The following is a 121,896-nucleotide window of genomic DNA, read 5'->3' on the forward strand; positions in this document are numbered from 1 at the left end:
TAATTGATAGAATATCAACCACATACAATACTCCCCACAGCAGATTCAAATCATACTAAAAACTGTCTATATGAATTTTGATTATTTATCCTTTTGTTTCTTGTCTAGGTATTTTTCTTGAAGTTGTATAAAGATATAACAGATGCTATGAAACCATTAATTGTTATTTTAATGGGAAGCTGGAAGGAACCATGCTAGGTGCTCTACTGAGTAATCTACCAACATGTGACCCAGAAATCCAGACATTTGTTAAGTTTAATTTGCACTACTTTTAATCAGCACTGAGAAAAGCCTGGCTTTATATGAAGGTGCTTAGAATCCAAAAGACTTGAGTTCTAATACTGACTTTATGCTATTGAAAGCCCTGGGCAAGTTTATTCAACACCCTGTATCTCAGTTTCCTTGTAGATAATATCGAGAAAATAAAACGGACCTTGTAGGATTCAGGAATTAGGAATAATACATACAAAAGTGCTTAAAAATCCATGGCTAATTCATATCAATGTATAACAAAAACTACTGTAATGATGTAAAGTAATTAGCCTCCAACTAATAAAAATTAAAAAAAAAAAAAAAGTGCTTAAATAACAGTTGGCATAAAGTATCCCTAACAAATAGTTATGAATGCCACCAATCACATGAACAGTCTACATTTCCTTATTATTTCTCGTTTAAAGGTTTACCCAGAAAAAGTAAGAGAACGTCAGCTATGCTGAGTGGAGAGAAAAGATAATGGACAGTTCTCCCAGCCTACAGAGTTTCTGCCTCGAACACTAGGCTCTTGTCTCCGGCTTGAATAGTGTCTCTGGGAGCTCAGTTGCTCCAGCTCACACTTAGCACAATCATGGGCATGTGCCCCTGCCCCAACTTGAACACATAGTCAGTGATTCATAGACAAGAAGAGAGGACTACTTAGCAATAAATAAGGAATAAGATCACAGTAAAGTTCTAAATACCTTTCATAAGCTGCCTGAGACTAGGCTGCAAAATGAAAGAGCTCCAGTATGCTACTAACTAGTTATCAAAAAGTACAACGTTGCACTTAAAAACTACCAATAAGTCTCTGTTTTCACTACCTCCTGACAGGTACAGCCCAATTAGGAATTCCAAGGAGCTGGATTTGGATTTCAGCCACCCCTTGGACTGGAAGTTCTGCTGACCACAGCTAAGCTGCCGTCGGTTAATCACAGAAGGAGACTGGATGCTCCCACACCTGGGACAGGAGGGGGCGGCGTGTTGTCTCCTAATGACTCAACCCAGATGACCTGCAAATCCTGTCAGGCTCAATGCCTTGTTTGGAGGCAGCAGCCTCAGAAGAATTCATCTTCATTCAAGCCCAGAATGGAAGTAAAAGCAGGAGAATGTTCAGGAATTCAAATAATAGTAACAAAGGGGAGTTGATATTAGAAAATAATAGAAAATTAAATATCAAAGTGTTCCTAAAAACAGATTTGGCAAATAGATTTGGAATAGAAGAGATAAGTTTGAAATGAAGAACTGGATATATATGAATTAAATGCAACCATCCCAGGGTTGAAACTACATACAAATGCAGGAGTAGAGGACATCAGGAGAGCAAGCTAGGGGTCTTTTCGTGCAACCGGAACTTTGCAGTCAGTTCCCTGAAGCCTTTGAAAATTGTGCTGCTTTCATTCAATAGCCATTTACAGAGCACTAACTAGGAGCCAGCACTGAAGCAATAGCTTTGTTCAAGTCAACGAACATCCAATGAGCACTTAGCAGGTGCAAGGCTTTACGGGAGAGCACGCACCTACACCTACCTGAGGCGGACTTCTGGGCTTTTGCATCACTCCTGCTCAGCTTATGGCCCTGGTAGAGAGCTCTCTCAATGCTCCCAACAGGATTGTGTCTTTACCAGACAGGGCACTAGACCAGGAACCGGAAGGTTTAAGTCTAGGCTCTGCCACTCACCTCCTGAACAATTTAGGCAAGTCACTTAACCACCGCACCTCAGCTTCTCAAATGCCAAAAGGCATCTGACTGGATAAGATCCAACATGATGAATCTAGAATAATTATCCTTGAAATTTGAGAATGAATGAAAAATATTTTTTAATCCTATTTAATTTAGTCATTATAGCAGACAAATGAAATTCTCTAATTAATAAAGACATAGGAACTGCACGGGCTTCCCAGGTGGCTTGGGGGTAAAGAATCTATCTGCAATGCAGGAGATGGGGGTTCAGTTCTTGGGTTGGGAAGATCCTGTGGAGGAGGGCATGGGATCCCACTCCAGTATTCTTGCTGGAGAATCCCATGGACAGAGGAGCCTGGGGGGCTACAGTGCATGAGTAGCAGAGAGTCGGACAGGACTGAAACGACTGAGAACACAGCGTCTGCATAGCAAAGGAAACCACAGACAAACATGAAGTGATAACCTAAGAATGGGAGAAAGTGTCTGCAAGTCAAGTATCTGACAGGGGTTAATATCCAAAACATATAAAGGACTCATACAACCAAATATCAAAAAAACTGATTAAAAACTGACAGAAGGTGCTCGGTGACAACCTAGGGGGTGGGATGGGGTGGGAGGTAGGAGGAGGCTCAAGAGAGAGGGGACATACGTATACCTACGGCTGATTCATGTTGCTCTACGGCAGAAACCAGCACAACATATTTTAAAGCAATCATCTTCCAATTAAAAACAAATTTTAAAAAATGGCAGAAGACCTGAATAGACATTTCTCCAAAGAAGACATACAGATGGTCAATAAGTATCTGAAAAGACACTCAACATCACCAGCCATTGGTGAAATGTAAATCAAAGCCACACTGAGCTATCAACTCACACCTGTTAGGACAACTATTATCAAAAAGCCAAGAAATAACAAGGTTGGTGAGGATATGAAGAAAAGGGAATCCTTGCATACTGCCAATAAGAAAAAGATTACCAAAATTGACTTAGGAAGACATTTTTTAAATCTAAATAAACCAATAACTATTTAAAAATTAAAAAGACATAGGGAGACAGACAGACTCATTCCCTGGAGAACAGAGCCACTGATGGGTTTATTCTCAAGGTTCCTGCACCTGTTTTTCGGTGTCCACTTGGTTCAGCAGCCAGTCCCAGGCTGCAGAATTGTCTCCACACCACCCGCTCCACAGTCGCTGGATATTAGCTGTGGAGGGACCCTCAGCCCATCTCATTCAGCGTCCTGCTCCCACAGCACACCAGTCACTCTGTTTAACACACAACCACAGGAAGCTCATTGTCAGGGTGTCTCTCCACCCCTGCTCACTCAGATGAGGAGGAAACATGGAATGCAAAAACTCCCCCTGTACTCTTAGTGGAGTCCTAGGCCAGCCCTCTGAGGCTACCTGAACACACCCAGCCCTCTGAGGCTACCTGAACACACCCAGCCCTCTTCTCCAGGGCAGTCTTGGACACAGTCCCTCGTCTCCTTCACAAGAACTCCCAGAAAGTGCTTAGGGGTTTGCAAAGCACCTTCCTTACAGGTCACCAGCAAAATGACATTCCAAAGTGGGAGGAGGATCCCACAGCCTGACATTGCTTGGGCCCTATTAACAGAAACGAGTTCTTCACCCTGTTTATTCAGAAATTGACATTAGGCATAAAACATAGGCACGACCTTTTCAGTCAGACCTTAAGAAGGAGATACTAAAAATAGATCCATGTCCTCAGGCACTACAGTCAGAGCTGACACTATGAATAATCCTCCATGTTCCCTGGAGAGTCAGGCAGCCAACAAGAAGGGGCCTGCAGGCCAATTTGTCTGTGGGAATGCAGGGGGAGTCAGTCTTCAGTCAGGGCTGGCCTCTGTCCTCCAAGAGATGAGGCAGGACCCAGAGCCCTGGAGACCTTGTTCACTCCTGAGCTAGTGAGAAGGTGCAGAGGAGGGGAAGGCAGGGAACAACCTGACCATAGTATAATAATCATTATTTCCCTCAATATTTGAGAATTATGAGCAAAGACTTGGACTCAAGTTAACTTGCGTAAATTCAAAAATTGGGGACTTCCCTGGTGGTACAGTGGATGGGAGTCTGCTTGCCAGTGAAGGGGACACAGGTTCGATCCCTGGTCCAGGAAGATCTCACATGCCACAGAGCAACTAAGCCCATGCACCACAGCTACTAAAGCCCGTTAACCTAGAGCCCGTGCTCCGCAACAAGAGAAGCCCCTGCAATGAGAAGCCCCAGCTCTTCATAACTGGAGAGAACCATCGCACAGCAATGAAGATCCAACTCAACCGAAACTAGACTTATTTTCTTAAAAAACTTTAAATAAGTTCCCATCACTGGGAAGTGGGATGACTTAATCCCACCTAAGTATTATCACTTAATAATCATAATAATTAACACTGATTGAGCTAGTCACTGGGCTTTATCTGTATTATCTCATTTAATCATCACAGCAAGCCCATAAGGTGGTACTACTATTATCTTCATTTTACAGCTAAGGAGACTGAAGCTAGAAAGTAAGGTTATACTTGCCTAAGGTCACATGACTAGTAAGTAATTTACTCTGAGCCCATGTAACTCAGATTCTGAGCTTTTAAGCAAGAAACAAAACCAGAGAAAGAATGAGGCCCCCTGCCACAGTCAGGCAGTCAGAGAGCCATTCAGAGCAGAGCAGGGTCTAGACACCATGCGCTCTCTCCCATAGACTTCTCCTGACAAGCGAGCAGGACAGGCCTCCTGCTGACGTGGGCTCTGAGGGGTCTCTGCGTCCAGGACTCTGCCGTTTGCCATCTTGGCTTTACCGCAGCTGCCAACTCAAATCAGACCTGAATCCCTAGGCTCCCTTGGCCCCCCTGCCACCTACACCTTCTTGACTGAGCCGAGGAACATGAGCAGACCCCAGCCTGTGTGGAGCCCCTGGACCCTTAAAGCCAGCAGGGGATCCCCAGAAAGACACACCCCATCTGTTCTTCCTTGCCAGCCACCTCTGTGCAGGTGCCAGGGAGCTTGTCCCCTGTGGGGTGTTGTTCACTCCTGCACTAGAGAAGGAAAGTCTCTTCCAGAACTAGGCCCCCAAGCCCATACACCTGACTGGTCACAGAGCTGAGTCTAGAATCCAGGTTCAAACAATCGCCCTAGTGGCTGCCGCTACCTCAAATGGATTAAAAGGTAAACAGAGGTGGAGTTTCTTGGCAAAGAGTTGCCATTTACATCGACGTTTATAACTGTGATCCTCAGAATCTCCAGAGTTAGACCAGCTAAAAATCCTTTTCTTTTGCTTTTGTTGCATGACATTGATCTGCATGATTAGGTTTTGGGTAGGCTGAGACTCAAATTATTTTGAATTCCTGATTTCATCCGAGGTGACAGTGGAACTTGGTGCCCCACGAATGGGCTGGGTATCAGAGAGAGCATAGTTAGGGATTCTAATCTGTTGAACACAGTCTCTGGGTCACTGAGAAGTGACCACAGGCTGCTTAAACTCACTGCCTCTCAGAGTTGAGAGGGACATTCATATTATCTGTCCATTCCTGATCATGATGACTCCCCAAACACCGTCAGTCGCACACTACTGTCACGATTTTTGGAATATCTGTGAATCACTATTATCTCTTTCGTGTGTTTCCAAAAAGGGCTTATTTATTTTATTCACTTGTCTAAATGTAATATCTGTGAAATCACAAGCTGATATCTTGGTTGATTTTTTTCTAATACGTATTAAAACCACAACTGTTACAGTGTTTTAAAATTTCCCATTGGTGGTACATAAACCACTACTGGCTCATACTGCCTTATCAGTGGCATAAATCCCTTCTACACATGGTAAGTACCTGAAGAGTTCATTCCCAGCTAACTCATCAGACAGCACCAGAAAGACACCAAGCAGTGTAGAAGTGACCAATAGTATATACGGCAATTTTTTCTTTTTTTTTTTTCAGAAAGAACATCATGAGGTGGTCAGAACTTTAACTCCACTACTTGAAAGTTCCTGACCACATGACAGCTTCTCTGAATCTCAGTCTCTTCATTCTACAAGGGGATAATGATAACCCACAATACCCATCTGACCAGGCTGTGTTCTGGGTTAAAAATATACACAAGGCATCTAGCACATCACCTGGCACAAAGTAACTACCTAAGGAGTGTATGTTCCCTTCCTTTCCCAGGAGAGTAGCAAGTAAAATAACCTGGAAGAGCTGAATGGCTTTATTTGGTAAGACTGTCTGGTTTATTTCCTAGAGCCACTCCAATCCACTGTTTTGCAGTGAATTGGGGCCAGTAATTTTCTTCAAACTTGGCTGCAAGCCTGATTATCTTTCCAGACCATAACAAGGGGACACGATCATTCTGAATAGCAAGATGGAATTTGTATCTTGCAGTATTTATTCATTTATTTGGCTGCATGAGGTCTTAGTTGTAGCACACGGGGTTTTCGCTGTGGAATCTTTTGTTACGGCACACGGGCTTCTCTCTAGTTAGGGCACACGGGCTCAATAGTTGCAGCACATGGGCTTAGCTGCTCCGCAGCAAGTGGAATCTTAGTTCCCCAACCAGGGATCAAACCTGCGTCCCCTGCATTAGACAGCAGACCACCAGATCACCAGGGAAGTCCCAAGACAAGATTTCTGACTGAGAAAGCAGAGCCATCACTGTTAGTTTTCTAAGTGATCCCCAAGGGCTAAGGTAGTCTGCCTTCTGGGACACAGAGGAGGACAAGGTGGGCTTTAACCTGGGAGGCCCCAGGATGCTTGGATGCATAAGTGGACAGAATTTCAGCAGAAAAGTATCAACCCTCACCATCACTGTCAAAAGCACTGGGGCCTTTAAACTCAGGCTCCATACTAGAAGAAACAATAGGAAAAGTTGAGCTGGAATGCGCACAGTCCTAATGAGGTGGGCTGGTGGGCAAAGCTTTATTTGCATCCATTTCACTCATTATTATGTGGCATTAAGGAGATTTTCTGCTGAGCAGAGTGACCTTGACATGTGATTTTCTGTGTTCTCTGGGTATATGCAGAGCATTATAAGAAGTAATGATTCCCAAAGAGCCCATCTAATCTGACAATTTCCATCAGCCTCCAAAGGGAGATTTTATCTTTTGTCCATTTCTCCCATTTTTTTTTAAGAGTGTTACTATTTTAAAAAGAGAGAGACACTGAGAGAGAACAATATCTATAACCTTCAGCCATGTCCTTGCGAAAGTCAGAAGTGTGACATAAGAGCTCTCTTTCACTCGTCTCTACCACCAGTCAGCATTTCTCAGCAGGTGCATTAAATATACTTTTATCTTTCTTTAAATCTCTGTTGTACTCTCCAGAAGCCTCATGTGAGTGTGGCCTAAAACCACAGGCACTAGACTGTCAGGACCAAAGAGCATGAACCTAGGCTGTCAGATCCTGATTCATTTCAAATGATTTTGACCATGTTAGGAAATGTGGGTTATGAAGGGCTTGGGAATAAAATTCTGATTCTGGTCATTTACAAATGTTTTTTGGTATGAGTGAAATCTACTATCCAACTTTCATCTTCAAACAGCTTTTGCATCTGATACTGAAACCACTAAAGAAAAAAGGCAAAAAGGAAAGAAAACAAAAAATTGAAATAGGATTTAAATATTTTATAGTAAAAATTAATCAAAACAGTAGCCTTCAGCACAAAATCAATACTTAACTATTCATCACTAGCAACAGTGAGACTACCAATAAGATGACAGTGCTCATTCTTGTTTTATGACCCTGGATATGTTCCAGTGTCTCCTAGTTTATAGTCTATGGGAACCTGAACAGAATTTGTATCACTGTGTCACTGTTGTGACAATTGTATACATCTTAATTATGTTAAATTGGTTCATGGTGCTTTTCAGGTCTATACTTCTCTGTATATTCATCCTATTAATTTTTGAGAGTTTGATACTGAAAACTCTAACTAAAAAATTTTAATTTATCTAGATAAAAAATAATAATATATAGTGGAGCTATATAGTCTCCTGTAAATGTGTTATCATACTTTCATAATTTAAAAAAAAGGAAAAAATTTTTTTAAAAGATGATGGTGTTCATTAGCAGAGTCAACTGCAATGGGTTTAACAAGGATTTTAATTAAAAAGACATAGAGGTCATTATAGGTTATTGAGAAGAGTTCCCTAACTTAACATTTTAAATCAACTATACTCTAATATAAAATTTAAAAAATAAAAACAAGAAAGACATAAATGAAAAGCCAAAGATTTAAGAATTCAATACAAATTTTAAATTTCACATGACTTTAGACTTGTCAAAATCCTGAATTTTTATACACTGCACATTTCACATTCAAAATAAAAACATACTTAGTTTTCTAGCCCTCCAAAAGCTATTGGTACTTTTCCTCTCCACCCTGTCCCTGATTCTCTAGAATCATTCTTTAGCAATCTTGTGAACTTCTATCCATTCTCTTACTAAAGATTTCAATGAACTATTTCTCTCTTACACACACACACACCCCACCCACACTTTTCCCCCAAACCACAGTCAATGAGCTGTATTATCTACCCCAGGGAGGAAAACATTAGCATCAATAATCCAAGACAATAGAAAATGCCAAACCACTGACATCTATTTCAGAATATACTATATATGTTTTGGATATAACTGGGCATTTCTTAACACAGTTTCTAGAATAACATTTAGATGTACTTGTTCAATTTTTCTAGATACACACCAGGTGACAGGAGGAGAGGAAACCATATTTTGGAGCATCAGGTGGTAAGAATTTGAGATTGTAAATTTGCCACAGTGAAGGCACTTGAAGATGATTTGACAGGGGACCAAAACATGCATGAGTAGCCAAGGTCTTCCCCAGACCACGCCCATCCCTATATAAAGAGGAAGTTAACTTCCAGATCAGCTCCTAGATCTTTACGTATTGTGTGGAACCAAGATAATGGGGGAGAAGGGAAATTAAAATCACCAAAAAGGCTATCTTAACCTACATAAGGAAAAGCTGAGAGAAGGAGAGAGAGTGCAGAGATAACTGAGTCCATGTGAGTTCGGTTGAGTAAAGATTTGGGAAGCAGCTTTTATGGGGGAGAAGAAAGACTTTGGAGCATCTACTGTGTTAGGGAGATACTTGGAGATAGAAAAAGATAGAATCTCTAAGATGCTCTGCTATGGCATTTTCAAGAGAGATAGCAAGAATGCTTTAATTTGTTTATGATTATTATTTGCTCATCTGTTATTCATTGAATGGGACTCCATGGTGGAATGGACCTCAAGATGATTATCCCCTCAGTTTGCATGATATCGAGTGTCAATAAAGATCCAAGCCACCAGATTAGCTGTCAATCGTTGATGCGCTTGTGTGTGTTTATGCGTGTGTGTTGTTCTTTTAACACAGTGAGCTCTCCTCTCTCTGTTAGACATTAAGCTGGTTGATATCACAACTCTGCCTTTCATTAAATAAGAATAAAAAGTGCAGAGTTCTTTACACAGTGTGGCAGGATATGCTTTTTAAGGTTTACTACTTAACTATAAAAATGGGCTGTTAATGCTGGTCTCAGAGACATGTTGTTAGAACTAAATGGAACCTGCTAAAGTACATTAAATGTAAAAGAACTATATACATAGCATATAGTTCATAGAACTATCTGACTGGTTCTATGGAATGGAAAGACATTCTATAATAAATATCACAGAAGTTGAGTTACTTCATATTACTTGTGGAACATGGTGATATAACTTTGTAAGTAAATAAATACTGTTTAAATACAACAAAAAGTTTGCTGCTTGATGCAGAGATAGGATTGAGGCCAGTTAGCTCCAATGGCCTCCATGCAGAATGCACTGTACATTCTATTCCTGTCAATGAGCTCTGGGAAAGGTCCCAGCTGAAATCCCCAGGTGCACCAGCCCCAGGTTACTTTACTATAAAATCCTGGCACATGAAAACTCATTTCCCCACACAGTACATCTTAATAGCATGGCTGAGAACCACAGATATAAACTATTTGTTTTTGACAACCAAAGGATCCATTTGAAAATCACAAATGTCTATAGAGACTGACTCCACTGGCCAAAAAAAAAAAAAAAATTCCCCAAAAGTAGGGCCAGACAGTGATGGTCAAGCTCAGTGTGGACCTTTCCAAACTCTGGGATGAGTCTTGCACACCTCTCCTGCCCAAGGGAGCTGGGGCCCAAGACTGTCTTTAAAGTGTAGTGGGAAGAGCACTAGATTCAGAGCCCAGAGAACTGGTTCAATCAGAGCTCTGTCACCATCTGAAGAGGGAGCACCGGGTGAAGGTTGTGGAAAGAAATAGACTTTGGACCTAGACAGATTGGATTCAAGTCCCAGTTCTCTCACTAACTCTTCTTGTGACCCTGGAAACAGCACTTCACCTTTTGATGCCTCATTTTCCTCAACTGTAAAAAGGGATAATAATATTTACTTTACAAGATTTGTAGTAAGAATAATAAGGACATATGTAGGTGCTCAATAAAGGTCATTTGCTGCTGTGTGGCCTTGGGAAAGTAACTTAAGAGCTCTGGACCTCAGTTTCCTTATTTGTATAGCAATAGAGATGGATGGTATTATTTCAAGGACTTCTGACAACAGAGAATTCAAGAAAGATGTCAAATCTTGACACAGAATAATAAACATAAGGAACAAAGAGCTCAGCATGAGATAGCAGGAGATGTTGATTCAGTTTTCCCGAAAGGGTCAAGGTGGAGGAGGCAGCAGAAACCAAGCTGATTGGGAAGGCAGTCATCACCCAGGCATCTAAGCAGACCTTCCCCAGTCAACCGGGCACATGGAGCAGCTCTCACTCTCCTCACAAAGGCGAGCCCTACAGACTGAACCGGTGAAGAGAAAGAAAAAGAATGCTAAGAACAAAAGAAGTGTTAATCTAGAAGAATGGTACTGATGGACCTATTTGCAGGGCAGGACTAGAGACACAGACATTAAGAACAGACTTGTGGGCATGGCAGGGGAAGGACAGCGTGGAACGAACTGAGATGGCAGCACTGACATATAACCCTAGCCTGTGTAAAATAGACAGCCAGCAGGAAGCTGCTACATAGCACGGGGAGCTCAGCTGGGCTCTGTGCCGACTAGGGGGCGGGGATGGGATGGGGCAGGGGAGGGAAGCCCACGAGGGAGGGGATAGATGGATACTTATACTGATTCATGTTGTGTAGCAGAAACCAATACAACATTGAAGAAATTATCCTTCAACTAAAATTAAATTTTCAGACCAAAAAACTTAAATTTCAATAACAAATTTTAAAATGGAACAAAGAGCAAACTGACCTAAGACTAGGTTCTGACACTGGTTCTATGACTAGCCTGGTTTCCACTTTTGCTTTGGATAGGCAGGAAGCTCATAGCCCAAGTTATTGTTCATTTTTAACTGACCCTATAAAAGTTATATATTGTCACTGTAAGTCCACTCTCCCTTCAACTTGGCCATCATACTTTAACTCATTCCCCATCATACCCTCACTTTTACTTGAGATTTCCCTATTCCATTGTACCTATCCTTACAACCCACTTGAAATCCTTCATGAAACAAGACAGGGTATATACAAATGAAAATCATTTTGTGAGTCAATTACATTGCACCTCATTTCTCTACGTATAAAATAAGCACTTAGGACTCAAAGTCCAACCTCTTTCAGCTCTAAACCTGTTCTTCTAATCCTTTATTTCTAAAACTCCAAGTCCATTTTAGGTTGCCTTTTAGAGCCTTGACTCTATGTATAACTACTAGGCATTCCACTAGTATCCTAGAAGAGGATTTATAACTCTAAGTAACAGTTGAATGGGGATTAACATTTGTACAGAAACTATCATCTTGAATTTGAAATGATCTCACTCTGGTCTTCAGCAATCCTGTGTGATAAGGGAAGCGGAGCCATGTCTCCATTTTATAAATGAGGAAACAGAAGTATAAAGATTAAGTGACTAGCTCCCAGTCTCATAAGTCATGATTGACACCGGGACTCGAACTTTAACTTTCTGACTCTAAACTCTCTTCAATCTCCTGCCTCAAGAAAGAACCCTCCAGCTCCCGCTGGATGCTTCCAGGTCGTACATCTCCCAGGACAGCCTGTTTGATATGACATTCTGGAAAATTTTCCACTCCAGGATGGCAGCATACCACAGAATTGGTCTTATTCCTCTTTGACATGACAGAGTTCTAGTGTTTGAAACAGTAATCCTATAACCTTTAAATCTTTATTCCAGCCAAACATCAGAGTCAAATTATGCAGGGCTGTTTGACCCATTGGACCCAAAAAGCCCAGTTCTTGAGGCCCAGAAGCTTTCTAGGGGGCAATGAGAGAAAAAAATAATTGGCTCCAAGATACACAAAAGCAAACTGAAATTAATAAGCATTTAGTTAACTGCCTGCAAAATGTGACATTATGTCAACTTCATTAATTACTCAATTTATTATTCATAAACAATTTTATTACACATAAGAATAACTTATGAATTAGATTCTTTTATAAGAATTCTTGAGTAGGCACATGATAAGAAGACAAAAGCAACGGTAAATTCAACACGGTATTCATAAGCAAATCATTTTAAAAGCAAAATTACAAAATACTTTCAGTACTTTTATGGAAAATTTTACATTTAATTGATATGTGGGCACACCATAGTATGTTTGGTCTAAGTGATGAAGCCTCTGAAAGAATTTGTGGAAAATTTTAAATGGCCCTGAAGTCTCCCCTTGCCTAAATTTCTGCATGCAAATCAATGTGATATACCTTTTAGCCACCTGTGGTCTAACAGTTTATGTACTTTCTTCCAGTTGCTGGATTTGCCCAATAAATTGAACCTCATTGGTTTGAACGAAAATGAAGGGGCTGGGGAGCAACTGGGGCCCTGCCACATCACCACCAACACAGCTTTTGGTGTGCCGAGACAGTAGATAACTAAGAACTCTAAAGTACCCTGGGACTCCTCTGGGCTCCAGTGTCTAAGACTCCAAGCTCCCAATGCAGGGGGCCTGGGTTTGATCCCTGGCCAGGAAACTAGATCCCACATACCACAACTATAGATCCCACATGCCACAGCAAAGATCCTGCACAGTCATAGCAAAAAAAAAAGGACCCCCTCCCCCACCACAGGAAGCATCTTCTCTGTGCACACAGTCAAACCTATTCCAAATATGATGAAACGTTGCACTAAGAGAAATGCAGACTCTGACAAAACAGCATGCATGTTGCCAAGGGCATGGTTTTAATTGCCTCAAAGAACCTTGGGGTATACTGGCAGGATCCTAAAAACATTATAGGTTAAAAATCATATTGTATCTAAAGATACTGCTGTTAAACTTCTTGCATTCAAGCGGTAAGCTCACATCAAAAATGGGCAGTTCTTTAAAGGCTCAGAAGGTCTGTGTGTTGTCTTCACAGGGCTTAGGTGAGACCATCTGGCATGAAGTCATTACATTCAGGGCCTCCAGAAGCCACCAAAGGGGAAAGCTAATGGCCCCAGCTTGTGAATCCCAAGGGCTGGTAATGATGCCAAACCTGCTTCCTGGAGGGTTGAACCTGTGACCATTGGCTTTAGTCCCAGGCCCCTGGAAGTCCTGAGGATCTGAATTACTGAAACAACATTTGGAGAGTAACTGCTAAAGTCACAGCCAATTCTAGAACTGCTTCTCTGCCTGGGAAAGAAAAGCTGGAACTTTATTTGGATCCTAAAGGCACTTCCTGGGTTCTTCTTCCTGAGGCAGGAAATAAAGCAAGTTCCTGAGAGAGGAAGGAGAGTGGAGACGGGGCCCTGCATCAAGAAGATGTGTGGAAAAGGCTTCCACTCAAAGGTACTCTATGTTCTCAGAGGGAGTTCTCTGAGGTCTGATCCATAAGGGTATAGCCTTTCTTATTCTCTGTATCAGAATGTATCAGTGTCCTTGTTGTTGTTTAGTCGCTCAGTCATCTCAAACTCTTTGTGACCCCATGGACTGAAGCATGCCAGTCTTCCCTGTCCATCACCAAATCCCAGAGCTTGCTCAAACTCATGTCCATAGAGTCAATGATGCCATTCAACCATTTCATCCTCTGCCACCCTCTTCTCCTCCCACCTTCAATCTTTCCCAGCCTCAGGGTCTTTTTCAGTGAGTAAGTTCTTTGCATCAGGTGGCCAAAGTATTGAAGTTTCAGCTACAGCATCACTCCTTCCATGAACACTTAGGACTGATCTCCTTTAAGATGGACTGGTTGGATCTCCTTGCAGTCCAAAGGACTCTCAACAGTCTTCTCCAACACCACAGTTCAAAATCATCAATTCTTCCGTGCTCAGCTTTCTTTATAATCCAACTCTCACATCCATAAATGACTACTGGAAAAACCATAGCTTTGACTATACGGAACTTTGTTAGCAAAGTAATGTCTCTGCTTTTTAATATGCTATCTAGCTGAGTCATAGCTTATCTTCCAAGGAGCAAGCATCTTTTATTTCATGGCTGCAGTCACCATATGCAGTTATTTTGGAGCCCCCCAAAATAAACTCAGCCACTGTTTCCACTGTTTCCCCATCTAGTTGCCATGAAGTGATGGGACCAGATATCTTGATCTTAGTTTTCTGAATGTTGAGTTTTAAGCCAACTTTTTCACTCTCCTCTTTCACTTTCATCAAGAGGCTTTTTAGTTCCTCTTCACTTTCTGCCATAAGGATGGTGTCATCTGCATATCTGAGGTTATTGATATTTCTCTCAGCAATCCTGATTCCAGCTTGTGCTTCTTCCAGCCCAGTGTTTCTCAAGATGTACTCTGCATATAAGTTAAATAAGCAGGGTGACAATATACAGCCTTGATGTACTCCTTTTCCTATTTGGAACCAGTCTGTTGTTCCATGTCCAGTTCTAACTGTTGCTTTCTGACCTGCATACAGATTTCTCAAGAGGCAGGTCAGGTGGTCTGGTATTCCCATCTCTTTCAAAATTTTCCACAGTTAATTGTGATTTACTCAGTCAAAGGATTTGGCATAGTCAATAAAGCAGAAATAGATGTTTTTCTGGAACTCTCTTGCTTTTTTGATGATCCAGCAGATGTTGGCAATTTGATCTCTGGTTCCTCTGCCTTTTCTAAAACTAGCTTGAACATCTGGAAGTTCTCAGTTCACATATTGCTGAAGCCTGGCTAGGAGAATTTTGAGCATTACTTTACTAGCGTGTGAGATGAGTGCAACTGTGTGGTAGTTTGAGCAATCTTTGGCATTGCCCTTCTTTGGGACTAGAATGAAAACTGACCTTTGCCAGTTCTGTGGCTACTGCTGCATTTTCCAAATTTGCTGGCATATTGAGCACAGCACTTTCACAGCATCATCTTTTAGGATTTGAAATAGCTCAACTTAAATTCCATCAACTCCACTAGCTTTGTTCGTAGTGATACTGCCTAAGGCCCACTTGACTTCACATTCTAGTATGTCTGGCTCTAGGTGAGTGATCACACTATCATGATTATCTGGTTTGTGAGGATTTTTTGTACGGTTCTTCTGGGTATTCTTGCCACCTCTTGTTAATATCTTCTGCTTCTATTAGGTCCATACCATTTCTGTCCTTTATTGAGCCCATCTTTGCATGAAATGTTCCCTTGGTATCTCTAATTTTCTTGAAGAGATCTCTAGTCTTTCCCATTCTGTTGTTTTCCTCTATTTCTTTGCACTGATCACTGAGGAAGGCTTTCTTATCCCTCCTTGCTATTCTTTGGAACTCTACATTTAAATGGGTATATCTTTCATTTTCTTCTTTGCCTTTTGCTTCTCTTCTTTTCCCAGCTATTTGTAAGGCCTCCTCAGACAACCATTTTGCCTTTTTGCATTTCTTTTCCTTGGGGATGGTCTTGATCACTGCCTCCTGTACAATGTCATGAACCTCTGCCCTTAGTTCTTCAGGCACTGTCTATCAGATCTAATCTCCTGAACCCATCTGTCACTTCCACTGTATAACTCTAAGGGATTTGATTTAGGTCATCCCTGAATGGTCTAATGGTTTTCCCTACTTTCACCAATTTAAGTCTGAATTTGGCAATAAGGAGTTCATGATCTGAGCCACAGTCAGCTCCCAGTCTTGTTTTTGCTGACTGTATAGAGGTTCTCCATCTTTGGCTGCAAGGAATACAATCAGTCCGATTTCAGTATGGACCATCTGGTGATGTCCATGTGTACAGTCCTCTCCTGTGTTTTTGGAAGAGGGTGTTTGTTATGTCCAGTGTGTCTCTTGGCGAAACTCTGTTATTCTTTGCCCTGCTTCATTTTGTACTCCAAGGCCAAGTTTGCCTGTTACTCCAGGTATCTCTTGACTTCCTACTTTTGCATTCCCGTCCCCTCTGATGAAAAAGACATCTTTTTTTGGTGTTAGTTCTAGAAGGTCTTATAGGTCTTCATAGAACCATTCAACTTCAGCTTCTTCAGCATTATTGTTTGGGACATAGACTTGGATTACTGTGATCTTGAATGGTTTGCTTGGAAATGAACAGAGATCATTCTGTCATTTTTAAATTGCACCCAAGAACTGCTGTTGTAACCCTCTTACACTGTTGGTGGGAATGCAAACTAGTGTAGCCACTATGGAGAACAGTGTGGAGATTCCTTTAAAAACTGGAAATAGAAATGCCGTACAACCCAGCAATCCCACTGAGGGGCGTACACACAGAGGAAACCAGAATTGAAAGAAACACATGTACCCCAGTGTTCATTGCAGCACTATTTATAATAGCTAGGAAGTAACCTAGATGTCCATCAGCAGACGAATGGATAAGGAATCTGTGGTACATATACACAATGGAATATTAGTCAGCTATAAGAAAAAAAAGAACACATTTGAATCAGTTCTCATAAGGTGAATGAAACTGGAGCCTATTATTCAGAGTGAAATCATTCAGAAAGAGAAACACCAATACAGTGTATTAACATATATATGTGGAATTTAGAAAGACAGTAACGGTAATCCTACATGCAAGACAGCAAAAGAGACGCAGATGTAAAGAACAGACTTTTGGACTCTGTGGGAGAAGGTGAGGGTGGGATGATTTGAGAGAATAGCATTGAAACCCGTATATTATGATATGTGAAATAGATAACCAGTGCAAGTTCGATCCATGAAACAGGGCACTCAAAGCTGGTGCTCTGGGACAACCCAGAGGAATGGGGTGGGGCGGGAGGTGGGGGGGGGTCAGGATGGGGGGACACATGTGCACCCCTGGCTGATTCATGTCAGTGTATGGCAAAAACCACCACAATATTGTAAAGTAATTAGCCTCCAATTAAATAAATAAGTTTTAAAAAAAGGAAAGGTTTTACCTTCATGGACCAATACCACCTGGAATAGCAGGAAAGCGAGGAATCAGTACGGCCAATGTTCTTGTCACTCCTTCTACCTGACTGCCATTCTAGTTCGCGCACTGTTGCCCCGGGCTATCTCTTCTTGGATATCTTGGCCATACATTCAACAGTCACATCAAGTTGCAGTTCTGGTGAAAAGAAAGAAAATATGATAGACAATAAACACCCTATGGCTATTCATGTAGTGAAGGCTGAATCTGACCTTTCCACTGGAATTAAGTTGAAGTAATTTAGCTCATTGGAGCATACATGACAGGAAGAAAAATGTAGCTTATGAAACCGTATTTATTTTATACTAATCTGACAACAGTATCCCTCATCCAGGTTAAAATACTGAAAGCCAAGACTCACAGTTACCTGCAGGCATATGACTGATTGGAAAGAGGCATTCCTGATTCATGATATTGATTCTTTAAAGGGTAATACCAGGAGACAGGGCTTCCCTTGTAGCTCAGTTGGTAAAAGAATCCAGCTATAATGCAGGAGACCCAGGTTAGATTCCTGGGTTGGGAAGATCCCCTGGAGAAGGAAATGGCAACCCACTCCAGTATTCTTGCCTGGAGAATCCCATGGACTGTAGCCTGCCAGGCTCCTCTGTCCACGGGGTCGCAAGAGTTGGTTACAACTTAGCAACTAAACCACCACCGCACCAGGAGACAGATTGCCTGCTCTCTTATTAACAGATCTCAAAGTAAGTCTTCTCTTGTCTATGACCACAGACTGGTTTCTCTGAATTTTGCAAAACTGCTAAGGTCTAACTCAAATCCCTCCAAAACATCATCTCATCCTTACTCTCTTATGCTAACTTCAGTGATATTAAATTTTAGAAGCAAAATATACATCATTTAGATAATACACCATAACAACTAAGAGTCTGATTTAGCATTTTTAAATTATATAATTATTTTTAAATTGGCTATTTCATCGTCTTCTCTATATTCACTGCAAGGTGTATCTCACTTTGTGAAGAAGGTTCACTTTTAAAGTGAATCTTTCCCCTCTGACATTCACATAAAACCAGTTCCAAGACAGAAGAAAATTGCCTTTAATGAGGCAGAAATCTTTTTAAAATTACACATTTAAAGGAGAACTTTTTAAATAAAATAATAAAAATGCACATACGAAGTCTGAAGTTTCTTTTGTTTGGCAGAATCACTTCTAGAGTTAAAAAGAAAACAGCAATTATAGCTTAAGAACAGAACATCCTAGACTAAAAATTCATTCAGTTTTTATCAAATCTCCTTGTCATCGTTTTACAAGAGAATAACAGGAAACTCTTCTTGGGTGCTCAGACCCTGTTTCCTAGCAATTGACAAGGGCTGCGGGCTCTTAGGAATAAGCAGTTGAGCTTAACCTGAGGAGAGTGGAAACTGAGGTTCCAAATGCGACAGGGAGTATTAATAGATTGATGGAAAGTTATGAAAAAGTGGTACTCCCTCTTTGTGTTCATAGTATTACCTGTTACCCAATTTAAAGTTAGGCTTTAGACACTGTATAATAATTCATTTGATCAACCAGAATATATATATATATGTATATGTATATGTATATAAATGTTGATAAGGGGATGACTCAAAGGATGAGGAAAAAGTAAGTTTAGTAAAAGGAGCCCAAAATGTCGAGTGTTGTGAATCAGGCTGTAGAGTGGCCAGGAGTTCAGTACCTTAGCCAAAGATACTGGTAACAGTGTGTGTGTACTCACACACGCAGTACTGTGCTAAGTCGCATCAGTCATGTCTGACTCTGTGCGACCCAATGGACTGTAGCCCGCCAGGCTCCTCTGTCCACGGGATTCTCCAGGCAAGAATCCTAGAGGGTTGCCATGCCCTTCTCCAGGGGGTCTCCCCAACCCAGGGATCAAACCCACGTCTCTTTTGTCTCCGGCATTGGCAGGCGGGTTCTTTACCACTAGCTCCAGCTGGGAAGCCCACTCACACAGACACACATGTAAATAACAGTGCAGTGACAGTATCATGACTTTGCTAAGGGTTGGGATGAGAATAGGAAGAATACAGACCTGCATATGCAGCTTATTTGAATCAGGTAAAAACAAAGGAAATTCACCAAACTTTGCCTGTGGTTCTTTCGAGGGCGGTGGATGATGGTGGATGGTGTGTCTTCACAGTTTCTGTATTTTTCTAATTTCTACAGTGAGTATGCATCTCTGACTTCCACAAGAGAAAACATTTTGCTTAAAGAAAGAAAAAGTTTGAGATCAAGCAAGAGCAGACAAAAGGCAACTTCCCTGAGGAGAGAAAACTACTAAAAGGCCTACTCATCCCCGAGAACCATGGGGTGGAGGTAGTGAAGAGGACACTGACACCCGCCTGAGAGACTGCAGCTGAGGTGAGGCCCAGGTTGGGCTTAAAGGCCACTCTCAAGACAACACAAGGCAGGGGCTATAAAGGCGATGGACTAGTTAGTGAAGCTCGCTAGTTCTGATGTATACTGGTGCCCCTGACTGTAATAACATGTGAAAAAAGGCCTCACAATGTAATAAAACAGACTTCGGACCTAAATTACCAACTGAATGTGCCAACCCAAGACCCATTCCAGAAGAAGGCATCAGAGGAGTGGAAAAGGAAGATAGCCATCCCCAAAGTGCCATCTGAAGGGGGCATCCCCCAGTGCCAGTGGGAAAGCCCACGGCAGAGGCACCTCAGGAGCAGATTGGTAGGCACCCAGAGCCGGTTATTAGAAGATGTGGCCCAGGTCAACAGCTTCCAACCCTCAATCACACAGCAGGAGCAATAGAATCCCAAAGGCAGACCCAGGGGAGGAGTGGAAGAGACCCTGAAGAGGGCCCAGTGTGAAAGCTGCCATCCACCCCTTCTTTTCCCAGACACTGCAATAAAACCCAAGATAAGACATCTGAGAGTGAATCTCTAAGGGGTATACAGGATGCCTGATAAGAGGGAACTAGCTCATGTATGTTGGTTCCCAGCCTTTCTCTTCCTTCTGACACTTAAGAGAATTCCATCTTGACCCTCCTCACTCTATCTCCCAGCTGGGGACGGTCCTGCCTTGCTAAATAAACTCTTTTGAGAACTTGCAATTTAGAGGAAAGGGGCTGGTGAGGATGACAAGGGGCATGGGGACAAGAACTGGCGGGGTGGCCTGGGGATCTTGTTGGAGAGAAGCTGGGGCAAGGGAGATGGTGGAGCTGCTTCAGCTAAGGGAAACAGATGGAAGAGAAAAGGAGATGTTAGAGATAGATGACTGTGGTCTCTTTATCTCCCCTTCCAGAGTTCAGGAAAGGCAAGTTAAGGGCTGAGACCTTTGGAAATTACTTTTAAATGCCGGACTGTATTATTTTAACCACAATAGTGCTCTGAGACTGCCCTTTGAGAGCACAGGCTTTAAAAAGATTTCACGTGTGCAGCTAACAAACATCTAATAAAACCACAGCAACCTTTACTTCCTCATGTTCCTCATGTGTATTGGCTAAAATAAGGGTCTTTAGCCCTTACTGCTTCCCCCTGGGTTTTTTTCCTAACAGAATTGTCTCTGAAGCTCCTAACTCTGAAAGCTGCTCAAATTTCTCTGACAGTACAGCAAGGATAAAAGCACATCATGTTGGAAGTGACAGGGGGAAAAAATGATAATATCTTCCCTAAGCTTGAGCTGTACTGAAATGTCTACTCCAGGCATGTTTTAAAGGATGAATGACCAAATGTGAAGTATTCTTTGCATCTAGAGCTTGATGCTTGACAATTTCATAACCTGGTGCTCTTCAATGAAAATAAGACTCCATTTAATGCAATCAATTGTATTTAGCATAAGCGGTAGGAGAAATGAGCCATTTTATTATATGTTCAGCAAGACAGTGTTACTAATCTCATATGCAGTCATTCATAGACATATACATAAAAATGCACACTGGGACCTGCTAAGTGTCATGAGAACCCATAGTAAACCGTCAAAAGCTAAATGGTGATGAACGACTTCCCTGTTGTGGTACAGAAATGTCACTGCCATAGCACAATCTAGGACAAAGAAATCTATTTGCATTTGGCATTCTTTTTCTGTGGGAGGGTTATGGTGAAATTGTCAATGTGGGGGTTTGTGCGTAAAGATCCCGCCTCGGGGGCACACAGTAAGTTGATGGTACAGAGACAACCAAACAGCAGGGTTGGGCTTTTGCAAAGGGTGAAGACAAAGCACTTACAGGGGGCAAGTGGCAGAAAAGGACTCCCTGCCTCCAATCATCTCTCAACCTCCAAACCTCTCCCATTTTTCCCTCTTGGCTTAGCCACTGAGGGCTGCTATTCAAGCAATGGTCTTTTGAAGGAAGAAAAACCTTTTGAATTATATTGTCTTTTAGAAGCACCCTGGCTCAAATTAATTTTTCACATCAACAAATTAGACACTAGAAAAGAGAAGGATTAGGGTTCAAACCAGATCAAGTTTGAAGAGGTAAATGATCAGGAATTCATCAAAGAAGGTGTAAAGGGCTGGGTCCAGAACACCCCTTTGCACCCACAGCTATCAGGAGGATCGGCCGGAAACCTAAAACTGAGTATCGGAGCCTCAAATAGGGAAAAAAAAAAACCCTACAGTAAACAGCTGGAGGAGAACATTAGATTAGAGCTTTACCTTGAATAAATAAAACTAAAATTTTAAATGATACATTTCCTCTTACTTTTTAATTTAGATTCTAATTAACATGATTACACACTACATCTTTCAACAACTCAATATTTACGTTAGGGGGCATATATTTTAAACAAAGAGTATAATCAGTTCAAGTTCAGTCACTCACTCCTGTCCGACTCTGCAACCCCATAGAGTACAGCACGCCACGCCTCCCCGTCCAACTCCAAATCCCAGAGCTTGCTCAAACTCATGTCCATCGAGTCGGTGATGCCATACAATGATCTCATCCTCTGCTGTCCCCTTCTCCTCCTGCCTTCAATCTTTCCCAGCATCAGGGTCTTTTCAAATGAGTAAGTTCTTCACATGAGGTGGCCAAAGTATTGGAGTTTCAGCTTCAACATCAGTCCTTCCACTGAATATTCAGGACTGATTTCCTTTAGGAGGGACTGGTTGGATCTCCTTGCAGTCCGAGGGACTCTCAACAGTCTTCTCCAGCACCACAGTTCAAGAGCATCAGTTCTTCAGTGCTCAGCTTTCTTTACAGTCCAACTCTCACATCCATACACCACTACTGAAAAAACCATAGTTTTGACCAGACAGACCTTTGTTAGCAAAGTAATTGTCATGCCCGATGTCCGAATCCCCGAGCGGGAAGAGAGAAAGCCTCCAAGACAATGCAACTCACAAAAAGGGAAGTTTATTGCTGACTGAGTCAGGGCTCCTGCCACATCCAACGCAGTGGTGCGGGGTCAGAGAGCCCCGAGCCCAAGCTGTTACACAAAATTATAGGGTAAGCACACGCCCGTTTGTAGTTGGTTTAAGCAGATTGGTTACAAGTTTGCAAAGCAAATTCATCGGTCAAAACTTTCGCGCGGGCGGGACTTTCCTGGGGGTTTCCGCCCCGTTCCTAATTGGCAAATAGCAGTCAGTGTTAAGCTGATTGGTTGTATCCAGGTGGCCTGATAATCTTACCACCCAGAAGTTGGAAGGCCTACTCCTAATCTAAGCTGCCTGCCATGGCGTTACTTCTGCTCGCCTCACATTCCCCCTTGTCTGTTGTTCAAGTAGAGGAATCTTCCTCTTTTCCATCTTGGGCCACTGGCTGATATTGTTGTCTCAACACCATAATCTGAATGGTGTTGAGGTGTTTTTTAATAAATTATACTAGTCGGTTTAAAATACATGGGCCAAATGTGAGTATCAATAATAGCACTATAAGTGGACCCAGGAGGGTGGAAATTAAGGTAGTCAGCCAGGGGGAGTGTTGAAACCAAGACTCAAACCATCTCTGCTGGGCTTCCCGTTCTCTCTTTCGTTGCGCCAGCCCCTCTCTCACTTTTGCCATAGATTCTCTTACCACTCTTGTATGGTCTGCATAGAAACAACATTCTTTTCCCAGAGCTGCGCAGACCCCACCCTGTTGGAGAAAAATCAAGTCTAATCCTCTCCTATTCTGCAAGACCACCTCAGACAAGGAAGTCAAAGACTTCTCCAAGTGACTGATTGATTCTTCTATGCGAGTTATATCTTCATCTACAGCAGCTCGTAGGGAGGAAAGCCCTTGGCCTTGCAGAGATAGTGAAGCTATTCCTGTCCCTGCTCCTGCCAGCCCAAGACTAAACAAGGTTGCTATGGTGATCACACTGATTGGCTCTCTCTTTTGTCTTAGCATTTCCCGGTCCCAATGTGAGTACATAACCTCTTCAGAGTGGTATAAGATTTTTGGCATTACAGCACCCAAGACACAGAATTCTTGACTCTGGTTAAAAACCTTCACATTTAAACATGGGGTTAGCCCAGTATGTGAACAAATCCACCAATCCCCAACCTCTGGCACAATTCAATGTTTGAGGTGTCTTATAAGGGGTGTTGCACGCCCAAAAGAGTGCGAAGGGAAGGAGGGTCACCCAGTCCCCGCCAGTCTCTATCGCCAACTTTGTCAAAAGTTTCTTTTAGGGTCCGATTCATTCTCTCAACCTGACCTGAGCTCTGGGGATTATATTCGTCCCCAGAGCTTGGGCCAGCCCTTGTACAATCTAGCTCACAAAGGCAGGTCCGTTATCAGAGCCCATAGTCACTGGCAGCCCACACCTAGGCACTATCTCAACCACTATTGCTGTCTCTCCCTTAGTGGGGAAGGCCTCCACCCACCCCTAGAAGGTATCTACCAGAACCAACAGATAGCGATACCCGTACTTTCCTGGCCTTACCTCAGTGAAATCTATCTCCCAGTGTTGCCCTGGCTTTTCCCCTTGGTACCTCGTTCCTGTGTGCTGCTTTTTCCCTGTCCTCATCAGCTGGCATGCTTTGCAAGCCTGAATTATCTCTCGTACAGTTGCATTTTGTCGAGGGAACCTCAGGCAGGCCCTCTGGAGAAGTGTTAGGGTCTTTCTTTCTCCCAAGTGTGTAGTTGTGTGCAGGTGTTCACACAGGTGACGACACAGGGTGGCAGGCAATATCAGGTCGTTGCTTTGATCTCGGTATCATCCATCTTTGTCATCCTTCTGGAGGGTGGTATCCTTGTTGCGCAATACCCCAAGGTGCCTAGGGTCTGTAAGAGGTCCCCGGTGGCATGGCTGCATGCCTCCTCTGTGGTTCCAGCCAATATAAGGTCATCCACATATTGTAGCAGGATGACCTCTGGGTGGCAAGTCCGATATTCGTAGAGGTCCTCACTCAGAGCCTTGTTAAACAAGATAGGGGAGTTCTTGAACCCCTGTGGGAGGCAGGTCATCCATGAGACGTTGAATGTGGGGAGTGATCCCCCACCGAGCTTCCTGGCTCATGGGGTACTGTCTCACCCTCACAGGAGTTGCCCCGGTCTTTAGCTCGATGACGACCGGATTTCTCTGTTTGGCCAGTCCCATCTCTGCCATTTCAGCCCAGGCCAACGGGTATTTATGGACCCACAGTTGTACATCTGGTGCTATGGTCTCTGAGGGCTTAGGCGCAAAAAGTCTGTATTCATCTCTTAAGGCTAGGGACAAGACATGTATCAACTGTCCAAGTCCATCCGTGACTGTCATTCCCCCAGGGTCAAAATGGATCTGAGCATTAACTTCAGTCAACAAGTCTCTTCCAAGTAGAGGGGCTGGGCATTCTGGTATCACCAAAAACGAATGGGACACCTGGTGGGTCCCCAGATCTACTTTTCATTCCGTGGTCCAACAATATCTTTTTGTCCCCATGGCTCCTTGCACCAAGCTGATTTTCTTAGACATTGTTTTAAATCAAAAACTGGGACCAGAGTGTTGGGCAACAGTATCTACCATGAAGCCAACGGGTTTCCCCTCCACATGTATGGTTACCCAGGACTCGGAGAGGGGTGCCGAGTCTTGACTCCCCTAGTCACTGTCTTCCCCCGCATATAGAACTCGAGTTCCAGGGGAGATTCTCTCTCTCTGGGTCGTTCCTCTCCTCGGGTCCCTCTTAGAGCACTCGTTTTTCCAGTGCCCCTGTTCTTTGCAGTAGGTGCACTGATCTTTCTTTAGGGCCTGCCTTTTTGGTTTCTCTTTTTCTCCCGTCCGGGGGTCTCGAGGCTCCCTCAGTTCTGTTTCGGCCTTTATCCCCGCAAAAAGAATCTGGGCTAGCTCCCTCTGGTTCTTCCTGTTTTCCCTTGCTCTATATTCTCTATCTTCCTTCCTGATCTCAGCTAATTCCCTTTCCTCCCGTCGAATTCGTTCTTCCCTTTCTTCTGGGGTCTCTCTATTATTAAATACCTTTTCAGCTGCTTTCAGTAAATCCTGTATTGTCTGTTCTCCCAATTCCTCTATCTTTTGTAATTTCCTCCTAATATCTGGGGCTGCCTGATTTACAAACGCTAGTAGAACTGCAGCGCGATTCCTCAGCCTGGGGGTCCATAGGTGTATATTGCCTAAAGGCTTCCATCGGCCTCTCTAGGAAGGCTGCCGGGCTCTCCGCGGGCTCTTGCCTTACTAAATTTACCTTCGCCAAATTTGTCGGCTTTCTTGCTGCGGCCCGCAGGCCAGTGATTAGAGTCTGGCGGTACACCCGGAGACGCTCCCTACCTTCTGCTCACTCAAAATCCCAGTTAGGCCGCAACAGAGGAAACCCCTCGTCCACGAGATGAGGCTGGGCGGTTGGTCTCCCGTCGGCCCCCGGGACCGGTTTCCGCGCCTCTGCCAGGATTCGCTCCCGTTCTTCTGTGGTGAAGAGCACCTGTAACAGCTGCTGACAATCATCCCAGGTGGGGTTGTGAGTGAACAAAATGGAATCTAAGAGGTCAATGAGGCCTTGGGGCTTCTCTGAGAAAGGAGGGTTCTGGGTTTTCCAATTGTACAGGTCACTCGTGGAAAAGGGCCAGTACTGGTAGGTTCGCTCTCCGTCTGGGTTAGCTGGTCCCACTCGGACGGGGAGCGCCTGAACAGTGGATGAAGGTAACTCTGGGTCCCCAGGGTCTTGCCCACCCCTATCTCCCCTAGTTCTCCCCCGGGTCCCCAGTGCTGGTCCCCCCTCATGGTCGGTTCCCGTTGGCCCTCCTAGTCCTCTCGGTTCACCCGTGGGAGCTTCTCTCCTCAGAGGGGATTGCAAGGAGGGCATATATGGCGGAGGCCTCATCTCCGTTTCTAGATCTATCAGGTTTGGATAAGATGATTCCTGAAAGACTAGTTTGGGGTCCTCTTTCTTTTTGGTTTTCTCCGGGGGGGGGGGGGGGGCCTTCATCACCAGGACCTATGAATTAGGAGAGCTAGGAGGTTTGTGAATGAAAGGTTTTAACCACTTAGGCAGATCTTCCACTAGATCCTGCCAAACCATGACATAGGGGACCTGATCCGGATGGCCCCAGGGATCCGGAGCCATAATCTTCTCCTTTACAGCCTGTATGATGGACGGTTGAAAGGTGCCTTCTGGAGGCCATCCAACCTGGAAGGCGGGCCACTCTGCAGAGCAAAAAGTTATTAATTTACTTTTCTTGACTAGCAAAGACAAGTTATGGGCCCTGGCCCTGACATCCGAAAAATGGTCAGTCATGAGGGAAAGTGGGGTAGATTCCCCCTGACCCATGGTCAAAGAATAAATGGTAGGGAAGAGAAAGGGAGAGAGGAAGTCGCTGAGAACGACCACCAAAAATCCTACCGGGAGTGGTGGCGGCCAAGAGGTTGGGCTTATGGTATGCTTTTGGAACTGTTTATATGCCTGCGTTGTTGCACCGAAGTTTTCTTGCTGGGGGTGGGCACCCTAGGGGTTTCTAGCCTGTTCGGTGACCCCCTTATCCTCTCACAGGAGTCTTCAAGTGGCAGGCACCCTAATGGCCTTTAAGTGCCTGACCCGTGTCCATACAAAGAATTTTAGGCCACGTCCTCAGTTAAGGATGTTAAAGGAGAGTTTAGGCTCAGTTATTGTAGGGCCTTCAGAGTCTGCCAGTGTGTAGCCCTGGCCGGAACTCATCAATTGCCCCCACAACCGTTCGCCTGTTCACTGAAACTCCTGAAAAGAGTAGGAGTTGAGGGCAGATCAGAGAAGAAGGGGAGAAGGAGAATAAGTCAGAAGAGAGAGAAGAGAACGATGCACCAGAAGAGAACGAGACCAGAGACAATGCCAGCACACACACAAACACGGAGAGCCAAAGACAAACACACAGACAGACAAACGTCGGCCAACAACACAGCGCTGGGTTTTCGGGCCCCCTGAGTTTTCTTGCCTCCCGGTACTAGGTTCACCTTACCGAATGGTGTCCACTGCTCACCAGACTCAGGCTCAGGAGAGGAACTCTCCTTCCCTCAGAGCCGGCTGCCTTCCAGCGCGCTCGCTGACCTCGGTCTTGCGCTGGCTGGAGCGTCCAGTCCATTCCCAACCCTCTATAGAAAGCTTTCTCCTGCGCCAGATACCTTCCTGCCTCACAGCAGGGCCTCAGATTTACACCGGACTTTCCTGTCCTGCCTGAGCACCGGTGCTATTATCTATCCTTCCCCTCTGTCCTGGAAGTGTTCTCTTCCCCTGGTCAAGGGATCCTGGACGAGCCCCCAAATGTTATGCCTGATGTCCGAATCCCCGAGCGGGAAGAGAGAAAGCCTCCAAGACAATGCAACTCACAAAAAGGGAAGTTTATTGCTGACTCGAGTCAGGGCTCCTGCCACATCCAACGCAGTGGTGCGGGGTCAGAGAGCCCCGAGCCCAAGCTGTTACACAAATTTATAAGGTGAGCACACACCGTTGGTAGTTGGTTTAAGCAGATTGGTTACAAGTTTGCAAAACAATTTCATTGGTCAAAACTTTCGTGCGAGGGGGACTTTCCTGGGGGTTTCCGCCCCGTTCCTAATTGGCAAATAGCAGTCAGCGTTAAGCTGATTGGTTGTATCCAGGTGGCCTGATAATCTTACCACCCAGAAGTTGGAAGGCCTACTCCTAATCTAAGCTGCCTGCCATGGCGTTACTTCTGCTCGCCTCACAGTAATGTCTCTGCTTTTTAAAATGCTGTCTACATTGGTCATAGCTTTTCTTCCAAGGAGCAAGTGTCTTTTAATTTCATGGCTGCAGTCATCATATGCAGTGATTTTGGAACCCCCAAAATTAAGTCTATCACTATCTCCAGTGTTTCCCCATTTATTTGCTATGAAGTGATTGGACTAGATGCCATGATCTTCATTTTTTGAATGCTGAGTTTTAAGCCAACTTTTTCACTCTTCTCTTTCACCTTCATCAAGAGGCTCTTTAGTTCTTCTTCACTTTCTGCCATAAGGGTGGTGTCATCTGTGTATCTGAGGTTATTGTTATTTCTCCTGGAAATCTTGAATCCAGCTTGTACTTCATCCAGCCCAGAATTTTGCATGATGTTCTCTGCATAGAAGTTAAATAAGCAGAGTGACAATGTACAGCCTGTTTGTACCCCTTTCCCGATTTGGAACCAATCTGTTGTTCCATGTCCAGTTCTAACTGTTGCTTCTTAACCTGCATACATGTTTCTCAGGAAGCAGGTAAGCTAGCCTGGTATTACCATCTCTTGAGGAATTTTCCACAGTTGGTTGTGATCTACACAGTTAAAGGATTTGGTGCAGTCCATAAAGCAGAAGTAGATATTTTCCTGGTATTCTCTTGCTTTTTTGATAATCCAACCAATGTTGGCAATTTTATCTCTGGTTTCCCTGCCTTTCTTAAATCAAGCTTGAACATTTGGAAGTTCACGTTACACATACTGTTGAAGCCTGCCTTGGAGAATTTTGAGCATTACGTTACTAGCATATTAGACAAATGCAATTGTATGGTAGTTTGAACTTTCTTTGGCATTTACTTTCTTTGGGGTTGGAATGAAAACTGACCTTTTCCAGTCCTGTGGCCACTGCTGAGTATTCCAAATTTGCTGGCATATTGAGTGCAGAACATTCACAGCATCATCTTTTAGGATTTGAAAAAGCTCAACTGGGATTCCTAGTGGAGCTAGTAGAGGTAATGGAATTCCAGTTGAGCTACTTCAAATTCTAAAATTTGAAATTTTAATCAAATTCCAAATTTAATCAAATTCCAATCCCAAAGAAAGGCAATGCCAAAGAATGCTCAAACTACCACACAATTGCACACATCTCACATGCTAGTAAAGTAATGCTCAAAATTTTCCAAGCCAGGCTTCAGCAATATGTGAACTGTGAACTTCCAGATGTTCAAGCTGGTTTTAGAAAAGGCAGAGGAACTAGAGGTCAAATTGCCAACATCCACTGGATCATCAAAAAAGCAAGAGAGTTCCAGAAAAACATCTATTTATGCTTTATTGACTATGCTGAAGCCTTCAACTGTGTGGATCACAACAAACTGGAAAATTCTTAAAGAGATGGGAATACCAGACCACCTGACCTGCCTCTTGAGAAACATTTATGCAGGTCAGGAAGCAACAGTTGGAACTGGACATGGACCAACAGACTGGTTCCAAATAGGAAAAGGAGTATATCAAGGCTGTGTATTGTCACCCTGCTTATTTTACTTCTATGCAGAGTACATCATGAGAAACACTGGACTGGATGAAACACAAGCTGGAATCAAGATTGCCAGGAGAAATATCAATAACCTCAGATATGCAGATGGCACCACCCTTATGGAAGAAAGTGAAGAAGAACTAAAGAGCCTCTTGATGAAAGAGGAGAGTGAGAAAGTTGGCTTAAAGCTCAACATTCAGAAACTAAGATCATGGCATCCAGTCCCATCGCTTCATGGAAAATAGATGGGGAAAAAGTGGAAACAGTGGCTAACTTTATTTTTTTGGACTCCAAAATCACTGCAGGTGGTGATTCAGCCATGAAATTAAAAGAGCTTATTTGGCTTATTCCTTGGAAGCAAAGTTATGACCAACGTAGACAGCATATTAGAAAGCAGAGACATTACTTGGCCAGCAAAGGTCCATCTAGTCAAGGCTATGGTTTTTCCAGTAGTCATGTATGGATGTGAGAGTTGGACTATAAAGAAAGCTGAGTGCTGAAGATGCTTTTGAACTGTGGTGTTGGAGAAGACTGTTGAGAGTCCCTTGGACTGCAAGGAGATCCAACCAGTCCATCCTAAAGGAAATCAGTCCTGAGTGTTCATTGGAAGGACTGATGTTGAAGCTGAAACTCCTATACTTTGGCCACCTGATACGAAGAGCTGGCTCATTTCCCAGCATCCCCCTGATGCTGGGAAAGATTGAAGGCAGGAGGAGAAGGGGACGACAGAAGATGAGATGGTTGGATGGCATCACCGACTCAATGGACATGAGTTTGAGTAAACTCCAGAAGTTGGTGATGGACAAGGAGGCCTGGCGTGCCGCAGTCCATGGGGTCGCAAAGAGTCAGACACAACTGAGTGACTAAACTGAACTGAACTGAAATTCCATCACCTCTACTAGCTTTGTTCATAGTGATGCTTTCTAAGGCCCACCTGACTTCACATTCCAGGATGTCTGGCTCTAGGTGAGTGATCACACCATCGTGATTATCTGGGTCGTGAAGATCTTTTTTATATAGTCCTTCTGTGTATTTTTGCCACCTCTTCTTAATGTCTTCTGCTTCTGTTAGGTCCATACCATTTCTGTCCTTTATCAAACCCATCTTTGCATGAAATGTTCCCTTGATATCTCTAATTTTCTTGAAGGGATCTCTAGTCTTTCCCATTCTGTTGTTTTCCTCTATTTCTTTACACTGATTGCTGAGGAAGGCTTTCTTATCTCTCCTTGCTATTCTTTGGAACTGTGCATTCAAATGGGAATATCTTTCCTTTTCTCCTTTGCCTTTCACTTTTCTTTTCTCAGCTATTTGTAAGGCCTCCTCAGACAACCATTTTGCCTTTTTGCATTTCTTTTTTTGGGGGTAGTCTTGATCACTGCCTCCTGTACAATGTCATGAGCCTCTGCCCATAGTTCTTCAGGCACTGTCTATCAGATATAATCTCCTTAATCTCTTTGTCACTTCCACTGTGTAACTCTAAGGGATTTGATTTAGGTCATCCCTGAATGGTCTAGTGGTTTTCCCTACTTTCACCAATTTAAGTCTGAATTTGGCAATAAGGAGTTCATGATCTGAGCCACAGTCAGCTCCAAGTCTTGTTTTTGCTGACTGTATAGAGGTTCTCCATCTTAGGCTGCAAGGAATATAATCAATCTGATTTCAGTGTTGACCATCTGGTGATGTCCATGTGTAGAGTCTTCTCTTGTGTTGTTGGAAGAGGATGTTTGCTATGACCAGTGTGTCTCTTGACAAAACTCTGTTAGCCTTTGCCCTGCTTCATTTTGTACTCCAAGGCCAAGTTTGCCTGTTACTCCAGGTATCTCTTGACTTCCCACTTTTGTATTCCCATCCCCTCTGATGAAAAGGACATCTTTTTTTGGTGTTAGTTCTAGAAGATCTTGTAGGCCTTCATAGAACCACTCAACTTCAGCTTCTTCAGCATTATTTTTGGGGGCATAGACTTGGATTACTGTGACCATGAATGGTTTGCCTTGGAAATGAGCAGAGATCATTCTGTCATTTTTGAGATTGTACCCAAGTACTGCATTTCAGACTGTGTTGATGATCATGAGGGCTACTCAATTTCTTCTAAGGGATTCTTGCCCACAGTAGTAGATATAATGATCATCTGAGTTAAATTCATCCATTCCAGTCCATTTTATTTCACTATTACTAAAATGTCAATGTTCACTCTTGCCATCTCCTGTTTGACCACTTCTAACTTACCTTGATTCATGGACCTAACATTCCAGGTTCCTGTGCAACATTGCTCTTTACAGCATCGGACTTTACTTCCATCTCCAGTCACCTCCACACCTGGGTGTTGTTTTTGCTTTGGCTCCATCTCTTCATTCTTTCTGGAGTTAATTCTCCACTGATCTCTAGTAGCATATTGGGCACCTACTGACCTGGGAGTTCATCTTTCAGTGTCCTATCTTTTTGCCTTTTCATACTGTTCATGGGGTTCTTAAGGCAAGAATACTGAAGTGATTTGCCATTCCCTTCTCCAGTGGACCACATTTTGTCAGACCTCTCCACCATGACCTGTCCATCTTGGGTGGCCCTATGCACCATGGCTCATGGTTTCATTGGGTTAGACGAGGCTGTGGTCCATGTGATCAGTTTGGTTAGTTTTCTGTGATTGTGGTTTTTATTCTGTCTGCCCTCTGATGGAGAAGGATAAGAGGCTTATGGAAGCTTCCTGATAGGAGAGACTGACTGTGGGGGGAAAGTGGGTCTTGTTCTGATGGGAAGGCCATGCTCAGTAAATCTTTAATCCAATTTTCTGTTGATGGGCGGGGCTGTGTTCCCTCCCTGTTGTTTGATCTGAGACCAAACTATGGTGGAGGTGATGAACAATGGTGACCTCCTTCAAAAGGTCCCAGGCAGGCACTGCCTCACTCAGTGCCTCGACCCTGCAGCAGGCCATCGCCTACCCACGCCTCTGCCAGAGACTCCTGGACACTCACAGGTGAGTCCAGGTGAGTCTTTCGTGGGGTCATTGCTCCCGTCTTCTGGGTTCTAGTGCACACAAGGTTTTGTTTGTACCCTCCAAGAGTCTATTTCTGAGTCCTGTGTAAGTTCTATAGTCAAATTCCATTGGCCTCCAAAGTCAAGTTTCCTGGGGCTTCTCAATCTCTTTGCCAGATCCCCAGGTTGGGAAATTTGTTGTGGGTCCTAGAACTTTCTTAACAGTCCGAGAATTTCTTTGGTGTAACTGTTCTGCAGTTTGTGAGTCATCTGCTCGGCCGCTGTACGGTGGGGTTAATGGTGACCTCCTCCAGTAGGGCTTACGCCACAGGCTGTGTGACCAGGTCTCCTGCACCCAGAGCCCCTGCCCCTGTGGCAGGCCACTGCTGACCCGTGCCTCCACAGGAGACACTCTGACACTCACAGACAGGTCTGGCTCTGTCTCTGTGGGGTCTCCGGGTTCTGGTGTGCAGAAGGTTTTGTCTGAGCCCTCTGAGCATCTCTGGCAGGTATGGGGTTTGACTCTAAATGTGATTTTGCCCTTCCTACCATCTTGCTGGGGCTTCTCCTTTGCCCTTGGACGTGGGTATCTTTTTATGGTGGGATCCATACCACCATAAAACATTCAGAACATTCTTCCAAAGGAAGAACATAAACATAAAACATTCTTCTGTCGATGGTTGTTAAGCAGTGAATTGTAGTTTTGGATTTCTTGCAGGAGACGATGAGCACATGTGTATAATAGCATTATATAATAACCCTCACTTCATGGCCAGTTTTTGCAGTGAGATCATAAATAGGCTCATTTCCTGCCTGGTCTCATTTTACTGCAGCTGAAGGGATGGAGTAGGGCTAGAGCCTAATTGCCTGGACCCCCACCCCGACTCCCTCTTGCAGAAGGCTATTTTTCACCAGAGAGATCCCCCTCTTTGTTCCAGTACACACAGCACATTTCCCAACCAGTATGATATCTCCTCCTCTAAAACTTGTATAATGTCCTCTTCCCAGGATTCTGGTGGCTGCATGCCGCATGCAGCCCACATCATTTCCCTTTGTAGTTGGTGGTTTTGTGCACCCACCCCCTCTTGAACAGGACTGCTGGCTGCTATTCTGTAAACAAAGTTGAATGTTGTTTGGATTGTCAACATTGAACGACATGGCGGGGGCGAGGGACCGGTCTAAGATACATTGAGGTATATGAGTACAGGTTGTGAGGTTGTGTTTTGCTATCACAAAAGCTCTTAAAATACAAGAGTGGGATTTACTTGCAGAATAAATAGGGTCATTTCTGCAAAGAAAATACTCAAGGACATATTAATTTACCAGTGTCAATATTATGATCAAATCTTTTGCTTTGAAAAACTATCATGTCATAACCCTTATTGGTTTTCTCATCAATTGTTACCTTATCTGATTTTCCCAAACCTCATTTGTGGGTGATCTGAGCAATATTTAAACATCATTTTCTTCAATCTTATGAAATCCTAAAATGTTTCCAGGAATGACGATTGCACTGCACAACCTTTTTGCAATGAGTTTGCATGTATACTATCAAAGTTTACAATATTCATCACTGAAGCTGGAAAAATATATTGATAGATGGAGAGGCAGGTACAGGCATGAAGCAGGAGAGATACTTGAGAGGAGGCAAATTTACAAGTAGAAGAATATTTTCACGTGGTGATAAATGTTACTTCCCATGAAACCATGTAATTGTTGTGACTGGAATCATAACCACTTAGATATTGGGGATATTATGCCACCCTCCTTCCTGGGCCACAGATGACTGGATCAGACATGAAAAACCACCCCAACTAAAGCAATTATCTTCTCTTTCTTGGGATTCTGGGATTGAGACTCTTGTTCTATGTATAAAACAGTCATCTCAACTTTTTGATGGTACATCCTTCTTAGTAAAAAGGTTTAACTACACTTTAAATACAGGCATACCTCAGAGATAGTATGGGCTCAGTTCCAGACCACTGCAATAAAGCAAGTATCACAATAAAGCAAGCCACATGAATTTTTTGGTTTTCTTGTTCATATAAAAATTATGTGAAACAATACTACAGTCTATTAAGAGTGTAATATCATTATGTCTTTAAAAACAGTGTACATATCCTTCAAAGATGACACAAACAGATGGAGAGATATACCATGTTCTTGGATTGGAAGAATCAATATTGTGAAAATGACTATACTACTCAAAGTAATCTACGGATTCAGTGCAATCCCTATCTAACTACCAATGGGATTTCTCACAGACCTAGAACAAAAAATTTCATAATTTCTATGGAAATACAAAAGATGCTGAATAGCCAAAGCAATCTTCACAAAGAAAAACCAAGCTGGAGGAATCAACCTTCCTGAGTTCAGACTACATTACAAAGCTAAAGTCATCAAGACAGTATGGTACCAGCACAAAACAGAAACATAGACCAATGGAATGAGGTAGAAAGCCAAGAGATAAACTCATGCTCCCATGGGCACCTTATCTTTGACAAAGGAGGCAAGAATATACCATGGAGAAAAGACAGCCTCTTTAATAAGTGGTCCTGGGAAAACTGGACAGCTACATATAAAAGAATGAAACTAGAACACTTCCTAACACCATAACAACATAACAAAAATAAACTCAAAATGAATTAAAGACTTAAATATAAGGCCAGAAACTATAAAGCTCTTAGAGGAAATCATAGGCAGTACACTCTTTGACAGACATCACAGCAACATGCTCTTTGACCCACCTCCTAGAGCAATGGAAATAAAAGTAAACAAATGGGACCTAGTTAAACTTAAAAGCTTTTGCACAGCAAAGGAAACAATAAACAAGATTCAAAGACAACTCTTAGAATGGGAGAAAATAATTGCCGACAAAACAACTGACAAAGGATTAATCTCCAGAATATATAAGCAGCTTATATAGCTCAATATCAGGAAAACAAATTTCCCAATCAAAAAATGGGCAGAGACCTACACAGACATTTCTCCAATGCAGACATACAGATGGCCAACAAACACACGAAAAGATGCTCAACATCACTAATTATTAGAAAAATGCAAATCAAAACTGCAATGAGGTATCACCTCATACCAGTCAGAGTGGCCAACATCAAAGAATCTACAAACAGCAAACACTGAGAGGATGTGGAGAAAAGGGAACCCTCCTACACTGTTAGTGGAAATGTAAACTAACACAGCCATTATGGAGAACAATATGGAGATTTCTTTTAAAAACTAGGAATTAATTTATCATAAGACCCAGAAAGCCCACTACTTGGTGCATATCCTGAGAAAATCACAATTCTAAAAGACAAGTGCCCCAATGTTCATTGCAGCACTATTTACAATAGCCAGGACATGGAAGCAACCTAGATGCCCATCAACAGATGAACCGATAAAGAAGATGTGGTATATATATATATATATATATATATATATATATATATACAATGCAATATTACTCAGCCATTAAAAGAAAAGAATGAATTTGAGTCAATTCTAGTGAGGTGGATGAAACTACAGCCTGTTATAGTCAGAAAGAGAAAAACATATGTGGTATATTAACGCATATATATATATATGAAACCTAGAAAATGGTATTGATGCACCCATTTGCAGGGGAGGAACAGAGACACAGATGTAGAGAATGTGCTTGTGGACACAGTGCGGGAGGGAATAAGTAGGATGACATCCACACACTATCATGTGTAAAATGAATAGTTGGTGAGAAGTTGCTCTATATCACAGGGAGTCCAGGCTGGCGCTGTGAGGGGTGGGATAAGGGTAAGAGAGGGAGGCTAAGGAGGAAGTGGGTATGTGTATAATTAGGGCTAATTCACATTGTTGTATGGCAGAAATCAACACAACATTGTACAAATCTTAAAAATAAAAATCAATGTACATATCTTAATTTTAAAACATTTTATTGCTAAAAAATGCTAATCATCTGAGCCTTCATTGAGCCGTGGTCTTTCTCCTGGTGGAGGGTCTTGCCTTGATGTTGATGGCTGCTGACCAGGGTGCACGCATGTGCACTAAGTCACTTCAGTTGTGTCTGACTGTTTGCAACCCTATGGACTGTAGCCCACCAGTCTCTTCTGCCCGTGGGGTTCTCCAGGTAAGAATACTGAAGTGGGTTGCCATGCCCTCCTCCAGGAGATCTTCCCAACCCAGGGACTGCACTACATCGCTTATGTCTCCTGCATTGGCAGATAGGTTCTTTACCACTAGCACCACCTGGGAAGCCTGATTGGTCAGGGTGGTAGCTGTTAAAGGCTAGGGTGGCTTTGGCAATTTCTTAAAATAAAATAACAATGAAGCTTGTGGCATTGCTTGACTCTTCCTTTCATAAATGATTTCTCTATAGCATGCAATGTTGTTTGATAGCATTTTACCCACAGTAGAACTTTCAAAATTGGAGTCAATCCCCTCAAACCCTGATGCTGCTTTATCACTTAAGTTTATGTAATATTCTAAATTGTGTGTTGTCTTTTCAACAATCTTCATAACATCTTCACCAGAAGTAGATTCTATCTCAAGAACCATTCTCTTTGTTCATCCATGAGAAGCAATCTTTATCTGTTGAAGTTTTTTAGTCATATCTTCAGGCTCCACTTTTTTATATTGTAGTTCTTTTGCTATTTCTACCTCATATGCAATTACTTCCTCTATTGCAGTCTCAAAGTCATGATAGTCGGAAACTTCTTTCAGGTTCCTGTTAATGTTGATATTTTGACCTCTTCCCATGAATCACACTTGTTCTTAATGGCATCTAGAATGATGAATTCTTTCCAGGAAGCTTTCAGTTTACTTTGCCCAGATCCATCAAAGGAATCACTATCTATGGCAGCTAGAGTCTTATGAAATGTACTTCTTAACTAATAAAACTTGACAGTCAAAAATTACTCCTGATCCATGGGATGAAGAATAGATGTTGTGTTAGCAAGCATGAAAACAACATGAATCTCGTTGTATTGATACATCTCCATCAGAGCTCTTGGGTCACCAGGTACATTATATGAAATCATTTTTCTGAGTAGTAATGATACTACTGTTACTTAACAGTAGTATTGAATCCACATCGCTTGTAGCACTTACCAGGAGGCCTAAAATATTCAGTAAACCATGCTGTAAACAGATGTGCTGGCATCTACGCTTTGTTTCTTCGCTTACAGGGCACCTCTGAGTAGACTGAGAAAAACTCTTAAGGGCCCTAGGATTTGGGGGATAGTAGTGAGCACTGGCTTCAATTAAAATCATCAGTTGCATTAGCCTGTAACAAGAGTGTCAGCCTGTCCTTGGAAGCTTTGAAGCCAGGCATTGACTTCTCTCTAGCCATGAAAGTCCTAGATGGCATCTTCCTTCTTCCAGTAGAAGGCTATTTCCTCTACACTGTTTACAAAAATGTGTTTCTGTTTAGTGAAGCCACCTTCATTAATTATCTTTTCTGTATCTTCTGGGTAACTTGCTGCAACTTCTACATCAATACCTGATCCTTCTCCTTCTCCTGTCATATTATGGAGGCAGCTTCTTTCCTTAAATCTCATGAACCAGCCTTGGCTAGTTTCCAACCCTTCTTCCTCACTTCTCTCAGCTTTAATAGAGCTGAAGAGAGTTAGGGCCTTGATCTGGATTTAACTTCAGCTTCGGAAAGTGTGGCTGGTTGGATCTTCTATCTAGACCATCAAAACTGTCTCCATATCAGCAAATAAGCTATTTCACTGTATCTGTCAGGAGTTCACTAGAGTAGCACTTTTAATTTCCTTCAAGAATTTTTCCTTTGCCTCTATAACTTGGCTAACCACTTGGTGTGAGAGGCTTAGCTTTCAACCTATCTTGGCTCTTGGCAACCTTCTTTACTAAGCGTAATCATTTCTAGCTTTTTAAAGATTTTTATGATTTATTTATTGTTGGCTGTGCTGGCTCCTCGTTGCTGCATGTGAGCTTTCTCTAGACTCAGTGAGCAGGGGCTACACTCTAGTTTCGATGCACAGGCTTCTCTTTGTGGCGGCTTCTCTTGTTCTGGAGCACAGGCTCTGGGACACTTGGCCTCGGTAGTCGTGGTGCACGGCATGTGGTCCCAGACCAGGGATCAAACCAGTGTCCCCTGCATTGGCAGGCAGATTCTTAGCCTTTGGACCATCAGGGAAGTCTTTCTTGCTTGCTTTTGGTTAAAGCAAGAGACTTGATTAGAAGTGTGACTTCCTTTCACGTGAACACTTAGATGCCATTGTGGGGTTTTATTGGCTTAATTTTAATATTGTTTCAGGGAATAGGGAGACTGGAGGAAAAGGAGAGAGACAGAAATGGCTAGTCCGCGGAGCAGTCATAACGCACATGTTTATCAATAAGGTTCATCATCTTACAAGGGTGCAGTGTGTGACATTCCAAAACAATTACAGTAGTAACATCAAAGATCACTGATCATAGATTTCCATAACAGTTAATTAAATAATAATAATAATGAAAGAGTTTGAATATTGCAAGAATTACCAAAATGTGACCCAGAGACACAAAGTGAGCAAATGCTGTTGGAAAAATGGTGCTGATAGACTTGCTTGATGCAAGGTTGCCACAAATTTTCAGTCTATAAGAAATACAGTATCTGTGAAGCACAATAAAGCAAAGCACAATAAAATGAGCTATGCTATAGGTATGTCCTTATTTACAAATTGTATTCATAATCATCTTCATGTTTATAGTTGTATATAAATTATATAAACATAATTTTTTACTCTTTCAAACATTTAAATGAGTTCAGATATTTTAAATATTTTTATGTTATAGCTAATATAACCTTTGTATTCTCCATAACAAAATTATTAATAAAATATTTATATTTTATTGTTTATTATTCATTGTTTTAATAGATTTCATTCAACTCTATGACACAGAAACTTGGGCATGACGTGAGCAAACTCCAGGAGAAAACAAGGGACAGGGAGGCCTCACAAGCTGTGGTCCATTGGGTCACAAAGAGTTGGACGTGACTTCGTGATTGAACAACAGCAAATGACACAGAAAATCATGTCAGATGATACATTCATACATATTAGCTGGTTTTAATTCTCCTGCATAGCTGAAAACCTAAGTTATAATGACAGTAGGTCCAAGTGGGAAAGAAAGAGCCATATCATTGGCAGAATTTTCAACATTATGAATTTTTAATCCCAATTACCAATTATGCAAAGACTTTTGTTGAAATTAGGCTCATAAATTCCTGTGTTCTCTGATATCAAACAGTTCTTACAAAACCAATCAAACCCACTGAATTTCTCTTCTGGAAATTTCAACTGAAGTATAGTTGATTTACAATATTATACTAGTTTCAGATATGCAGCATAGTGGTTTAGTATTTTCACAGATTGAATGCATGCATGATCAGTCACTCAGTTGTCTCCAATTCTTTGCGATTCCATGGACTATGGCCCTCCAGGCTCCTCTGTCCATGTAATTTTTCCAGGTAAGAATATTGGAGCAGGTTACCATTTCCTACTCCTGGGGATCTTCCTGACCCAGGGGTCAAACCTGAGTCTCCTGCTTTGACAGGCAGATTCTTTACCCCTGAGCCACATGGGAAGCTCATTTTTATAGATTATATTCCATTAAAAATTGCTACAAAATAATGCTAATAATTTACTGTGTTGTACAGTATATCCTTGCTGCTCATCTATTTTACACATTATAGTACGTAGCTCTAATCTTGCCCCTCCTCCTTTCCTTTTCTCACCAGTAACCACTAATTTGTTTTCTTTATCTGTGAGTCTGTTTCTGTTTTGTAATATACTTTATTTCTTAGATTCTACAATAAGTGATATTGCATAGTATTTGTCTTTCTCTGACTTACTTCACTAAGCATAATATTCTCTAAGTCTATCCACATTGCTGAAAATGGCAGAATTTCATTCTTTTTATGGCTGAGTAATATATTCCATTATAAATGTATATAATAATATTCAATTATATATATATATATATATATCACATCTTGTTTATTCTTTCATCTGATGATGGATATTTGGGTTGCTTCCGTATCTTGGTAATTATAAATAGTGTTGTTTTGAACATTGGGGTGTATTGTCTTTTTGAATTAATGTTTTCTTTTTTTCTGGATATATAACCAAGTGTGGAATTGCTGGATCATATGTACTCCTAAATTTATTTTTTTGAGGAATTTCTATACTGTTTTCGGTGGTGGCTGCACCAATTTACATCTCAACAGTGTACAACAATGTCCTTTTCTCCACATTCTTGACAGTATTTGTTATTTATATAATTTTTTATGATAACCATCTGACAGGTATGAGGTGATATCTCACTGCTGTTTTGATTAGCATTTCTCTAATAATTAGCAATGTTGAGCATCTTTTCATGTGCCTGTTTGCTCTCTGTATGTCTTCTTTAGAAAAATGCCTATTCAGGTCTTCTGCCCATTTTTGATTGGGTTGTTTGGAGTTTTGAGTTTGTTTTTTTTTGTTTGTTTGTTTGTTTTTCAGATACTGAGTTGTATGAGCTCTTTATGTAGTTTGGGTATTCACCTCGACAGTCATATCATTTGCAAATATTTTCTCCCACTCCAAAAGTTGTCTTTGCATTTTGTCAATGGTTTCCTTTGCTGTACAAAAGCTTTTGAATTTAATTAGATACCATTTGTTTGCTTCTGCTTTTTATTTCTTTTGCTTTAGGAGACAGATCCAAAAATCACTGCTACAATTTATGTAGAAGAGTGTTCTGCCTGTGTTCTCTACTAGGAGTTTATAGTTTCAGGTCTTACATTTAGGTCTTTAATCAGTTTTGAGTGTTTTGTGGGGTTTTTGTATATGGTGTTAGAGAATGTTCTAGTTTCATCAGTTTACATGTAACTGTTCAGTGTTTCCAGAACCACTTATCAAAGAGACTATCTTCTCTCCATTGTGTATTCTTATCTTCTTTGTCATAGATCAAGAAACCGTGTGTGCACGGGCTTATTTCTGAGCTCTCTATCCTGTCCCACTGATTTATGTGTCTGTTTTTATGCCAGTGCCATGTTATTTTCATTACTGTAGCTTTGTAGTATAGTATGAAGTCTGGAAAGGTAGCATCTCCAGCTTTGTCCTTTCTTCTCAAGATTGCTTTGGCAATTCAGGGTCTTGTATGGTTCCAAGTAAATTTTAGAATTACTTGCTCTAGTTCTGTGAAAAATGTCACAGGTATTTTGACAGGGGTTATATTAAATCTATAGATTGCTTTGGGTAGTATGGCCATGTTAACAATATTAATTCTTCCAGTTTGAAAGCATGGGTAGTCTTTCCATTTCTTTGTATCACCTTCAATTTCCTTCAAAAATGTTTTATAGTTTTTAGAGTATAGGTCTTCCACCTCCCTGGTTAAGTTTATTCATAGGTATTTTATTCTTTTTGATGTGATGGAAATTTTTATGCCAGTTAGAAAATCCTGTTCTCTTAAGTACAAAAGTATGAAATTTTTGTGGTTGAGGCACATCATTTTCCACAACAAAATCATATAATGTTTGAAACATTTCCAAACATCCATTTTCAAGATGTTCTCACCACAGCAAGAATTCTTTTGAAAAGCAGGTATTTTCTCTCATTGATAAAATGTCACCTTTGCTTTGAAGAATAATAAGCTTAAAACAACAGCTGCCAGTGTCACAGAAAAGGTTAGTGAATTTAGAACACTTGTTAAAAAAGAAAAATGTGTAACTCAATTTTAGCCATTTTAAACAAAAGAATATACAAACATAGAGAAGTCATTTATTCAGATGTGCTGAGAAAATGCAGCTCTGTAACTTTGTCTATAACTAGCATAGTTTAATCATAACCCCAACTACTTTGTGGATAAAAACTAACTCAAATCTCAATCTAATTACATATTTAATAAAATTTGGTAATTACTCATCTTTAAGATGGACCATTCTTTTGCCTCAAGACGACCAGAAAACTTCTTGTGGTATAAAAGTTTTTCATGGTCCCTCTCTTTTTCACAAAGTTTGAGATGATTCTACTATAAAAGTCCATGATTTATCACAGTAACCACATCAATGACCTCCTGTGGCATTTTACATCCTTCTGATTTCAATTCTCTCCTATGCTAGGTTGACAGTGAATGAATTTCACATGTGTAGCTAACATTCTAGTCTCACCCCAGAATTATTTTCTATTCCAATCACAGCAACTGCCCCATTAGTGGTTAGTTATAGGCATAAAATGCCATTCTTAAAGAATGCATTTCCGGGGACCTCCCTGGTGGTCCAGGGGTTAAGAGTTCGCCTTCCAATGCAGGGGACACAAGTTCGATCCCTGATTGGGGAACTAAGAGCCCACGTGCTGAGGCAACTAAGCCCACGAGCTGCAGCTACTGAGCCCATGTGCCTCAACTAGAGAGAAGATAAAATGTATTTAAATAAAATATAAATTTAAAAAAAATAATGCATTTCCCATGTAACTACAGCTGACAGTTGCATGTCCTGTGTTGTGTGTTCACAGATGCCTCATAGCTTCAATGTCATTTCACTGGTCATTTTGCCAGCGACAGACAGAATATGAGTGAATATTTGTCCATTGTCAGGAATTCAGGGGCCACACGCCACACCTTTCCCCTTCACCAAAAGAAAAAAATACTGTTTTGTTTTTAAAGAAAAATAGATAGAGATGAGAAAGAATCGGTTATAATGATAAGAACGTACAGAACAAAAAGCAAAAGAGGAAAAAAAAAAATGATCACAAGTAGGTTATTTACACCCTTTCTCCTAGACCAGGGCTACTCTGCAGCAAATGCAGAGCCTAATCACTCTGAAGAGCTCTGAAAATGGGTTATTTTAGCTCCCTAGTCAGAATCTAATGCAACTGAATGCAATTCACCTTTAAAAAAAAATTCTGTCTTTTGTTCTCAAGGACCATCATGGTAATGAACTGGATACCCAAAGTAGAGCTATTATGTTTAAAATGCTCATATGGCTAGGCCTACATATGGTCTCCAAATACTTGAGTCTTTGGAGGAAATTAAAACATACTGGAAGGTTAGAAGGAATATCCCAAAGAATCACATTTTCACCTCAAATCAAAGATTCTTGGCCTGCCATAACCACAAGCTTTGGGTCTGATTCTCACCATATATGAAATATTTTGACTGTTTCTCACTATGACAAAAATTGAAATTTAATTTCAAACAATAAAGGAGAAATGACATTTACCAAATTATAAGAAAACACAATCTTCATATACTCTTCATACAGTACTTTTCAATCTTAAAATTAACAAAGATCCTCTAACTGCAAGTAAAGTTCAAACCAAAACCTAGTGTGACACCTCTGGCGGGTGGGACTTTTTTTTTACATCACTAAGAAGAGTCTTCGGTAAAGTTTATCAATCCTATATATATTTATTAGCAGGATTGTTTTCTGTTTCGCAGGGTAGACTTTCCAGACATATTTATTTCTCAGGCCTGTTTAAAGGTGAGAATATTCAGTTCAACAGACTTGTGCTGAGCTCCTGCTTTGTACAAAGACTTAGTTTCAGTTTTGTGAGAGTTTCAAAAATGAAAAGGTCCCTACCTTCAAGAGTTTCTTCGGGGAAGAAGAGGTAAACTCATTTTTTTCTTTTTTAAGCTGGAAAAGTCAACAATATAAGAGCTACAAAGTATTAAAAGGGCTGTTCCAAAATTCTAAATTATTAAATTATAACATTTAGTTAGCAGAATAATCCAGGCTGAAAGCTAAATCCACTTTTCTCCTTCAGTCAAAATTAAAGTTTCTATAGGTTGAAAATACAGAAGTAAGATGTATAAGGAAGTAAAAAAGACAAATGGGGTAAGAATACTTAACTGTTAACTAGGCTTTTAACCCATGAATAAATATAGTCTACCTCCTGCCATTTTAAAAAGACACAAAGTGGAGAAGGGTAGAGCCTAAGAGGGGAAGAAATCTTTTTATTTACTGACTCAAATGCATTCTTTTTTATAGCTGAGTAATATTCCATTATATATATGAACCACAACTTCTGTATCCATTCATCTGGGTTTTTTTAGTATTTATTTATTTTTAATTGATTGATGATTGGTTTAAAATATAGGTATGATTTCTGTCCTACATCAGTATGAATTAACCATAGGTGTACATATGTCTCCTCCTCTTTAATCTCCCCCCCACCTCCTGCCTATTCTCACCCCTCTAGGTTATTACAGAGCCCCAGTTTGAGTTCCCTGAGTCATACGGCTAATTCCCATTGGTTGTCTATTTGTTAGTGTATATGCGTCCATGCCACTATCTCCATCATCTCACCCTCTCCCTCTTCTCCTCCAGTCATGTCCAAAAGTCTGTTCTCTATGTCTGCATCTCCACTGCTGCTCTGTGAACAGATTCGTCAGTACCATCCTTCTAGATTCTGTATATATGTGTTAAAATATGGTATTGTTTTTCTTTTTCTGACTTACTTCACTCTGTAAAATAGGCTCTAGGTTCACCAACCTCATTAGAACTGATTCAAATGTGTTCCTCTTTATGGCTGAGAAATTTCCATTGTATATATGTACCAATCCCTAAACCAGAAAGCCAATCTCTCCTGCATTCAAACCATGACTCATTCCAAAACAAATTTAAAGCTACCTAGAAATATGCAAACATATAATAAGAGAAAATACTTCCAAAATAAAAAGATGAGTCAGAAAGCAAATAAAATTAAGAAAGCCAGATGGCATTGGGGGTCAAGTCAGTCCACAAAGCAGAGCAGGAGGTCCTGTGTTCTTCCTTGAGTAGCCTCCTCGCAGCCAGAACAGAGGTGAACGCAGTGAGACACACGACATGCCGCCACCATCCTAGTGTCAGGACACCAAGGAAGCTGAGCAACAGTCAGATTTTCCAGAACAAAGAGAAGTGTCAGGCTGGGGAGACACATTCCCCTAACTCTAGGAAAATTTGATATCTTGTTCCCCAGACAAGTCTCAGGACCCAGGGACGTGACTAGAGAGTCTCCTACACAATGTCCTGTGTCTCATCTCGTGTCTACTCCCTGGTCCGTGCCACAGAGCTGCTTCTCTATGCCTGCTTCATGGCGCTCACACTGCTCTTTCACTGACATATGAAGTGGTACTGATGATATCAGGTGTCTGAGGACACCTAAACCAACGCCTTGTGTGAGTCTAGACCCATTCTGTCCTGTCTCCTTTACTCACTTGTCCTTAAATCTCATCAGACTGGTAAAATTCAGCATGCAACATATTAGGCAAAATGCACCAGCTATAAACTAGATAAATGATTCCCCAAAAGCAGCAGCAGAGCCTTCAAGCTGTCGGGGATCTTGGCACAGGTTAAACGAAGAAGAGTGGCCCAAGATACAAATACTCTACAAGGAGTCTTACCACCAGCAGTAGGACACACTTGCAGTTTCTGCTCACAAAAAAAGAGTACACCTCACCCAACAGTAATTCAGCAAATGGGAATGTGTTCTAAGGAAGACATGCAAAACAAGAAAGAAATAGCAAGTATGTTCAAACATATCCATTGTCAAAGATGTCTGTGTTGTTTATAGCTATTTATTTTTAAAGAACTTGAAACAGCCTAAATGTCCAAGAATTGGGAAACTGATAAGTAAACTATTGGGTCAACTCAATGCTATATTAAATTATCACTCAAATGATGTTTAAGAAAATTTTGTTGCACCATACAAAGGCTCATGATGCAATTTACATCATAAAGAAATTCATGTATGTATATTAGAATCTCAACTTTTGGAGAAAAGTTCATATGCATAGGATAAAAAGGTTGAAAGGAAAATCAATCAAATACACACCAAAAAATGCCTTAGAATGATAAGACTATGGGTGACTTTTTTTCTTTTATCTATTTCCAAACTTTCTTTTATTGTGGTTATATCAGTCTTATCATAAAATATGTATAAATTAATTAAAATATCCAAGTTAACATAAAAATTATGAAACATAGCAAACAAGTTTTTAAATTATTATCTATAGATAGATAATTAGAGAGACAGTGATAGAGATCATGAGAGGTTTGTGCTCAAAAGGATATAAGAGAATCTCTCCCTGGAAATCAGTTGAAACAAAGAGGAGGCGTAAGAAGACATAGCAAGAAGAAGGTCCTTCAATAGTGAATGGGAGCTACATAATGTATGTTGTATTATTACAACATTTTCCCCAAGATGTTGATAAAACCAAGGCACAGCAATCAACTCTGCCACTGCCTAGACTAAACAATAATAGAGTCATCATTTCTAACCCTCTCTCCAAAGTCATTTTTCAACACAATCTCTGCTAAATCCTTCATGGCATCAGAGTGGTTCAAAAATCCCACATTCCACCAGAGACTTGCTTCTGGGAAAATTGAAAGATGCTCAGATGTGCAATAAAAGATAATGAAAAGATAATGCCTGATCCTGCCTGATTCAATTCCTAGCCTCTAAATGCCATACCTGCCAGTAAAAGGGGAAAAAAAAAGTTCTGTCCATCTGTTGTATTTTTGCCTGCTCCATTAAATGCATCTATTTTACATATGGTCTTGAGACTTGATACTATTCATAGAAATTTAAACAGACCTTATATTGGTTTTCTAGGGCTGTCATAATAAATACTACTAACTGGATGGCTTAAACAACAGAAATTTATTTCTTCACGGTTGTAGAGGCTAGAAGTTCAAGATCAAAGTGTCAACTGGGTTAGTTTATTTCAAAGTCTCTTTCCTTGGCTTACAGATGGCCGTCTTTTTCCGGTATTTTCACACGATCTTCCCCCGTGCGTTTCCGAGTCCGAATCTCTTAAGGACGCTAGTCATATTTAGGTTAGGGCCCACCCACATGACTTCATTTTACCTTAAGGACACCTTTAGAAGGCCCTGTGTCCAAATACAGTCACATTCTGAGGTACTGGGGGTTAGGGTTTCAACATAGGAATTTGGGCGGGGATGGGGGGGGGTCACAGTTCCATCCATACAGTCCTGTATCCTGCGCTCTGGAAGCTCTTCATCTAAAACATAAACTAACACAAATGGACAAAAACTAAATTAAGTAAGCACTGAGGAAGCCCTGGCTCCGCTGTTTGGGGTGGAATTAGCACTGGTATTATGCGGGGCTTTTTGTGCCGTGTTCCGTTTTCCCTTAGACCATCTGAATCATGCAATGAGCCATGTCACAGAGGAGCGCCTGGAGTCTTGCTCTTCTGTTCCTGAATCTAACCTCATGAGCTGACACCACGAGCTCTCAGATCCTCCTTGTGGGGCCCTGAACTGGTCATGTAACTGATCTTTGATTCTCCCAGAGCAGAGCTCACAAACTGTTAAAGGGAGCATGATTTAAAGACTCTGTAAAGACTTCTAGACGCCGACTGCATGCACAGCGCTCCTCTCCGCCGGGGCTGGAGAAGCAAAAACCAGGCCCCCTGGAGGATGTGACCCGCTTGCAAACAGCCCTCAGATTGCTCAGAGTCACCAGAAGGGAGGAGCTGACTCACTACACACACATTAGGTGCCTGCCGAATTCATAGTTATCACAGGTGAGACAAAAGGAAAAGGAAAAGACCCTCAACTTCTAACAGGTTAGAGGACTTGACAGCCTGGCCATGAGCACTTCTCCAGAAGAAATTCACTCTGGGCTTCATGCTTTTCCCCTCCAGGGAACAAGCCGCACTACATTTTCCCCAAGTCTCACGGCCCTGTCTTTTTATCTCGACTGTGACAGTCTTTCACTGATAGATAGCTATCACATTTAAAGAAAATTTTTAAATTATGATTTTTAAACAAAAGATATTTTGCCTGCAAACTACTCATTTTCCAAAGCCTCATCAAAAAGACGTCTGAATTTGTGACTGTTAGGAGAATCCACATTACGAATTTTCTCAAGGCAAGTTTTCTCCCCCTTCTGCTAATCCAGTATCATGTCTCCCTCCCTATCCTCAAAAAATCAATTTTCAGAAATAAATTTAGGTGTAAATCAAAGGTATGCCTGTAGCTTGTCATTTCAATCAATAAAGGAGCAAGCATTTGTTAAATGCTTCCTATGTGCCTAGCCATGTTCTAAGTGCTTGGAGATGCAAGAGCAGCACAAGGAATCTCTCTGGATCTATTTAAAACCTATCTGTCACACTGAAAATGTCTCAAAGGTGCCAAAGGAAAAAGAGAGTCAGAACTTCAGGAAGCTTTTTTCCTTTGTGAGCCTTTGTAACTCATGTTAAATACTACAGAAGAGCTTTTGAAACTTGGATTCTTAAACAGGGGAAAAAACAGATTGGCCTGAGGTTTGAAAGAGAGGTTGTTACAGCTACTATGAGGCATTCTTCAGGGGAAACAGTTCTTTCAGTGTTTATGAGTTATCCACTAGAAAAGTAGCATCTAGCTGGCTGACACTGTGGGTGTTTGGGGAAAACTTTCATCCCGGCTAGAGGGGAAGAGCTATAAAGCCAAGTAAGGGCTGCCATATATTTCTAGAAGGCAGTTTTAAATCACAAGAACATAGAGAAACACAGAGAGGACAGCAGACATCAGATACAGAGAAGATTTTGCTGTCTCATACACAGAATAAAACGATGTATGTCAGAGGCAGAGCTACTCTAAGGCCTTATTATTGGAGGTAGGAGGCCAGGGTAGCCCTCATTTTGAGATGACAATCCTAGGAACCGTCTTCTCTGCCATAATTTTTAAATCCAAAGGTCAGAATGGTACCACCTCAAGAGTCTGACACAAATAAAGCAGTTAGTTCAAGACCCAAGACTATCAAATAGATGAGGTTTAAAGATGAGTGATTCACTGAAATAGAATTCAGGCCTGCCTTGTTTTGCACAGTCCCAAGATGTACAAACTGCAGTTACTATGGTTTAGTTAAATAACACCAGTCATTCAATAAAACAATTCAAATTTCAGTGACCACCATCTAGTAACCCAAGTCATCACATAAGATAAAAACTTTGCTGCTAACCTTCCCGCCACAGATCACAACGTAACAGGTGGTCGTCACTCTCAGTGACCGCACACATCACTTCTTTCCCAGTCTGCCAGTGACTGCATACTGCACATTCACCGCTTATTTATTTCACAGACAGCAAATAGTACAGTTGCATGGGCTCCTTGTCTCCCAGTGATAAATTAATGAAGCAGTTTACAAAACAAGATTAACTGCAGGAAAGAAACAAAAAGGGGTAACACTGGAAGTGAAATTGGCTGCAAGCAGAAGATCTGAAAAATGGCAAAAGAAAGGAGATCCAGGCTTCCATGAGGCTCTGGTCTAAACTACAGTGACAAGATTCAATGAATATAAAAAAACAAAGTAAAGTTGCTCCCACATATTTTAGTTTAAATTGTATCAATAGAAGCAACAGAAAGCCAATCATGGTTGAAATGGAGCACTTACTTCTACTATGGAATGAGACTGCAAGAAGAAATCATTCAAATCAGGTGAGCCAGCATTCAGGCCAAATGGTAAAGTTAGCTGCCATATGAAAAGAAAACAGTAATTAAAGGGAGCCCAAAAAAGAACCTCTCACCACCAGTAAAAGTTTCCATCATTTCATATGTTGGCACGAACTGACTAATGATACACTATCTGATGAAGTGGTTAGCACAAACATGGATGCTGCTGTGAAATTAGAATCCAGATTGCAAGGGTTAGTTAAAGCAGGTAGTTATGATGCTTTCAGATATGAAAGTGGCTGTGACAAAAGCGTACCAGTGTTCCCGAGGAAGTGATACTGCAAAAAAAAAAAAAACAAAAAACCTAAGGTTAAGAGAACTCTCAGACCTTTCATGACATTAAAAGCACAAAGGATAAAATGTTGAAAGCTGATTCAAACTTAAAAAAGATTATGACAATTTGCCAAGGCATAAAAAATTTCCCTGGTGACTCAGCGAGTAAAGAATCCGCCTGCAATGCGGGAGACCTGGGTTGGGTCCCTGGGTTGGGAAGATCCCCCAGAGAAGGGAAAGGCTACCCACCCCAGTATTCTGGCCTGGAGAATTCCATGGACTGTATAGTCCATGGGGTAGCAAAGAGTCGGACACAACTGAGTGACTTTCACTTCACTTCAGAGTACTGATACGTGTTAAAACCTGGAGGAACCTTGAGATACCACGCTAAGTGAAAGAAGCCAGTCACGGAAGACTACATACTATATAATTGCACTAACGTGAAATGTCCAGAATAGGTAGCTCTTTAAATACACAGAGTAGGTTGATGTTTGCTTAGGGATGGGGGAAGGTGGAAAGGGAGGGTGATAGCTACAGGGTATGGGGCCATCTGTTTAAACATGTTAGAGAACTGTCAAAATAACCAGAATGTAAAGGGCCAAGATTCCAAAGAAAAGGGAAGCTTGCTAAAGTGAGTTCGATATTCTGTTTCTCTCTTTTCTCCTCAGAAAAATGATGGTTCTTAGGGTGTAGAGGCTTTATGGGGTGAGGGTGGGAAGGCAGGAGGGAGAGTGAGAGGCAAGACAATCTACAAATAAATGAATTTATCAAATTTACCAGTAATTTTTTTTTTTTGGTGTGACTGCAGCAATGAAATTAAAAGACGCTTGCTCCTTGGAAGAAAAGCTATTACAAACCTCAACAAGCGTATTAAAAAGAAGAGACATCACTTTGCCAGCAAAGGTCCTATATAGTCAAAGCTATGGTTTTTCCAGTAGTCATGTACGGATGTGAGAATTGAAACGTAAAGAAGGCTGAAGGCTGAAGAACTGATGCTTTCAAATTGTGGTACTGGATATGAGTCTTAAGAGTCCCTTGGACAGCAAGGAAATCTACCCTGAGTATTCATGGGAAGGACTGATGCTGAAGCTGAAGCTCCAATACTTTGGCCACCTGATATGAAGAGTCGACTTATTAGAAAAGACCCTGATGCTGGGAAAGATTGAGGACAAGAAGAGAAAGGGATGACAGAGGATGAGATGGTTGGATGGCATCACCAACTCGATGGACATGAGTTTGAGCAACCTCAGGGAGACACTGAAGGACAGAGAAGCCTGGCATGCTGCAGTTCATGGGGTGGCAAAGAATCGGACACAACTTAGCAACTGAATAACATCAATCAGTAAACAAGATTAATAGACAAGAAAAATAAACTATAAGAAAATGAGATTTGAAAAATGATGCAATAATAACTCTCATCTCCCTCCTCCCCAGTAGAAAGAAATTAAGATAGTGCTAAGTCATGTCCAACTCTTGCAATCCCATGAACTGTAGCCCACCAGGCTCCTCTGTCCATGGGATTCTCCAGGCAAGAATACTGGAGTGGGTTGCCATTTCCTTCTCTAGGGGAACTTCCCAACCCAGGAATTAAACCCAGGTCTCCCACATTGTGGGCAGATGCTTTACCAACTGAGCTACGCAGGAAGATCCTCTCCCCAATGGAGCTCAGATTAAGTTTCTTTAAGGAATCATCTGGTGATGAATTTAACACCCTGAAGGAAGTCATATGGTCTATATTTAAATAGCTGAACTCCTGTTTATCCAACAAACAAGAGTACATGCAGGTATTCCTTTTAGACAGGCCCTCAGAGCAGCTCTCCCGGCATTCAGCTGTGAGGAAACCCAACACCCCAGATGCCACAGTAGTTCTGGGCACATCTTCCTGAGTTCTGGGAGAGAAGAAAGGAAGCTAAATCATACAGCAGATACAATCCACAAGCTTACCTTCAGTCACCTTTATTTTCAAGGGGCACTGATTCTGTAAGGAGACCTTCTTGGGCCTGGTGGAGAGCCTCTCGGAAATGTAAACAAAAGGTTAAGAGCCAGAGGTCAAGAAGCCTGGTTGGTGAGCCTCAGAACTTGATGGAGAGCCTGCTCTAAAGACTTTTAGCACTTCCCTTCCACTGCTGCATCAGTGACTGCTTGGAAAAATGATTATTAACAATGAGTTATTAATGCCATTAATAGATAATGAACATAGAAGTATCAATCTAAAAGACCTCTAAGACCCAAAATACAAGTGGAGAACAATACCAAGCAGAGTTTACAGAAAAACATAATAATACAAATGCTTCATAACCATCTGAAAACAACAACCACCATCCATTGCCTGGGGTAGAAATCAAAATTGAAATTAAAATGAGTTATCTGCTTTGCCAAACACATTAGCAGAGATTTTTTTAATAATAATTTTCACATACAGAAAGAGAGATGGGCACCCTTGTATCTACTGGGGAGTGTGTTAGTATATCTTCAAAAGCTGTGGAAGCTTAAGAGTAAAAAAAAATTCAAACAAGGCTAATTCTGGTCTAAATGCCATAAAGGAACAGATGCTGTGGGAATGGGGGGTGATATGTCCTAGGCCACCTCATGTCTAAGTAAGTTGAAATAGCTCTTACTTGAAATAAGTACAGCCCTCCAGCTGCAGCGAATAGGAAGACTACTATCTTCCTTTATGCTGTTGACCTGGCTTTTCAGTCAGGAACCAGGAACGACCTTAAAAGAGAGCTAAATCTACCGGCAAACTGTGTTAGAAAGAAGAGCTTGGTAGAACATGTTTCAGAATTCAGACTGAAAACATACTCTCAATACACCCCTCCAGCCCACCCAGCCGCCATGCCCACACTCCACACATACTCACACACACACTCTTTTTCTGTTTCTTTCCTTTATTTTCAAAACATACCTCCTCCTAAACCTGTTTTTTTTTTTTTTTTTTTTACAGGATTTTAGTTCCCCAACCAGGGATTGAACTCAGGCCACCGCAGTGAAAGCATGCAGAGTCCTAACCACTGGACCACCTGGGAATTCCCTCAATCCTCTAACCTCTTTTCAGCCACTTTCCCCCCTCTGCCGGCTAATCTTCCTCTGTCTGCCCCTTAAATACCCACAAAGGTTGGAATCCCTGCCTTTCTCCTCTTTAACGTTTACACCTTCTGGTTGAGTGGTCTCAGATTCTTCTATTGCTTCAAGAGCTATCTCTACGCTAACAACTTCCAAATCCAAACCCCCAAACCTGCGTGAACTTTCCTCACAAACTACTACATCTATAGTTTTTGTATTGCCTTCAAATGTACACATCTAAAATGGAATTTTCCTTTCTTACTTCATCTCACCTACTTTTCATCTTATATTTATTCATTCATTCATCCAACAAATAGTTACCAAATTGGCAGCTATTATTCTTCCAAACTAGGCTCCTGAGAATCAACCTTAATTATTCTCACCCCTTCTCCTGTTCAGATCAAGGAACACACAGTACAATGGCTTAGGTCCAAAACCTTGAGACTGAGTTAAACTTCAATTCCTGGAATGCTGAAGCCAAAGAATATTCTGGAAATAGACTTTCTAATTACCAGAGAACCCGAGGCCCCTTACTAGATCAGGCTTTTGATGAATTATCATTTACTCTTCCTTTGATTTGAGACCTTTTAAAGCCTGAAGGTCATCTTATCCCCCCAACTTCTCATTACAGGTCCTTTTGAGATCAAGTGTATCCTGAGGCCATAGGTTGGGCTCCTGAAGCCACCGCTGCTGCCAATCACTTTTTCTCTCCTCCCTCACCTCCTCCTGGCCGTTGCTGGTCCAGATTCCCACTGGCCGTCTTCCCCTATCTCCCAGTGCTGTCCTCAGGCAAACACTCTCCTCACCCTGGGGCATTCGGAAAATCATGGGTGCTGAGACTCAGAACCTGTGCTCCTAACAGTGAACAGTGATCGTCAGCAGCATCTCTGAAGGATGAGGAAAGGGGTCCCCCTGGGCCAGTGTGAAGCCCAGTCACAGTACAGCATCAGGGCTGTTGGGCCCTGAGCAGTTCTCAAAAATTGAATTTGGAGTGAGCAGTCACAGCTGAAAAGCAACGTGTAATTTTCTCCAAGTGGAGTGAGTGGACTGTGGGCAGCTTCTCCCCTCGGGGGGCCACCCTGCCCCGGCACCCTGCTGGTGCGCAGCCGAGAAAGGGAGCGTTCCAGATAGGGCTCCAGGTGGCCTCTGAGGGTCCCAGAAGGATGCACCACTGCTCAGAAAGCCTCCCCGAATGCCAAGATGTGGGACGTCTAAAAGCCAAGGTGGATGCCCCCTCACTTCACTGGCAGTTGTCTCTGCATGGGGATAACCCCAAACTGGCCAAGTCAACCTGGCCACCTGCAGGGGCTGGGACTGGAGGACAGACGAGGGAATGGGTGGACCGGCTGACAGGAGCGGGCAGCGCAGCACAGCCCAGCATCCGTGGAGCACGGCCCAGCCCCGCTCCTCCTCCCAAGGTCAGCATCCACTGTCCGACCCGAAACAGAGGCTCACGGCGCCCCCTGGTGGCAGCCGTCGGGATCCTGCGAGGTGCGCGCTCAAGAGGAAGGACGCCTCCCTCTCTGACCCCAAACGGCTTCCCCGCGGCGCGGTGGTAAAGAAGCTGCCTGCAATGCAGGAGACACAGGTTTGATCCCTGGGCTGGGAAGACCCCCTGGAGGAGCAAACGGCAACCCACTCCAGTATTCTTGCCTGGAGAATCCCACGGACAGAGGAGCCTGGCGGGCTACAGTCCACGGGGTGCCAAAGAGTCAGACACATGGAGCACACACGAAAGAAAGCAAGGCTGACCCTAAAGGCATGAAGCTGGCTGGTCTCAGACGCCGAAGCCACCAGAAGGCCTCAGGAAAGGGAGCAAACCCCGGAGGTCGGGGTGGGGGGCAAGAGGGAACAGATTTCTCCCTACAAAAGTAGGTTACAAATTGAGAAGGGGTGGAGGGCTTCTCTGGTGATCCAGTGGTTAAGACTCCCCGCTCCCAGTGCAGGGGGCCCAGGTTCTATCCCTGGTCAAGGAACTAGATCCTGCCCGCTGCAGTGAAATCTGGTGCAGCCAAATAAAATATTAAAAGTAAAAAAATGAAAACAAATTTAGAAGGGGTGTCTCTGGGTCCCGTGCAAGGAAGATCCTACCCACAGGTCTCTGTGAGGCCTCAGTCGTGTCCGACTCTTTGCGACCCCATGGACTGTAGCCCGCCAGGGTCCTCTGTCCATGGGATTCTCCAGGCAAGAATACTGGAGTGGGTTGCCATTTCCTACTCTAGGGGGTTTTCCCGACCCAGGGATCGAACCTGTGTCTCTTATGTCTTCTGCATTGGCAGGCGGGCTCCTTACCACTTGCGCCACACAAAAAATGAGGCCAAAGGCAGGCGCTATTCCAAGGATGGGGCTGTGGAAGTTGGATAAATAGATATGACAAATGGTTCCTTGAGGAACCCATGAACTAAAGGGGAAAAATACAAGGCAGTCCCTGAGTAAAGCTGCGCTAAATACCCAAGCCTGGCTTATCTTTGTTTTCACCCTGGGTTTCTTCTCCGTGTGACAGAGCCAAGAGAGGCTCAGACATTTCCAGAAACATCCCAGAGATAATTACCAAATTTTTGTTTACTTTTAATTTTTGACACTCACAAATGGATGCTTTTACACACACGCGGAGTAAGAGAATGATTTGCTGGGCACCAGAAAATCGCAGGCTATTGTTTTAAAGAATGACATCTTGTTCACTCCAGGCAGGTGCAGGCTTGAATTTGGGGGACAAATAGCTTCCTTTGATGCTATCAGGGCATCTCTGTGATGTTGTCCATGTACACAAAGTCCTTCACAAAGAGGGCAAAAGTCTCTTCCTGGACGTGAGGCTGGAGTTAGTAATTCACCTGCCACCTCCACCTCTGTGAAGTACCTGCTTGGCACATCGAGTGGTCTTTTTTTTTATTGAATTGGGCACCGAAGGGTCTGGAGATCGAGAGGAGATTGTAGAACATCTGGTACCAGTTGAAGATCACCATCTTTATTCCTTTGATGTTGGAGGCAACGTGCATGCTGAGTCACTTGTTGTGTCCGACCCTTTGCGACCCTATGGATTGTACCCCACCATGCTCCTCTGTCCATGGGATTCTCCAGGCAAGAATACTGGAGTAGGTTGCCATGCCTTCCTCCAGGGGATCTTCCTGACCCAGGGATCGAACCCACATCTCTTAAATCTCCTGCACTGGCAGATGGGTTCTTTACCACCAGCGCCACCTGGAAAGCCCCAAGGCAAGAGATGAGGGCAAGAAATGTGCTGACCTGTCTCCCTCCCCTTTCTGTGGCTTGAATACCACTCCCCACCTTTGCAATGGACTTGACCTGGCTGAAGGCAAGTGTTGACCTTTAGAGAGCAAGAGTGGTGGGGGTGGGGCAGGAGGCACTGTCATGGCCCACCCCCACCCCACTCTGATCAGTGTCACCCTCTGGGAGGATTGTGCACTAGGCGTTGAGATATCTCAGAGGCAAATAAAGAGTTCATTATTAACCTGGTACATTTGTTCCACGTGGCCCAGTGTTTACTTGCTATCTTATTGACAGATTTGGTAATGGTCAGTTCTGTTAATAAGTTCTGCAGACCTGAGTCCTCCAGTTGTCTTTATATCTATTTAATATTGATACTTCCTGGGTTTGCCAACCCATCCTGTCACAGCGAGAAAACACAGGGCAAATGCCTGGGGCAGGGGCCTTGGACCCCAGAGTCAGACTTGGGTTTGATCCCAGTTCTGCATGTCTGCAAATAAATGGTTCTTATTATGTCTACGCTTCCCAGGTGGAACTAGTGGTAAAGAACTCGGCTGCCAATGCAGGAGACAGAAAAGACAACGTTTACTCCCTGAGTTGGGAAGATCCCCCGGAGGAGGAGGGCATGGTGACCCACTCCAGTATTCTTGCCTGAAGAATCCCAAGGGCAGAGAAGTCTGGCCGGCCACAGTGCATGGGGCTGCACAGGGAGGGATACCACTGGGCAACGAAGCACACGCTTTATTCCACACCCACACTCGGAATTGCCTCTCCTCGGTCCACTTCCTGTCTGAGCCTCTTGCTCAGCTGTGGATGCGACTCTGGGAATCTGTTTATTGTGGAGTTCCCATTCCTTCCGAGGCACACACAGAAAGAAATTTTATTCATTCTGACCACTGTTCTGTCGCTTGATAATAGCTCGAGCAGATTGTTTTACTTCCTGAAAATCTCACAGGTAATAAAAGGATCCGATTACTTGGGAACGTCACTCTCCCGTCCAAAGCCAAGCTCTTTCTCTCCCCCATCAGAGGAGGAGGTGGGGGACACCCAGGCGGTCTTGCTCGAGTTCTGAGAACCCGGAGCAGAGTAGGGAGGGGGCGTGGTCCCACCCTGGACCCCCTCGTCCTCCCCACTCCTGACCAAGCTCCCCTGAGGCAAGGTGGGGTCTTGCTTGGTCCGTTGACCTGGGATGCTACTCCCAACTGGCTTCTCATCGTCGACAAGCGGACGGTGTCCCTGGGTGGGCCTCGAACTTGGCACCTGTGTCCTCCTCTGGCCCCTGCCAGCAGTTCAAGTCTCCCGGCCGCTCGGGGAGAAAGGTTCTGTCACGTGGTGACCACTTGCCTCCAATCCTGTCCTGTGACTCCGTGACCCGGTAACCTCCGGAGCGATGCTGCCCGGAGCCCGGGGAGGCCTGAGCCGAGTGACTGCCATCCCCAGCCCCACCACTTGGTGGCGCACTCTCTGCACGCTCCGCGGGGCTCCCCTGTTCCCGGCTACTTTTCAGGCCAGTGCTGCAACCCGGGGTCCCCTGCCACAGTCCGTGTGGGCCACAAGGAACTAGGGTGCGGTCTTCTCCCCTCTAGGCCTTCTTGGTCACAGGGCACTTCTCTGATGAACGCTACCCCTGGCAACTTCCGTGCTGTGGGGGAAATAACCACTGCCCTCACGGTAACTGTGGAGGCCTGGTGGGATTACACAGAACAATGGGCCCAGGGGTCAGAGAACTGTGGCTGGTCCCGCGCTCCTGGTTACAGTTGCCCAGGCTGCACACTGCACAAGTCTGGTGTCACTTCACCTCTCGGTCATCAGAGACGCTATCTTATCACAAGTTTCTGGCAGAAGACAGTCAGGTGGCGACATAAAGGTTGACAGCGGGGTTTGTGCCACCACCATCCCCTCGCCAGGCAGAGTCAAGCCCTCTCTTCTCAGAACATCAAGTCCTGCTCACTGTCTGCCACAAAGATCCTAGAAGCCAGCAACCAAGAGCCCATTATCCACTGACGCCCAGCCAGAAGATCCTCACCGGGTCTCTTCCAGCACCTTGGTGACCTCATCTCCTGCCTCAGGCTTTCGGGGCCTCAGGCTGCGATTTCTATCAGGGATGGAGGGACCTCCAAAGACCCTCAAACCAGGCCACTGTGCAAAGAGGGAAACAGGAGGGGGAAAGGGGCATCCAGTGAAACTCAGAGTCAGATTCAGTTTCTGTCTTTTTTTTTTTTTTTTTTTTGGCTTTTATTGTTCCGTTGCTCAGTTATGTCCGATTCCTTGTGACCCCATGGACAGCAGCACTCCAGGCTTCCCTGTCCATCACCAACACCCAGAGCTTGCTCAAAGCCATGTCCATCGAGTCAGTGATGCCATCCAACCATCTCGTCCTCTGTCGTCCCCTTCTCCTCCTGCCCTCAGTCTTCCCCAGCATCAGGGTCTTTTCCAGTGAGTCAGCTCTCCGCATCAGGTGGTATTTTTGGCGGCGCTGGGTCTTTCTCTTGTTCAGCAAGCAGGGTCTGCTCTCGAGTTTGGTGCCTGGGTTTTTCCTTGCGGTGGCTTCTCTTGTTGCGGATCATGGGCTCTAAGTGCGCAGACTCAGCAGCTGTGGTGCCTGGGCTTAGCTGCCCTATGGCATGTGGGATCTCCTGGGCCAGGGATCAGACCCACGTTCCCCGTGTTGGCAGGTAAACTCTTAACCACTGGACTACCAAGGAAGTCCTAGGCTCTGTCTTTTAAGGGGCAAGTCTAGAATTAAAGGAGGTTGCATAAAAAGAAGCAACAATTGGGTATAGTGACTTACAACATCCAGCAGCATCGTGGAAAACAAAATAATTTGTGAGATGTAATAAGTGACATTAGACATTAATATATAATTCACAGTTATGGTCACTTTAGCAAATGCCTTCTGAACCATAACCCTAATTAATGTGTATCTTTAAGTGAATCACACACACCTTCCTCTTAATTTCCCTGCTAGCAATACTAAAGTACTTGCTTCTGTGGACATAAGCTAGTCGAGCTTACTGTCTACGTGTGGCAAGGGTGCTTATAACTTAAGACAGACAAGGAAAAGTAAACTAAGAATATTCTAAGCTTTTAATTTACATGTGGATTTTGTTACAGACCTGGGGTGCATCCAGATGGTTTTTATTTCCCTTTGATGTATATTTGATGAACAGTATTCTTCAGATTCATAAATGGAAAGGCTTCTTAATATGGAGAGAAGTGTTAGTCAGTGCCACCTGCTGGCAATCTGCGGGTACTGCAGGCCAGCTATATTTCCGAATGAGGGGTGAAATGTTTAGTTGCTAAATCGGATCGGATTCTTTGCCACCCCATGCACTGTTGCCCACCAGGCTCCTCTGTCCATGGGATTCTCCAGGCAAGAATACTGGAGTGAGTTACCATTTCCTTCTCCAGGGGATCTTCCTGACCCAGCGATCGAACCCGCGTCTGCTGCGTTGCTGGTGGATTCTCAGCCCTGAGGGGTGAAAGTTATCAGGAAAAACCCAGGCAGAAGAGAAATTCTTAAGGTCGATGGAAGGATATAAAGGTTGTATTGGACAGACAGTAACCAAACAATGCCACAGTCAAGGTTTCACAGGGATTCTAAGCTCACACAACTAAAAGAAAATAACCTCATTTTGCTTTTTGGGGGGAGTACATTTTCCAGAAGGAAAATATCAATTATGTATTAAAATAACTGGTATGCCTTATTTTACCCCATGTGCACCCTAATTTTCAATGTATTCCTTCGGGAGATCACCCTAACCTCAATCAGAGTATGGATCTGCTTTATAATAAAATGGAAAAGGTTCATTTTTCAGAAACGTGTTTCAGTTGGCTGCTGGGCACATCTCTTCCTAAAAGCAGGAAATCCTTAACTGAGCCAACTTCATCATCCCACTCCTTTTATTCTCAATTATATGAGACTATACCACCTTAGACACTGGTTGTTCTTTTTCTTTTTTTTTCCATATCCAAATGAAGACATGCGGGGGTTAAAACAGATGAAACAACCAGCATAAAGGGATACACCAGGACTTCCCTGGTGACCCAGTTGTCCAGACTCCACACTTCCATTGCAGGGAGCGTGGGTTTACTCATTAGTGAACTAAAAGGGGCTTCTCTGGTGGCCCAGCAGTAAAGAATCTGCCTGCCAATGCAGGAGATGTGGGTTTGACCCCTGGGCCAGGCAGATCCCCTGGAGAAGAGAATGGTAACTCACTCCAGGATTCTTGCCTGGAGAAGTCCATGGACAGAAGAACCTGGAGGGCTACCAGGCTCTGCAATAGAGACCAATAGAGGCTGAGCAACTAAACTACAGTGAACTAAGATCCCACACGTCTCAGGGCGCAGTCAAAAAACAAAAAAGAGGACACAGCAGAGCATTCAGATTACAAGGCGGTTTATTGAGTTAGTGGCATGCGAGCAAGTTCTTCCCGTGATTGGCAAACGCAGGCATTAGTGCGTTTCAGAGGAGTTCAGAGGAAGGAGAGGCTGGTGGGGTCAGGAGGACCTTGAAGCCAGGGCCTGGTCATCCGGCGACGTGCAGAGCTCTCTAAAGGGGCCTGAAGCTCATCTCAGGGGCAATGGGTGCAGACGCCCCCATACGTGCAAAAGCAATGTTCAGGCCTCACTCCTCGCTGAAAAAGAAGGAGGGGAGAGAAAGGTGAGAGCTGATACTCACTGAGAAGCAATCAACACTTTGATTCTCACCAACCCAGAAAGAATACCCTCCAAAGAAAGAAAACACTTCCTAGCAGCTTCCTGACTTCCTGCCTGGGCTCTGGCTGTGGCTCCAGTGATGCCCAGGCTGGGTCCTCTGCCCCCACTTTTCTGGACCCCCAGGATGCTATTGGCCCCAGACGGACCACGGTGGGGCAGGGGGCGCACACTCACAGGCTCTTCCGGCGGTACTGCTGTAGCGCTTTCTCCGCCACGTTCTCCATGAAGTGAGGACTGGAGACTTCCTGAGGGACCATCACCGTGATGGGGAAGAAGTTGAAGAGTTTCACGACCACCTTGGTGAGGCCAGATGGGACGCTGGGGTCAGAGTTGTGGGAATTCACCTGGAAGGAGAAAAGAAAGGTTACGAGGGGGCGGGGATGACAGTCAACACGGACTCGGCTGGCAACTGAAGTCAGGCTTCATTCGGATGCATGGACCCCTTTGCTTTTCACTAACCTCCACGTTCTACACAACTCGGGGAACAGAAATGCCCTAACCCAGACACACTAGTCTGTGGGGGGTAAATGCCTTCCACGAAGGGCCAGTCCGGGGGAGCCCCACCAAGTAAAATATGGTTTTGAGCCGCCTGCTTCCTTTGGGCAGCCACTGGCCAGGTGGTGGTAGAAAAGGCATCAGGGAGAGAAAAAGAAACACTTCCTGGTACTAGAGAGAAGTTTCTTATCACTGGAGGACAATGGGCCAGTTCATGAGGCCTCCTGCGTGGGACAGGGCAACTCGCCAGAAAGAGCTCTCGCTCTGCAGCTGGACGGGTGATCGCCCCTCAGGTGGGAGATGTTGGGTAAGCTGTTGAACCTTGCCCTTTCCTCACCCATAAAATGGGATTGTGGCACTCACTGGGAGATGGGGCCTTCATGCAGCGCTGTGCCTGAGGGTTTGTTCCTGCAGTAGGACAAGTGTTCCATCAAAAGCAGACATGCCCCCGTGAACATCTTGATCCCGTTTCACCCCCAGGGGAGGACCACACGACCTCCAGACCGCACCGTGAGCGCAGCGGCCGTGCGCGACCAGCGTGGACTCACCGTGGAGACCTGCAGATAGTATTGGTCGTCGCCCTGCGTGAGGTTGGCCAGCTGGGACACCCAGGTGAACTGCTCGTTCAGCTGCTTGAGCAGGGCCGACGTGTTGAGCATCTTCTGCTGGTAGGACTGGAGCAGCTGGTCGTAGAGCCTGCTGAACTTCTCCGCCAGCTGCAGGGACGTGTTCAGCTGCTGGCGCAGCAGTGTCTGACTCGGGTCGCTGGTCGAACAGTCTGCCCAGAGATGCAAAGAACACAGAGAGATGACAGAAATGTGAAGGGAGAGCTCAACAGGGATGAAGACAAGTGGCAACCAGGTCATGCAGCCAGGACTTGAGGCAGAGCTACTCAGCATGCCACCTTTCCATCAGGCGTTCGTGGTCAGCCCAAGGCAAAGCAGAGAGCTGGCCCCGAGTGTGAATCAGCACAGGCTATCCTCATTGAGAAAGTCTTGCTCTTGGAGATGGTGTCAGCTGAAGTAAACTGTCTTAGTGACATCACTGATTTCTCTTGGGGTGTAAGACCCTGTCTCCCTGAAGACGGGCAAGGAGGGGCATTGCCCCACACCTCAAGAAGCACAGCCTCGGGGCTCCATGTGCTCAGCCCAGGAGATCCTCTCACTACTCTGTCCCCTCAGGAATCATCTCCAGAAATCTGGTGGACGTTATCTGTGGCTGCTATTTGTCCGGTACCGTGATGCCTATGCCCAGGCATTACCGAGCGCTCTGGAGAGCAGTGATGGCTAATAGTCTGCTGCATTCTGATGTCCAGCAATGAAAGTGAGGACCAGAGGGCTAAATCATTTGCCTAAAGTCATAGGATGAATGACTGGGGAGGTCAGGATGGTGAACCCAGAAATTTAACTCCTAAACTTGAGCTCTTGCTCCTCAGTCTGTGGCTTTGGAAAGTTCTCCAAGCTAGCCTGTATCTACAGAGTTGGAAATTGTGGTCCCAAGAACCTAGGTAGCAGAAGAGCCAGCCAGGATCCTCAGACCACAAGCACACAGGAACGGAGGGCTGCGGGTCCGGGTCTGCCCACCTGCCCACCATGGCTGGCTGCCAACCTCATCAGAGTAGGGGAGTTCATTGCTTTTGGTCCCCACCCCCACCTCCTGCAGATGGTCAGGTAGACAAGAGCTACAAACAACACTCTCTCTTTAAACACTCTCTGTTTTTCCTCTCCCTTAAGTGTTGAAAAATATCCCCAAAAGAGCACATGAAACTCAAGCAAGGCAGGGAAAAGGAGGAGTTCTTTGCATGCTTCATCATGCTGGTTGTAACCATTTCTATTAAATTAAAATAAAATGGAAGGTGGGGCAAGACATAGGATTATGAACAATTAGCTGGGTTGAGAAATACACACAGTGACTAACTCTCTGTGCCAGGGAGTCATTGAAAACAAGGACAGTCACTAGGAGCCGGGACACAGCCGAGGGCAGTAGCTCTCAGCTGCGGCGGTGCAGCCCCAGGGATGTGTGACCAGGCCTGAAAACACTTCTGGTTGTCACAACTGGCAGGGTTGGGGGGGGTGCGGTGGGAGGTGACTGGCATCCAGGGGCTAGAGGCCAGAGATGCTGCTAAACACCTTCCAATGCACAGGGCAGCCCCCATCACAAATATGATGTGGCCCAGGGACTTCCCCAGTGGTCCAGGGCTTGCGAATCCGCCTTGCAATGCAGGGTTCACCGGCTTGATCCCTGGTTGGGGAACTAGGATCCCACGTTGCATGCCACAACTAGGACCCAGTGCAGCCATATAAAAATAAGTAAATATTTAAAAAATGATGAAGCCAATCATTTAAAAAAAAAAAAAAAGAATGATCTGGTCCAAAATGCCAGGAGAATGGAGATTGCAAAAGTCTAGTCTGGAGGTCTCAGGCAGCACGCACATGCTCCAACGGTTGCATGCACCTTAGATAAGAGGCCATAAGTCTTCCTCAATGTAGAAAAGAAAACCAGTGTTTCAGGAAGCTGTGATCAGTGACGGTTAAGATCAGTACCAGGGGCACCAAAGTGAGCTTGGGCCCACCTGGAGGTCTCTTCTTCTGGCCCTAAAGTGACTTTCTCACCGTGACGTACTATGTGATTTGTGGTTTTCTAACTATGATCTTTCATGGGCTAAACCCAAGAGGCGGGTTTGTGGACTCACCTCACTCCTTCATAGGTCAGCCTCATAAAGCACCTGCACTTTCAGTGGCTTCCAAAATCACAGCACCGAGAGAGGAATATTTAACCAGACTCTGAAGGGCTGCCCAGGCACCCAAAAGAATTAAGTAAGAGCAATGCAAACACCCCCCAGGATCGATTCACTCAGTACAGGGAAATAATTAACCCCTTCCTTCCAAAAACAGGCTTTTGTGAGCCAGGGAGCATGTCACTGCTTTTATACCTGTTTGCCTCCAAGTAGGAAGAATTCAGACCCCTTGATAAAACAGGGAGCAACCACAGAAGGGAGCTATTTCCTTTAACTCAGAGACCAACCAACCACAGGGAAGGTGGCCAGATCGTGAAGGTACCCCAAGGAGAGACCGTATGTTCAGGGCAGAGAACACAGAAGCACTGGTGGGGAACACCTCCCAAACATCCCCCAGGAGGGGCGTCCAGTAACCTTGGGCAGGTCACCAAACCTTCTCTGACTCAGTCTCCTCCTCTAAGAAAAGCAGCCACCCCAGTTATTCTAGGGAGAAGAGTAACTGGTAAAGTGTTTAGAAGAAGGGTGTTTAATAACAAACACATGGCAAGAGTTTGTTTAATAGAGTCCATACTGTCGAAGGGCTTCCTCGACGGCTCAGTGGTAAAGAATCTGCCTGTCCATACAGGAGACTTGGGTTCAGTCCCTGGGTTGGGAAGATCCCTTGGAGTAGGAAATAGCAACCCACTCCAGTATTCTTGCCTTGGAAATCCCATGGACCGAGGAGCCTGGCAGGCTACAGTCCATGGGTTGCAAAGAGTCAGGCACAACCTAGCGACAAAACAACAGAACAACAACAATATCCTGTCTAAATTTTCATCATCTGCAGCCAAAAATGAAGATGTATACTAGGTTTGGCCTCTGGGAACAGACTAACTGGAGGAAGTCACAGGATGACAGCTTTTTAGAAAGTACAGCCACCCCTCCCACAGTCAGCCTGTTAACTGTGAGCTGATGTGATAAGTATTCTGTCTCCTGACCTCAGGGACAACTCTGCATCTTAACCCTCAACCCCAGATGGGGATCCAAGCAGAGCCAAGCAAAGGACAGCCCCCGCCCCCACCAAGAGCCACAGCTGGAAGGTAGCAGAGCTGGCATTAAACTCCCACCCACCTGACCCCCTAAAGGCAACCCCAGCGAGGTGCTGGGGACCTGAAGACCCATGAGACCAGGGGGTCCCTGACTCACCCACTTCCAGGATCTCCTGGCACTTCTCGCACTGGTCCTTCATCCGCAGGCATCCCGTGGAGTTGTGGCGGATCTCCTTACACACCGTGCGGTCGTTGTTTGCTGGGAACACACACGGACACGTCACACAGTGCAACACAGGCTGCCCCCATCTCTCTGAGCCCTTCCACACCACTGTCAAGCCCTTTGAGATGACTCTGCGGGCAGAGCAGGTTGGCATCTGGCTGTCTGCCTGCAGACAGACAGGCTCCGACCAGCAGTGAGACCCCCTGCAGTGGGACCAGGAGATGGTTCCCGGGCCCCCCTGAGCTGGGCATGGCCGCCTTCTCACCACCTCCACCTGCTGACCCCTCTCCCACCTCCAGGCCCCCTTTGCTGTGCGTACTTCTCTTTGGGATCATAACCTGTTCTGCTCTGCATTCTGTCTTGGCTCATTTCTCTCCCCCTGGCCAGGCAGCAAGCTCCTTGAAGGCAGGAATAAGATTTACCTTGGAACCTCCTTATAAGCCAGGGCGACCCCCCTCCTCCACCTTATGGATATGCAGGAAATGCTTGTTCAGGTCAATCTGTTGTTTAGCTGCTAAGTTGTGTCAGACTCTTTTGCGACCCCATATAGCCTGCCAGGGTCCTCGGTCCATGGGCTTCTCCAGGCAAGAATATTGGAACGGGTTGCCATTTCTTTTTCCAAGGAATCTTCCCAACTTAGGGGTCAAACCCACATCTCCTGCATTGGCAGGTGAGTTCTTCAACACTGAGCCACCAGGGAAACCTGTTTAAGTCAGTCCCCTCCTGTATTTCCAATCCATTACAAGCCAAAACCCAGTGCTGGTCCAACTGTAGCATTTAGGCGACGGGGTTGGCCAACCAGTGTCTATTGGCTCAATGAAAGAAATCACTTCTATAAATTTCGGCTTTTCATGTCCATGTTAGTTTCATTCATTCAAAAGATACTCTGGGCTCATTTTCTACCAGACCCTAAGGTTATAGCCAAAAATAGCTTTCTTAACTGTACAGTGAGCTGATTATATAATTCATTGCCAATATATGCATGGCAGCCACATAAAGCACCTGAGTTCCCAAGACAAAGGGGTCTAGCCCTCAAGAGCAGTGGTCCGCAACCTTTTTGGTTCGAGGGATCAGTTTTGTGGAAGACAATTTTTCCAGGGAGGTGGTGGGTAGGGAATGGTTTCAGGATGATTCAAGAGCATTAAATTTACTGTGCACTTTATGTCTATTATTATTACACCAACTCCATCTCAAATCAACAGGCATTAAATCCCAGAGGTTGGGGATCCCTACCCTAGAGGAAAAGAGTGTCATACCCACCCGCTGTTGGAAGGAGCCTGGAAAACTCAAAAGAAGACCAGAGTTACAAGTCCTGTAGGGCTAGATTTGACCAGCCCAGGGGATCTTCCCAAACCGGGGATCAAACCCACGGCTCCTGCATTGCAGGCGGATTCTTTACCACTGAGCCCACAGGGATGTCTGTGAACCTCTGGGCATGTTCCTACACCCCCTGTCAAACAGGGATGGCAGCCCCCTCCCCAGGTTGCTCTTTCGGGGATTGAGATGATACAGGCCAAGTCTTGGGCACAGATCTGAGCATCTGAGGCTCCCTGCCTCCACACGTCCTTGGCTCCTCAGCTATTCGTACATCTCTTCAGCATCACAGCCTGTTTGACTGGGTTAAGCATATCAAAGAACTGAGCTTTCATCCCCCTCCTTCTCACCTGTGAATTCCTCCATGGGGAATTGGTAGGGAGACCTGCGCAGGTGGGCGTCCATGGCCTGCTGGGCCTGGTAGATCATGTCGTAGAAGGGCTGAAACACATCATGGAAGTTGATGGGTTCCAACAAGGGGAAAGGCATCACGTTCCGGGCGAAGCGGGACTTGGGATTGAAGAAGAGCGACCCCCTCGGGAACGAGCTGAAGGGGGAGTAGTAGTGAGTGTCCTGGGGCCTCCGGGGGAAGAACCGGTCCTGGAAGAGCTCGTCCATGATGCTGGACGCCCGGGTGAAGCTGTCCTCCATGACGTCCATCACGTGGCTCTGCTGCCGGTCGTTCTCCATCAGGGAGTCAATGCGGTCACCGTTGATCCAGAAGTAGAAGGGGGAGCTCTGGTTTAGGAACTCCTCGAGCTGTGACAGGAGATGGGGGATAGTCAGGGGTGCCTCCCCCTTGTCAAGACGGGCCAGGCCCATCCCGGCTGCACCTGGGACATCTCAGAGTCACAACACGGGGCGGAAGGCCCGGCTGGGAATGGCTCCCCATCTCTGAAATGTCCAGGACAGCCCCCCTTCCATTCTACTGACCCGAGCGGGGAGGAGTAAGAAGACCTGTGGGGCTAAGAAAGGCACATGACCCATCAAGTGAGACCCGTCTTCTGTCCTCTTTGACCCCCGCCTCCCCAATCAGCCAAGTGCCAACCAACAGGACTCTGGGGAAGGGCAAAATTCATGACTCCTAATTGAGCAAGGCCTTTTGCTAAAGAGGACACAGGGCTCTGCCCTACCATGGAGCCATTTGTTAACTTATGCAGCTAAGAATAGCTGGATGAGAGTCTTTTAAGATGGCAAATACCAGGCACAGGTGTTTTTCACATTCCCACATTACTGAACTCATAGCAGACATTACCAATCAATCACACACTCTGGGCCCCAGTGCAGCCAGAACTAATCAATTGCAACTGGCATATGAAATGAAGCTGTGATACAGTGATTTATCATAAGAAATATATATTAATGGTCTGGTTCCTGACAAGAAGGTCCTAAAGGTCTTGGAATTTCCTGTGATAAGAGCAGTTAAGGTGTCTTTTGTTATGTTAGGGAGGCGACTTTTGGAAAGCAACTAAGGATGGGGGCTGACTGTCGGGGAGTGAACTATATGATTAAAGGGCTAGTGATTTCGGGCCCAGCCCCTGATTTCTACAGAGGGGAGAGGGGCTGGAGATTGAATCAATGACCAATGGCCAATGATTTAATCAATCATGCTGGTGTAATGCAGCCTCTATTAAATCCAGAAGGATGGGCTTGTAAAGCTTCTGGGTTGATAGACACGTGCACCAAGGAGATGCGAGAGACTGCTGCACTTGGAGAGGACGTGAAGGCCCCCCACCACCCCCCACCCCTAGCTCTGGGCATCTCTTCCATCTTGCTATTCCTGACTCATATCCTTTTAGTTTTATTATTTTTTTAATGGGTGACCAATGGGCTGGTCACCCATTGGTGGCTTTTTAAAAATTTTTTTAAAATTTCACCTACGTGAAATTTACCCCGTGGAAAATGGGATCCTAGTTCCCCAACCAGGGTTCGAACTCATGTTCCCTGCACTGCAAGGCAGATACTTAACCACTGGACCCCTGGGGAAATCCCCTGAGTTATATTCTTCTATAACAAATTGATTATCTAGTATGTAAAATGTTCTTCCAGGTTCTGTGAGCTTCTTGAGCAAATTCATTGAACTTAAGGGGGCAATTCACCTGTAATGTAGGAGACTCGGGTTCGATGCCTGGGTCAAACAGATCCCTGGGAGAAGGAAATGGCAACTCACTCCAATATTTTTCCCTGGGAAATCCCATGGACAGAGGAGCCTGTCAGGCTACAGTCCATGGGGTTGCAAAGAGTTGGACACGACTTAGCGAATCAACAGCAACAAAAGGAAGTAATCATGGAACCCTCTAATCTACAGCCAGTCAGTCAGAGGCAGAGGTAACCACCTGGACTTCTGACTGGCTGTTGAAGTCAGGGGTGGGCGTGATGGGGCAGTCTTGTGGGACTGAGCCCTGAACTTGTGGGGTCTGACGCTGTCTCTGGGTAGATGGGGTCCAGCTTGAGTTGAACTGCAGGGCACCTGGCTGGTGTGGGAGAACCCTTGGTGGGGAAACCCCCCCACACTTGGAACTCAGTGCAGAATCGAAGGAGCACATTCAGTTCTCCGCACCCCCCGCCCCAAGCCATGCTGTGCCGCAGGAGCGGGGCCCTCGTCACCTGGTGGCCAACCAGTCCCGAGCCGCTTCTGCACACACGCGCGTAGAACTTCATGCAGGTCTGTTTCAGGCAGGGCTTGCATTCCTCCCAGAGGGCCAGCATGGTCTCATTGCACACCCCCTGGGACGCCTTCAGCTTGTTTTCAGAATCCCTGGTATCATTCAGGGCGTCCTAGGGGATGACACAGGCCGGCTTAGCCACAGAAACCACAGGCTTCCCCTGCCCGAGGTGGACATGGGTGGGCCCTCCCACCTCTGCCCAACCTGGCGTTCTTGCTTCCATCCCTGCTCTGGCTCGCAAGTACCCACATTTGCCACCTGGATGTCCCTTCTCACCTGGTTTTAAACATCCTCCCTTCTTCATCCTGCTCCTCAGTCCTTTCTGGCCCCTAGAGCTCATCTGGACTTCTTTCTCTGATGCTGCACCTACAGTCTTTACCCCCAAGACTTCCCCCCTATCACTAAATACCCCACTTTCTACTCTCAACCTCAGGAATTTCAATGTCATCTTCCACAGCTTCCCTGAATCTATTTTTCTATGGCAACCACGGCCCCTGACATACCACAATAATAGGTAAGCTTCCAAAATCAAAGTCACATCTACTACCAAAACTCTCTAACATGACCATGGCATTTGACCCAGTAAATCTGCAAGAATCTATCCCAAGGATTTCCTGCAATAAAGGAGAAGTTCATATGCCTTAAGATACTTATTACAATATTCATGAATGGCAAAAAAAAAAAAAATACTGGCATCAACTCAGATGCTCAAAACTAGGGGACCAGTTAAGGAAATTGTGGTGCCTACAAATGATAGGATAGCACTACCAAGGATGTTTATAATAAGTGTTAAATATTATAATAAGCATTTCTCACATTAAAAAATTCATGAGTTTGAGTACAGCCATTGTCCAAAAACCATAGAGGAGAAAAAGTAGTAATAAATAGATCAAACGCAGGTATCCTTAGATACCTAAGGAATTGTCCTAAGGTAAAAGGATTATGGAAAAACTTTTTCTCTTTGGCCTTTCTATATTAAAATCTTGATAAATGAGTGTATCAGTCTTCAAAGAATTAAGTAGACCATCCATACCCCCAGATGAAGCTACACTAGGAGTGTCCGACCAGGAGGAACGATGGGAGATCCTCCCCTGCTCCGTGTCCCCTGTGCCCCGGTCCACGTCCACTGCCTCTTGCTCCCAAATGGGGAAGGCCGCCGTGCCTTATCCTAGGCCAGATCACAGGCAATTCCTTTCTTTCCCGTTCCCATGTTCCTCAACTGGGAAGTCATGGAGTCTTTGTCCAAAGATGATGTGCTTTATCATAGGTTGTCAACTATCATATCCCAGTGAGTCGCACAAATATTCAAGAAAAAGACTTGCCACCTCTCAGTGGGCTCTAGGAGCCTTCTCATAGCATGGCGGGAATTTCTACTCACGCCAAGAAAGGGCATTAAGTTCCAAAGAAAGAGCTGCACCCAGGCCAACATTTCTGTAAGTGGCTTCCATGAAATGGTGCTACAAGTTATCAGGAAAAAAATAAATGGATTCCCTGGTCAATTGGATTTGCAAAGCACCTCGGTTGAATGAAGTCACATATGTTTCTTTACTGCAGAACATCTCTGAGTCTTTACAATGATTTCACTCCATGCATTAGGGACCATAGGCCCCATTTCAGCATCTCCATCATTAGAGTTAGGGTAGCAATAGGAGTAGAATTTGAGGATACCTTCAAGGAGACTATTTATTTTTTAAATAAGCTGGGCTTCCCAGGCGGCACTAGTTGTAAAGAACCCGCCTGCCAATGCAGAAGACATTTAAGAGAAGCGGGTTCAATCCCTGGGTCAGAAAGATTTCCCTGGAGGAGGAAATGGCAACCCACTCCAGTACTCTTGCCTGGAGAATCCCATGAACAGAGGAGCCTGGTGGGCTACAGTACATGGGGTCTCAAAGAGTTGGACACAAATGAAGCAACTTAGCACAGCATAAATAAGCTGTTTATTGAAAGACAGTAGTTTAGTTCTGTGTGTTCACCAGTGGACTTAGATGTCTCTTTACAAAGTAGTCCAGAACTCAGAGGTGGGCTATTGCCTGCTGTACCCCAAAGGTATTACTCACACTAGATAAGCTTCCTGAAGGTAGAGTGACATCCACCTCCTAACCTGTGACAATGACAGACCCTACCCAAAGCCGACCTTGGAGCTTGCACACATCAGGGTTTGGAAAAATCTATTGAAATGAATCTGGGCAGCAGGCCCTAGGCCAGGCTTGAAACGAAACCAGATCCAAAATCTCACCCCTTGAAGCTTTCAAAAGCAAATAAACCTTCCCTATTTGTTAACCACAGCCCTGGGTATCAGCTGACACAGCCGGGAAGGGAAGACAGAGGGTCACCATGGCAACCTGGCAGGGCTTCCCCATGCCCTCCCTCCAGCACCGAGGATCAAGGTGGGGGCAGCTAGGGTCTTCCTTACCTCTTTCTTCTTCTTGGCTTCCTCTAGGGAGCTGAGCAGTAATTTGCGCTCTTCATTGGTTTGTTCTATTTGGGTCTTTATCTGTTTCACCTCCTTGAGGGCATTTTTAATTTCTTTATTCACGTACTTACTCCCTTCGGTGGACATTTCTGCAGGAAAAGGGCAGGAAGGTGGATGATGTGAGAGGAAGGGATGGTGCTGGGAATACAACCCTGGAACCAGTTTAAAGGGTCAGAAAGGCCAGGGGGTTTAGGGGCTGCCAAGGCTGGGGTCCCCCTGGCAGGCAGCCTTCAGGGTCCCAGCTTCACCCTGACCCAGGTTCCATTCCAGGTTCCATCTCCAGGGTACACTGAAGACCCAGGGCCAAGTCAATTACACCCAGCTGCTCAGAAATGCAAACACTGGAGCAGACACACCCCAGAGGAGGAATAACCCAGTGTGCTCCTGGGGCACTGGAGGAGCAGCCTCACCAGCTGCAGAAGAAAATTTTCAAGGAGAAAAAAAATCCTGGAAGGGTAATTGTTTAAGCATCAAAATGTAAAATAGTATCCAATTGGATACAATCTCTTCTGGAATGCAGTTTAAGCAAACTTCTGAATTTCACCTTTGTTCTAACAAATGGTATCAGGTGACAGGGACATGGAGGTGAGACTGTGATCAGACACCACATCGTGTGACAAATACAATGAGATAATGTCACCGAAGTACTGAAAGTAACAGCCCATGCTTCTCTGGTGCTTATCCTCGGCCAAGCACCGCGCTGGACACTTCACGTGCATTTAAGACTCTCAACACTGCCTTCACCCCACTGCACAAATGAGGATGAAGAATCACAGTGAGGTCAAGATTCTCACCCAAGGTTATAACAGCTGGGGAGGGCAGAGACAGACTCCCATCCACCTCTGATCTCAACATTAGGGTTTCTAACTACTACGCTGGAGAGCTGGTCAGCTCTCAGGACGAGAGTGAAGCAGAGGGAAGACAGGTGTCAGGAAGGACCTAGCAGAAGTGGGGAAGGAAGAGCTGGGCTTTGAAGGATGACAAGCCCTCCTAATAAATGACATTTCCTCTTTCCTGAATCCAGAGCATTGGTTTTCTGGGTGGCAAGGTGGCAGATACAGGTAGTAAGCTTTATGGAAACTCGAAGGGATAGTCCACAGAGGGCCCAGTGGTCCAGGCTGCAAGGAGCCTCATGGGGGAGATGTGGGCACTGGGCCAAGCGGACTGTGAAGGGAACAGCTGAAGGAGATGCAGCAGTCAGAAAGGGCTTGGGGTCCACCTGAAAGAGCCTGGCTGGCGACAGAGGGTTCAGAGAGGGGCTCGAGCAGAGCAAACCAGATCCGATGCACAGGGCGGAAATGGTCCCTGACCCCTGGGGGCCTGGTCACTTACCCTGGAGCTCTTTGTCCGAGATTGCCCGGCCACTCTCCCAGCTGAGCAGCAGCCCCACCAACAGCAGGAGAGTCTTCATCTTGCCTCCTTCTCCACTTCTGGAATCCCAGCACGCCTCTGTTTGTAGAGAACAGGGGACTGTCATGGCAACAGCTAGACAGCCCGCTGGTCTCCGGCCCAGCCTGCCGCCTGCTCTCCCGGAGCCCTGCTGAGGCCTGGCCCTCTGCTATGCCCTCAGCTCGCATCACCGCCTTTCTATCCCAGGGACTGGACAAGAAAGGATCAGTCTTGCCAGTGGACACCTTCAAAAGAAAGTGGGAGGCAGCGGGTACTGGGAAGAACCCCAGGAAAGCAGCCTCATACAGAAGAAACGAGGATCTGGAGTCAGAACCACTGGACTCTGGTCCAAGCTACCCTCCTCCTGCTCCTCCATCCTCCCCTTCCTCCCCCTGTTCCTCCCCCTCCTCCTTCTCTTCTCATCATAGCTGCCTGTGCCCGAAAAAGGCACAGGAACTGTCTGCATCCAGAGGGCATCTATCTGACGATACCTGCTCACATCAAACTCAACTCTGAATACACCTCTCTTGGGTCACTCATCTGGCCTATCCCATCCCCCTAAAGTGGGGACTGCAGCCCCAGAGCGCAGCCAGCCCCCTGCCATCGACATCACCAGGCCTGCTACAGCAGGCATCACCAATCGATCACAGCACTGTCCCCACCATCCTCCTGAAAGTGCTTTTGGAGGGTCTGAGGCTGTTTCGAGGGCCTGAGGCACTGACAGCCTCAGAACCTCTGGGTTGGCACAGGAAAATAAATCCATTTGTCATCCTTAGCGTGAGACTTGAGGCAGGAGGCGTGGATGGGAGTAGAGCAAGGCGAAGACAGTGGTCTCCAGGGAGCGTAGCGAGGGCGGGGCAAAGCCAAAGGACTGATGGGGGAGGGGGGCCCGGGGTGGGGGGACGGAGCCTCCCCAGAAGAAGTCCTGCTGGGAGGCGCGCCTCTCTGCTCTGCCAGGTCCCTTTCACTCAGCTGGTCTCTCTAAACCCACCGCAGCGCGTCTGCCAAGGTCCTCCCACCACACTCGGCTGGCTGCCTGAACCCTGGACCGGCTGGTCTTACACAATGGATCCTTTCCCCAAAGCTGAAGTTGTTGCAAAACAGAAACCCCTCCCCCTGCATCCCTCCCCCCAACTGCTCATCTGAACTCACCCGCTTTCCCTAACAAGAATGAGAGGGGGCTCTCCCCTTCCTGGAACGATGCACAGTCCAAAGCTGCTCTCAGCTCTGCAGGCTGAGACCCTGGGAGAACGTGAATAAGGCAAGTCTCTCCTGAGATGCAATTAGTGAGGCAGCCGGCCTGTGGTCCCTGAGCAGCGTGGGAGAGGAGAGTGGGTCACTGACCTCCCCAGAGATGGTGGGTGGGCGGCTGAGCCAGGGCGCTATTTCAGGTCTGCCAGGCTGCCCCAGCTGCTCACTGAGGCCTGAAACGCCTCAAGCAGGGACAGAGGCTTTGTCACGCCAGAGAGACAAAACCAGAGAGAGACACCCCTCCAGCAGAGCACCCCCGTAAGTGAAGGCTTTTGAGAAATCCACACACCAGCCTTTGAAAAAGGCTGGAACCAGAAGACAGGGCATTGGGTCCAAAGGAAGAGACGCAGGGAAGTCAAAGGCAAGAGCACTGGATGAGGAGTCCAGAAACCCACAGGTCAGTACAGGATCTCCCGTCAAGGGCCTGGACGCCATGGGAGCCGTGAAGCGGAGAGCTGGGACAGAGACCTGTCTCCCATTCAATCCTCCACCTGAGAGGGGAGGCGGAACCCAGAAACATGATGGGGCTCCCCAAGGCCTACAAGCAGGTGGCAACCCCAGGATGAGAACCCAGCCCTCCCAATCCCCCAGTCCAGTGTTCTTTCCTTGACACCAAGTCACTGAAATCTAAGCCTCAGTTTTTCCATCTGTAAAACGGACCTAATACAGACCTCAGAGATTTGAATTTGTTCTGTAAACACAAGGGTCTTATGTCATCACAGGAAATTCTGACTCCTTCAAAAATAGATGTAGGACCAGTTGTGGGCACTGGCACGATATATTTCAAGGAAGTGGGAAGAGGTGGCATGTAGAGACAGGGACAGAGGACCTGAAGCAGGCATACAAGGCCACCTGCGGTCCTTCCCTGCTGTGGACTTTGCCTTAATGAAGCAATCGGCTCCTTAAAAGTACGTGGGAATTAGCCAGGAGTCTTGTTATCACACCAGATTCTGATTCCGAGACTGCTATGCTAAAAACCTTGCAGGTGATACGGATACTAGCCCAAGGACAGTAGGAGAACAGTGGCTGTGCAGCCAAATTACCCTCCCTTTGCACTAACTCCCCTCCCCTCCCAGCTTCGGACCAGGGCACCTGGTTGCCAACTGCTCTGATTAAACAAGCCACTCAAAGGCCCTCCTTTCCCCAGAAGAAGCCATGGGGAGGACACGGTCAGGCAGAGTAAGCTGCACGGTTCAAAGCCCAAGTTCCTCTCCTACTCCCTCCCCAAATAAGTAAACTCAACCTAAAGGAAAAACAAAACAATTCACCTATAATTCACACCCTCCAGAGGTAAACATTAGCACCGTGGTATCTTTCCTCTTTTCTATGTATTTGCATACAATTGGGTCCTTTACATCCACTATCTTCAAATACACGCGAAAAGCATACTTTCATGGCTGTGTAATAGTCCTTTTTCTGGTATACCTTATTTTGCCATCCCACATGGCTGAGCATTTAAATGGTCTTTAATTTCTGACTTATTATAACACTCTCAAGAGCATCCTTTTATAGAATTTGTACTTACTCTTAAATTCTTAACCTCAGTCTTAAATAGTCATAATCAGCTTCTTTTCTTTCAGTAAGTCCAGAAATTCTGGAAGGTCAAGACTTGGGTTCTAATCCCAATTCTGATACCTATTTTCTGTTTATCTTTGGAGATTTTTCTTTCTGTTTATCCTTTCAGATTTTCACCTATAAAATGCGACGACAGTTTTGAATCAGATGTCTGAAATCTGATGGAGGTTGTGTGACATTGCTCTGATGTACTCTGGGGCATTAGGAAGCAGAAAGAGTTTTCCAGGTGGCTCAGTGGTGAAGAATCTGCCTGCCAATGCAGGAGACTCCAGAGATGCAGGTTCCATCCCTGAGTTGGGAAGACCCCCTGAAGGAGGAAATGGCAACCCACTCCAGTATTCTTGCCTGGAGAATTCTATGGACAGAGGAGCCTGGCAGCTACAGTCCATGGGGTAGCAGAGTCGGACACGACAGAGCGACTAAGCACGCACACAACATATACTTAAATCAAAACATCAAACTTATCAACATACTAGCCAGGGAACTAGAGAATTCAGCAGCAAACAAGATGAGTCACGCGCTCGAGCTGACTGCCACCCCCTGAAGATATCAGCGCCTTTCCAAGGAAAATACTGCAGGAAGGCTCTCAGCGCGGGCCAGCTCTGCCACTCACTAGCCTGGCCTCCAGCGTCTGCGGCAGTCCTCCAAATGTCAATTTCCCCATCTTTACAAAAGGATGTTCACTACACCTATCCTGTTTACCCCACAGAACTGTGATTGGAGTTCATGAACAAAAGGGCTCCCGAGTCCTTGCCTGTGCTCCGACCCCAGCAATTTTCGGACCCCGCCAGGCTCGCAGGCGATGGGGCTCGGGTCACCTGCCTTCCCTGATCTCCCGACTCCACCCAAAGCGCCCCCTCTGACAGCCCTATAACTACGAGCGATCATCCTCTCCTAGCCTGGCGGCGGCGGCGGCCACCCCCGCCCCCCACCCCCGCTCATCACGCCGGCGGCGGGGCTCTGCGCAGGGGACTGGAAGGGTGGGACGTCTCACCGGTCACCGCTGCCCCGCGCTCCTCCTGGCCACGCCGCGCGCACAGCACCGTGAGGCGCCCGTATTTATAGCCCTCCGCTGCGTCTACACCCACTTTGGGGCTGGCTGCAAACCTGCATGACTCACGCCCAAAGAATGCCGTAGAAAGCACCGGGAGCTTTCTGGAAGCCGGCGCGGGAGGGGGTGCGGAGATGCGGGGGGCGGGCAGTTGGGGGCGGGTGTCCGGTGCAGCACTCGGCGGGGGGCGCAGGGGGGCGCTTCGGCACCGCGAAAGGCTCCGGCGTAGACAGACGCTGGGGTGCGGGATCGCACCCTTGGGGCTCAGAGCTGGGGCACGGCGCCCCCAGGAGGGAAGAGCCTGAATAACCCGCACGGCGAGCGCCCAGCTCCGCAGAAGTGGAGGGATGCTCCGCGCCCCCCGCTGCTGCCTACTCCCAAATCAAAACTCACAATTCCGCTGCCCGATTGAGCGTTAGTTTTTCGCGGGCGCCACTCCTCCGGCCGCATTTAACAGCATCAGAAATAACGGGGGTGTAATGGTGAGAGATGTTGTGATAGAGAAGGAACGCAGCAAGTATGAAATGACAGCTTCCCAAACCACTACAGTGGCAGACCTGCTAGGCTGCAGGGAACAGAAACAGCTTCTTAGGAATGAACAGAGCATCCGTTTGGGAAATCATAAGGACTCCCTGACTCTCTGATTCCAGGACCTTAACTAAATGTTGTCCCCATCCACTTGAGACCCAGCCAAACCGGGTGGGCTTCATGAACATGGGACCCTGCTGCCCCGTGAACTATTTGATGAGCTACCGTCCAAGTCTTGAAATTCTCAATCGTTTTTGAACAAGGGGCCCTGCGTTTTCCTTGTGCACCGGGCCTCACATGTTATGCTGCTGATCCTAGTTGCAAAGGCCCTCACTGATCTCCACCAGCCCCAAGTTCCCTCTGCTAGCAGGAGGAAGCTTGCCGACAGACTCCCTGTGGCAGGGGGCTTTGATGGGGCTGAGGGGTGGGAGCCCTTTGCCATCCCCTGGCAGGGAGGGGACCAACCCAGAAGCCCCACAGGCATAGCGATGAATACTTCCTGGGGAAGAAACAGTTAGGCACTCTGATCCAGGATGTTTGAGCCCTACGAGAAAGGTCTAGGGACTTCAGGGTGGTTCTCGCCCTGGCTTGGGGAAGATGGGTGTGCAGGGCAGGTGTGGACAGTTTGATTCACTTGCCAGCTGAAAACCGGCAAGATGACAGAGTCGGAGGAGAGTCGTATGGCAAAGGGCCAAGTTTTCCTGCCCACAGCTTTCAACGTACAGCTTCAGACCCAGTCCCTGGTTGCCCAAGGTCGGGACAACTAGGACCCCACCCTTTTCAGGAAGGAGCACAGGGGGAGCTTCTAGGCAAGTGAAAAACAGGGAGAAAGTGTATGTGGGGGCGGAGGGTGGGGGTGGTTGTTGCATAGAATTCTGACGGAGCTCTCAGCTCCATCCTGAGGATCTGGGTGACCTTGGCCAGCCCGAAGATTTTAATCCCCCACACCCCTTCCCAGCTCCTCAGTTCTCAGATTCTTCCTTCTGGACAATGAGGAATCTGGAATGTATCATCTCTGAGGTCCCCTTCAACCTCACCAGGAGCAATGCCAAGTGTGAGAAGATCATCAGCCCAGGAGGAAGGGGGAAAAAAAAAATCCAACCAGAATTTGCAACAGTATTTCTCCCCTGAGGCTTCACTTTATCTTCCTGAAAAAGTCTAATTATCAGTAACAGCTACATTTTCTATGGAAACTGCCACCTCTTTAGCATCTTATCAATGCTCCCAGGCCAGATGGATTCTCTTTGAGCTCGCTCCTTGTAACTTTTCCGTTCTGTGACTCCCCAGCATCGGGTACAGTAGACACAAATCTGTAATAATTATATTTCTTAAAAAAATCAGACTTTGGAGGACAAGACAAGGGGATCTGCCTTAGTCAGCTGAAGCAGGGGACGGGAGGAGAAGGGATTGGGAGAAAATAACATGATTCACAGCCTCAACTGTGGTCCTCTGGGAGCAATTACTTGATGACTCCAGCTGGCCACTAATCCCACAAGGCTCAGAAGATGAAACTTAAAGGGGAAAAGTGCACCATAAATGTATAAACTAGATTTTAAATAGTCTAAATATATCATGGAGACCAATTGGTACAGCCCTCACCCCATAGTTGATTCTAACTTTTATTGGCACATAGCTGATTTACAATGTGTCAGTTTCAGGTGTACATACAGCAAAGTGAATCAGCTATACATATTCATGTATCCACTCTTTTACATTGTTTACCCATATAGGTCATTACAGACTAGTGAATAGAGTTCCTTGTGCTATACAGTCTGTCCTTATTAGTTACCTAGTTTGTATATGGTACTGTGTGTACATCAATCCCAATCTCCCAGTTTTGATCCCTCCCCTTCCCTTACCTCTTGCAACAATAAGTTTTTTTTCTACATCTGTATTTCAGTTTGTTTTGTAGATACATTCATTTATACTCTTTTTATATTTATTTTAAAGACTTTTTTAATTGAATGTGTTATCATATTGCTTTTGTTTCATGTTTTGAGTTTTGGCCACAAGTCATATGGGATCTTAGGTCCCCAACCAGGGATTGAACCTCTACCCCCTGCCTTGGAAGGCAAAGTCTTAACTACCAGACCTCCAGGGAAATCCCCTTATACTTTTTTTTTTTTTAGATTCCACTACATGATTCTCAACTGCCCCCGATACCACCACTGCCACATTCCCATCAGGCGGTCACCCTGGCTTCTGTTTGGATGCCCCCAATAACTGAGCACTCACTACCTCCAGGCACAAAATCATCTAGGAACCTGTCTACAGAGTTAGTTGTCTGTGGAGCTTGTTGAAGTTAGAGTCTGGCTCCTGCAAGGGACAATCTCAGACCCAGGTCTGTCATCTGGAGCCACACAGAGAAAACCCAGTCCATCTCCCCACTGCCAGTAGCCTTTCAGCTATTTGAAGCCTGCTAGTCATTTCTCCAGCATTTCCCAGGCTTGTCACGGCCTGCTCTGTCACTGTTTGCAAATTCTTCCCCAACCCTTTGGCCTTCTGCACCTCACCTCTCTTGAGCCCTGGGCTTGCCAATACAGGTGAGGGCTGACCACACGCCAGAGCAGGACCACCTGCTCCCTTGCACAAACATTCAAGATACGCTTTTATTCAGCTGCTGAGTCACTTGGCTGATTCATATAGAATTGATCTTTTTTTGGCAGATGCTGCTGTTGAGTCATTTTTCTCCCATTACAGACTTAGGCGGTCGGGTTTTGGGGTTTGGGGCTTGACTTTTTTTCTTGGCTTGGGGGAACCATTGGGGAGGGGGCAGGGAGAAAGTAAGGAACTTTACGTTTAGCTGTGCATCCCTTTCTGCTTTACCCACCATTTCTCCCCTGTTCAGTGGTATCTTTGTTATGCACCCACACCACCACCACCATCATGGTCCAGCTCTGTGCCAGCAGCTTAACTACCACTGATGGAAGTGGAACAAGCTAGAAATGGATGAAAGCAGTAAATACTCCATGGCCTATAATTAAGATTCACCCTCCAGGCTCTAATTATAATTTGGATGTATTCAGTCATACAAAAAATAATGGATAATAAAATCATAAGTGATAAAATCGGCCTAGAGCTGATGCAGAGGCATCCTACTGCTTTTTCAGTCCTTCCCTAAGTCCAGAAACATTGGCTCCATCCACTATGTTTCCCTTATTTTCCCAAATAGGATCTCTTTGGGAAAAGATCTGATGCTAATCTCTCTTGAGTTGCTTATCATGGACCTACAAGTAGACAAATATTACTTAATCTTCACTGTTAATCCTTTATTGATACAAGAGGTTCTGAAATTGGGATTGTAGGGTAAAAGAGAACGTGTCATCTTAATGTTAATATATACAGGCTGATGGTAGCAGCAACTCTCACTGTCTCTGAGAAAACTCACTTTCCATGTGACCATCAGTCTGGATGCAGTCGTCCTTTTGAATGTTTGCCACTGGTGGCTGAAACTGACATTTTGCTCTCTTACTTTCTTTGTGTGTTTATTGTTTTCAGCTAGCTATTTTAAAATAAAGTTTCATTTTCTACGACTTGCTTATTCATATTATTTGTTTGCTCTGTTGGGTTAGTCATCCTTTTTTACTTTGAAGTATATTGATTTACAGTGCACCCCCTTTTTCTAACAATGTATAGGAGCTCTTTAAATAAATGATGTAATCCTCTGTGTATTGCAGATGTTTTTACCAAGCTCTCATGTCTTTTACCTTTCATTATGGAGGTTCTTAAAATTTTTTTGTAGTGAAATTTCCTTATCTTTTCCTTTATAGTTTCTAGGTCTCCTGTCTCGCTTAAGAATGTCTTCCTCTTACTAAAATATAGACAGTTAAAAATACTGTATCACTATGTTATACACCTGAAGCTAATATTATTGACTTAAATATAAAGTCAACTAACTTCAATACAAAATAAAAATCATTAGGTAGATGTCTATTATGTATTACATGCCCAAATATTGCATGGTGTAGATTGGGTATAGTTAGATACAGATAGATAAATATCAGATAGATATTAATAAATAGATATAGAATTGAAGACAAGTAATATAGATGATAGATACAACTGATGATAAACAGAAGATAGATAAATAAATAGACACAGAGAGATGATGGACTTCCAGGTGGCGCTAGAGGTAAAGCACCTGCCTGCCAATGCAGGAGACATAAGGGACACGGGTTCGATCCTTGGGTTGAGAAATCCCCTGGAGAAGGGAATGGCAACTCACTCCAGTATTCTTGCCTGGAGAATCCCACGGACAAAGGATCCTGGTGGGCTACAGTCCATGGGGTCACAAAAGAGTCAGACAAGACTTAGCGAATTAGCACAGCACATGTTAGCATAGAGAGATGATAGATGATAGATATAATAGACAGTAGGGCTTCCCTGGTGGCTCAGCTGGTAAAGAATCCTCCTGTAATGCAGGAGAGCTGGGTTCGATCCCTGGGTTGGGAAGATACCCTGGAGAAGGGAAAATCTACCCACTCCAGTATTCTGGCCTGGAGAACTCCGTGGACTGTATAGTCCATGGGGTAGAAAAGAGTCAGACAGGACTGAGCAACTTTCACTTTCAGATGACAGATAGATGATAAACAGAAATGGATAGATAAGGCCTTATCCTCAATGGAATGGTAACGTGATAGAGTAACGTAATACTTCTCTGGACAAGTCTTCACTCAAGAATGTTGACAGATTCCCACCCACCCCACTCCAGGAATTGTTTATTACTTTAAATGGAGGCCAATAGGGAAATGGGTTTTAGATTTTCCTTTATGACCAATGTGGCTTGAACCCTGTTCTGAAATACACTGGACTAACCCTCTCTTCTTTTCAAGAATATTTTACTATGTGCAGTGCGGGTGGTACCGTGGTAAGGGACTTTCTTGGCAAACAAACAGGAGCATGGAATCTCAGCCACTGGACCACTAGGGAAGTGTCCAACCCACACTAGATTGTGATGTGAGAAATAAAATTTTTGTCCTGTTAAGACAGTAGGTTGTCACACCAACTACTATAAGGGGAGGGAATGTCTACATTCAGAAAGCAGGCTTTCCTATTTGGTATATGGAAAAAGGAGTCAAAGAAGTTTAGAAGGAGAACTGGAAGTAAGTAACCTAGAAAAGAAGAGCATTTCAAGAAAGAGCTACTTTGTGATGGTTTGTGATGGTTAGTTTTCTGTGTCAACTTGGCCAGGCTATGAAACAAGATATTTGGTCAGTCATTATTCCAGATGCTTCTAGGTGTGAAAATGTATTTCAAGTGGGATTAACATTTCAATTAGTCAAGCAGAATACCATCCATTGCATGGTGGGCCTTGTCTAATCAGTTGAAGGCCTCAAGAGGAAAAGAGTCTGACCTTTCCCACAAATGAGGGTATTCTGCCAGCAGACTGCCTTTGGACTTGAGCTGCAACATCGACTCTTCCCTGGATCTCCAACATGCCAGCTGTTGGTTCTATGTCCCTGAAGCACCCTGCCTACTACAGTGTTATTCCACAAAATGGCGAAGAAGAAAAAGATTTTGAAAAGGCTCTTCTATTTGGCAACCAGGAGGAGGGGAGCAATTTCAGTGAGCACTGAGGTCTGAAGCTCTATTTTAAGAAGGAGAAATGGAAGCAAAATCCTAATGCTGAGAGGAGCATGGGTGGGGGAGGAGGGAGTCAAAGGCATTAGTGGAGGGATTGAGTTTTAGGAGAAAGAATTTTTTTTTTTTTCCTGAAGCAGTAAATAGAAAAGTGTTTGGGGAGCTCCCTGGAAGGCTTTATTCCAAGCAAATCACAACATTGCTCAAGAACTGAGATGAAACAACCCAAGTTCCCATCAACAGATGACTGACTTAAGGAGATGTTCAGCTCAGTCGCTCAGTTGTGTCTGACTCCGTCAGCCCTTGGACTGCAGCACGCCAGGCTTCCCTGTCCATCACCAACCCCTGGAGCTTGCTCAAACTCATGTCCATCAAGTCGGTGATGCTATCCAACCATCTCATTTGCTGTCATCCCCTTCTCCTCCTGCCTTCAATCTTTCCCAGCATCAGGGTCTTTTCTAATGAGTCAGTTTTTCAAATCAGGTAGCCAAAGTATTGGAGCTTTCAGTTTCAGCTTCAGTCCTTCCAATGAACATCCAGGACTGATCACCTCTAAGATTGAAGGAGATGTTAAGCCGATCTTATAACTTAGACATAAAAAATGAAAGACCACCACCAATGAATGGACATAGAGAGTATTATCCCTACTTAAGTAAGTCAGACAGAGAAAGACAAACATTATATGATATCATGTATGCTGCTGCTGCTCAGGCATGTCTGACTCTCGAGGCTCATCTATCCATGGGGATTCTCCAGGCAAGAATACTAGGGTACGTTGCCATGCCCTCCTCCAGGGGATCTTCCCAGGGAGTAAACCCAGGTCTCCTGCATATATAACTGAATCACTTTGCTGTACGCCTGAAACTAACACAATATTATCAACCAACTATACTTCAGTATAAAAAAAGGACTGGGGTGGAACTTCCTACCTTCATTAATACATGGAAGTTTCCACCAGTAGTGATCATGTTTTTTTCCTCCAAATGACCTCTGCTCTTTAGTGATTTCCTTTGACTTTCAACATAAGTACAGTATATGTGCCACAAGCAACTGTCCCCACACTTTCCCCACCCCAACTCAAGTTAAAAACAGTTTTAAGCAGTCTCCCTAGCCCATCCCACCCCGCCCACCCTGTCTGGTGCCTCTGCATTCAAGTCCCAGCTGAGCCACATCCTAACAGTTCCAAACTCTGGTCCCCCAGGGGAAGTCATCCCAGTTGGCCCTGGGTTCGGCACTCTGGTTGTTGATAGAAATTGCCTGAAGTTGCAGCTGAAAGCTCTCACCTGAAGGCTGGTTTAATTTCTAAGGAGTCGATCTCCCTTCATCTGTGATCTATGATCATGATCTATGATCATCCTTTACCCCCTCTTTCTCCCTCCTTCCCTCTCTGAACTACTCTGGTACTTTGGCCAGTGGGTCCCCAGCTCTTTCCTACCTCTCGGCAGTGCTGGACTCCTCTTTCCAGGGTCCTTCTGGAGCAGGAGTTCATCCTCTGAACCTCTTCAGGCCTGGGGCTGGCTCTGCTCAGCCAGGCCCCATCTGTGGTCACACACCAGCATGTTTCATTTCTCTGAGGCTGCATCTGCATTACCGTAGCAACACCACAGGATACACACACCCTCCGATCCCAAGGGGGCAAGGAAGTGTGGGAGAGGGCACTCTTGCGTACGGAGTTAGGACCTTTTCTCACCAGACATCTTGGATATAGCCAACTAAAGAAAGCATGGAGAAAGCCAAGGGCCATTTGTCTGTTCTTTCTTTTTACAAATATTTGGGTAGCTTCTGTGAGGGTCAGGATGGTGCACCCTGGGGAGAAGGACAAAGATGCTGGATTCAGCAGCCTCCCTGGGTTCAGATCCCGACATCTCCACTTAGAGCAACATGATGCTAAATGCAATATCTATCCTCTGAGAAATGAGGACCATCATAGTACTTATCTCCTAGGACTGCTATGAGGATTAAACCCATTAATACACAGGTAAACCACCTAAAGGACCCTTTGGGGTGGCTATCTCCCTAGTGTTTACAAAGCGCTGTCCTGATCCATGCCATAGTATAGGAGACTGCGGTTCGTGTGGCAGACTTGGAATCCAGATTCAAAGCCCCAGGAGTACATCATGACTACTACTAGGTAGGCAAAACCCTTTCTGAACCTTGGTCTCTTCACCTGTAAAATGGGCAGCAGGTTCTTGGCTCCCTTTCTCAAGGTCATGGTGAGGTTCACCTGAAATCATGGAGAGGATGCATTGTCTGATCTGAAACTTGCCACTGGGAAGTAGACGAGATTAGAGAGAGCTGAGCGTCCCCCTTTCTGATTGGCTCAGATTTGTGAATGGGGTGCAGGGGTGGGAGTGGGGGTGTGGGGGAATGGACTGTCCTTGGCCCCTTCTCGGTTCCTAGGCTTAGGAGAAAGCTTCCCTGCCCCTTTGGCCTGACCTACTTTACTCCAAACTCTGGAGGAGGAAATGGCAACCCACTCCAGTATTCTTGCCTGGAGAATCCCATGGACAGAGGAGCCTGGTGGGCTACAGTCCACAGAGTCGCAAAGAGTCAACACGACTGAGCACACACTACTTTACTCCAAGGGCCAGATGGGGGTGGGCGTGGAGGTGTGAAGATGGAGACAATGGAGAGGGCAGGCCAGGTGGTCGCACCCTATAGTGGGTCTCCCCCTGCACCATCCAACCACCAAGCTTGTCCCACCACGGCCTTTGTCACATCTCAGCACGTTTACTTGTTAAATTGCTGTCTTTCCTCACACCATACAACCACATGGAGACCTGGACGGTGTGGAATGTTCCCCACCCTCCCAGAGTTTGGGGCAGGACCTGGCCCATGGCTGGTACTCAGTAAGTGTCCCATCAGAGAGGATGACTTGTGAGGCTCCGGGTGGAGGGACTCTGGGGAGATCACCACTCCTTGCCTGAGGCCCACTTCCCTCAGACATCCTCACTGTTCACATCAGAGGCCCCTCCAGGAACAAAATCACACAAGCTGGGAGGGCTCGGGGCCCAGTATTCTCTGGCAGAAAACCTCATGGACTGGCCACCCAAAGCCACTCGCCCAGATTGGCAGAGCTGGGGTGACCAGCCGTCCTGGTCTGCCCCCCCTGGGACTGAGGGGTTCTCCGGGATGCGGGACTTTCAGTGTCTAAAGGGGGACAGTCCCAAACAATGTGGGGTGTTAGGGCTGGCACCGGGGGATCCTAACTTCTCCAGTCCGTCTACCCCTCAGATGGGTGAGAAAAAAAGGCCCGGGGGAAAATCCAGAGCCCCCAGGCACCAGGCGGCCTTCCCTGGGTCTCCCCTTTCCCCCTCCCCGATGTAGCGGCAGCCGGGCCAGGCTCGGGGGCTTGCGCACCGCGCGGGGGCTCCGGGGGGCCGGGCGGGGCGCGGGGACCATCATGGGCCGCACAAAGAGGCCGGGCAGCGGCAGTTTTGAAAAGAGCAAGGAAGTTGATCTGGGCCGGGGCCCAAGCAGTGACGAGGAGGGAGGGCGCAAGGGCGGGCGGGCGGCGGGAGGGCGGGCGCGCGGGGCCAGGGGCGGCCGCAGTCCTCGCCTCGCCGGCCTCCACGGGAAGCGCGCGGCGGGATGGGCGGTGGGGCGCTGCGCCCCCAGCCGGCGACCCCGCGGACCCTCCCCTCGGCGCGCCGCCTCCGCAGCCGGGGCTCCGGCGCGACTCCGGCACCGAGTCCCACTCCCGCGGGCGGCGCGTAGGGAGGAGATCGATCGCTGCCCTCCGGGAACCCGCAGGTTTCAGCTCGGGGTCGTAAGGCCGCCGAGCCGCCTCCGGCCGGGCCCGCCTGAGGCCTCGGAGCGGGGACCATGAAAGGTAAGCCCGCGCGCGGGAGCTCCGAGGCGAGCCCCCTTGGGGCCCTCCACCCTGACCGGGCGCGGCGGGCATCTCTCGGCGGGCGGGCTGAGGACCGGAGGACTCCTCTGGGGAGGATGGCAGGGGTTTCCCTACCCCTTTCGTATTGTCTGGAGAGAAGTCTTAGGAGGACAGGATAGAGCCCTGAAGTCCAGAGGAGGGGGGAGAGGAGAGGGAGAATGGAGAATGTTCTTATCTGTCATTGCTCTTGCCTGAAAAGCCATTGTAATTTCCAGAGAAGTTTTTGATCCCTTTAACCAGTCAGCACGGAATTATGCTACAGCCCAAACCTTCTAGCAGTGTCGACTTCATCTAGCACACCCATCTCACAGTCTGCTGCAGCCCCCGTCTAGCCAATTACCCCATGGGATCCTCCTCTGGGAGCTTCTGCTGTGACAGTTTCTTAGCCCAGGCCCTGCCCTTCCCAACCTCTGAACCCTGCCTGACCTACCTGTGACCTCCTGGGGACAGAGCAGTGGCCGGAGATCAGCGGCCCAGGCCTGAGCTCTCCCTGGGCCAGTGAGCATCACCACAGTGGTCCTTGCAGCCAGGTCCTGGGATGGAAACAAGAAGCAGACCTGGTCCCAGATGTTCATCCCTGGACCCTGGCTTTCTTGAGACCAGGGAGAGTGGACATCTGGGCTTCATGCTCATTCTCAGGCTAAGGGAGAAGCCAGCTCTGGAATCATACTGTGAGTCTGGAAACTGAGGTTTGAGCCTGTCTCACCTACTTCATGCTAATCCTTCCATAGGAGCCAGGCAGATGCTTTTGCTCCTAGCACCTCTTCCACTTACTGAATGGTAAAACGACCAAGGGCTTGTGGGTCATCCACAGGTCTTTCCACTATGTTCTCGTGGGGTGTTGGCAAAGCAGACTTGTCCACCATAGAAGGGTTCAGGGTTCCTGTGAGGAAAAGGTTTCATGGGTAAACCTGTGATTGATGACAGCCTCCATGATGTGTGGTTGGGGAAACTGAGGCCCAAGCAGGTAGGACTGGCCTCTTGGTTGGATCATCTGTGCAGTCCCCCAAGGTCCCAGGGCCGTTCATGAGGTTCAATGGCCTACTGTTGCTGTCTTAAAATTATTATTATTTTAATATTTTTTTGGCATGTGGGATCTTAGTTCCCTGACCAGGGATCGAACCCATGCCCCCTGCAATGGCAGCATGGAGTCTTAACCACTGGAGCACCAGGGAAGTCCCCTGTCTTGAAATTATTAATAATTTTTTAAGCAACGGAGCTCAGCAGTTTTATTTTGCACTGGAACCTGCAAATTACACTGCTGGGCATGTGGATGAGAGAAGGGACTTGCATAAGAGTCACAGCCAGTTGGGGGGCCAGCCCAGGGCTCCTGACCTCCAGGCCCGTGTGCTCACTCATACGTGCATCCCTCTCCCTTCCCTCCAGTCTCTGGTCCCTCCGGTCTCTGGTCCTTGGTGGCCTCACCATGTCTTGAGCTTCCTGGGATGAGGCGAGCAGGTTATCACCAACTCCAGGGAGTTCCCTTAGCAGTAGAGAGGGGCCTCCCTTACTGAGCTCCTGTTATCGGCTCCCACATCTGTGGTGCAGTCCTGTGCCTGGTCAGTGACCCCGGGGAGGTCATTACCAGAAGATTCCAGAAAGGTCTGAGACCACCTATCACCACAGGCTCGGGGCCCACGCTGCTCTGAACCTAGGTAATGATGGTAAGACACTGCACGTTCTCAGAGAGGCTTGGCTCCAGCAACATTGCAGAAGAACACTTGGGGAGAAAAGATGGTGAGGGGAAAACAGGCAGGGCTGAACGCCTCTGACATGGAGGAGATGCCCAGTTCTTGTGGGGGTGGGAGGCTTCCCTGGTGGCTCAAATGGTAGAGAATCTGCCTGCAATGTTGGGAAACCTGGGCTTGACCCCTGGGCCAGGAAGATCCCCTGGAGGAGGGCATGGCAACCCACTCCAGTATTCTTGCCTGGAGAATCCCGTGGACAGAGAAGCCTGGTGGGCTACAGTCCATGGGGTCGCAAAAAGTCAGACTGAAAGACTAACACACACACCCAAGTCCCGGGGAGGGAGTCGGGAACACAGGACCCTCCTTTCTGAAAGTCAGTGAGGCAACAACACTCCTCTGAGCGGAGGAGGAAAGGGAAAGAGCTGGTATGAATGGGTGTTTAGAGGAGGTCGCTGAGGAGGACCGGCTTGTTGGCTGGGAGGCTGTGGACTCCAAGTAAGAAGCCTGAGGCCTGCTCTTTTCTCTCAAGGAGCAGCCTCACCACCATAGGGGGCTGAATTCCTGTTTGCTGAGGCCTTCAGGGCAGCTCTTGTATATTTTTCCCCCAGTTTTGGGAAACCTTCCACCATCTCCCATGACATCCCTGGGCCCGGGCCTCAGAGCTGCGGGTGTGTTCCCATTACGCCTCCCTGTAGAGTCTCCCTCTGTCTCCCTCGTCCTCCCCGGGAGCCAGGAAGAGCTGACACCGCTACCTGAGATGGAAAAGCCAGGCCAGGCAGTCAATATTTGGCCCTGGGGAATCTGTGGACTGTGAAGAATCAGAACTTTTTTTTCCCCACATGGAAAAAGGAATGTGCCAGGAAAACGGTCCCGGCCCCTTCCAGGATGGCCCTTCCCCGGGGGAAGCTAGCTTCGAACTCTCCCACCAACCTGCCACGGATCTGAGGATTACATGTGTGGGCAAAGGCTCACCAGCCCCGCTCAAAGCTAAACACGGTGATGTTATGCTTTGTGGGGGTTGGTGGGGATGGTACTTAGACAAGAAAACAGGTCTGCTAAGGAGTGCCACCGCCAGCGGCCAGGCGCCAGGCCCGCTCTGCCAGCCAAGCTCTTTCCACCCTGAGGCGCCTCCCACCGGCATGCCCACTGGCCGGCAGCCGGGCCTCCCAGGCAGCCGCATCTTTTGATGCAAGCCAGCCCCAGGCCCGCAGTCCAGCCCCTCTCACATCTGAGGGCACACAGCTGCCACCGCCCCTGGTGATGGGCCCACCTGGGAGCTGCCCACTGGCTTGTCTGAGCCTTTAACAGCCACCTGTGGAATTGTTCCCACATCTACAGTGAGAGGGTCCCGTGGCAAGAGCCCCTTCCAGCCACATGAGGTCCCCGCGGAGCAGTTGGGTTCACTGCAGAGATGACTGATTTGAGAGTCAAGGACACAGGCTCTGATCCTGGCCACACGTGAGGCTCTGGTCAATGTTCCCTTCTCCAGCCCGCCTTCCTCCTGCTGGTGGTCCCGAGGCCCGTCTTGCCCTGGTGCCCTGGGACTCAGCCCAGGAGCTTTGGGCCGAGGGCCAAGCAGAAGCGACTTGGTAAAGAGATGGTTAGAGGCAGGCCTGCCGCATAGGTCCCTGTGCCCAGAGAGACTTGGCCTCAGCTTCCATAGATGGGCAGACCCACATCCTGCTGTCCCCCAAGCCTGGGGGAAAAGCCCTTCCCCATGGAATCGGGGAGCCATGCCCACACGCTGAAGGCAAAGGGCAGGCAGGAGGGCAGGGGGACTCAGAAAACAGCAGTGAGATCCCGGAAAATCTACCTCCCGCTGCTTGGCAGGGGGGATGTATCCATTCACGGACATGCAGACTGGGTCCCTTTTGGAAGCCCGACTTCATCCCCAGACCGCAGGGCACTGGAGGTGGGTCTGACATGGCAAAGGTGCACAGAGTCAATAAAATGGCCTTTTGCAGGGATGGGGGGTGGGGGTGGTGCACGCTGGCCACCTTGCCATCCAGCTGGGGTAATTTTAATAACTGAAGACTCCCCTCTCAAGCTTATTTGGAAGAGAAGATAAAGAATTCTGCTTCTCTGTAGATGTTGGTGAACGGTTTGGCAGGTTTTGTAAAGGCCTTTGGGGGCAGTTCTTGTGTATCTTTCCCCCAGTTTCAGGAAACCTTCCACAATCTGCCTTGACATCCCGGGGCCCCAGCTGCAGAACAGAAATACACTACTATGTATAAAATAGATAACTAATGAAAACCTCCTATATAACACAGGGAATTATACTCAATGGTGACCTAAGTGAGAAGGAAATCCAAAAATGCAGGGGACATATGTATACATTTAGCTGATTCACTTTGTTTTACAGTGAACACTAAAGCAACATGGTAACGCAACTATACTCCAATAAAAATTAGAAAAAACAGAAGAGAACCAAGTAATCCAGGGGGATGTCATGAAGGCACCAATGAATGGTACAGACAGTAGGTTCCATAGAAATCTGAGGAGAGAAAGAACCTTTCATGTTGGGGCAGGTGGGGAAGGCTTTAGGATGTAGACGAAGGTGAGCAAGGTCTGGATGGGGTCATGCAGGAGACAGGCAGGAGGATGGGAAGCGTGTTGGTCAAAGCTGGGCACTGTCATTGGGTGAGTGTATTCAAGGGTGATGGGCAGAGAGGTTGGCTTGGAGGTTGAGGGTTTGGCAGAGAAACGCAGCGAGCCACAGGACCAGGAGGCCTTGAGCACCATGCCAAGGACTCCAACTGTGTCCTGTTGACTTTGGAGAGGCCCTGAGCAGGTTTGTCAGAAGATGGCCTGCTTGCTAGTTCTGTAATGACATTCACCCACGTTGGGAAATCTCTACTTTTAGAGAAAGCCATGAGGGAAGAAGAAAATGAGCCTGTGAAGGAGCCAAGAGGAGCGGTCAGGGACACAGGGGACGAAGGAGGATGTAATGTCATGGAAACTGAGAGGAGAAAGTTCCAAGAAGGAGGAAATGGTCAACAGCATTGACTGTTGATGGACAGGCTTTGCTCAGGGTTATTTGATCCTGAAAAAAACAGGTGCCATAGACCGAGAGAAGAGTGGGTAAGTTTGAAACAAAAACCCAGAGAGGCCTTGTGTTACAGAAGTTTGAGAAAAAGAGAGCTAAGAGGTTAAAGTAAGAAGCAGGCCAGGCATGAAGAGATTTTCAAGGTGGGACTGGCCGGCTCATTGGAAGGTCAGGGGAGAAAAGAGGAGAGGGGGGCCTGGGGATGATGGAGACATGAGTGGCTGAGCTTCGCTTATAGAAAGAAGAAAGGGTGCCTTCATGGTACCCCAGGATGTAGACATAGGCTTTTTGCATCACTAATTGCACTGAATCTTTTTACCATACATCCCCAGTATAAAAATTTTGAAAAATGCAGAAAAGGAAAAAAAATAGCCCTCACATGAACTCCTACCCCTCCGAGAAAATTGATAAGATTTGGATGAGAATTCTTCCAGAAATTCTTCTGTGCTTATTTGCACAGATTTTTTCTTCACATAGGTAAGATTATACTATATATGTATTTTTATATGTATTTTTAAATTTCAACAATAGAACCTAGACATATTCCTCGGGCAATAAGTATAGAGCCGCATTCTTTTTTAACAGCTGCATAATATTCCACAGTATGGCTTTATAAGAGTTTATTTAATCAATCCTTAGTGCTGTGCTTATTTGCTCAGTCATGTCTGACTCTTTGCAACCCCATGGACTGTAGCCTGTCCATGGGGATTCTCCAGGCAAGATTACTGAAGTGGGTTGCCATGCCCTCCTCCAAGGGATCTTCCAACCCAGGGATTGAACCCAGGTCCCCCGCATTGCAGACAGATTCTTTACTGTCTGGGCCATCAGAGAAGCCCAATCCTTTATCAATGAGCACTTAGGTATATACATTTTTCCTCACATTTATCACAGCATGCAGTGACAATCTTTACATGTCCATCTTTGCCTATGGTATATTTATCCCTTTAGAAAGTAATTCCTAGGAAGCGGATTGCTGAGTGAAAAGGAAACACTGGATTTTTTGAAGGTTGCAAACCAGTCCTGAGTGTGACAGACCTTAGGGAAGGGGAATAAATGACAGCAGATTTCAGGCAGGACAGAAAAATAATTGTAATAAAAAATGGCCGACGCTCCCGTTTATCAAGTATCTGGTACTTTTCACATGTTGTCTCATTTTTACAGCAGCTCATGAAGTTGATGGTTTTCTCACTATTTTGCACGCAGAGCCCAGAAACAAAAGGGGAATCCCCGTGTGAGAGAAAGCATGACTGGAAGTGGTGACAAGAGAGAATGAGGGGGTTGAAGGCCTAGACGTGATGGTCAAGATCAAAAAACTAGTGATTCCCACCCCTCTCATCCACTGGATTTGTGGAGTTCAAGGGCAGTGGAGGAGATGCTATCTCCCCAGAGAAGACCAGTGTGTATGTGATGGGAGAGGGTTGAGGTCTGCTGTGCTGAGTGAATAGCCCAGATGCTCTTCTCAGATACCACCCCCCATATCGGTGGGGTTTTATTCCAAAATCCCCACGGAATACCAAAATCCAAGGATGGTCAAATCCTTTATATAAAATGGCATAGTATTAGCCTTTAACCTACCCATAGCCTCCAGTTTAATTTTGTTTTTTATTAATTTTTATTGGAGTATAGTTTCTTTGGGGGGCTTCCCTGGTGGCTCAGATGGTAAAGAATCCGCCTGCAATGCAGGAGACCTGGGTCCTATCTCTGGATTGGGAAGATCCCCTGGAGGAGAGCACGGCAACCCCCTCCAATATTCCTTCATGGAGAATACCATGAGCAGAGAAGCCTGGCTATAATCCATGGGGTGTCAAAGAGTCGGACACGACTGAGCGACTCAGGACCCATGGTTGCTTCGCAATGCTATGTTAGTTTCCGCAGTACAGCAGTGAATCAGCCACACATGTACATGTATTTCCTCTTCTTTGGATTTCCCTTCCCATATACTTTAAATTATCTCTAGATCACTTATGATATCTAATACACTGTAAATGCCTGTTTAAATGTAAATAGTTGTAAATACGGTGTAAATGCTTTCTAAGTAGCCGCTGGTCACTCAGCAAGTTCACGTTGTGCTTTTTTGAAACTTTCTGGGAAGTTTTAATATTTTCTTACTGAGGTTGGTTGAGCCTGTAGATGTAGAACCCATGAATATGGACTGGCGTTTGTTTTACACACACAGACACACACACACATGTATGACAGTGACAGTGTGAGTGACTCAGTCGTGCCTGACTCTGCAACCCTGTAGACTGCAGCCTGCCAGGCTCCTCTGTCCATGGGATTCTCCAGCCAAGAATACTGGAGTGGGTTGCCATTTCCTTCTCCGGGGGATCTTCCTGATCCAGGGATCGAACCCGTGTCTCCTGCACTCAGGCAGATTCTTTGCCGACTGAGCTACGAGGGAAGCCCTATGTGTATGTATAATAAATTGTATTTACTTGGCGGTGCCAGGTCTTAGTTGTGGCACTTAGAATCTTCCATCTTTGTTCATTGTGGCATGTGAACTCTTAATTGCAGCACATCTGGTCTTTTCTTAGTTGTGGCATGTGAGATCTAGTTCCCGGACCAGGGATGGAACCCTGTCCCTCTGCATCATTGTAAGTGCAGAGTCTTAGCCACTGGACCACTTAGGGAAGTCCCCCAGTTGGCATTTTGAGTTTATCAAAATAGCCAGGGATTGCTCCTGGCACTGTGTGGGTCACCACGCCAGATGTCTGCCCAGTGTGGGTGAACCTTGTGTAGTAGAGATCTGTGCCACCCGAATGCCAAGAGTGCCCCAGTGAGAACACGGAGGGCAGGAAAGGGGGGGAAGGTCATTTAGGATAGAGAGGGAGTCTGCCCACAACCTCTGTGGTTACGGGAACCGTGAAAGGCAGCCGATGCTGGGAGCTGTGGGCTGGCTCTGAGGATTCAGGCAGAAGTGGCAGGGAGGGGAGAAGGGGAGAGGTAATGCCTGTTCCAGAGCATCAGATATGGATTTTAGGGATCAAGATGCTGAGAGGCGGCAACTGTCACAGGGAATAAGAGCATGATACCTCCTGGGCAGGAGAATCTGAAAGGAAAGGACCAGTTCATCAGAGCAGAGAGGGACAGACGGATTCCCACCCAAATATAGACGCATCTGCAGCGGAAGACTGTGGGGAGGGGGTCATGGCAGAAGGCTTCCAAGGAAAACAATTTTTCAACCCTAATTACAGCATTCTCCGACCGTAAACTACAATTTATCTGCGACTTTAAATATAGCCTTGGTTCCTGAGAAGAGTTTGAAATCTTTATTTTTACTGACCCAATTGGCTGTTTTGAAAACCCACTCTGTGAACTCCATAGAAGATAATCATCAAAATATGTTCCTTGAAGTTCCTGAAGAAAGCCCTTTTATTCAGTTCCTCGAATCTCTCCCCCTCGCTGACTCCGACGGAAGATTGCAGTCCCAGAAAGGCCAAAGAGTGAATTAACTCCACATTTTTGGTCAGCCAAAAGCGAGCCTGAGTCGACGACCACAGTTGTGTTAGCAGGCTGGGGCTATTTTCCGCCTCCACAGGGGAGAGGTGAACCTGGTTTAACCTCAACGGAGCCAGGAGTCACGCCCAGCCACGTGCCCACTCGGGAACCTTCAAATCGAACTCTCTAGACGTGGCTCTGTGGGAGTCGAGGCTTGAAAAAACAAGGGCGTTCCCTTGTGGCTGTCCCTCTGATATTTGAGTTGGATGACACGACCGTAGGTATGGAAGAAACAGAGGCGCTTTCAACCCTCCAGTGGTTGCCACTGCTGCATGAGACTGAGCTTGCAGCGCTGTCTTCGAAGGCTAAGTTGTTTGTAAAGTTCACAGCTTGGAATTTGGGTAGAGATCGCTAGCTGAAGTGTGGGGCCGGTTATGCCTTGGGTAGTTCATGTGGGATGCTCCCTCATGACGGCCCCCTCTAGAACAGGGGAGGCTGAAACGGACATACAAAGTCTTTGAGGTTTGGTACCCCAAACAGCAAGCTGTCCCCAGTTTGTCCCAAAAGAGAGGTTTACCCAAATACTCGTGGGTTCAGGCATTACCCTATCCCAAGGGTATACTCCTTTCCCAAGCCCCACTCGCTGCCATCCCAGTACCCTCTATCCTGGAGTCAGCAAAATGAAAGAAGGATGAAAAAGAGAGACAAAATACAACTAGAGCCTATTTCTGCCTTCCTGGAAAGGTGACCTCGTTTAGACACCTATGGAGACCTCTCCAACCATCCCAGGACCCAGCAGCCCATAATATTTGACATGATGAGGCTCCTTAGTTTTCAGCATGTCAAGAAGCCCTAGATTTCATGAATGGTTTACATTTGATGCAGGAGAGAACTGAAGCCGGAGAAGGCAATGGCACCCCACTCCAGCACTCTTGCCTGGAAAATCCCATGGACGGAGGAGCCTGGTAGGCTGCAGTCCATGGGGTCGTGAAGAGTCAGACATGACTGAGCAACTTCACTTTCATTTTTCACTTTTATGCATTGGAGAAGGAAATGGCAACCCACTCCAGTGTTCTTGCCTGGAGAACCCCAGGGATGGGGTCACATAGAGTCAGACACGACTGAAGTCACTTATCAGTAGCAGAACTGCAGCCTGAGTTGAGAGGGCTGTAAAAATGCTGGTGGGATTCTAAAGTGATCACTGGACACAGATGGAGAAAATTAAACCCCTCTCCCACAAAAAGGGAGTATTTTTAGCCTTTAGGAGTGAAAAATCATAACCCTTGCTGCAGCTCTGGGGAAAGGGAGGGGAAGCAGATAACAAATTTTGCTGCACCACCCCCAAACCCCTCTTTCATTCCTTTTCAATCCAAACATTAGGCCCCTCCCTGTATATTCTTTCAAAGGTTCTGCTCCTTTAAGCCTTTGCATCCTGAATTCATCAGAACTCCCCAGCACTCCCTTGCCATGGAGAACTCTAAAAATAGATCATGTTTAAACCATATTTGAAGTCATTAAACTTTTTTGTGTGTGTAAAACTGAACTCTTAATCAAAAAGGGCAGAAGTTAGCAATACTCTAAGGATGCAGGCCTTCTCAAAGGGTCAGTAAACCCATCTTTTTTGAATATCCGCATGAGGTCAGCCCCGTGTTGAAAGAGGCCCAGGAAAGACTTCCTGACCTCAAGGAGGTGACAAACTGCTGGCAGGCCAGACGTGCAAACAGATGCCGGGCCCAGATGGATGAGGCTTTTCTGAGCTCTGTGGGTTTGTGTGTGTGTGTGTGTGTGTGTGTGTGTGTAGCTGTGCAAGAACTCCATAAGTGTATTTGCATCTTGCTTCAGATCACTTCCCTGGTGGCTTAAATGGTAAAGAGTCTCCCTGCAAAACAGGAAACCCGGGTTCGATCCCTGAGTTGGGAAGATCCCTTGGAGAAGGGAACAGCAACCCACTCCAGTATTCTTACCAAGAGAATCCCATAGACAGAGAAGGCTGGCAGGCTACAGTTCATGGGTTCACGAAGAACTGGACACGACTGAGCGACTAACACTTTGACTTTTCAGATTGCTGGCCAGTTAGGAGCCACTGACTAGCTAAGAGATCACTTAACCTCTCTGAGCCTTTGTAACATGACAAGTGGGCTCTGTGACTTACTAGTTCCCCTCCCAGTCCCCCTCTCTTTGAAAACGCAGGAAAGCCAGGGCATCCGACACTAAATGACGTGCCCCAGAAGGCATGGGAACAGGCAGCACGGAAGATGGACTTGGGAGGAGATTCTTTTCCTGCCTCCGCCGACTCCAGTTGGTCTGGTGCAAGGACCGGGTACAGATCCTGCCTCATCCACCGTCATCTCGCCCATCATCGCCTTTGTGTCCTCTAGCCAAGCTCTTCTCCATTCTTCATGTCTGTCTCCTCTCCCATCCTCTCACTGGCTCAGTCATGGTGTAATGCGAGTATAATGAGTCCATGCTTGCGAACAGTTTGGCTTCTAAAACCCTCACAAATGCTTTGGATTATGTTCTCATTCAGAGGAACAGGGCTGGGACAGTTGCTATAGCCTTCCAGACATAGGTAAATGAGGGGTCCCCGGGGTCCATGGTTCAGCACTAGTAAACAGGAAGTTTGAAAGATTAGAAAGGGAAGATCTCTTTGGGGATGCTGGGGAGCAGTGCAGTGAGTTATGGAGCCGAGATGTCAGCAAAGGGAATGGGGCCAAACACTTGTGAAGTCTCTCGTCTAAAGAGAGCTGAGATCGTGCCCACCAGCGGTTCCCTTCACGTGGGCTACCCCGCGAGGCTTCAGATGGGTCTGTGTGGATTCCCACTTGCTCACGACTGCCTATCTTGGGGCTCTCGACAGGAGAGCAGAGTTATGACAGAGCTGTGTGCTTTCCTAGGGAGTGTTCACTGAAGGTTAGTGTTAATCTTGCTTGATTTAAGTCTTCCCAGATTCCCTTCCAAGGCTATAAACAGCAAAGTAATGAAATTGACCCTGGAAACAGAATAGAGAGGAGACCTCATCACAGGGGTGGGCAGAGAAGCCCCACCAGGGGAGGAGAGAAATGAGAAATGGGCAGGAAGGCCTGGAAGGCATCTCTGCTCTAAGAATGGAAGGAATACCTCCCCAGGGGACCCCTAAGGCTGCGGTATATCCAACAGCGTCATTCTGGTTGAGAAGTTGGGGGTGAGAGGGCCCCGCTAGTTAGGGTGAGGTTTTGGTGGTCACAGCACAGAAGGCATTGCCTCGCCTGGGGTGCTGCTTTATGGAAAACTGATGGCAGAGCTGGTAACCTCCCAGGCAGAGTTATCCTCCTAAGCTCTTGGCAGATTGATGACAGAGTAGCAGCCCAAGACACAAAAGCAGGGCTGAAGAAGTTGATTTCTCAGGATACGTAGAAAGGGTTCCCATCCTTGTCAGCCTTCCTTCTGCTGCTGTGCCCACCCTCCTCCAAAGCATGCACACACACATACACACACACACATTCATGCACACAGCTGAAAACACACTAACTCTATCACATAGAGGGTACCCAGAGTCTGTTACTATGGAGAGGAAACTCAAGCAGGAAATTCAGGAGGTTATGATACTCTTACTGATCAGGGTCCTTGTATTGGAGTGCAGTTTCTTTTACAATGTTGTTTTACTTTCTGCTCTATAGCAAAGTGAATCAGCTATATGTATAGCTGTATCTCCTCTTTTTTGGATTTCCTTCCTGTTTACTTTTTCTGAAGCTCTTGAGGGTAATTTACATACATCATGGTTCTTTACTTCTGAACGCTTCAGAGTGGATTTCCTAGGAACAGGAAGATGATCAGGGTACAGTCATGAACTATTGAATTTGCTTCAATTCTGTATCTAATTTACCATATGTATTCTGATGTTCATTGATAGATTTCCTTTTCCTTCTGGCACAGGATCCATTCTGACATTAAGGACTGTATTTGGTTGTCATGTTGCTTTCACCTTGTGTTGTCTTTTTAGAATCTAATATTTTTTAAAGTACAGTCCCCCACCAACTTTTTAAATACAATTTTCATGCTGTGTTTTTCTCATATTTCCTCATGATTCAATCGGGGTTCTGCATTCTTGGCCAATAAATTTCATAGATGATGGTGTGTCCGGCTCAGCTGTCACATCTAAAGATATACCATGTCCATCTGTCCCTCTCCTGGTCAGTGTTGCCTGATTTCCTCAATGTACAATTACTGAGGCTTTTTTCCTCCTCTGCAGTAATAAGTAGTCTGTAAGGAGACACTTTAAGGTGGTGTGTAGAGGCTTATACATAAACAGACATACATGCTGTTCTTCATCAAAATTTTCCCAAGAACTGGCACCCATTGATGGTTCTTGCCTGATCTGGTCCTGACCATGATGATCGTTGATCCCCCAGCTCCAGAAGTAATAAGAGCCCTCCCTTCTCCTGTCAGTTTTTCTGTGGTATGGATTCCTATTTTTTCAATGACTCATAATTGCATTATTATACATAAATATTTCAGTACTCAAGTTGTTTAGGCTGGCTTCCATATACTTGTGACATGCCCCTATCTTTTTTTTTTTTTTTTGAGCAGTCTCTTAATTTCTGAAATAGCAAGATGTTCCAGATTCATCTTCTGTCTACCTTTTGCCCCAACTGTAGAATTAATCATTTCTTCAAGGTGCCCTGGCTCTTTTTAGTGGGAAATGGTATGAGAGCCCAATATCTGGGTTGCTAGGCATGCTCAATGCTATTTTGATGTCTTTGCTTCCTGGAAATTTCAACAAAGTTATATGTCTACACATAGCTACACATATAGATACCTCTATACATATATGTGGATGTAAACAAATATCTGCATACATAAACACATTTTTGAAATTTTGAATTCCCACTGATGCCTTCAACTTCAGTCCATCCCCAGAGGGTTCTTTCTTGTCTCTTCCATTCTATATTTCTGATCCCCTTTTCCATAGTGAGATCCCTAGGTCCAAACCAATCAATGCATTAACTCTATCTGCTCAGTCTTGAATTAATCTAAAATAACTTCCAAATTGCTTTACCCATTCTACAACAACAGAATAAGTTTCTTTGAAGGTTCAAGATTTGTTTGCACTTCTTCCCCAATCCTACCCTATCACACCCTAGACTGAGGTTACACAGTCCAAACTATGTCGTAGTAGATTAGTTTTTTCCTTGTTTCTGCATTTAGTATATTTATTGTATTCATTCCAGCAAGGAAGGCTTATTGGGTTCCAAGTATTTTTATTAATAAAATTTAATTTTTCAATATGTAAAAACAGCATACTTTTAGAAATCCAAACTATACACAGAATTAGAGTGAGAGAACGGTGAATCTTTTCTGTAGTCTTTTCCCCCACTCCATCCCTTGTAGAAAACAGCTTTGTTGTTTTTTCATTGATTCTTCCAGTGTTTCTTCTTTTAGTGATAAGCATATATATGGATGCCTTATTTTCCCTTCTTTCTTATAAGAAGGGTGGCACACCATATGTGCTACTTTGCACTTTGTTGTTTTCTTGTAATACCTCCTGGAGGCGACTCCACATCAGTTAATAGAGATGCCCTTATTCATTGTTTAGCTGCGCTGAGCCCCACTGTGGGTATGTATACCATTGGATGTTAGTCAGTCTCCCATAGTTGCATGCTGAGATAGTTCCCAGTCTTTGCCATTACAAATAATCCTGTAATGAATAACCTTGCCACATATATTTTCAGATTGTCAGAGGTATTTATCCTAGACAAATTCATAAAAGTGTGATTGCTGGGTCAAAGGGTAAATGCATATATTAAACCCCCTCTACAAGCCTTGGGCCATTTTTGCTTTCAGACCCCAGCTCTTCACCACCTAGGCCAACAGAGTGTATTGTCAAGCCTCTGCATTTTTGTCCATCTGATGGGTGAGAAATGTTATCACAGTATAGTTTTAAACTGCTTTTATCTTATAAGTAAAGTTAAACACCTTTTTATTCACTTGGGTACCACTTTTATATCTCTTTTCATAATTGTTCTGGTCTTTTGTTCCTTTTTCTATAGGATTTTGTCTCCTTTATTTCCTTTATTTTTAAAAGCTCATTATAAATTTGGTATATTAATTCTTCATCTGTGATGTATGTTGCGAATATTTTCTCCTGTTTGTCATTTGCTTTTTTGGCCATGCAGAAGTGTTGTTTTACTGTTTTACTTTAATATAGTCACAAGTATTCATCTTTTCTTCTATTGCCTCTGGATGTTCAGGCATGGTTTATAAAATCCCCCCACCAGATATCTCCCAAGCAGTTTAGTTGTCATCATTAGTTGCACCCCCCACATCCCAGCACAAAAGCCCTGGTCAGCTCGGTGCAGACCACCTCATTTCTCAAACATTCACTGGGATGTTTGTGTTTATTCTCCCTATTTTGGGCATTTTCTTCTGGTCATTCATAAAAAGACCAGATCTTGTAAGGAGGAAGGGGTATGTAGTGTCTAGGGGAAGGGGAATAATATTCTGAATGGAGGAAGGCATCACTTGGGTTTTATTTAGGAAGCACGAGTTCCCAGGGAACAAGCACTACATCAGCCTTCCAACGTGAGACCTGTTCCCGCCTCAGTCCCGTCCACCCTCAGCAGGTCCTGCATGAGGCAGCATGTGAGGCAGAGGCTGTGCCCATCCTGTATCCTCACACCGCCCCCACCTCCTCTCTGCAGTGCCTCCCCCCTCCCCACCCCACCTTGGCTGGATGCAGAGTCTTGATGGGGACTGTACTGGAGCCAGATTCATTCTTGTCCCTGCAGAAGCAGAATCCTGCTTTGGGTACCATGTGCCAGGGGTGGATATGTGCTGAGCCACATCAAACAAGCTATATTTCTTCTTAGGCTTCCGTGGTGGCTCAGTGGTAAAGAATCCACCTGCCAATGCAGGAGACGTGGGTTCCATCCCTGCGTTGGGAAGATCCCCTGGAGAAGGAAATGGCAAACCACTCCAGTATTCTTGCCTGGGAAATCCCATGGACAGAGGAGCCTGGAGGGCTGCAGTCCATGGGATTGCAAAGATTCAGACACAACTTAGCGACTAAACACCAACATTTCTTCTTATTTCATGCCAGGGATCTGAGCAAGGTGTAGACAGAATGGGCAGCTAGGCTGGCCTGTGTATTTTTATAAGTCTGCCAGAGATCATGAACTCTCCTCTCCCAGATGTTGGGATGTCCTGGTCCCTTAGCCATTCGATCCTGCCCTCCATCCCCCTTTGCTCTGATTACCGTCAGGTCACCTGGAGCTCAGGTGGGCTGACTTGGACCCAGAGGTGAGGGTGAGCACAGGGCGGGAGACTATAAATGAGCGGGGCGTCTGGAGAGGGGTGGGTGCGGCACACCCCTGCCTGGGGTCTGACGGTGCTGGCTTCGTCACAGTGAGGTCAGCCGCTGGTGACGGAGATGCGCTGTGTGTCACAGAAGAGGAGCTGGCTGCTGATGACGAGGACATGCCGTCCTTCCCGTGCACACAGGAGGGTAAGGGCTCCGGAGTGCCCCTCTGATCCCCTCTCTGGGCTGAGAACCACCCCGCCCCTGCCCTCAGCCCCAGGCTGGGAGAGACTTGCCTATCCACATGGCTTCACTGTCCAGACTGTTCATTCCCCACCGCTCCCTGGAGGCTTAAAGGGCGGAGTTGCACAGGCCTGGGTTATGCGGTACAGACGAAGTCAAAGTTTGTCACATGTGACATCTGTCTCCAGGGCGGGGACCTCTGCCATCTCCCCAGGGCCCACCTTCCAGTTGGCCCAGAGCTGTCCCCTTCATCCTGCCACTCAAGTGGCCACTCCTTCTCAAGTCCATGGGACCCAGCTTGGCATGAGAAACCAAGGCCCTGTGAACTGTTATTTGGCGTAGGGCTTCTTGACGGGTCTCAGTCTAGATTATCAGCCTTGGCTGTGCATTGTCGTCACCCAGGGATGTCTGAGACTGACCCTCAGAAATTCTGATCTCTTGGTCTGGAGCGTGGATGGACACCAGGGTTTTTATTTTTTATTTATTTATTTTTTGTGTGTGTGTAATAAAGTTGTATTAAAGTATAAAGGAGATAGAGAAAGCTTCTGACATAGGCATCAGAAGGGGGCAGAAAGAGTAGCCCCCTGCTAGTCTTCAGCTGGATGTTATATAGTCACTTGCAGTCTGTTAATGAAAAGAAGTGAAGTTGCTCAGTCGTGTCCGACTCTGCGACCCCATGGACTGTAGCCTACCAGGACTCTCAGTCCATGGGATTTCCAGGCAAGAATCCTGGAGTGAGTTGCCATTTCCTTCTCCAGGCGCCAGGGTTTTAAACATTCTTGTTACTCACAATGCGCAGCTGAAGTTGGATCTGTCTTAGACATGCACCACTGGGACATCACAGCTTCCTCGCTGGGCAGTGACCACCTCCCAGAGTCTCCAGGAACACTGGCTTCCCTCCTGCTTCTGTACGAGGGACCAGCTGACACACGGGAACCATCCGTTTGGATTCCAGGAGAACCTCAAGTAACCTCCACAGTTTGGGGACTAGTGACCGGCCTTCTGGTTGGCCTGGGACTGAGGGGTTTCCCAGGAGGTGTGACTTAGAGTTTTTAAAACTGAGACAGTCTTGGCGAGTCATCCTGGTTTGCCCAATTTTGAGGAGTTCCTTTAACAAGAGACTTTCAGTGCTAAAATCCAGGAACATCCTAGGCAAACTGGAAGGAGGTGGTCACCCACTGGTGAGGCAAGGCTGGCTGCCCCATAGTGCAGATTACGACTAAGACTGATGCCTTGGACAGGGGCGACTCCCTACAATGTGGGCTGAATGATGACGCCACGGAGACAAAGGATAACGTGATACCAGTGTTCTTCCAAGGCCCTGACTCTGGTCTCACCTATTCCTAAAAGCTGTGGGCTTCCCAGGTGGTGCTAGTAGTAAAGAACCCACCTACCAATGCAGGAGACATAAGAAACGCAGGTTTAATCCCTAGGTGGGGAAGATCTCGTGGGAGGGCACAGCAACCCACTCTAGTAATCTTGCCTGGAGACTCCGATGGACAGAGGACCTGGTGGGCTACAGTCCTTGGGGTCGCTCAGAGTCAGACACAACTGAAGCGACTTAGCACGCATGCCCATTCCTGAAAGCTCCAGGACCTCGAGAAAAGGCAGTGATGTGGGTGGAGATGGAGACCAGCGCGACAGCCCCCTTTCTGAGGATGGTTCAAAATGTGCCGAGACAGGCCAGAACAGGAGAACTGACCCTTTTAGTCGCAGCCTCCACCCCTGGGCTTTTTTTGTCGCCATCCCTCCCCACCCCCCACAGGCCGACCGGGACCCCGCTGCAGCCGCTGCCAGAAGAACCTGTCTTTGCACACGTCCGTGAGGATTCTTTACCTCTTCCTGGCCCTGCTCCTGGTGGCCGTGGCCGTGCTGGCCTCTCTGGGTGAGTGCAGGCTGCCAGTAGGATTGGCTAGTCCAGGGCTCTCTACCCTGGGCTGTTGGGGAATTTCTCATCAGGGGTCTGTTGGGCACCAGAACCCCAAAGACAAGCATAGATCTCTGCAGCTCAGGACCCACAACAGCATCTTCCTGGCTAGGGGCTCTGGATGCCTGCTCCAAGCTGGGAAGACTGGCTCCTAATTTCTGGCCAATAATGAGCTGTGTGGCTTCGGTCCCTCATAGGACCTCTGTTTTCCTACGGGTAAATGACAAGATGGGCTTCCCAGTGACTCATTTGTTTAAGCATTCTCCTGCTAATGCAGGAGATGCAGGAGATGTAGTTTCGATCCCTGGGTCAGGAAGATCCCCTGGAGAAGGCAGTGGCAACCCACTCCAGTATTCTTGCCTGGGAAATCCCAGGGACAGAGGAGCCTGATGAACTATAGTCCATGAGGTCACAAAGAGTCAGATACAGCTAAGCAACTGAGCACGCACACACACAAAGGACAGGATAGGACTAGACAGCAGCTCTCAGTTTCAGCTCCATGTTAGAATCATCTGGGAGCTGTAGAAGAAATATGATGCCCGGGCCCCACCCTGGATAATGGAATTAATTCAGTATTTAAGCTCTTCAGATGATTCTGGTGTACTTCCAGGCTTAAGGTCACCGGATCAGATGACTTCCAAGCCCTTTCCATGGTCCCTATGTTTCTCAAAGTGAGGTTGGATGCCTATCTGCATCAAGGTCACCCCCAGGATCTGTTAAGACACAAATTCCTAGGTCTCACCCAGGCCTAGTAAATCAGAGTCCTGCCAGTGGGGCCCAGGGATCTGAAGCTTGGTGGTTCTCATACGCTCAACAGTTTGTGTGACAGTCTGCATGCTGCCAGATTCAAGTAACCTCTGCCTTCTGTGGGCTTTCCTGGTAGCTCAGCGGTAAAGAACCCACCTGCCAATGCAGGAGTTGACAGTTCGATCCCTGGGTCAGGAAGATCCCCTGGAGAAGGAGGAAATGGCAGCCTACTTCAGTATTCTTGCCTGGAAAATCCCATAGACAGAGAAGCCTGGCAGGCTGCAGTCTGTGAGGTCGCAAAGAGTCAGACACGACTTAGCAAGTAAACAACAGCAACTGCCTTCTGGATGTTAACCATTTATGTTTCAAAGTAAAAACAAATTTGAAAGCTTCTTACTGCAATCCCATTCCATTCCTAGCTTCATTCTTTAAAACTCTTCTGTACAAAGGGAAGCCAGTAGGTTTGCTTGCTCCAGTGGACTAGACGCGAGACAGCGGGGCTGGGCCTCGGGTGAGGCAAGGGAGACACGGAGGATGGCCCCTGTGGGTGCCGACCCTGCGCTTGTATGACCCCTGGGGTGGGGTGCTTCGTCCTGACCCCTCTTAGAGATATGCAGTAACTGGCTTTCCCAGCTTGAAGGCGAGAGGCCAGCACATTAATGATTTGAACAAACAAATCCTTGTTGGAATCATCTTCCAATAATCCTGAAGGTGTTAATGAAATTCAGCACAAGCCAGCACCTCCTACGTGTCAGGTATTGAGAACACTGAGATGAGTCCATTGCATTTCACCCTCAGAAGGAGTGGTTCTCAGTCTTGTCCGCAGGTTAGAATTCTTTTGAGAGCATTTAAAAATGCATGCGCTGGAGCCCTCCTCACCATGTGAATGAAATCATAGTCTCTGGGTAAGACCCAGGCTTTAATCATAGATGAAAGCTCCCAGGTGATCCCAATGAAGTGGGAATGTTGGTAACCACTAATTAATCATTAAAGTATTATAATAACTATTATAATAGTTATATAGTAATAATAGTTATTAAAATAATTATAATAGTTATTAACAATTTAAAAGTTCACTCTCCCTGTTAGTTATATTAAATTATTATAGCTGCATAATAAGATATTAATGTCTTATTATTATTTATTAATTATAACATAATTGTTATCTTAATATTATATATTAACTATTGTTTTAATTATTATCTTGTTATATTATTAATTATAACTTATTAATAGTAACTTATTAATTGTATAATAAGATGTTATTGATAAATAATAAATAACATATTAACATGCTTATGGGATTTACCTAGTGGTCACTAGCTAAGACTTTGCAGTCCCAATGCAGGGGGCCTGGGTTCAATCCCTGGTCAGGGAAATAGATCCCACATCGCTTTAGCTAAGAGTTAGAGAGCCACAACTAAAGATCTTGCACGCTGCAATAAAGACTCAGCACAGCCAAATAAATAAATAAATATTTTAAAAATAAATTTCTTCTAAGGAAAAGAACTTCCCCAGCCCCTCACCCCCACTCAGCTCTACCTCTCTCTCTGCTAAATCACTTCACAGAGTCTGGACACCCGGAAAGTGGCTGAGATCCCTGGTCAGAGAAGGGTGAGGAGCTATAGCCCTGCCATTTAGAGGCAGCAACCTGGCCACTGGACCCTGAGCAGTTCCTGGTCAGCCCTCAGAGAGGCTGGGCTCCCAGCACCCATGGGACCACTAAGACAACTCCAGTAGCACATGGAGAAGAGCCTGTATAGGCACCAGAGCCCTTCAGAAGGGACAGACAGTTACTGTGCCCACTGGATGCCAGGCACTCTCCCATACGTGATGGTCACGAGTCCTCTGAACAAGGCCCCGAAATGGGAGGCTGGCTCCACTCCACATACGGGAGGTGAAATGATTTCCTCCAAGATCCAGGGTGAATGGGCTGAGGATTATAAGAACTGGGGTGTGTCTGGGAAGCAGTGTGTCTGGGTGATCAAAGGAGAACTTTCGATTTTCCTTTTTATTTTCACCTCCAGCCTGGTTGTCCCCACTCCTTAGGATAGTGCTGGCCTTGTTCATTGGGTTTATAATCTAGAGTACAGTTGGCAACCTTTCTTTGTCAAGGGTTAGGAAGTAAATTCAGACCATGTATTGACTTGGTCGAAACCAAACTCCACTATTGCAGTGTTCCCAACAGTAGGAAATTTTTATACAATTGCTGAATTGTTTATATAGAGTATGAAACAGACATTAAAGTAATGATTTTAAAGTGACTTAAGGCTCAATAAGAAAATGTCCATGACACGATACCAATAAAGCAAAAAAAATAGAGATGTGCAGAACGTCCCAATTTTGTACTGTTGTCTTCTACAAAACCGTGTAGCTATAGCATGTATAGGGGCTTGCCTCAGTGGTAGAAGACCAGCCTGCCAATACAGGAGACACATGCTCGATCCCTAGGTCAGGAAGATTCCCTAGGGAAGGAAATGGCAACCCACTCCCATTCTTGCCTGGGAAATCCCATGGACAGAGGAGGCTGGCATGCTGCAGTCCATGGGGTTGCAAAGAGTCAGAAACAACTTAGCAAATAAACAACAACAGCAATGTAGCTATAAAATGACTGAGATAAATAAGGTTTAAGAGATATACAACAATGTTGATGACAGCTGTATCTCGGTGGTAGGATTAGGAATCATTTTTATTTTCTTTTTATATTTCTTTCTTATTTGTCCTTATTCTAGCCTATGGTCAGGTTATAGTTCTAAAATCTGAGTGGATGGAAATTATATATGTATATGCATGATTTATGTATTATATATTCTAATGCATACATATATACCTCCATATGTACATATACACTTAAGGGAGATATGTAAAGAGACTATATATATATATCTATGTCTATAGATATACACTAAGTCCCCTACATACAAACGAGTTCCATTTCATGAGCACGTTCGTATGTCTGGTTTGTTCGTAAGTCCAGCAAAGTTGGCCTAAGTACCCAACTAACACAATCGGCTATATAGTATAGTATTGTCATAGGTTTATCATACTTTTCACAAAAATAATACATGAAAAACAAGCAAACACAAAAAATAAATACAACATTTTTAACCTTACACTACAGTAACTTGAAAAGTACAGTCGTCCAGTACAAAAGCTGGCATACAAGGGCTGGCATCGAGTGAACGGGCAAGAAGAGTTAGTGACTGGAGGAGGGAGAGGAGGTGGGAGATGGTAGAGATGGAGGGTCATTAACAAGAGGAGACAGAAGGCAAGCTGTGATTTCACTCACGCCTGACGCTGACGGCACAGGCTCTCTTGCTCCTTGCTGGACTCAATTCTATCTACCTTCTTGCTTCCAGACATCCTGGGTTTGAAATAAAGATATTATACTACTGTACTCTATACAGCACTCTACAGTAAGTTACACAAAAGCACACCCACTCGTAGAGGATGCACGTGTGTGAGAGTGTACGCCAGACACATGAACTAGCTTACGTGATTGGACATGCATACACACGTTCGCATCTTTGACAGTTTGAAACCTGAAGGTTCTTATGGAGGGGACTTTTGGATATAGATATATAGATACACAGATACGTTTTTGAGAGAAGTGTGATAGACTCTGGCCATTGAAACATCTTCCCTTACAGCCATTGGGAAGCCCCTTAGAAGAGTGGATGGTTTTGGCTAACGAGGGGCAGATAAAAATGCCTTCTCAACAAACGACTGCTGTTTCTCTGAGCTAAGCCCCTTTTCTCATTCCTGTTTCCCCTGAAGTCTTCAGGAAAGTGGACTCTCTCTCAGAAGACCTCTCCCTGGCCCAGGCCATGTATGACAAGAAACTCATGTCTATGCAGAAAAATCTCCAAGGGCTGGGTAAGTGTCCAGGGTTTAGATGTGCTAATGAGCAGGAATGAAGGCCAGTATTACTTGGAGTGGGACCAGGGACCCCCCAGGCCATGGTGCCCTGGAAAGGGCAGTCTTCACCAAGCTTCTAGGCACAAGGAAAGGACAGTCATGGTCCCTGCCTCCCTGTCCAAATGGAGAACCCACCCGACAAGGGCTGCTACCCTGGGATATGCCCAGGAGTGGGGCTGAGAGTTCTGTATGTGGCACAGATCTGCCCAGAGCCTCTAGGTAGAGAAGAAAGCTGAAGATAGGCCACTTGCCCTCGTGTATCCGAAGTTATTGGGGTGGCCAAAAAGTTCATTGACACGAACGAACTTTTTGGGCAGTCCAATATTTTTATGACTTCAAACACTCTTGACAAGTCAGCCCTTTCCTCATCACTGCCTTAAAGTTTGCATGGTTTACGGTCTGTTTATCTCTTGCTTTCACAAGACAATCTTGTTCTGAGAATGAGACAGAAAGCCATAATGGAAGGGTTTAGAGGGAGGCTGCTAGGTGAAAAGAGAAAGTTTTATTCTACAACTAATGAGCTGAGTCATATTTGGCAAGTCACTTCTCTGAGCTTCATTTCTCAGAAGTCTTAGGGGAAGAACGTTCCTGCACCCTTTTCTCCACTAGCTTATGAGAGGTTCAAATAAAAACAAATGCTAAAAAAGAATTTTTTTTAACCAAATATTAAAATATGGGGAGAAGTTTTAAAAATAAAACGGGAGGTTCTTGGCAACCTTAGAAAAGTTACAAAGATATATTTTCTTGAGACTTTGGTGAGGAGATGGAGAAAGTGTCCTAAAGCCTAGATGTCCTGTCAGAACAAAGACTTGGGGTAGAAATAAGATGGCAGAGAGGCTAGCAACGTTTTTCCAAAAAGGATGTCATAGCAGGTCTTAGGGAAGAAAGAGGGACAGGACAGCCACATGCCAATTCATGATGCTCTGAAATATTAAATTGAAAGAAGCAACCTTTGCCCTGTGAGCCTTCAGCAACTCAAAATGTTGCTCCTTTCTCCTGAAGATCTAAAAGCCCCGAACAACTGCTCTTTCTGCCACGAGGCTGGGCTGCTGGGACAAGAGATCAGAAAACTGCAGGCGGAGCTGGAGGGAATTCAGAAGATGCTTCTAGCTCAGGAGGTCCAGCTACACCAGACCTCCCAGACCCACGACCTGCTCTCCACCACCAGCGGTCAAATCTCCCAGGAGATGGGCAGTTGTTCCTTCTCCGTCCACCAGATCAACCAGTCTCTGGGGCTCTTCTTGGCCCAGGTGAGAGGCTGGCAGGCCACCACTGCTGGCCTGGACCTATCTCTGAAGGATCTCACCCAGGAGTGCTACGACGTCAAAGCGGCGGTACACCAGATCAACTTCACCGTGGGGCAGACCTCCGAGTGGATCCATGGGATCCGGCGGAAGACGGAAGAGGAGACCCTGACCCTCCAGAAGATGGTCACCGACTGGCAGAACTACACACGGCTCTTCGGCAGCCTGCGCACCACCTCGGCCAAGACCGGAGACGCAGTGAGGAGCCTCCAGGCCACCCTGGGGGCCTCATCCCAGCGCATCAGCCAGAATTCCGAGAGCCTGCATGATCTGGTGCTGCAGGTCATGGGCTTGCAGCTGCAGCTAGATAACATCTCGTCCTTCCTGGATGACCACGAGGAGAACATGCACGACCTGCAGTACCACACGCGCTATGCCCAGAACCGCACGGTGGAGAGGTTCGAGACGCTGGAGGGACGCATGGCCTCCCACGAGATCGAGATCGGCACCATCTTCACCAACATCAACGCCACCGACAGCCACGTGTATAGCATGCTCAAGTACCTGGACGACGTCCGGCTCTCCTGCACCCTGGGCTTCCACACCCAGGCTGAGGAGCTCTACTACCTGAACAAGACTGTCTCCCTCATGCTGGCCGCCACCGACCTGCTCCGGGAGCGCTTCGGCCTGCTCAGCGCCCGCCTGGACCTCAACGTCCGCAACCTGTCCATGATCGTGGAGGAGATGAGGGCCGTGGACACACGGCACGGGGAGATCCTGCGGAACGTCACCATCCTACGAGGTGAGAGGCGGATGAGCGGGGCTGCCAGGGAGCTCCCAGAGGGGAACACAGAAGGACCTAGTTTGGGGCCCGGTATACTGGTGGGCTGATACAGCCCTGCAGCAAATGCCTGGGGAGACTGGCTGCTTTCACATCCTTTGGGAAGAGTGTATGGCAGTGGTGAAGAATCCTCCTGCCAATGCAGGAGACATGGGTTACATCCCTGGTCTGGGAAGATCCCCTGGAGAAGGAAATGGCAACCTGCTCCAGTATTCTTGCCTGGAAAATCCCTTGGACAGAGGAGCCTGGCGGGTTACAGTCCATGGGGTCCCAAAGAGTCAGACACAATTGAGCGATTGAGCACACACACAAGGCTCCTCACCTGCATGACATACAGATTTGGATTTTTACATGTGGACCTATGTATGAGTCCACAGAGAGATATAGGCAGAGCTCATCCTTTGGAAACTCTGTTTTCTCTTGTTTTCCCCTTCCCTCCCCCTCACTGATGCTCTCCACCATCTGCCCCCTCAGAGGCCGGTCACTCTGATGCCCTCTGCTCCTCCCATCTCACCCTTGCATTTAGGCAGAGTTCTCCAGAGAAATATGAAAGAGAGAGAGAGACTAAAAGGAATTGGCTCATGAGACTGTGGAGACTGGCAAACCCAAAATCTGCACAGCTGATGTCCTAGTTCAAGTTCAAAGCTGGAAAGCTGCTGTAGAACCAGGGAGAGAGAGTGTGTCCATTGGAGGTTTGTTGGGCAGGAAATGCTCTGTTACTCAGGGGAGGGTCAGCCTTTGGTTCTATTCAGGCTTCAACTGATTCAGTGAAGCCCACCCACACTGGGGAGGACAATCCATTTTACTTGGTACTGATTTAAATGTTAATTTCATCCACAAACACCCTGTGCACACACCCAGAGTAATGTTTGGCTAAATATATGGGTATCCCATGGCCCAGGTAGCTTGCCACCTAAGATGAACTATCACAAGTGCATCCCTCATCACCTTGGCACCCATGCCTATCTCCTTTGTTGTTGTTGTTCAGTCGATAAGTTGTGTCTGACTCTTTGCGACTCCGTGGATTGTAGCCCACCAGGCTCCTCTCCAGGCAAGAATACTGGAGTGGGTTGCCATTTCCTTCTCAAGGGGATCTTCCCGGACCAGGGATTGAACCTGCGTCTCCTTCATTGGCAGGTGGACTCTTCACCGCTGAGCCACCTGGGAAGCCTGGTCACATTTGGCAAGGAGGCAGGGATCATTCAGGGAGCTCTAGGAGACAGGAGGGAAGTACCCACTATCCCAGGCAGCACTGTTGTCTCCATGGAGCTCGGGCTGGAGTCAAGCTCTCTGATCTCTGGTTCTCTTGAACCATTTAGTTTCAAATCTGTGTTGCCTTCAATTTTATATCAGTGAGCATTTTTGCTAATATTTTCTTTACTCTAGATTAGTGGTGTTTCAGGGGCTGGGGGCGAGGTAAGATCTTGTTTGCCTGGTGTCATATTTTTGCAACGAAGCCAGGTACTGAGTATTTCCTTAGTAACTGAGACAGTCTCCCAGTGTTTCATGTAAAATATGTATCTGTGTGACCTCTAGGATGCAGTGTTCCAGGGAAGGCGTTAGCAGATAGTTCTCATGATTCATCCTCTAGTAATCTTGTTTTCTTAGGTTGCGTTCAATCTGAGAACAACTGAAATGTAAAGCTTGCCTCATGACAAAGCCTATTCATTTGGCCTCACAATCTTTTTTTTTTTTTGGACTTTTATTTTAAATTGGAGTAAAGCTGACAATGTTGTGTTAGTTTCAGGTTTACAACACAGTGATTCAGTCATACACATACTTGTATATATTCCTTTTTAAATTATTTTCCAGTTAAGGTTACTACAGGATGTTGAGCAGTGTCCCCTGTTATACAGTGGGTCTTTGTCAGTTATTCCTTTGAAATATAGCAGTGTGTACATGTCCATCCCAAACTCCCTAACTAGCCCTCCCCTCCACCCTTCCCCGCTAGCTTCACAACCTTTGTGGACAAGACGTGTTACAGGTGTCGTGTCTTTATTTTACAGAACGGTGACCTGAGACTAGGAAAAGTGAAGGGACAGTTCATGGTCACACTGTGATTAAGATCCTGACCCCTTACCATGGCTCTGAGGTGCAAATGTCTGGTGATCAGCCAGGAGACACTGAGAGTGTGAGCTCACAGATATCACAGATATAAAAAATGCATTTCCACTGAGGTCCTGCTTACACATCATGTGTGGGACAGACTGGAAAAGAAGGAAATGGTACCCAAAGTGTCAGAAGTGAACCATCTGAGACCCTCATTCCAAGTATAACCCAACAATAGTCATGAAAATTTATATTTGCGCCTGTCCTAATGATGGCAGAGTTCTCATCAAAGGACTTCATCTTAACTGGAGACCAAGGCGGGACATCACTTTGAGCTGCGTTTGACTCTCAGTTCAACCTCTCTATATTTGTTTAAATGCTGTCCTTTGGCCAACATTCTTCTTGGTTGTTAAATCACCACATATAAAGCCTCTCACATCTGAAAGAAGATTTCAGGGACAAAATGCGCATCACTTCCCACGGGAAGTGCCATTTATTCACTCGTTCACCTATAGACAGGGGCTGACAGGCTCTCACGCTGGGCTGGCAATGAGGTCTCCCTCTGTCTGGAGCCAAGCAGCTATCTAGAATGAAGGAAGAGGGATATTCATGGCCAAGTGCTGACTGAAGGGCTGGGGCTCATAAACTGTGCAGGAAAGGAGCCTGGATTCTAATTTGCTCTGGGTCTTTAGGCAGAATCACTTAATCTTTCCGGGCCTCTGGTTTTTGGGGGTCTTTTGTTTTGTTTTGTTTCATATGCAAATCAGTGGATAAGACCAGTTGTTCTTTATATCTTCCAGCTCTGTGATGAAGTCTGAGTCTCCATTTGCCAACCAGAAAGCCTTTGGTACCTCTCATAGAATGTTTCCTCTCATTCTATATTTCCTCCATTTCCTCCTCCAGGGGATCTTCCCAAACCGGGGATCAAACCCTTGTCTCTTCATTGGCAGGCAGATTCTTTACCACTGGGCCCCCTGGGTAGGGAGGGAAATGCCTGCTTGGAGGATTAGCAGGTTTACTTGTTATCGAGCAACGAGGGCAGTCAGTGAAAAGGAGAACGATGCCATCTTCTGCTGGTGCCTGCATGGGAGCTTACCGTAACGCCTGGCCTATTTCTGGCACATTCTTACTTCCCGGGCACCATCCTTGAGGCTTCCCACCTATGGGCCTTGGCCTGTAGTTTTCATCTCCCCTGCCCCAGAGGACTGAAGAGATGAAGCCTAATTCTTCGCTCAGTGTTTCCATCCCTTGGTCCTTACCACAGATGCCCACACAGTTTCCTTTCCTCCTGAATCCCAGCCCTGGGCCTTGACAGCCCTGAGCCCCAGCCCCAGTGAAACTGCTAGAAACCCTTCTCAGCCTCTCTGCCCAAACCACTTACTAGTCAACAAATGGCTTGAGAGAAAAAGGGGCAAAGAAAGTCAGGCTTCCTTCAACAAGTTCCCCTTTCCTGGGGAGTCTGGCGTTTGATCTCTCTCCAAAACTTTCCGAAGGATGTCTTGGCATGGTGCCTAATGGTTCTAATTGTTCTCAGTGGGAGGTCTATTTGGTACAAATTAATCCATCATAAGCTGACGTGGAAATCCACTGGCATTTTTTCAATGCTCCTCAGGTAACAAGAACCAGGATTGAGTGTCCCCGACCCAGGCTAATATTCTCATTGAACAAAGGGGAGCCTGCAGACAGAATTCAGTCCAATGAGGACCAAATGATGTACCCAGTCACCCAATTTGTTAGTATGGGAACTGTGCTTTCCATGGCACCAGGCCAATCTCCCGAGAGGCCCCCCACTTCTGTTTCTGTCTCCGTCCACCTGTTTTGGACAGGGGGGTGGGCTGGGTCCCCCCTCCCCGCCCATGCACCCCCCTACCCATGGGTGGGCAGTGCTGGTATGCTGACGCCTTGGTGCATCTGCTCAGCCCCCCAGCCCCTCCCCACTCGCAGTGCAGACCCCGAGCAGACCACCTACTTGTCCCAGACATGTAGTCAGTGTGGCTCTGCCCTAATGTGCCGGGATGGCCTAATTACAGCCCAGGGCTTCCTGAGTAATTATGGGCCTCTCCTCCGGTCTCCAGGATGCCCGGTTCCTCTCCCATCTCTGCATCTCGGCCACTGCTGCCCCCATTTTCTCTTTTGTCCTAAATGTGCCCCCGCTGCTCAGAGCAGCTCTTAGCTGCTCCCCGCCCTCTATCCCTGAGACACCCAGATCTTATTACAGGCTGGGTGAGGGGCCCCTGTTGCAGAGAGCCCCCGATCAGCCCATTTCTGCATCCCTCCCCGCCATGCTAACTGCTGAACTCTGCTTGTTGATTTCCTCCCCGCCAGCTCTCCGTCTCTGACCGCATGACTCATGGCTGGCCCTGGAGGGACAGGCGGAGGCTTGGCTCACCCGAGGGAGACAGTCCTTAAGGTGACCCCTTCCTGGCTCAGTGGGCCCTCTCCTCCGGGCAGCGACAGAGTGGGAGGTCCTGGCTGTGGGAGCAGGTCTGGGAACAGGCCCCAAGCCTCTCGGGCCTGGGTTTGCATCCTATCTCCATCCTCCCTGGTTAGTGATGGTTTGCAAGTTGTCACTCTCGGCACCTCAGTTTCTCATCTGTAAAATGGGGTGATGATCTCAATGTATGATGCCACGGACATAGGAGAGACTCAGTTTCCCTCGCCCTTCCCTTCCCCGAGAAAATAGATCTCAGAGAAGTTAGGATGAGTGGGGGGCAACGTGGGCACGCTGACACCAGACGTGGTGGGGAGAGACCAATGCCTGTAACACAGGCCCTGTTCCCAGTGGAGCCTCCCCGACAGATGTCCTCATCAAGCCACCACCTAGGAGCCCTCCATGGGTTCTCAGAGACGGGTCAGCAGCGGCAGGCGTGGAGAGACTGTGGAGAGGGAGGTGACCCATTCCTGGCAGGCCTCCTTCCACGGGCTCTGGGGGCTGCAGTCCTGAGGCGCTGGTGAGGGGACAATGAGACTCAGGCTTCTGCTCAAACCTTCCCCCTAGGCACGGGGCCCGCAGGCTTTCCCACCAGGGGAAAGACACCCAAGAGCTTCCCCAGAAAGAGGCGCCTGAGGAGGCTGGAGGGGAGGAGCACACAGAAGCCTTTGTTCTCTGCTCTTTCTCCCCGGCTGTTGGCACAGAAACCCTGAGAAATCCTTCTGCGGGCTGCTGCGCCCTCAGGGGCCAGGGAGCAGAGGGCGTGTGCTGGAAATGGTGGTGCAGGAGGGCGGGGGTGTCCCAGGGAGGGGCAGGGGGCTCCTGGTGGATCTGTGAGCACGCTTGTCCAGATAAGACTTCACAGGTGTTCCCTGAGTCCAGGCAGGGGCTGGGAACCATCCACCCAGGGAACAAGAGTGAAAGTCACAGGAGAGGTCCTAGGATGAGAGAGAGAGGGACCAGGGAGCTGGGGCAAGCCCTGGGCAGCGTGTTCCTAGAGCAGGAGGGACAGAGGTGGAAGGAGAACTGCTGGTGGAGCCGCCGTGCCCTGGGGGACTGTCAGGCGTGATCTCAGAGAGATAGGTGATGTGAGCACAGATGCGCAATGCCTTGCCCAGAGTCGCTTGGTGCCCTCAGACTCCCTTGCACGTGAACAGCCTGCAGGGGCCTCTCCACCTCCAGACGGCTGTGCTGTTCCAGCCCCCACCCCCGCCCTGGCTGCCCCAGGTGCCCAGGGCAGAGCTGGGAGTGAGGACAGGCTGGTTCCCAGCCAGACTGGGGGTGGAGGTCCCTGCCGGCCGTCTCCCCGAGCCCTGGTTGTGCCTGTTGTTCTGGCCGCTGTGCTGCAGACGATCGTTGCAGACAGAAGGGCAGGTCAAGCTGTTCCCTGGTCACCGCCACCACTGCCAGCCCGCCCCACGCCCACTCCAGCCAGCCGATGATGGCATGCCAGCCGGTAGTGCTGGCGGGCCATGTGAGCCGAGCCCGCACAGGCCACAGCCCCGCTGTGTGTGGGAGGTGGGCATGGGCAGGAGGTGGCCCGGAACAGGTTTTTATTGGCCCCAGTGGGGCTGAGTATGTCTGGGCTCCGGTTTCCAGTTTAGATCGTAATTGGAGGACGGTGTTCAGTGACTCTCTGCTCCACTTACGAACCCTCCGAGAGAGAGATGAGCAGGGGTGGAAGTGTGAGGGGAGGCCAGGACAGACGGAGGCAGTGTCTGCATTAGCGGGGAGAGGGGCCCAGGGCTGCAGAACTGGGTCAAGCCCGCTGGAAGGGCTCCCAGCTCCTGCAGAGAAGATCCCTTCTCTTCAAGGGCTTCTGGTTTCTGCTTGGGGACCCCTGGGCTACCACGTCACTTCTCTGGTTGCCTCCTCGGTGAAATGTGGAAGTTGGACTAACCCCCACCAAGCTCAAAAATTCCAGGATTCTCTTGCAAAGGTGATGATGTAACAGTTGAGTTCTCAGGGAGAGCGGAGCGTGGGCATAAGAATTCACCTCCCAGCCCCAGGGTCATTGTCCCCACCCCCGACCCCACGAGCTGGTACCCAGACCACTGAAAGCCAGGGCTTTGCTGCGCCTTAACCCCAAGGGGGCTAAAGCCATTCTCTGCAATTCATGTCGTCACCAGGCCAGAGGGTGCTGTCTCCTCTAGTCCTGGGGCATCCTACCTGCTTAGACCAGATTGACAGCCACACTCTAACCTGTGTTCTGAGGGTGGGTGGGTACAGCTCTGAGAGGTGGTGACTCTGATCTACCCAGCAGGCAGATAGGCAGTTAAGGTCATCTGACCCCTGCTTTGCGTGCTAGGCTGGGCTGTTTAAGGAAGGGCATATAGGGGGAGGTGGGAGGAATTGGGAGACTGGGATTGACACATACACAGTACTGATACTATGCATAAAATAGATAACTAATGAAAATCTACTGCACAGCTCAGGGAACTCTACTCAATACACTGTGGTGAGTGACCTGAATAGGAAGGAAGTCCAAAAAAGAAGGGAGATGCGTGTATGTTCCCTGGTAGCTCAGACGGTAAAGAATCTGCCTACAATTCAGGAGACCTGGGTTTGATCCCTGGGTCAGGGAGATCCCAGGCAGAAATGGCAACTGACTCCAGTATTCTTGCCTGGAGAATCCCTTGGACAGAGAAACCTGGTGAGTTACAATCCATAGGGTCGCAAAGAGTCAGACATGACTGAAGCAACTTAGCACTAGCCCTATAGCTGATTCACTTTGCCATACAACAGAAACTAACACAACTTTATAAAGCAACTATACTCCAAATAAAAATCAATTAAAAGAGAAGGGATTCATCCTGGCATCTCCCCCAGGCCCTACGCCAGAGCTGGGTGGGAGCTAGGGGTCCAGAACTGTTTGGTGCCTCCCCCTTTTCAAGCATATACTGAGCTTTCCCTGCTGTGTGCCTAAGCACCATGCCCAGGGGTGGGTGATGGGAAGCGTTGTCCTCACTATCTTCTTGGGGCCCCACAGTTCAGCGGGGTCTACCAGAGAGAAACCAAGGATTTGCTTTCACTATACTGTGACTTCTCTTCCTACATGTCAAATAAAAAAATTCAGAAAGTAGCAGCCCCAAGAGTTCAGAGGAGAGGCTGGAGTGGTCAGGGAGGACTTCCTGGAGGAGCTGCCCTTTCTCTGGTTTGTTGTTATTCCCACTCACTCACACTGGGAGGCATCTACTTCTCACACCTCACTTCACACATCACTTTCTTGGCTTTCTCGTCCATGTCACCTGACTCCACTCCTGGTCCCAGGTGCCCAAAGGTGAAGCCTGGGGTTGGGATGGGGGTGGGGCAGGAGGTAAGGACCACAGCAGTTGAAGTCCATTATGAGTATTAGCGTCCAGGCTGGTCTCCAGAGCAAAACAGATGATCCTGGATGGCCATGACCTTTGCCCAGAGCTGCCCAGCTCGCTCAGCCTCCCACCTGAGTGCCCACATGGAACTTGAGCCCAGTCCTGAAGTTAGAAATATGAGTGCCCGCCTGGTGCAGGCATTGTGCCAAACACCTATGCATGTGAACTCGGGATGGGCTCCCAGCCTCACTTAAGATTCTCAGCCCCCCTTCACAGCTGGCCAAGCCGACTTACAGGGGTCATGTCAGGGGCCTGAACCCCCAGAGCCAGTAGTTGGCAGACCTGGGACTTCAGACCCGTGGGTGCAGAGTGCCTGGTGCCCACTTCATGGGACAGCCTCAGGAGACCTGTCCTCGTACACTGACTTCTGCCCTCTTCTCTCTGACTCTAGGTGCCCCCGGCCCTCCAGGACCCAGAGGACTCAAGGGAGATGTGGGCATGAAAGGGCCTGCTGGTGGCAAAGGACCTAAAGGAGACCCCGGCAGCTGGGGCCCCCCAGGACCCCAGGGTCCTCAGGGGCAGCCCGGGGAGCCTGGGCCTGCGGGGGAAAGGGGGCCAGTTGGCCCAAGAGGTTTCCCAGGCATCAAAGGGTCAAAGGGCAGCTTCGGAACTGGGGGCCCAAGAGGACAACCAGGCCCCAAAGGGGACATGGGGCCCCCAGGGCCAGAGGGCCCCCCAGGATCTCCAGGGCCAGAGGGGCCTCAGGGAAAACCAGGGATCGCCGGGAAGACAGGGTCACCAGGCCAGCGGGGGCCCATGGGGCCGAAGGGTGAGCCAGGGATCCCGGGTCCCCCTGGCTTCCCCGGGCCCCCAGGCCCACCAGGAAGCCAGAGCAGCTACTGAGGAGAAGTCCAGTCCCAGAAACTGCCACACAAACGGCAGGGAGTGGGCTTTGGCAGAGAGAGGCCCCTATAAAGCCACACCTACAGACGTGTGGTCCTTTGACCCCAAAGGGGGTTCCCCCAGGCCTGACTCTGCACCTCCGGGCTCCCCAGTAGTGACTTACCATAGAAAGCAGCCCCTTACACACACACACACACACACACACACACACAGGTGCATCTCCCTGCTGGCCAGGGCAGCTGACTGGGTTTCCCTGGCTGGGCGGGAGGAGAGGTTAAGAGAAGCGCCCTCTCCCGTGACAAGCCTGCCAGGGAGGTGGCTACCTCGGGGGGGACAGTCTGGACTCCGGCTCTGAATGGGTGGCCAACGCCAGTTTTTCTAGCATCTTCACCCCATCCTAACTGGCTGGCAGTTCCCTGAGGCTCCCAGGGGTTGAAAAGACCCAGGAGAACATTTGTGGTGGGGTGAAGGGTGCGGGGGGGGGGGGAGGGGAAGGGGGGCGGCAGGGGGAATTATGGTTCAAACTCTAGGGACAGGGTGGGCTTGGCAACCACCAGACCCTCCCCCGTAACCATGGGAACAGGGTCCCGGGCCCAGCCCTGCCCTGCACAGGACCTGGTCCACCTGGGCCCTAAGGACTACATCCCCAGGAGCTCAGCCTCTTTTTCTGCACCTCCAGAAAACTTCCTGGCTTCATCCTTGTGTCTGCCTCCAGGAGCATCCCAGGAAGAAACCAAGTGGGAATTCCATCTGCACCAGGGCTCTCTCCTAGCCCTGGAATTTTCTGTCAAAGGAGGAGGCCCCACTGCAATCCTGGGGTGACCTCTTTGTGGTGACCGGGGGAGGGCTGCCCCCTGACTGGCTCTCCTTCCGCCCCCCTGACCTCACCCCACTGTGACCCAGATTGGCCCAAGGCCTCTCTGCAGAGACAGCAACCCCAGACAAGGGGGAGGGGTCACATCCCTCTGACGTCACCCCTCACCCACCTCCGTCCTGCATAGCCGGCAGCGAGGAGCACTGGGCCGTCCCCAGCATGGTGAGCTCCCAGTGAAGCTGCCCTTTCTTTGTGTCCTAACAGATAATGACCCCTCCTCCAGGCTGGGTGCTTGCAGCTGTCCCCCCTCCCGATCTCACCCAGAGACTGGCCTCTCCCCCATCCAGAAGCCTTATCGATGACCCCCCCC

The 121,896-nt window shown here is 46.5% G+C and overlaps 2 protein-coding genes and 1 pseudogene across 5 annotated transcripts; 1 reads left to right on the top strand and 2 right to left on the bottom strand.

Moving 5' to 3' along the window:
* Positions 1-25,188: 25,188 nt before the first annotated feature.
* On the bottom strand, positions 25,189-26,444 carry LOC139039452 (uncharacterized; annotated as a pseudogene).
* A 34,670-nt stretch (positions 26,445-61,114) lies between these two features.
* On the bottom strand, positions 61,115-77,712 carry CLU (clusterin). The gene is made up of 9 exons (XM_020877884.2): positions 77,597-77,712; positions 73,720-73,836; positions 72,328-72,476; positions 69,856-70,026; positions 67,599-68,007; positions 65,869-65,970; positions 62,495-62,724; positions 61,626-61,795; positions 61,115-61,369 (listed from the first exon to the last, which is right to left on the bottom strand). The coding sequence occupies exons 2-9, from the start codon at positions 73,796-73,798 to the stop codon at positions 61,360-61,362; spliced, it is 1,320 nt and encodes a 439-aa protein (XP_020733543.2). The 5' UTR covers positions 73,799-73,836; positions 77,597-77,712; the 3' UTR covers positions 61,115-61,359.
* A 9,574-nt stretch (positions 77,713-87,286) lies between these two features.
* On the top strand, positions 87,287-121,196 carry SCARA3 (scavenger receptor class A member 3). Of its 4 annotated transcripts, XR_002310835.2 has the most exons (7): positions 87,287-87,593; positions 103,207-103,305; positions 105,107-105,226; positions 109,793-109,891; positions 110,936-111,979; positions 116,393-116,477; positions 120,261-120,329. XR_002310835.2 is itself a non-coding variant. In XM_020877879.2 (6 exons), the coding sequence occupies exons 1-6, from the start codon at positions 87,587-87,589 to the stop codon at positions 120,710-120,712; spliced, it is 1,821 nt and encodes a 606-aa protein (XP_020733538.2). In that variant the 5' UTR covers positions 87,287-87,586; the 3' UTR covers positions 120,713-121,196. The 4 variants fall into 4 exon arrangements, 3 of the variants coding, with proteins under 3 accessions (XP_020733538.2, XP_070336716.1, XP_070336717.1); XM_020877879.2 differs by lacking the exon at positions 116,393-116,477 and having other exon boundaries at positions 120,261-121,196; XM_070480615.1 differs by lacking the exons at positions 103,207-103,305; positions 116,393-116,477 and having other exon boundaries at positions 120,261-121,196.
* The last annotated feature ends 700 nt before the right edge of the window (positions 121,197-121,896 follow it).

Source organism: Odocoileus virginianus, chromosome 18 (genome assembly GCF_023699985.2).
Source record: "Odocoileus virginianus isolate 20LAN1187 ecotype Illinois chromosome 18, Ovbor_1.2, whole genome shotgun sequence".
NCBI classification, from domain to species: domain Eukaryota; kingdom Metazoa; phylum Chordata; class Mammalia; order Artiodactyla; family Cervidae; genus Odocoileus; species Odocoileus virginianus.

Coding starts and splice junctions, on each gene's coding strand:
- CLU (XM_020877884.2), bottom strand. CDS start 73,798: ATGAAGACTCTCCTGCTGTTGGTGGGGCTGCTGCTCAGCTGGGAGAGT. Junction 72,477..73,719: donor CTCGGACAAAGAGCTCCAGG/GTAAGTGACCAG, acceptor CTTTTCCTGCAG/AAATGTCCACCGAAGGGAGT. Junction 65,971..67,598: donor CCCCATGGAGGAATTCACAG/GTGAGAAGGAGG, acceptor GTGTGTTCCCAG/CAAACAACGACCGCACGGTG.
- SCARA3 (XM_020877879.2), top strand. Junction 103,306..105,106: donor CTTCCCGTGCACACAGGAGG/GTAAGGGCTCCG, acceptor CACCCCCCACAG/GCCGACCGGGACCCCGCTGC. Junction 109,892..110,935: donor GAAAAATCTCCAAGGGCTGG/GTAAGTGTCCAG, acceptor TTTCTCCTGAAG/ATCTAAAAGCCCCGAACAAC.